The following is a 144,179-nucleotide window of genomic DNA, read 5'->3' as shown; positions in this document are numbered from 1 at the left end:
CGTTTTTGGCTTCCAACAAAACTTGTCTTCAAAATTGCCCCTCTTTTTAGTTGAAAAAATCCTCTCTTTAACAAAAGCATCTCTATTTCAAATGGAGAAGTGTTTCAAAACTCTCTTATGGTGTTCCTTTCCAAAACGAAAGCAATTTTAATCCCCTTCTCAATTCAGAAGCTATTTATGAAACAATTTAAAAACAAGTCATCTTGCAAAAGGCACGACAAAACCCTCTTCCGGAAGTTTTGCTTTTCAATCACCAAAGTGGTATTCAAACCAAAGAACTTTGGCTCAATTTTGTTTTAAATGCCTTTGATTTTCTCTTGAGAGCCAAGTGACTTTCAAAAATCAACCTTATTTTACAAAAAGGAGGGATTTGCAACTGATTTATTAAACAAAAATCATTGCGAAAAGATTTTTGTTTGCAACCTTTCAAAAAATTTAGCAAAAACAAAATGAACTTACAAGCTTTAAAAGAAAATGCTTTTGTTGTTAAAACTTTAACTTTCAAAATGAGAAGATTTGTAATCATTTTCAAAACTAGTTTGTTTGAATCAAATAAAAGAAAAGCAACACCTCATTTAGAAAACTTAAAAGAGTTTCAAAACCTCTTGATTTGAAATCATTCAAAAAAACTTGCTTCGATCAATCCTTTTCAAAAGCTCTCTTGAAAATGAGTTCTCTCAAAAAAAAACCTCTTAACTTTGTAAAACTGCTTCCACTCTATTTATGATACCTGTTCTCCAAAAAGCCTTCCCTTCAAAAGCTTATTTCAAAGGGTGATGCATGAAGAACAGCTGATGAAAGCCAACAACCCTAGCTAACTTGAGTCTGCCCTACCCTTTGTTGACTGGATGCTAGTCCTTGGAAGAGTATCAATCCAGTGAACAAGAATGTTCAGGCACAATGATCTAGATAGTCTAACAATAGTCTCATCTTCAAAAGCCACATGTTCATCTACCGGTGTGATTCTTGGATACCCATCGCCCCAATATGAAAATTTTGGATACCCAACACCCGTGACCGAGCCTTGGATACACCCGGAACATGACTCACTCCCATGTGGAAAAGGTTTGTGGAGCGGTCATACTAAAAGTGAAACAACTCAGAAGTAAGAAGAACTTCACCAATAGTGTTGCCGCTTCATCAGCCGACCGAGCAACGTCTTAATCTCGAGGACGAGATTTCTGTAAGGAGGGTGGACTGTAACATCCCAAATTTTTACACAAAAAAAAAATATGAGCTTTTTATAATTTTTCCTGTAACTGTCTAAACTCGATCCTAACCCTCTAACAAACCATTGCATTCATATAGAATTGTTTGTAGGCGAGTGCTTTTGTTCGTGTGTAGGTTTAGGGTTTAGTTTTGTCTAGGGTTTGGAGTGCACAAATCCGTAGCAAGGCCTTCTCAAATCCCCATTGTGTCTATCTCAAAGGTTAAGCGAATCCCTTCTCAACCTCTTCGTTGGGGTATGTCTCAAACTCATTTGGATCCTTTCCGAGCTCTTTGTTGGGTATTTTAAACGCAAACAAAAAAATCCGCAAGCGCACGGATACCGATGTAGCTTTCACCCGGGAGTATTCCAGAGTATCGATTTTCCACAAGGAACGTGAGTGTACTAATTAAGATTCAAGATCGCCCAAGGATAACTATATAATTATTTTTTGGTGGGAAGAGAGGAAGTTTCCTGAGAGTTCTCTAGTTGATCTAAGAATCAAGAATTACTTCAAAGATTATTTATTTCGGGACATCAGAACACTAACCATAGAAAGAGATGAGAAGGGGGTTAGGAAGCTCTGACTATGGTCCTACAAACACCGATCCGAATGAGGTGGGATACGTCGACCGTTAGGGCTGTCATTACCCTAGGGCTACCACAACAATCCGCAGGATTGGGTGCAATTCCAGGTAATTGCAAGACTAAACACCACGTCTAATCTATTAATTACTACTTTAGCATTATAAAGACTAGAGCACTTGATGCAAGCGGGAATCCAATAAATAACTTGAATGTAAATAAAAGAAATTAAAGAACTTAGGAATTATGAATTGAAGAACTTAGAGAACGTTGAAGAACGAACTAGTTGCTGCAAAAGTACAATGTTGAGGAAGATCCGACAGATCCGGCTCCTCCTCCGCTCTCCTCTTCTCTCTCCCTATTTTCTAGATTACAACTAGAACTAACTAGTACTAGAACTAGATGAACTAGAGGGATCCTCTCTACTTGGATGAATAATTGAAACCCTAGCTTTGATTCTGTAGAAGAGGTATGTTCTCTAGGGGCCAGGGGCCTGCTTATATAGCCCTTCCAAATGAACGTGGGCCATCGGATCAAACCGACCTTAATCGCATGGTTTTCCTTGATCCTTTAGGTCGGTGGAGCATGATCCGCGAGGCGGAGCCTGATTGGCTCCTGTAGCTGGGCGGGCGCCCTGCCCCCGGACCCGCTCGGCCTCCCGTTCGTTCCCGTGGCTTCTGGAGTCTTCTAGATGATAGAAAATTGGCGCACATGTTAATATCTCTATGCAAACCCGATGTGTGGGCCTTTCCTCCATATTTCCTGATAACCCCCTGTAGAAATAGACAAACACCAAAACTCGTGGAATTCTGTCAGATGAAACCCTAATTTTGGATGTTGGTTGCATATAGGTCCTTTTCCATGATTAGTTGACGGTTAAATGTGAGCATTAAGGACCGTCAACAAGCTCCCCCAAGCTTAACCTTTGCTCGTCCCTCAACAAGGATGGACTCAAGAGTTTTTGCAGTGGTTTCATGCCTTAAAGGTACACATGTGTTCAAACAAGATCTCATCTCTGGGTTAGGGTAAACTGTTAAGATTTAAACTTACTCATTTTTCCTTCCACCATTGGGCTTGCAACCGTCACTTGTGTCTTGAGCAGTTAAAAGATAGAACGGTCTAGTCAAGCACCATGTCTCTTGTTCTTCGATTAACTATAGCTCTAGAGTTTTTGTAGATTTTCAAATAAAACTCAGAGATTCCTTGTATGACTCTCTCTAGTCTCTCTTTTGTGGAATTTCTGGATCCTTACCAAGGCAGTAATATTGTATGCCTTCTCTCAAAGTATGTGGTATTTTTGGTATGAGGCATAGTGGCATTGCCTTCTCTCTTACCCTACTCTAATAAGGTTTTGATATCTGGAGCTCATAGGTGGGAGACAACTAATACATACTTACAAGACATTTATTGCATAGTCAAACCATGGATCCAGAAGAACAAGTCAATAAGTCAAATCAAGATGTGCATGTGTGGCGAATGAATGGTGATAATGGTGAAAATAATGGTGAAAGTCTAATTCTACTTTTGCTCTTTTGACGGGGTACATACCTTCCTTGCACTTGAGGCTTTTGAGGGAAATGAGATGCTCTATATTTTATTTTTTCTTTTCTCTCAGGTGGGTATCTTGTACCCCTAATTCTACTGTCGAACACTTGTCCATTTTTACCCCTCGTCTCACTTTTTCTCTTTTTTTCCTCGAGGTTTCAGGCACTTGCCCCTTTTTATTTCCTCATATTCACTTTTTTAGAGCACTCACCCTCCTAGAATAATGAAGCAAGTGGTACTAACCAAAATATCTCGAGCATTTATCTCACGGGGAATAACAGGGATAGGATAATGTTTTTGGCTATTCTCTCCTAGATAGGAGTAGAATAATTTTGGGTGAATCTGGATATGGAAATGAGTGGATGTATGTGGATGCGTACTTCCAGAGTAGAAGCAACATGTATGAGTGAACGTGCAAGTGAATCTTGATTTTAACCGCATGACAAGCTCCTAAGGGTCTACACAGCTCGACCACACTCAATGCTTATAAGCAGTAAAAAGTAAATGTTTGGTTCATAGTCTAATAAGCTTGTATATATGGCTATGGTAGGATTTTAAACTCTCATCATACAGGAACTCATCATGCAACATTTTAAAGATTTTCAAAGATAAAATTCTCCAGAATTCTAGCATCTCTAGGAACAGATAAACAACAGCTCAACCTTCCCATATCGTATCCGTTAACGACTTAGACTTTAGATCAAGTACTCTTCCCACAAGTACATGTTTAGAGCAAATCTTAATTAATAACAGTCATGCCTAAACTTGAGAGAGATTTCAATTTTGAGAACTAGTCATGGCAGAGCAACTATTCATCATTTCCATGTGAGAGCTTATCATGAGGGTTCATAGCAAACTTTATTTATTTATTTATTTATTTAGCAAACTAAGCAAAGATATATATATAAGCACAAAATCTTTATTTGGATTTTTATGATTATGAATCTTTTTATTATTTGAGTAAAGTATAAACATGAGTAGAACACTTAGCTAGCTAAATGGGGGTGCTCTCCGCCAAGCTGGATTTTGACGTATTTTCTTCTGATGTAGCTAGCAGATGGCGGAGGTGTATTTGAATGTCGGCAGCACCCTGACAGTGATTAGAATGTCCTTCGTCTGCTAGTCTTCTTTGATCCTTGAATTCTGTGGAGCTCAAATAGACAACAAAGCTTTGTGGAACTAGTTAAATGTTAGCATAAATATCTAGCCTTTATCATATTGAGCCTCCTCAATAAATGTTACACTCTTTAGTAGGATCACAATCTTATTTTTATATGTTCATTTTTATAGGACAGGAATATATTTATTTTATTTTTACGCCACCACAGTGGATGTACTTATGGGTTTTATGCCATGAGCATAGTCACATGGGGCTTACTATTTTTAACATTTTTATTTTCTTTTTGAGATGATATGAACCTGATTAACTAAGAAAACTATTTTAAATAATTGAAAGGAAAAAAGATAACTACCAAGTTTACCTCTTGGCAAGCCGTTCGGTGTTTTTAAGTCCTCCGAACGGGACTCTCCGTATTCTCAGTCGTCCTAGGATTCGCTGGATGGCGTAGTCGGTGGTTCCGGCGTGCGCCTCCTCTTCGTGTATAACTATCTTCTCTCTCCACACCTGACTCGGTGCTACGGTCTCCTCAGGAAAGTTCTGTTCAAGCTGTATGTCTTCAGACCTTACCACTTCTCCTTCGTAGTCTGCCCATCCGTCCTTGATGATTTGCCTCCTCTGGTTGTGGTTGCGTAGTCTTCTTCTTGTCCTGACCTGCTTAGAGTCTTCAACAATATAGTTAAGGTCAGTAAAATATCAGCGTACCTTCTCAGAGGGGAAGTGCATGTGGACTTCTCCGGTTCCAATGTAGATGATTGCTTTAACGGTGCTGAGGAACGGTCTCCCAAGGATGATGGGTGGATCGTACTCGTCTTCTCCCATGTGTATAACCTAAAAGTCTGTGTGGACAAAATGATCGTCTATTTTGACAGGAACTTCAGTTACTATACCTTCAGCCTTTCGGAATGTTCTGATCTGCCATCTAGAGCTGAATGTATGTTGGTTTTAGGGGCATGGTTCCGAACAGAAGCTGATAGGTGACTGTGGCCATTGTGTTGACGCCTGACCTAGTGTCGCAAAGCGTCTTCTAGAAGTTGTATCTATTAATGGAGCACTGGATGCTTGGCATACCTGGGTCGTCCTTTTCGGTCAGGAACGGTGACTTAAGTCGACGATCTTGACCTCCTTGAACTGCAGTGACCATCTTAGCTGACTCGGTCCACATTTGCTTGTTCCTATTCCTCCTGTTGGTCCTCTTCCTTGGTTCATGTCGGGATTGCTCTGAGATTTGTGTAGTCTTGTTCTCGAAGGAAAACGTCTCCTTCCTCCCCTTGATGTAGAAACTGATCTTGGCAGCACTAACGTAGATGACAACTCCCGAGGTGTTCAGGAATGGCCTCCCTAGGATGATGGGTGCCCTCTCATCAGTACTAGTCTCTATCACCACGAAGTCTGCTGGGGCGTACAAGGTACCAACTCGGACGCAGAGGTTCTTCAATATTCCCTTTGGGAAACTTAGTGTCCGATCTGCAAACTGCAAACACATGGTTATTTCTAGTAAAGGATGTGTAAAGAATTTTTCATAGAGTACCCTGGGCATAATGTTGACACTAGAGCCAAAGTCCCAGAGTGCTTCTGGGAAGTCCACCATGCCGATGGAGATCGGGATGACGGGGCGTCCTGGATCGCCTCTCTTGACTGGCAGAAGGTCAGTAATTACTTCCACAACGGGGTTACTCCAGTAGTTGCCTGCATCAAACATGTCTACAAGATTTGCAGATTCTAATCCTTCCGGTTGTGATGGTATACCGGGGTTAGTAGCAGGAACAACAACAGCTATTTGATTTAACTGAGATTCAATCATTTTATTAAAGCTAATTTGATTCTTGATGGCAGTAGAGAAATTATCCATTAGCTTTTCTTGATTAGACACTAACTCTCTCAGAGGTAGAAAATTATTATTATTATTATTGTAAGAATTATTACCTTGATAATTACCTGAGTAGTTAGGCCTCTGTTGATTCCAACCTTGATTTTGTTGAGGACGGTTGTAGTAGTAGTAGTTGTTGATGATGTTGATGTAGTTTACGTCCTCAAGCATCTCAGGGCAGTGATTGCCTCAGTGTCTAGTATCTCCAGTGTGTTTGTGCTCGTAGATCTAGGTTCTTCACTTGGTGGAGTCTGGGAGTTGTAAAACTCCTTTATATTTTGCTCGAAGTGTACCTGCTCATAGAGACAGGGCAGAGATCAAGTGCATGGGCTCTGTTGGTGGAAAACACCAACAAAACCAAAAGTGTATTTGTTCTCTCTAACCTTAAGCATAGGGAGGAAGACAAAGTTGATGGATAATAAGATCATGAGTGTAGCATTTAAAACATTTGTCAGATCAGATCGCTCAACCTAATGGAAAGATAATCTATCTATACTTATGTTATATATATATATATACACACATATATATATATATATATATATATATATATATATATCTTCCAAAGACTACGTGTGCAACATTTTAGCTCATATGATTAGGAGTGTGGATCACAACGGTGGAAGGACTAAACATATTAAATCGATTGGGTTGGTTAATCAAGAGTTGTAAATCATACATGTTTGTCTCTTTTATTCATGTGAACGCCAGAACCAAGGAGAAGCTTATAGAAGTGATAGTCAAGTACCTTAAGATGTTACCTTACTTGAAGAGTTATGGTACAGTATCACCTTATGGAAGCTTTTCTTTCTTAGCGGTTGTGCATCGTGTTTGTGGCACCCTCCATGGATCATCTCTTGTGAGCTATGTCTTCCTTGTGTAAATTGTTAACCTTCATGTGTCTCTCTCTTTGTCTCCAATGTGAGTTTATCTCAGGACTTCCCAGGTCGATATTGAAAGTTTTCCTGCAGGGGTTAGTCCAACAAAATATCCAATATCTACTATAGCATACTATCGGCTCAAAAATCAACCTAGACACCATGTCTAATTTGATTTAGGAGGGCATTTTAACCTAAGCACCATGCTTAATTTAAATTCCCTTGGAAGTAAGATCATCATTCCTAAACTAAGCACTATGCTTAATTAAGAGATAAATGAAACTACTCCAAACCTAGACATATACTAAAGCAAATAAAGGTAGCATGAGAGCATTTATAGAGATCTACTCAAGTGGAGATGAAGTAGTGTGATTAGTATTTAAAAAATTGAGCATGTCTCAAAGGTAGGGACAACCAACATAACAACATGGCAAAGGATGTTTTTATGTAAAGTATTCCCCCAAGCTTGAATTTTGCAAAATTCAAGTTTGGATGAATTTAATTCAATGTTGTATGATGATTGGTTGGACATACCTTGTGCTTGTCATTCATCCGATCTTCTTGCTCCAATCCTGGAGAGGTTAGTGACAAGAATACCCGAAGGAATTTTTTTACAATTATCCTTATATGCTCAATATACAAGGTAATGTTGCAAATAATTAAAAGCTCATGTTACGATCTCATAAGTGCTTATTTTAGGACACTAAGCTTGTCCTTGAGAAACCATCAATTTATGTCGGCGAAGTGGTTCCCCTCCAACGCTGACCTATATCAAGATCAACTCAACGAGATCTGCAATCTTTATTATGGACATATGCATCGACAACTGCCCTTTTAAAGTTTTTATAAATAGAAAGGAAGAGGGGGTTGGAGATCTCGAATGTGGTGATGTTAGAGAGACCAATAGATTGGGAAGATGTTGCATATGAGCATGGAGTAAACGAAGTGGCTATGAAATAAATTCCAAGCTCATTAATGTTTGGAGTGAAATCCATGTGGTATGGTGAAAATGGTAAGGTGAGTGTGGTAAAAAAAGGAAAAGAAAAAAGGATACACAGATGACTTGGTTCGAACCGTTCCCCGGCAACGTCGCCAGAAAGCTTGTTGGGTATTTTAAACGCAAACAGAAAAATCCGCAAGCACACGGATACCGATGTAGCTTTCACCCGGGAGTATTCCACAGTATCGATTTTCCACAGGGAACGTGAGTGTACTAATGAAGATTCAAGATCGCCAAAGGATAACTATATAATTATTTTTTGGTGGGAAGAGAGGAAGTTTCCTGAGAGTTCTCTAGTTGATCTAAGAATCAAGAATTACTTCAAAGATTATTTATTTCGGACATCAGAACACTAACCACAGAAAGAGATGAGAAGGGGGCTAGGAAGCTCTGACTACGGTCCTACAGACACCGATCCGAACGAGGTGGGATACGTCGACCGTTAGGGCTGTCACTACCCTAGGGCTACCACAACAATCCACAGGATTAGGTGCAATTCCAGGTAATTGCAAGACTAAACACCATGTCTAATCTATTAATTACTACTCTAGCATTATAAAGACTAGAGCACTTAATGCAAGCAGGAATCCAATAAATAACTTGAATGTAAATAAAAGTAATTAAAGAACTCAGGAATTATGAATTGAAGAACTTGGAGAACGATGGAGAACGAACCAGTTGCTGCAAAAGTACAATGTTGAGGAAGATCCGACAGATCCGGCTCCTCCTCCGCTCTCCTCTTCTCTCTCCCAATTTTCTAGATTACAACTAGAACTAACTAGAACTAGAACTAGATGAACTAGAGGGATCCTCTCTACTTGGATGAATAATTGAAACCCTAGCTTTGATTCTGTAGAAGAGGTATGTTCTCCAGGGGCCAGGGGGCCTACTTATATAGCCTTCCAAATGAACGTGGGTCGTCGGATCAAACCGACCTTAATCGCACGATTTTCCTTGATCCTTTAGGTTGGTGGAGCATGATCCGCGAGGCGGCGCCTGATTGGCTCCTGTAGCTGGGCGGGCACCCAAGGGGGAGGGCGGGCGCCCTGCCCCCGGGCCCGCTCGGCCTCCCGTTCGTTCCCGTGGCTTCTGGAGTCTTCTAGATGATAGAAAATTGGCGCACACGTTAATATCTCCATGTAAACCCGACGTGTGGGCCTTTCCTCCATATTTCCTGATAACCCCCTGTTGAAATAGACAAACACCAAAACTCGTGGAATTCTGTCAGATGAAACCCTAATTTTGGATGTTGGTTGCATATAGGTCCTTTTCCATGATTAGTTAACGGTTAAATGTGAGCATTAATGTCACACCCTGGCTGTTAAAATAAGACCAGAGTCGTCATATGTGTGCCCAGGAAGTCCACACATATAACAATAGAATAGAAATATCAGAATCAATGTTATATATAGCGGAAAACATATTTATAATAACACTTACAAAACATCAGAGTACGCGGAAAGAGTAGCCAAACTTCTTAGGCTCCATTCTTCTCAGGGACGGTTGACTGGGGGCTCCGTACGCCAAGCACTTCTGATAAGCTTCTAGAAAACTCCATGACGTCTTTATCCTTCTTCTGAGCAGCACTTTACTACACACTGGGGGTGTGGGGGGAAAATAGCAAGGGTGAGTTCATGTCGAACTCAGCAAGCACAGACGGAAAGTAATGACATGCAAGGCTTAAAACAAGGTAAAGCTGACTTGGTTTGACCGCGTAGCATTTTAGTTTGATCACTTTTAACTATGACTATTATTAGAACAACCTACTACTAAGTATGAGTAGCATAAACCCAACCCTTATTTAGTGTAAGTAGTAATTAGCATCTTTTAAAAGACTATCCTAATTATTATAGTAATCCAGGGATTAACCCCAAGTATTAACACAGGATAGCAATCCTGCCAACACGGAATAGCCATTCCGCCAAAACACGAGGTAGCAACCTCGCCAAGTTCCATCTCCAAGTATCCAGTGAATCCAATTTGCTCATCAAGTGAGGGTCTGGGCCGCTCGTGACCGTGAGCACGGCTGATATATCAGTTTTACACTCTGCAGAGGTGTGCACGTTCACTCCAAGTCGTGATTCCCATTTGCCCGGGGTCATGACTCCCCAAAACACTACCAAGGTGAGCAGGCAGGGTCTCACTACGAGACCTTTCACAGGGTCCAACTAATAGGATGCCACTCGCAAGTTTTCGCCGGGGCGCTCAACAGTCGATACCCATAGCCATGGCGTACCGATCAACCGACAACTTAATATTCATTACCCAAGTTACTTCCTCACGCCTACCCGGAAAGTAACACCCTACTAGTGGAGGTCCTGCTAATTAGTCAAGCCAGAGCCATATAGCTTGGAGCTGCACTGTATGTCCCAGGGGGCCGCTCCCTGACTAAGTCCTTACGGGGAGCAGAGACGGGTACGTCCGGCAAACCGGACCACCAACGGTACCCGCTCCCCCTATCACCACCATCATCACGATGCTCGTAAGCATCCAACATCGCCATCACCGTAGTGACCAAAGATCCAGCACAGTTTAAGCATCAAGTTGAGTGGAGATTATTACTTGTTTAGGCATGTGTATAAGATGAGTAGAGCAGCTAAGCAAACCTAGTATAGCCTAGACTACCCATATACATAACCCCAGGTGAGCAAGGAATGGTAAGTAAAGCTAGTCATGTCCTTAGGGTTTGCATTCATTGGACCCATGCATATAAAGTAAATGACATTAATGAGTAGGTTCAAAATGATCAAACAGTGTCTGCACTTGCCTTTATTCCCAGTGTATATTTGCTCAGAATTCTTTGGCTTCTTTCTTCTAATCTTCAACTTCTGCTTCGACTGTCGGTCCTTAGCTCCTGGTCTTCACTATTGACGAACCACGCTTCTTCTACTCGTAGCAACCAAGTAACACAAACAGACAAACAACAATCACGACTAAGAACAGGCATCAATCAAAAGAAAAGCTTTGAAAAAGAAGAGCGCAATAAACGACACGGCTTATTGTCATAATCGTGACAACACAAGAACGATTGAGAACGGAGCTATCGTTAAACGGACACGACTATTGGGGCTTGCAACAAAACAGAGAGAAGACAGACTATACGTTGGTCGTATTTTATTAGATGAAATAATATGACAGACATTTAATAGAACTATCCTAATTAGATTAACCAAATTATGTTGAATTATAAAAGCCGGAGTTAAATTTTAGTTATATTTTAATTGTAGATGGTTATATATCCTTTAAGCCATTACGCCTTTCTAATTTTAGAAAACATAAAGCAAGTAAGAGCAGCTAATCAAATCCTAACATGCGTCGCATTTATATTAAACAAGTTATAACTAATAAAGAACCATTTAAGTTGATATTAATAATGTTAACATTTATTTATTTATAAAAGATCTAAATTATAAACATAAGTTACTTTTAATCCAGAAAGACATTAAATAAATATTAAACAAATTAATTCTATACTTTATGTCTAACTAAAAGAATTATAATTAATAAATATTTAAGTTAACTTCAATCAAGTTAATATTAGATTATAAAAATAGCGAAGTGTAAACCTATTTGTTAATTAAAAATGACATTCAAAAAATATTAATTAAACTAATTATATTTATAAACATGGGACATGGAAAACAGTATCGCTAATAAGTCATTTACGTTGCCATGGTCAGAAAACAATAGAAAACATTATTATAACTCTATATTACTTTTAATTATAAAATCAGGTGCATATATTAATTAATCTAATATTCAATTAAATATGGAAAAAATATATGACATAAAAAAAATTAGCACTACTGTGTAGAGCGCGACGTTACGAAACTAACGCAATTGAAACGGAATGAAACAGAGTTAGAACGATTAAATGGCGAAGCATTAATGACCAGTGGCAAACTTGTAAATATGTCTTCTTCTACCTTGAGTCATCTGTAGGTGGCCAAACTGGGGCTGCCGCTGCTCACACGGACGGGGGCCAGGGACGGCCGCCTGGCCGGCCAGCGACGGGGAACGACCAGGACCTTGGCGAGCCAGAGGGCGGCTCCAAGCCGAGCAAGGCCTGTGGCGGCGGCCGTCCGAGACAGAGGTGCAAGGGGCAGCACCTGCTGCACGAGGCAGCGGTGGCGTCCTGCTGCTCGCAAGCAGGGGCGCGCGAGGCCGCGCGCTGGTCCGGCTGGGGTCGCGAGTCTGAGGCGGCGACGTCCAGCTGTTGGTACAAGGAATCGCCGGAGGAGATGAAGACATGCCGACCATGGATAAAGTTCGCCGGAAAAGAGAAAGAGAGGTTAGGGAAACAGTAAACTAGCCTGGATTTACAAAACAAACGGCATGCCGGTGTAGAGGACGACGAGACGAACCTCGCAGCGGTGGCGGTTTTCGCAGAGGACGCCGGAGTTGGCCGGAAAACCTCGCCGAACTTTCACCGGAAAAGTTCGCCGCAAACGAGATCCAAAACTTCGGCGATGGATCTACGGAGCTACGAAAGGCGGCTCGGGAAAGCGATCGTACTTCTGGAATCAGCGCGTCGAGGGCTACGCCGGCATATATATAGGTCTACGGTTTGCAAAAGTTTCAAAAATTATTAATTACGGGATATTTAGAAATTCATTTTTTAGTTAAAAAATAATTCCAGAAAAAGCTGAAATCATTTTAAAGCCCTAAAAAATACTTCCAAAATTATAAAAATTAAAGGAAAACTTTTAGAGATATATTGAGAGTTGATCAATCCAAATAAAGTTTTTGGTGTCCATGAAAAAGAATTTTAGAGATATAAAAAATAGATTCTATTCTAGGAAAAATGGGAAAAAGCTCGAAAAAATCCAGAAAATTCTCGGAAAGGATCGGACGGCGTCTAAACGTATTTGTAAAATCTTAGCATGCACAAAAACAACAAACCCAAGTAAAAACTAGAGCACAAAGCACACAATAACAAAACAAAACACCCTTCACTTTTCTTTACAAAAATTTTAGAATTTCACATTTTTCTCATTTTATAATGAAAATAATTAATAAAAAAATCTTGTAATATTTTAGAAAAATTTTAAATCCTTATTTAATTTAGTATTTTCTAATAACAATCCAAAATTAAAAATTTTGGAGTGTTATAATTAAGGACCGTCAACACTCTTCCCAAAATTCCCTTCTCAACCCTCTTTCCTCTTTGATCCCATGTCAAATCTCTACCTATAAATCTGTCTTGAATTCATAGCAACTCATCTCAATCTCTTTTCGAGTCCTCACCTAAATCCTCCTCAATCTTCTCTTTTTAAATTTCTCTCAAACCCCTTGAGTCCAATTCATAATTACAAAAATATCCTTTTCCTTTTCTGTGGGCCAACTTCTCCCTTTTTCCTTATCTTCATTGCTGGCCCAACCAGCAGCACTACCAGGCCTAGCTTGCTAGCCCAGCTTTAACTCGCGCGGCCTAGACAGCACTCCCCCTCCCGGCCCAGCCAGCTCCCCATCCCCTCTCTGACTTGGCCTATTCACACCTCCTTCCTCCACATAGGCCTCAGCCACGCCCACGGCTCAGCAAAGCTGCAGTGACAGCACAGCAACCGTAGGCCCGCTCGTGCTCCCCCTTCCCCGGCCCGAGCCCGGCGGCCTAACTACCCCTCTGCCCGCGCATGGCCCACCAATCCTAGGATCCACCTCCCCTAACCCTAGCAGGCAGAACACTCGCACCCCTGCTCCAAGAGCTACCGCCGCCACCTGATACGCAACGCACGTGCCTGCCCACGCCTCGATGTCCGTACCACGCGCCCCATCCACCGCCGCGTGTCTTGCTGCGGACACGGACGTCAAGGATCGATGCCCTACCCTAGAGCCCTAGCTCGTGCTCCTATAAAGCAAGCAGTAGCAGCCGCTCGCCCTTCTCCTTCCCTGCATCGCCGCCGTATCGCCTCGTCGGGCACCGAGCACCTCCGCAGCCATGACCGGCCATACCAGGAGTGGCCACAACATCAACCTTGCCGTGCTCCAAGCCCCAGCCACGACGCCGACCTTCGTCCTAGCGAACCGCGACGCCGACCTTCGGCACCCCAGAGCGCATCCTCGTTGAGCTTCTGCCTTGACGCCGTCGGAGCCCTCGACGCATCTGTAACTCCTCGCCGAGCGCCTCCAGCCGCACAGCACGACCTCAATGATGCCCCTGCTTTGAGGCTCGAGCCACCTCCGCGCCCGCGATGCCGTGCACCGCACCAGAACCCACATCATGCTCCACCACGCCTTCCTCTCCTTTGAGCATGTGGACGACCCGAGCCGCCTCCGCACCCACGACGCTGCCCGGTGCTCCATCGAGTTGTGCCACCACCGACCTTTCCCTGGAGCCACCGACGCCGCACACCAAGCGCCCTGCACTAGCACGAGCCCCTTCACCGAGCTCAGCTTAATCCTAGTCGGCGTCTTGCTCTGACCTCGCCATGGCCATCCTTGATGCCCCGACCTGCCTCTGTGCCGAGCCTCACCACCGAGTCGACCGTGGCTCCAAGCTCGCCGTGATCACCACCCTGTCCGTGAACTGTGACGTCGCCCACAGTCTCTGCTGCGTCACGGCCAGGAGCACCTCATCATCACAGCGCGGCCAGCACCACCTCGTTTGCCACCGGTGAGCCACCAAGAACCAAGCCTGGTCGCTTTTTCCCCTTCTGTCACCTTCTCGACAGAGACCGGTCTTCGTGCCGCAATTCATCCACTATTGTAGGGAAGTAGCCTCGTTGTGCTTTTGTCGAAGATGTAACACCTTCCCGATGCCTGCTACACATCCCGGCCAGCCACAGTGAGCCACAGCTGGTCAGCAGCAGGCAGCAGCTAGCCGTGAGTGGACACAGCAAGCCCACAATAGCTCTTCGTCCATCACCAAGGTCAAACTTTGAACCGAGTCAACACCCTTCATGACGTCGACAAAACCCTTGTCCTTCTCTTCTTATACCTTTGTATACTTGTGATACATGATCATTGTCATATATACTCACTCATATACATCACTATCCATGTCACACACTTGTTATATGATCTATGACCATCTTTGCCTGTGCCGAGCCTTCGTGCCGGTCTACTCTATCTATCTCTTGTGCTATGGAAATGTGCTACTCTGAGTTGTTGTCTTGTTGGTGTTGTTGTTTACTCATTTGTTGAGTCATGGCTCTTGTAGTTTGTGTGTTTGTTCTTGTTGTTGTGGATAGTGCCTTCGAGCTGGTTGGGGAAATCACGGGTTGTTCGACCATTTCGGTCGTGGGATCATTCCACTATGGCTGCAATGCCAAACCTAGCTCATTTCCATAGTTTTAGTTTACTCTCTAGTGCTATGATCGTTAGCGACCCTATTCAACCCACAATCATGGTCACCATGGACTCGCTGTCGGTGCGCCTCCTACCTACACTTGGCGAGCCACACGTTACCTAGTTTAGTGGGAGGACTAGCGGACGACAATCATGGAACTTATGAAAGTCAACTCATGTAGGTATAGCTCATGTAGGTCACGAGTTTGCCTCGCCATGACCATCAGGCTCTACCTCCTTTCTCGCTGGTTCTTCCTACTCACCTCGTATGCTTACGCCACCTAGACCCGGGCATTCCCCCTTGGTTTCCGCGGTGACAACCGCATCGCCTGGAACCATGGGAATGACCATATGCCGATTCCGAGGCACCTAGGTTGAGAAGTGTCATGAGTTGGTGTAGATCGCGGGGGTCGTGTCTCCTTTCTCCAACCCTCATTGTTTTATGGCGAGTTGGTCGAAAGAGAGTGCGGTTCCGTTCTTTTCTTCTGATCTCAATCCCCATCGAACCAGTAAGATGTGGATTGAGCCCTTTTGCTTGTTTGGTGTTTTGATTCCATATTCCGTGATTCCCGCTGTTGCTATGGTGAGTGAATCAAAGGAAAGTGAATCCCGTATCTCTTCCTTGCCTTTGTGGTTCTTCGTGCTTAAACTCTTGTATGCTTGTACCTAATCGACTGTAGCATTTCTTTGGTTCACGCGGTGACAACCGCACCGCTAAGAACCCTGGTGATGTCTTAGTGCATTTAGTGCACCTAGGATGTGGTACCCTACAAGTAGTTTGAGCACTCATGTTCTTTGTGTGTCACTCTTTTTGATTCCTCATCTCTTACCATGGCGAGTGGATTGGAAAGAGTAGACCACTTCCCTTTTCTTTGCTCCTTGTTCCACCCTCTCTTGGCTGTCGCCAATTACAATGCGTATGGATTGAGAGATCAGAACTTCTCATGCTCGTTGTCTTTTCATCCCCGTCGATCTCCGTGATGCTTGGATCGAAGGGCCACTAGCTGTGGTGTTTGCTTATGATAAGTTAGGGTCTATGCCATTTATTAAAGCTGTCTAGGGTGACATGATCGACCTAGAACGTATCGAGGGTCATGCTCTTTTAGTGTAGTTGTTCTTCAGTGTTCTGTCGCCTCCTTTCGCAGTCTTTCTAGGTCTAGTGGTCTGATTGTTTCGCCTTGTTTGTCGCTTATAAGGTAGTTGCTTTGGGGTTAGAGTTGATCGGATTGGGACCTGTTGGAGGAAGGACATGCTGATGAAATAAAGACCTCAGATGAGAACGACTTCAAGTGCATTGAGGATCTTTAAAATGTCACTTAACAGGTGCCACGTTGAAAGATCCTAATATGGCTAGAGGGGGGTGAATAGCCTATTTAAAAATCTACAAACTTACTAGAGCAAGAGGTTAGTAGATAACAAAGCATAGCTCTTTGCTCTAGCTCTAAACGAGTGTTTGCAAGCCACCTATCCAACAATTCTAGTTGATATGATCACTAGGCACACAAGAGCTATGTCACTACAAGCTACACTAGTCAACTAGGCTACACAAGGCAAGACTATCAAACAAACTAGTTACACTACTTTGCGGTAAGTAAATGGAGAGGAAAAGATATTTATACCGCCGTGTAGGGGATGAACCAATCACAATAATATGAAGTCCACCGGGAGAAATCCAAAGAACAATCACAATGGAGACACACGATTTTCTCCCGAGGTTCACGTGCTTGCCGGCACACTACGTCCCCGTTGTGTCGACCAATACTTGGTGGTTCGGTGGCTAAGAGGTGTAGCACGAACTTCGTCCTCACTAGGACACCACAAGAACCTGCCCACAAGTGAGGTAACTCAATGACATGAGCAATCCACTAAACTTACCATTTGGCTCTCCGCCGGGGAAGGTACAAGACCCCTCACAATCATCGGGAGATGGCCACGAACAATCACCAACTCGTGCCAAAACTCCTCCGCTGCTCCAAACCATCTAGGTGGCGGCAACCACCAAGAGTAATAAGAAAACCGCAGCTAGAACGATCCTCAAGTGTCACTAGATTAAATCACTCAAGCAAATGCACTTGGAATCACTCCCAATCTCACAAAGATGTTTAATCTATGAAGGAGATGAGTGGGAGGTGTTTGCTTAGGCTCACAAGGATGTTATGTATGCTAGAATGCCAAGAGTGTAAGCCCTAAGCTGGCCAACACGTATTTATAAGCCCCTCAAACAAATAGAGTCGTTGGCTCTTTCACTGGGCGAAACATGGGGTCATCGGACGCTTCGTAGGAGGCACCGGACGCTCAACCCCTGCGTCCGGTGCTTTAGAAATGGCCATGTGTCACCTTTTGAATCTCACGCGTCAGAGTCTAACGGTAACCTGCAAAGCACCGGACGTGGTTAAGTTGCCACCGGACGCGACGGTACTCACCGGACTTAAACACAGAGAGGTTTGCAAACTCAAGGTGTCACCGGACGCTGAGCACCAGACCGTCTCGTGCTCACCGGACTCATACCCAGAGAGGTTTGCAAAACGCGCGGACATCGGACGCACCCCACCAGACGCACCTTGAGCGTCCGGTGCTCTCAGTCAGGTTTACTCGCAGAAGTCAGATAGCACAGGACGCAAGAACAGGAGTTACCCTGCGTCCGGTGCTCACCGTCCGATGCTTAACCCTAGCCGAGCCAAGCACCACAGTACACCGGACGCGTAGGCTCAGCATTCGGTGCTTCCACGGCCAGCGTTCGGTGACTCCCGAGACTTCTCCATAATTTCCCACCGGCGCAATAGAAAATATGCACATCATTTTCTCAAAAAGCGCCGACACCACAATGTGTGCCAACACCACAATGTGTAAACCAACATTAGCATTTTCACAATCATTTTCTTCGAAGGAGTTAAGTTAGCTCACTAGGTTCTAAATGCATGCACATGAACAATGACACCTAGTGGCACTTGACAACCGCTTAGCCAAAGAATTCCCCTCTTTATAGTACGGCTATCTATCCTAAATGTGATCACACCCTCTATGGTGTCTTGATCACCAAAACCAAAACCCTAAGCAATACCTTTGCCTTAATCTCCATAGGGTTTTTGTTTTTCTCTTTCTTCTTTTCCAAGTTGAGCACTTGATCATCTTGTGGTCATCACCATCATCACCATGATCATCACTTGCTCCATCACTTGGCATATACCAACCTCATTAAGTCTACACACACTTAGTATAGAGGTTAGTACTTAGGGTTTCATCAATTATCCAAAACCAAACTAGGGCTTTCACACGTCCCACCCAACCTCGTAGAATCCTATTAGACATGGAATAATGTAGATGCTAGTGCTTTACTTGTGAGATAGGTTGCATGGTAGAAATGCTTGTGAGCCATTGCCTTGTTGCAACCTATAACCCTTGCACACCCACTGTTAGGTTAGATGCTTGCATACTACTTGCTACTGCTTCTACTACGCATTATATCTGTGATGTGATGCATTGTGGAGGATTGGATGTGTGTGGATAAGGCACGTGGTGCTGATAACTGGATAAGGAATGGATAATGGATTGAGGGAGATCTTGGCGTGTGGCTTGGGTGAGTGGTGAGGGTCGAGTCGACCGAGTAGGATCTACGACGAGTCTTGGGACAAGTCTTGCCGAGGGATGCTACCTAGGCGTTGTCCATGAGAGATACCTGTGGCGGGTACCTGTGACAGGGAGAGGTCCCAGAGTGGAGTGTCTTCGTGGGACAAAGCGCCGGGATGGGAGGTGCTGTTTAGCATGGGGTAATCAGATGTCCCGTCGAGTGGGGCATCGTTTGGCCCCTCGTGAAGATGTCTTGTTCGGTCACCCTAAGGACTGATATGTTCGGTAGACCGAGTCTTAGGAAGCCTTGCACACCACTCGCTCTTATGGGAAGGAGACACATGTACAACCAGTTAGGGCGGTGCCACTACTATTAGGTTGTTGGTAGATAGTGTAGGGAGGTACGGGCATGAGAACCCACACCCTCCTAAGACAGCATAGTGACCTTTGGGGGCCTGGTACTACGTCTCATAGTCTCAGCATGCCGGTGGTACTCTGGTATGACCCTAGTCCTAAGTGGTAGGGTGGCATCATGTTTAGTTGGAAGGCATCCCGACATCAGCCTAGATGAGCCGTGTCGTCGATGATGGTGATCTTGTGGTTAGTGTAAACCTCTATAGAGTTCTGGTTGATCGATCGATCCATATGCTGATTCGTCAGCTATGGACCTTTCCTAAGTACAGCTTCACTTGACTAGTGAGAGGAGTCCCTTCTATCATCCCCTCGGTTTTATGTTGGATCCAGCATTGGCCGTTGAGGCAAGGCACGAGCGGGAGTCGTCCTTGCCACCTAAAGAGTGAGAGTGTGGTGAGATGTGTGTGATGGGATGGATGGATGGATGGATGGATGGATGTGTGGATGAGATGGATTAAAACTTGATGAATTATTATTCTAAAATATTGATGAACTTGCATTGGAAAACTACAACCATATATAGGCCTCTTGATCTACCCTTTGCATTCCACTTACCACAAAGCTTACGCAAAAGCATAGGGTGGGAGCCAGTGGCCAGTACAAATCATACTGAAATTTGTTTAGCAAGTTTTGGATGTGATCTATGAAGATAACTATGGAGAATAGAAGGATTAGGTAGTCACGTTCCTGCGCTCAAGTTTGGTTTGGAGATAAAGGCTACGCTCACTGACAAACTACGCCGACTCTGATGATTGCCAGTAAAGGAGGAGCCTTCACCGTTGACAAGCTACATCGACTCTGATAAAAACCCGCGTGTGTTTTCACTAGAAAAACGATGTAATAGGCTTGTTGACCAAGAGTTGTAAAGTAAATGTGATGTAATGACTCAATTTCTGAATATATGATAATGCGATGGTTCAATTTCTAAATTATCATATTATAATTCGAATCTGTGGATTTTTCTCTTTGTAGAAAAATCTAGGTCGTTTCAAAAGACATCATAAACATCGGTAGACTAGAAATAACCGAGTTTATTAAAACTAAACGACCTCCTGTCGAGAGCATTTTCCCTTTCCATCCACTGAGCCTATTTTCAATTCTGTCCTCAATTATTTTCTAATCTTTATTGCTTAATTTTCTAATATGCATAGGTATGCCAAGGTAGCAAAAGGGGTCATTTCCAATATCACAACCAAACAGCTGTGAATAAAACACCTCATGCTACACTCTTTTGGCGATTTGGTGCATTAACAAGCTTAAAAGTAAATTACTCAAAATCTATCATGGTCCTGGTCAACACCTTAGAGGACAGATTACAACATCAAGTAAGAACTTTCAATTGTGAAAAAGGCAGCCTCCCATTCATTTACTTGGGACTCCCTTTAAGTTTAACTAAGCCAAGGGTCATTGACTTTTCTCCTCTAGTTAGTAGATGTGAAAGAAGATTGGTTGCCACCTCACTCTTTCTTAACCAAGCTAGAACGCTATAGTTGACCAATTCAGTGTTCTCAGCTTTTCCAACCTTTTGCATGAGCATATGAGCATCTCCAATTGTTTGGAAAAATCGACTTGGAAAAAATTGACATTTGGCAACTTGCTAAACCTTTTGGCAAGTGAATTTTTCTTGTATCTCCAATAGTTTGGTAAATTGGGCTTGGTAAACACAGAAAAATAGGCCTACATATATCGGTCCAACAGAAATTTTTACGATCACTTTCCTCAGAATCGCGGCGACCCCGAGTCGCGCTGCCCTGCCGCCCGTCGCCCGTCGCCGTGCACGCCGAACCCTTGATCAGATCTGACGACGGCGCCCAGCTTCCTCCGACGATCACCTCCGACGAAGGCCGCCAGCTTCTACCGCCTCAGGTGAATAGGATCTTTGCTATGAAAGTAGGCATGAACTCTTCCCCAAAAGGTTGATTTGGATTGATTGGCACCGTTAATAGGATCTTTGCTAACATTCAACCATCCCGAGCATACAAGCTCATCTTCCCTGTAATAAAAATTCTTCTTCCTGTGCCCCTTTGTGACGGGGGTTGGAGACACTTCGTCATGAGTTTCAGTTTCTTGAGTCACTCCAAAATCGAAGTCCTCCAAAGCAGCAATACCATTAACATCTCCACTCATCAGAATGCCTGACAAAAAGTTTTCCTGTCCTTGCATCTCCATATCTATACAGAAAAAATTACAAAAAATAATACTAGGATGATTCATCTATGGCATATTCATGATTGGCTGAAATAAACAATCATAAACCACTGGCTACACTGCTAGGTTCTGAAAACAAAGAACTCAAGAACGGGATGGATGGATCTTAACTGCTTCTACAAGACGCCGCCGCCGCCGTCCAGCACCCACCTCAAAGCCGACGCAAGAACGGAGGGATGGAGGGCACCAGAACACAGGCGATGACGAAGGAGGCGATGACACAGGCGCGGTCGGTCGATGAACGGAGCGACGACACAGGACGGAAGAACGGAGGGATGTAGGGCACCGGAACACAGGCGCGGCCGGTCGATGAAGGCCGAGAGAGGATGGCGCGCGGAGGCAATGACGAAGGATAGCGACGAAGGATCGGGCGACAGAACTTTCACGTTCGACGTGGGAGAAGTGGCGGCGCGGGGAAAACTCACTCGCGGCTCGGGATACCAAGCCACGCCCCGATCCCGATGTTTTCCAACTTGCAAAAATTTAGCAAGTCCTATTCCAATCTGTTGGAGAAGGATTTTTCTTCTTTTTCTAAATAAACAAGGATAGCAAGTCATTTTTCCAAACAATTGGAGATGCTGGCCTTGTTTAGTTTCAAATTTTTTATTTAGTTATTTCTTTTTTTAATTATTGTTTAATCATAGACTAACTAGATTTAAAAGATTTGTTTTATGATTTATAGTTAAACTGTGCAATTATTTTTTGTTTTCATCTATATTTAGTACTTCATACATGTACTGTAAGATTCGATGTAACGAGAAATTTTGAAAAAAAAATAGTTTTTATTGTGGACTAAACAAAGCATAAGGCCGAGATGTCGGCCTCCTTCCAGTTGTCGCGGCAGCACCGCTGCACCGAGTCATCGTCACACCCCCTATGCATCTACGGCCTGCGGATCCGTGGAGGAGGTCCGGCGAGGAGGGTGCCATCCGGCGAAAGGGAGGATTGGCGGAGGTGTTGTGCTATGAAGAACGGTGCCCGATAGCTAGGTTCAGACTATAGAATCACGGAGAGAAGTAGGAATGAAGTTAGAGGAGTGTCGCGCTCGCGAATCGGTTGCCTCTCGGTTGTCTTCTCTATGTGATGAGCCAGGAGGCCATAGGCCTAACATCTAGAACCACGCCATGTTTGGCTGATATACCATAGCAGAAAGTATTGTTGGCTGATTTGTTGTGAGAAAAAAAAATACTGCTGAATTAAGCTCAAGTGAACAAGATATACTATAAGGTGTTCTTTGAGCCACTCCTAGTGTCGTGGCCCTAGTAGCCCTAGCCCAAAATCTGTCCCTATGCAAGATCATGTATTGAGTCTCCAACCCGGTTTTTCCACAATGGTATGCGGCCGCATACACTATCTTGCGGTGCACGATGCTTCAAGATTCGCGCTGGTCAACCCATCCATTTTTCCCTTTCTTTCCAGAGCATTCCGGTCCTCCCCCTTCCTCTCCCTATCCATTCCCGATCTATTCCTTTCTTCTTCCCGTCTCTCTCCCGGCCCTCTCGGTCTCGGCCTCTCCGAGCCTTCTTCCACCTCCGTTCTCCTCTCTCTCTCTCTCTCTCTCCGCCTCTCTCTCCCTCTCCCTCTCCGCCTCTCACTGTCTCTCTCTCCGCCTCTCCGTCTCTCTCTCTCTCTCTATGTCTCCATCCCTGTAACTGTATCTCCCTCTCTCTCCTGTACGAGTCGTCTTCTACCTTCGTCTTCTCCCTCCCACTCCGTCTCTCCGTGACTCTCCATCTCTCTATGGACCCTCTCTCTCTCCCCCCCCCCTTCCTCTGTCTCTCCCCGTCTGGAACCGATTGAAAGTTTGATCTGTTTTTCGTCTATAGATCCAGCTGTAGATTATTTGATGTTTTTATCAATCTTCAAGTGTACAGTCGCCTCAATCATCGATAGATCTTTCATTTGCGATTACTCGATTATTCCTCAATTTTTTTCTTCAGTTCTTTCTATATCTCCTGCATTTTGTTTTTTGTCCTATAGATCTAGGTTTTTTTGCGATACCTACGGATCCAGATTTAGCTTATTTGACATTTTTATCAATCTTTGAACTACTTCATCCACTAGATTAAATGTGTTTTATTTTAAAAAAATCCAGTGTGGCAACACTATCACCTAAGGTTAATTAATTCAGTCTTCCATTCTGTTAATTATTCTTCAGTTTTGTTTTGTATTATAAGCAATGTGATTTTGACGTTTAGGCTGCACAAGAATAAAATGAGGACAACTAACCTGAAAGATATATTTTTCTATTAGTTCAAAACATACTCCTCATATTCTTGCATTTTTGTAGTGTGCATACTCACCATCATTACTTGTCTTTCTTCTCTAGTCGATTTATGGTTTGATATTTACCATACCCCTTTGTATGTTCAAATTAATTTATATCATGGCAATAGGGCTCACGACGAATTATTGAAGGCCCCTATTGCTGTAGGTGTGCTACTTCATGAACCCTCCTATTGTAATTGTGTCCTTTAGAAAAAAAAACTAGACCCAAATTTATCTATTTTTCTGTCTATCTATATATTGATATGGTACCTTATTTAGCATATGTTACCATCTCTCTTTATAATATTTCTGCTTATTATTGGAATAAATGCATGTCTTTTTTAGTCAAACTACTCACTAATGTTGTCAGTCATATGTTTAGAAGAACATATTCCATACATCCAATGTTGGATTTCCCTATGATTATGTGTTCTTGTAGTATTCATTTTTATGATAAATTTATTTATTTTAGCAATATTAATGTATACCTCGTTTAAAAAGAATTGCTTGTGTTACCATCATAGAATTTCCCAAATGCTTGTCTTAAGATTTTAGTATCGTTTTATTTCCCAACAAGTATACTGCTTGTAGGTATGGTTCTTAAGATTAGAGTAGGTTGTCCTTTATGCCCCGCTGATAAGTTTAATCTAGTCAAATGTTCATTGGTACTGCAACCTATGATTAAATTATACATTTGTATCCATGGTTACACATAGTAAATGGATATTTTTTTTGTTTTTGCAGACGCAGCTGTGGCTGTAAAATTGTGAAGTGACCACACCCATTATTAAGTAGATTCATCTTCGATTATTTTTGTAGTCTATATTGAAGAAATCTAAATGTCAGTATAAAATATTCTTTTCAAGTTCTACTCTTTAGTTCTTTTGGTTAGAGTTGCTATGGGCTGCATGTCCTCTCTATCACACTCTCTCTCAGGCACTAGATTGTATCTGAACCTAAAATCATCTTTGGGTTTCCATTGATCTGAGCTTATAAATTAATAGTACATAGTTGGAGTTGCATATTTGTGCTAAGAGTTAAGCACGCTTACCATGATGATTAAAATTATACTCGCGCACATTTCTACTACTGTGTTGGGTGGTGAAGGAGCTTTCACAATTGCAGGACCCTTTGGTTTGCCTCCAAATCTATCAACAGGTAATATTATATCAATAAAATTATGTTGGAACTACTTTTTGAATCCTTTGATTATAAACTATATTTATTTTTGCATCCTTCCTTTTAGTGCTAGTGATGTCTAGCCCAACTATGCAACCGAGGTTGAAAATTCTCTTGGTGAACTGTTATTTATAGGAGAATCAAAGAAAACAAGAAACCCAATTTTCTGTTTAAAGAACATCAATTGATCATTTTATGTCTTATGGTACTTTGTAATTTCAAATTTTAAGTATTGTATATCTACTTCATATTTGTTGACACATCTGGCTTTGAGACTTTTGATGTGAAGGTGAAGACCCTATTCACCAACCTTGTTCAGTGATAGCATCTAGCGATTTCTTTATTTGTGAAAATAAAATAGATTTAGATAGCAGTCAGCAGTTGCTCTCCCTTCGGATCCGTCCCCCACCTTGATTTTGCTTTGTATTTATTTTCTGGTTTCCCTACGGATCCACGCTCAGATATGTGAAAGTACTCTGCTCCTCCCTCTGTATCTACCCCACCACTTGATTTTGTGTTGGATTTCTAAAGCAAAGTTTTTTTTGGTCCCATCCTTTTATGCCTGTGATGAATCTTTGGACATCTTTTTGAGTAAGGAAAGATATAAGCTGATGATCAGTTCTAGTGAGGTACTAAGTCTATCATTCTTTCCTGCTGATCCATTTATTGTCAGCTACTTAGTGCCCTTTAGTTTACCACAATGGTATGCACACGCCTTCCCTATCCTCCGCTTGTGGCTACTCTAAGATTCGTGCTAGCCAACACCTCCTCAGATCCCTAGATGCTCCTAGAACATGATCAAGTGATGAACTATAGTATTCTGAGGCCTAACAAATTTATAAGTTTATGTTCTTGCCAACCTCTGTTATTATAAGCTTGTGTTGGACTGTTGGTGCTCAATTTCTCAATGTTTTATTCTCTCTTGACTGCTTGCAATCTTGCCAAATAGATTTGGTTTCTACTTTCTAGATCCATTACATGTGGTTGTCACTTCTATTTAAAAAGTAATGTTTTAGAAGAAATCATACACCCTTTTCTCTTCTATACATACAACTGTGTGATCTTATTTTAGTTTAGACATTTTTGTTTCTGGGTAACATCACGTGGAGGTCTCTGGTTTCTTTTCTTTTTTATATAACCATGTGTCCTTCTTTTAGTTTAGTCTTTTTTTTGTTTGTTTCCGGATACCATTATATTGCTATTATTTAACTTCTCTACTGTGATTTTAGTAGTATCCTTTTATTTTACTTTAGGTTGAAATTTCTTATAACCCAGATATGTTTTGCTTTAGTTTTTTTGCTTTTTATATATTTCTTAATCCTTTTTTTGGATGTCATTACATGTTACCTAATCTCCCAACATTGAGTAATTGTAGCATGGTCCTAATATTCCCATAGACCATATGTGTTTTAAGTCAAGAGATGTCACTTTTTTGTCCTTGGCATCCCAGAGCACCCGATATCCACACATACACCATAAATCTGTCCCCCACATTGATTTTGCTTTTATTTTTGTTATGCTTTTCCTATGGATCCACCCTCAACTCTTGATTTTGTGAAAGTACTCTGTTCCTCCCTTCGTATCTATGGTAAAGTTTTTTTTGTTCGCATCCTTTTATGCCTGTGATGAATCTATGCACATCTTTTTTAGTGAGGAAAGATATAAGCTGATGATCAGTTCTAGTGAGGTACTAGGCATTCTATCATTCCTTCTGTTGATCCATTTATTGGTACTTAGTGCCCTTTAGTTTACCACAACGGTATACGCGTGCCTTCCCTATCCTCCGATTGTGGCTACTCCAAGATTCGTGCTGGTCAACACCTCCCTAGATCCTAGATGCTCCTAGAACATGATCAAGTGATGAAATATAGTATTCTGAGGCCTAACAAATTTATAAGTTTTTGTTCTTGCGAACCTCTTTTATTATAAGCTTGTGTTGGCACTTAACTTCTCAATGTTTTATTATCTCCTGACTGTTTGCATGAACTGCATGGTGTCTTTTTTTATCGCAATCCTTATAAAAATATCATCTGAATGCGGGCTTAGTGAAACTATTTGACACTAGTCATAATTTTTTGTTTTATTCAGATGTAGTTTTAATTGAAGCAATTTAATCCTAATCACCTAATGTGATAATGTGAAGTCTTCATAGTCCTTTGCTCTTATACCCACCTTATGTTTTCATTTTATTACTTTAGAGTTGTATTAGTAATAGCCCTTTGGTTTAACGATCTTCACTTCACTTAATTTTGAAAGTCAAATTGCTTCTCGAAATAGAATATCAGTTGATCTAATCACTTTTAATTGGTTTTTCATCCCAAAACATCCTCGAGTTTGATTTTCCTGCTTTTTGCTTACATGAGTTTCTTGATGGCTTTTCTTAAATCATTCATGAGGGATTTTCTTTTTGTTGCTATATACTGCACTAGTGTATGTGAGTTTCATGTTGATAGCCTTCCAGATCGCATACAAGTGAAATAACGAACTGGTGCTAGCTACTTGGTATTGGTGTTTTAAATTTTAAATATAATTACGTTCAGTAGAAGATAAGTACTTGAAAAATATATATAGTTAGCTTGTCTGATATTGATCAATGATGATTAGATTGTTGCATACAATTTGACTTGGATTACCTCATATACTTTCCATGCTTATTCATGTATGTACATGTCGTCTTTTTATGTACACAAATGCAACTTGTAGGCCTCTCCAAGATGGCGTTTCGAGTGAAGGTGAAGATCTCTCATTGGACTCGACTCGGATGATAACGAAGATGAAGACATCTCTATTGAAGTGGATTTCAGTCAGGAATTCTGAGGTCACTATTTGTCATAATTTTTAATGTTTTCTTGTTTTCAACAATATTCTGTATGTGAAATTTCCATAAGTTTGTATTAGGCATATAGTAGCTATACTTCTCTGAAATTTCCATAAGTTTCTATAGGCATAGAGCAGTTACTTGAAATTTCCATAAGTTTGTATTAGGCATATAGTAGCTATACTTCTCTGAAGAAGATTATCATTACAAGTAACTTTATTTACAAACAACAAAAAAGCTCAAAGGTATAAGTCACTTGCATGTGCGATTCAGATTCTAATTATTTTAAATAAACACAAGCTAATAGATTCTAATTATCTTGTTGCCGCTTGAATTGAAGTTTTATAAACCTGTTAGTGTTAGAATACATAATGATCATTTTATTTAAAAAATATAGTGATCGATTCAGGACAATGCCAAAATGGTTTCATTCTGGTGGTGGTTTTTGCAATTATTTTTTCTTTTGGTAACATAATATTGGTGTTCTGTAAGCATTGAACTTTAATTTGACGAGCGTATAGGTGCTTAGTTATGCTCTTTTCTCTTTTGGCAAGCAATTATGACACCATCATACCAAGCGCAAGGTGATAGGTACATAGTTTAACTTCCTTTAGCATGGATTTTAGTATTTCTGAAAATTTGTTTCAGATTGATAAATTAATTGCAATCATATCCTACAAATATTATGGCCTTGCAGTCTGACAGCTTTTACCGGGTATTCTTTTTGGCCTTTGAAGTCTTCAGTATTAGGTTGTCTCCAAAATCATTTGTGCTTAACAGATCATGTAGTGTTTACTATTTTTCTTGATTTAAGCACTGATTTCCGTACAAGTAAATGCTCCTACAATTTCTTTGTAGAACCTCTGAACTTTTTACATTGTCTATACAGTTGCTCAAGCCATAGAGTTCCAGAACAAGGCTTATGAATGTAAGCACAGTACTATGTTCTTAGTTTTGCCAAAGATAAAAAATTATCACTAATCTCTAGCCACAATTGTAGTAATCACATTGATTCAATTTCTGTTAGGATATTCAAATGTGCAGTCACTTATGATGTCAATAAAAACCTGTAGAAGAAACATCTTTAGTCTATCTGAACTAGTAGAGCAAACATAATCTAATCTCAGCTGATCTCTGTACTCAGTTGTGATGATAGTATTTATTGAGTTAACAGTTTTTTTGGTACCTTAGAATATTATTAACAACTTCTATTTTGCTACTTTCAGGGAGCTGCTTCCACTGGCCTTCAAGTTGCTTGATTACCTTGAGAATTGGAAACAGTCTACATGTTCAATGAATTATTTAGCTTGAAATAAAAGCTTTACATATGTATCATCAATGACATTCTTCGTGTGCATATCATCCTTTTCTGAAGGAAAGATATTAAAAAATGATTTTATCTTTTGCCTATTCATCTGTTTAAAATCTTGTACTGAGTGTTTTGTTTTATCTGCATTTATGCTACTATAGCAATTCTCACTTCGACACCCCCACCTTTAAAAAAGACTAAAATTTTAAACGTCCTAAAGGAACACTTGTTGTCTTGTTGCAGACATGACTATGACACACAAATATGTAATTTTACGGGTATATAAAAGTATAGGACAAATATGTTTTTACGGATATAGGAAAGTATAAGAAAAGTTATTGTGTACGAAAATAAGATGCACATAGTGTGGGAAACGATTTATTTGAAACTGTACTAATGACACTGATTAATAAACAAGGATACGCGAGAGACATGGGAATGGGAAAGAAGCAAACAGTAGCTGGGAATGGAAAAAATAGCTGAGGAGCATTGAGCGCAGAGAATCAAGTACGAAAGTGAAGAGTGTGAAATGGGAGCAGGGAATGGGAGGGAGGAAAACCAGCGTTGACTGCGCGCGAATCTTGGAGCAGAATGGGCGTGTGGGATAGCGAATGCGGCCGCATGCCGTTCGATTGAGTCTCGCCACATGTTGCTGTTTAGTCCTCTCTATAATAACTTGACCTGGCATGGCGTGAAAGAGTCCTCGCACAACATAAATGGTGCAAAGAAGTATTACGTCACAATCTTCTCCAACGTAACAGGTCAGAAGTCCTTTTCAGCGAAGTTTCACAACAACAAACACATAAACAATAGTATAAAGCTAAACTTCAGCGAAAGCCGTGACTGGGTTAAGGAAAAAACAGCTTGTCAAAGTCGAAACAATCTGAAAACAGTTGCAGTAAACAAAATCGTCAAAGTCCACGTCAACGGGTTTATGGAAGCATGCAGCCAGGTCCCTCGGTGGCCACGGGAAATTAAAGGCCGAAATGGGGTGCAGTGCAGACTGGCCAAACAGATGGCGAAATGGGTACACACTACACAGATTGGACTGGACCTTGATTGGGGGTTTGCCATTCCATCGTTCATCAGATGTACCCTACTCCCGCTGTCAGTCTGGGGAATTCGTTCACCACGTCCAACTCCCGATGGCGCCGCAGGCAACCTCAGCAACAGTTATCATCTTCACTCTCGTTCTGAACACGCTGACGGTACCACCCGAAACAAGGCTCATGGTCATGGAGAGCTCCACAGGGAGGTGTGTCCACGACCTGGGATCCGGCTGGCTTGCCGGCCGGCACCTCCTCGCTTCTCTTCCGCCTGTTGGCAGTTGCGGTGGCTCCGGCGTCGTCAACGTCACCGGTTCACCGCCGCTACCACTGTTACTATTCTCGCTTCCCGGCGAAGGCAATCAGTCGGTGTGCCGTCCTTGGAACTACAGTGATGTGAATCGTAGGATTCATCGGCCATCGTCGCTGCCGCTGGAACCGGGGATCTACAACGGTGGAGCACCTGGAGTTCAAGAGTTAGTTTCCTCTGACCCATATTTTGGCCTAAACCTATCCTCCCTTGATTGTGCCATTTCTAGTTATTATGCAAGTAGCGTGATGTTCCCCAACATTCAAGAACCACATACCTACAGCCATCCATTACGAGCACCTGTTGTTTTTTACTACGGCCGATTGGTCGTAATTGGGAATCAGAGTTCAGAGAGGGGAGCATTTCCTCGGCTTAGAAGCACGGGGAGGCACAAAACGCTACCACCGCCTGGAGGACACAGAAAACTGTTGGGCTCTCAGGGCAGCTCTACCACGAGAAGCCTCATTCGTCGCCGCCGCCGCCGACGACGACGACAACAGGTCTTGCACCAAGAGCCACGCGTGGGCGTAGTTAGTAGAGCAGCCGCGGTTGCACTTGCAGCAGCTTTGGCTTTGTTTGGCCTGCTTTGCACTTGCACCATCGCAGGAGTTGTGCTCTGGTGCATGCGTAGCAAGTCGGAAACAGACGAGAATCTCATCCTGCAGATTGAAGAACTCATCTGCCCCTCGGCGCCTAGACGGTACCGCCGCCGTGAGCTCGCCGCCGCGACTCATGGGTTCGCCGAGGCGGAAAAGATTGGCAGAGGAGGCTTCGGCGCAGTATACCGCGGCTTCCTCGCTGACCAGGAGCGTCACGTGGCCATCAAGGTGCTATCGTCGTCCCTGCAGGCGCAGGCGAAGGGGATGAGGGAGTTTCAGGCCGAGGTGAAGGTCATGACAAGGTGTCACCGGCAACACCTCCAGCTCCTCTACGCCAACAGAGAAGGCCAAGGCGGATCTGGCGGGAAGGCCGAAGAGATCCAAGAAGCCCAACTCCAAGACAGTCGGCCTAAACTGGACGATCTAGGGACCCTGCGTGGCCCAAATCGCGAGCAAGCCCATCGAGGCTCTTCTATGTAAGGGTAAACGTTGAAAACAGAGGGGCGAACTCGGACACGATTGTAACCGTGCCTAAGGGCGACGGCGACCGGCGATCTCGTTGATCGGCCGGCGGCGACCGAGTTTCTACTTAAATCACACTATCTAGTTCATCGTATTCATATAGTTCGGTTACATCTGGTATCGGAGCCGCTCGATCCAAATCGCTGATTCCGCAAACCCATCGGTCGACTCTGCAAGCGTTTCGGGTCGGATCGAGGTTGCTAGTGGTCAGTGAGCTGCTGCTGCTAGCGATTTCTCTGTAATTCCCAAACACCGCGAGTTGATTTGTGGGGAATCTCGATTCTGGCATCGCACGCGTACCTCACGCGGCGGCAGATGGCCATGGCGACACCGGAGGAGCAGTTGGGGAAGATTTTGGCCCTGTTGGGCGAGAACTCCAAGGGAATCGATGATCTCAAGAGTTCGATGAAGGAGATGAAGACATTGAAGACGGAGCTGATGGTTTGGAAGCCACAAGTCGACAACCGTGTGCACGAGCTAGAGTACGCAGTGATGGATCTCGGTGAGCGCATCGACAGAGCCTTGAGCTCACTTCCTCATGCGCAACCGATTGATCCGTCCCCCGAAGAGCAGTCTGGAGAGGTCACCATCGCTGAACCTTCACTCACGGCGGCTATTCGGGAAGACCACTTCATCTCACCAGGCAGCAAGGGGCCGAGCTCTGCCCATCTGGAGCTTCACCCGCATAGGGCGGCACCCGGGTCGTTAGACCACGGCAAGGGACATCATCACCGGGGTGCTGATTTCGGGGCAGTGTACACCATTGCCCCGGAAACGGCCCCGGTCACAGGTGCGAATTTCCCCCACAAACATGCTTCTGCTACAGTTCATGCGGCGGGTTATGGGCATCGTGACCGTTCTTACTATCCCTACCCACCCTACCCACCTATCACGCCTTTTCCTGAGTTGGAGTTTCATAAGTTTGATGGAACAAACCCGAAACTCTGGATCAAGAGATGTGAAACCTATTTTGATGTTTACCACACAGAGCCAGCCTTATGGGTGCGTTTAGCTTCTATGCGTCTTACCGGTTCTGCAGCCTTATGGTTTCAGACTCTTAATGATCCTGTTAATTCTATGGATTGGGATACCTTTGTCACTGCTATTTGCAACCGTTTCGATAAGGATGAGCACACTCACCTACTTCGCCATTTCTTTCACATTAAACACACCACCACAGTCACTGAATATGTGGAGCAATTCAGTGATATTGTTCATCACATTTTGGCCCATGATAAGGCTTTTCCCCATTCAGTCATTACTAATCGTTTCATTGATGGCTTGAAAAAAGATGTTAGAACTGCTGTTATGATGCATAGACCTCAGGACTTGGATACTGCTAGTTCTTTGGCCCTTTTGCAGGAAGAAGCTACTCAAGACTCACTCCCTAAACGATTTGAGTCAAGCAATGCTTCCAAAAAGACCTCCAACGATGCAGTCAAGCCTGTACAAGCTACTGGTTGGACTCATTCCAAACAAGTCTCAGAAGATAAGAGATCTGTTGAACCAGCCAAGACCAAGTCCTCTACTGATGAAAGCTTTCAAGCTCTGAAGAATTACAGAAGGTCCAAGGGCCTCTGCTTCAAGTGTGGAGAAAAGTGGGGACCCAACCATAAGTGTCCTCCAAATGTCTCTCTTCATGCCATGGAAGAATTTTGGAGTTGCCTCAGTGACAATGAGGAGCCACATGAGGAACCTGAAGATTCTGATTCTGGAGATGATCTTATGGCTATATCATTACAAGCTGTTAATGGTATAGAAGGTTTCAAAACTATCAGATTAAGAGGTCATTTGCTTGGCAAGGAGGTTTTCATGCTGATTGACTCTGGTAGTACACACAGTTTCATCTGTGATCAGCTTGCTCAGGGTATTTCACCTTGGTTTCCATTAAAACAACCTGTTAAAGTCCAAGTGGCAAATGGTGAACTTATTACCTGCACTCACGAGCTCAAGAATCAGCTTTGGGGCATTCAGGGCTACACCTTCAGTTCTACACTAAAAATCATACCACTCAAAGGTTATGACATCATCCTGGGTATGGACTGGTTGAGCCAGTACAGTCCTATGGAGATTCACTGGGTTGAGAGATGGATAAAGTTTCAATATAACAAGCATGAAGTGGTCCTTCATGGCATATCTAGTGCTACTCAACTAGGACCCCCTGTCAGCAACAATCAATTGGTGGCCTTGGAAAAAACAAACTCTCTCTTGTATTTAGTACAATTACAAGCTTCTGACACAGTTGTGCAACCACAACAGGCAGTACCACCTGATCTTCAAGGAATTTTGGACCAATTCCAGTCAGTTTTCTCACCACCATCATCCTTTCCACCACCAAGACTAGGGGATCACACCATACCATTGTTAGAAGGCGCTCAACCTTTTTGCCTCAAGCCTTACAGATACAATCCTGCACAGAAAACAGAAATTGAAACACAAATAGCAGATCTGCTTGCTAAAGGATGGATTCAGATGAGTACAAGTCCCTACTCTTCTCCAGCCCTACTGGTTAGGAAGAAAACTGGTGATTGGCGCTTATGTGTGGATTACAGACGTCTCAATGCCCTCACCCAAAAGAACAAATACCCCCTACCAATCATAGAGGAACTCCTAGAAGAGCTACAAGGAGCCTCTTGGTTCACTTCATTAGATTTATGTTCTGGGTTTCATCAAATTCGTATGGCTCCAGGGGAGGAGTTCAAAACTGCATTCCAAACTCACAATGGGCACTATGAATACAGAGTTATGCCTTATGGGGTCACAGGAGGGCCAACCACATTCCAATCAGTGATGAATTTCATCCTAGCAGCACTCCTCAGAAAATGTGTGGTAGTCTTCATAGATGATATCCTCATCTATAGTAAAACTTGGGACGACCATCTGATGCACATTTCCCAAGTTCTCAAGATTTTACAGACCCACCACTTTCATGTGAAATTATCCAAGTGTTCTTTTGCTCAGCAGCAACTAACTTACCTGGGCCATATAGTCAGTTCCAAAGGGGTGGCAACAGACCCCAGCAAGATCACAATTATCAAAGACTGGCCACAACCTAAGAATATCAAAGAGCTGAGAAGTTTTCTAGGCATGGTGGGTTACTATAGGAGATTTGTCAAACAGTTTGGACTCATCTGTAAACCACTCACAAACCTTTTGAAGAAAGGCATATTGTTTATCTGGATTTCTGAAACTGAAGCTTCTTTCCAAGCCCTCAAAAAGGCTCTCATTTCAGCACCAGTATTGGCATTGCCAAATTTCTCCATACCCTTTACAGTGGAAACAGATGCATTAGCTAAAGGGATTGGAGCAGTTCTTCAACAGCAAGGTCACCCCATAGCCTTTGTCAGCAAAGCACTTGGAGTGAAAGCTCAGGGTCTCTCCACTTATGAAAAAGAATGTTTAGCCATTCTCATGGCAATTGATCACTGGCGCCATTACCTTCAGACTTCTACTTTCACCATCCTCACTGACCAAAAAAGTCTGGTGCATTTGGATGATCAGAAATTGTCTACTCCAATCCAACACAAGGCATTGACTAAACTCATGGGGTTATCCTATCACATTGTCTACAAGAAAGGTGCTGACAACAAAGTGGCAGATGCACTATCTAGAGTTTCCTCAGCTCCATCTTATGATATTTCAGCTATCTCAGTCGTCAGACCTTTATGGCTTCAAGAAATACAAGAATCTTACAACACTGATCCACAAACAGTCAAACTATTAGCTGAACTTTCTATAACTTCAGCAGTGGGCCTCTATACACTCCAGGATGGCCTAATCCGATACAAACAGAGAATTTGGGTGGGCTCTAACCTAGCTCTGCAACACAAGATTTTAACCTCCTTACATGCCAGTGCTATTGGGGGTCACTCTGGCTTTGAGGTTACTTATAAAAGAGTGAAACAACTTTTTGCTTGGTTCAAGCTGAAACAGTCAGTTCAGAATTTTGTGGCACAATGCTCTGTGTGTCAGCAAGCCAAGAATGAGAGGGTTGCTTATCCAGGCCTATTAGCCCCTTTACCAATACCTAATAGTGCCTGGCATACAGTCACACTGGACTTCATTGAAGGCTTACCAAAGTCAGCTGGCTTTAACTGCATTCTCGTGGTGGTTGATAAATTCTCCAAATATGCTCATTTTGTGACCCTATCCCATCCGTTCACTGCTTTCCAAGTTGCCATCACCTACCTGAACAATGTGTTCAAGCTACATGGCCTTCCACATGTCATGATCTCTGATAGAGACAAAGTTTTCACCAGTAATATCTGGCAGAAACTATTCAAGCTGGTGGGTACAGATCTGAAAATGAGCAGTGCTTATCACCCCCAAACTGATGGCCAAACCGAAAGAGTAAATCAATGTTTGGAAACCTATTTACGTTGCTTTGTGCATACTTGCCCAACCAAATGGTCTTAGTGGCTACCTTTAGCTGAATACTGGTACAACACTTCCTACCATTCTTCACTTGGCAAGAGTCCTTTTGTAGTCTTATATGGGCATGAACCTAGACATTTTGGCATTGACATTTCACAAGCATGTATTTCCAATGATCTCAATGAATGGTTAGAAGAAAGGTCTCTGATGCAGTCTCTGGTTCGCCAACACCTGACTCGTGCACAGAACAAGATGAAACATCAAGCTGACAAACACAGGTCAGTCAGATCTTTTACTCCTGGGGATTCTATCTATCTGAAAGCACAACCATATGTTCAGACATCACTGGCACCAAGGTCTTCCAACAAACTGGCTTTTCGTTTCTTTGGACCTTTCACAGTGCTGGACAAAATTGGTCAGTCAGCTTACAAGTTATAGTTACCTCCTGATTGCCTCATTCATCCAGTATTCCATGTCTCTCGGTTGAAAAAGGTTGTTCCTCCTTCTACCCCTGTCAGTACAGAACTACCTGATATCACTAACAAGATGCAGGTACCTCAAGCAATTCTGGGACGTCGCCTTCATCAACTTAATGACACCATGATACCCCAAGTGCTGGTGCGCTGGTCCTATCTTCCGCCGGAGCTCTCCACTTGGGAAGATGAAGAACCCCTTCGTCAGCTATTCCCTCGGACTCCAGCTTGGGGACAAGCTGGTTCTAAAGGAGGGAGGGATGTCACCGGCAACACCTCCAGCTCCTCTACGCCAACAGAGAAGGCCAAGGCGGATCAGGCGGGAAGGCCGAAGAGATCCAAGAAGCCCAACTCCAAGACAGTCGGCCCAAACTGGACGACCTAAGGACCCTGCGTGGCCCAAATCGCGAGCAAGCCCATCGAGGCTCTTCTATGTACGGGTAAACGTTGAAAACAGAGGGGCGAACTCGGACACGATTGTAACCGTGCCTAAGGGCGAAGGCGGCGGCGGCGACCGGCGATCTCGTTGATCGGCCGGCGGCGACCGAGTTTCTACCTAAATCACACTATCAGTTCATCGTATTCATATAGTTCGGTTACACAAGGCTGAGCCACCGGAACATTGTCCAGCTGCTCGGATGGTCCGGTGAGGCCGGAGGCCTCATGCTTGTCTACGAGCTGGTGCCCAATGGCAGCCTCGACAAGCACCTCCACGATCCTCAGAGGCTACTAGCTTGGACAGACAGGTACAGGTACTCAAACTCGTCGAGTGAATTACGGATCACGCAACCATTTATCTCAGATTTTCATCTTGAATTTGTGCTAACACAGGTACAAGATTGCGCTCGGTGTGGGCTCGGCCATACTGTACCTCCACACGGAGTGCGAGCAGTGCGTCTTGCACGGGGACATCAAGCCTGCCAACATCTTGCTCGACGCATCCTGCAACGCCAAGCTCGGGGACTTCGGCGTGGCGAGGCTCGTCGACCACGGGACCGAAACCGACTCGCTCACCGTCACCGCACAGGTCGTGGCAGGGACGCCCGGCTACATGGACCCGGAGTTCGTCAACAACGGGAGGCCGAGCGCGGAGGCCGACGTCTTCAGCTTCGGCGTCGTCCTCCTAGAGCTCGCCTGCGGCCGGCGGCCGACTGCCGCAAGACCAAACGCAACGGCGACTAGTCCGGTGCTGCTTATTGACTGGGTCCGCGACATGTACCACAACAACACCGTTCTTGGAGCGGCGGACCGGCGGCTGGATGGTGAGTTTGACGACCGGCAGATGAGGCGAGTGCTCGTCGCGGGCCTTTGGTGCACGCATCACGACCAGAGCCAGCGACCGCCGATCGCACAGGCCATGGATCTCCTGCGACGTCAGGATGCCGAGCTTCCCATCCTTCCGGAGATGCGTAGTCCTGCTACTGCCTCGGTCCGTTCCCTTGAAGAAATAGCTTATGGCGACTTGGATTTGTCGGCAGAGGACTCTGGTTTTGAGGATTCATCTGCAGACACTGCATACCACACTTCCGAGGTTTCCATTTGCTAGAATGCTAGCAGAAAAATGAAACAGGGTGTATGAATCGGCTGCTGTATTATCTTTATTTTGTTTATGCAAATCATTGATGCAAAGAATACAAAGATAGTCAGTATATATGGCAAGTTATTTATTGTATATCTTTTCTCCCAATACTTAATCATGAAAATTTCAGTTTGCCAAATTTTTTCTGTCCGCCACCCCAATGTCTGTCCTTTTCGGTTTTGTTAAAAAAGAAGAAGATTTATCTGTCCGCCTAGCGTCCTTCACGTTCATATAAAAAATATCCGACAATAAATCCGGATCGGTTAGTTGCATACTACAGATAGCTCTGCCCCCGGTCCCCATGTCGGCAAAAGAAAAAATAGATTGGTTTGTTGCATGGCCACATGCAATGCAAATCTTGTACAATACAGAGCTGAATTGACCTCAAAGAAAATCCGAATTGGTATTGGTACGAGAAAAGAAAATCTAGATTAAAATCTAGATTAGTCTAAAAAATACCCCTTCAGCTATAAATAGAAGTGCCGCCTCACACCAAATCAACAAATGAACGATGCTTGGCTACTATAATGGATCAATCAAAACTATACTACATCCGCCCAAGATGGTGTCCTCCGCTGAGAGAGTTCAAACCCAAGAAAATGCACCTAAAAAATCACCTTCATTAAAATCTAAGGGCTAAAAAACATCCCTCTCAAGATTCAACCCAATCCTGTGGACAGGATTGTTTCTGGGCTTCAACGCTCATCATCATCATCAGGGTTCAACGCGCGCGACCGCCGAGCTTCAACTCACTTCCTCCAACGCAAAAAACACCCACGCTCGAACCCTGCGCCGCCGACAAAGAAGTCCGCTATCACTGGTCGAGGACGAGAATCCTGCATTCCTGCTTCGCTGGCAACGCGTCGATCCTAGGCCCGGGCGCCAGAATCGCCGAGGACGACGCTAACGGGTTTCACCTAGAGCTTGGACACGGCATCCTTCCGATTCCGCACAACCAGTGACGCGAAAGGCCACGGTGGGCAGCTGAGCAAGGACGCGGCAACCTGCGCGGCGAGCAGGACACGACACATATATGTTTGATACAGACGGCAATCACGCCGAGAGCAAGCTGAGGATTTAAATTTTCATTCATCTTGCAGTACTGAAATTCCAACCCCTGTACGGGCGCCATCGCCTTCATCGTGCGAAACAGGATCCAGCGGGAAGCACATCGTGCTTTCCTGGTGATGCAAGTTTTAATAACCTTGTTTGCATAATAAAAACTTATGAAATAATGGTGGAATCATTCATCGACATGCGCAAGATACTATAACGGCATCTATAGGTCATTAAAAAATCCGGCTTGATATATACTACCTCCATCTCAAATTGTAAGTCGTTTGACTTTTTTTACCCTAAGTTTGACCACTCGTCTTATTCCAAAAATTTTGTGCAAATATAGTCAAATTTTAAGTCATTTTTGAAGAACTTTTATTAATAAACCAATACACAACAAAAAAAAAGTGATATTTTGTACAAAACTTTGAATAAGACGAGTGGTCAAACTTGATATTAAAAAAGTCAAACGACTTACAATTTGGGATGGATTGAGTACATCTTTACATAAACCATATATAAACAAGGTTTATGGTCAGAGCATTACAAGACAATGCACTTGTTGCTGAGATTTGTTGGTGGACAGCATGCACGGAAAAGAGTTTTCATACCAAGGTTCCCATTGTCTCTCTTGGATGATATTTCTCTTCCTTTCAAGTTTAATAGAAAACAATTCTATTATATTGGGACAAACCATCCCTAATATTGGGATCTACCTACCCAAACCCGTGTTCTCACATGGACAGTTTTATGTTGGTTTATCATAGGGGTATCAAGATCAACAACAAGAATTTTGGCTAAACCAAAGAAGAATTTGATCCTATAGGGAAGAACACCAAGAATATTGTTTACAAAGATGTCCTGAATAGGTGAATAATGATAGGTATACCGAAACCATTTTATTTGCCCTCATGTGAACATATAGAGCAGGTGCTACATATTTTTTTTGGACCATGTTGCCGAACCATTTTGTTTTTGGGCTTCATATTTTATTTAGGGCATGTTTAGTTTCTCATGGAATACAAAATGCAAAATAGCAATTACTTTGGAATAATGAAATGAAAAATGCTAAAATTTTTAGGGTTATTATATTTTGTTACATCTAAAATGCAGAATTTATCACCCTCATTATAGTCTCTTGAGGCTTTTTGGGGATTTTTTTGCCTCTTGAGGCCAAGATCCAAAATGGAGAATAGCTACTTTTATGCCAACAAATTTGTATGATGTTTAGTTCCATTATACAAAATGATAGAAAAAAACTAAAATTATTTGATGAACTAAATTACCCCATTATTTCATTTGCATTAATATAAGTACACTATTCCAATCCTGTCTTAATTTTTTTTAGAATTCATATTTTATATAAGTAAGGTATCAGTATCACTAAGGATGGAATTTTTGCTGGATATTGAGAAGAGTTGTGCAAATGAATGAGTTGACGAAATTTCTAAGATCTCTGAGGCATGCTTAAGGTCTTAATCAGATAGTAAATTAGATGGTTAATGCAAGACATAACTTTATTATACCTTTTATGCATAAGTGTTTTTCGAATTGTATACATGGTCATATACTATATTGTATGAAAGTTAAACTATGAAATAAAATATCATCAGTTAGTTGTTTTCATATGCATCTCTGAAACGAACCGTGGCGTTAGCACGGGCTCTATACTAGTATACATTACATATGTGCAATATGCACACTACAGTGATAAGAAAAGGCCAGTGCAATATTCACTAGGGTCGGTCTGAGCGTCCATGTACAAACTCCTTAGGTCGTCACTAAGACGTGTTATATTAAACTTTTCTCTATCTTAATACAAAGACGTGCAAACTTTTTGCGTGATCGAGAAAAAAAAGAAAAGGCTAGTGCCACCGATTGTCTGAATGCGGACGAGGATCCTCTGATGCAAACTCCCCATGACTTGGTCACTGACATGTGGACCCATGAACACCGGGGCCTACCTGTCGGTGACCATGCCATGGTGTGCAATAACGTCAGGGGAACTGCTTCCCCAACACATGTTTATACAGAAGTTACAGTTCTTTAGGACACAAAACCCTTACAAAGGTTCTTTGGAATTATTTTGCAATGCAATTCGAACGCGATGCAGCAGTCAAAGGGGAAGACCAGCAAGCCACCTTGAAAGCATAGCAAGGCATTGCCTTGGCATGTACTCTGGAGCAGTATGCCCAGCACCCTGCAAAAACCAAATTGGTCAGAGTTATGTCTTCTTTCTCTGAGCTATATATGGTCAGTGTGGCTCTTCTTAACTACACATCGTATCATACAGCAACCATGGCATTTGATATAGCAAACCAAGAAAATGAGCAATTAGTTGGAAGTTCAGATGAAACTAGGAACATCCAATGTTCTTACCTTCACTGTTGCAAATGTGAGGTTATTTGAGTACAACGTTGTATATCTGCACATAACATGTATATATCTAGTGTCAGACTGACTGTTGCATTTTTTCTGAGGGTGATAGTTGCATATCTTTGTTCCTCTTGGGCACCAGTAAAAAGTACTCTTAATATGAAGGGGAAAAAGATTGACTTACCCTGCAACTTGCCCATCAACATACCATGGTCTCCAGTCATCCACAACAGAGAAATTAAGGGACCTAATCCAGGATTGCGTGCCAATATAAGGTACAGCCATGTCGTGATCACCACTGTAAACTAGACTTCTGTATCCTTTGGTGGTCACATCCAAATGGTACTTCACTGAACTTTGAATATCTTTCACATACGTTATGCCCTTGTTGCACCTTAACCATAGTGGAACTGTTCCCTGCATTGTAGAGCATAATTATACCAGATAGTAATACAGCCACTTTATCTTTACAAATCATAATGAATTAGATTGGGAGGGAACAAAGGGGGCACAAGTACTGTTCAAAACAACTTAAAATAGTGCCAGTAGCGTGTTACTAATGAATCTGGCATGATCTTGGCCATAGTAATGTTCGGAAGCATGCAGAAACAGGCTGTTCTGCATCAGCTTCAGGCTTTCGTACCTTGTGAATCCCAAGAGCCTCTCTCACTGTGGCATTGTTTGCCCACAATCTGGACAGTGTATATAGCATTGTCTGCAAAGAATGGTATAATGTGAAATGTCACGCAAACAATGGTGTACTGCTAAGGACATTAAACCCTCATTTTGGCACTTAACTCTGCACTGTGTAGAAATCTCAGACAAGTGAAGCCCTTCTATAGTGGAGTCTAGTAGCTGCTGCATCTTCTGAACACCTGAACTCGTCTTCAACTTGAGAACATTGTATTGGTAAGGGCTTGCATAAGCACAGTTGGGCTCCAGAACGTGAAACTCAGATATTCCCTTGACACACTACAAAAATAGAAGAAACTGCGTGTCAGTCGTTCATCAATTGTGCCACTCAAATTCCATAGGAAAACATAAGAAAATAATCTGTTAGCGGGCATGCCTCATCTATGGCATTGAGACTGTTTGTGCACTGAATGCTTTGGTGCCTGCTGTCTCCTGCACGGCAACTCTTCTCGTATGCCTGAAAATTGCAAATAAGACAACATCAATAATATGGATACCCGTTTATAGTCACTCTTGAAATATTCAGTGCATACCCAGCAACACAGAAAAGCATGCAGGTTACAACCAGAAATCTTTAATGTCTATAATTAAATCTACCCTTCTTACCTCGTACATTTGGTCAGATATGAGAGCCATCCTATGAGCGAATGGGATTTTTGATGGCTCATCAAAGTTTGAGAAATCTGTGAATGGATTGCCAACGAGGTAGCCCTGAATATTACATGCAAAATTAATAGGGGAATTCTGTCCTGCAAAAATAGGATTGCAGGTTGGGAACTCAAAGTTTCCCTCTATATTTTTTTGCTGCTGACAGTATAATTTTCAAACCTTTAGATTCATAGCAGGTTCACTTCCAACAATTTTCAAACCTGGAAAAGACAAAGGCATCATCACGCAAAATCAAATTATTCATGGGACAAAAAAAAAACACATACCAGAAAAAAAAAGTAACAGAAACTGAAAGGAAAAAAGGAACAGAAACTGAAAGCTGAGGAGGAATGTTACCCTTACCAATTTCAGAGGTGACGGTAGGCACAATCATACCAGCATATGAATCACCGCCAATGTAAAGTGGATTCGATAAGAACTCTGGGTGCTCCTCAAACCACTGCAAAGTTATTTAGAAAGAAAGACACAAAACGCAACTTACAATTCGACATCTTTGCTTACTGAAGTTATTATTGTGACAAGCCTACCACAGTTTATGTTTAGCAGGAATATATAGATGCGCACGGGATTGAAATTAGAGAAGCAGGGGATAGAACCTTCTTCAGAAAGATGAGAATATGATTGACAGCTTTGGTGTCACTTGAATTGTATCCTTGCTCTTTGACAGAGTATGAAAATCCAGCTCCAACTGGGGAATCAAGAAAAATGATATTGCTCACCTAGATTACCATGCTATTAGTTAGACTGATTCGAATTCAATCCAATGAGAAGCTCCATATTCTGCCAAATAACAGACTGCATTTAAATAGTTTAACCTTGGTCCAGGTCTCCGGTCTGTACACCAGCCTAGGCAGGCCACCCATGTAGCTGTCAATGTCGAAACTGAGAGGGCCTGCAAATTATTTTAGGGATGCACAAATCATCGTTAAGATTGTGCAGTAGTATATCTTATTTCAGTATACACAAATAAAGCAGACTTTTACAAATGAATTCTAATAATATATCAAGCCATATTTTTTTTTAACTATACTTGATGAGCTTTTCTACAACTACATGATCCAATGAAGCATAAGCATCTCCTATGTGAAGAGGAGGTACCAAAGTTGCCAATGCACATTTTGGCCTGTCCAATGTCAGTGTCAGTAGCATAACTGTGTTGTGCCTTTCTGAATTAACCATCAGTAGGAGGAGGCTACCATACGCACCATTCTGGTAGACGAGGCCGGTGAAGGAAGTGCATCCAGGGCCGCCGCTGAGCCAGAGCATGACTGGGTCGTCGGCGGGGGAGCCCTCGGAGAGGATGAAGTAGTAGAAGAGACGGACGCCATTGTGCTCGTCCACCTCCACGTACCTGTACGCCCGCCGGCCGGTGAGCCATAGCTAATCACGGTGATAGAAATCCAAGAGATTATTATTGACGGCTCAGAGCCACATGCAGAGGCAGAGCTGACCCTGTTCGGAGCTGGAAGGGGAGGGGTCCCTGGAAGCCGGGGAGATGGGTGACGACGAGCTCGTCCGCGGCGGCAATCAGGCATGGGGACGAAGGAGACCTCAAGCGGCAGCATAGGAACAAGATGGCCAGCATCCACCACCGGAGTTCTTCGCCGGTGAACCTCCTTCCTCTCATAGTGTTCAACTGTTCATGTGTTGTCCTGCGCAAGTCGGCAACCGGGCTTTGCTTCTCTTTCCAGCCTTCATCACCTATTACTATTATTATTAGTATACAATCCGGACTCAATTTGAGACCACTTTTAAGGTCACACTCACACGTGTTGGAGCACGTTTCACAAAAAAAAAAAAAAAAATATTAGCCCACCAGAGTAGCTAGCAGATTTAGCGGCATTTACCGATAAAAAAAAAAAGCTAGCAGATTTAGCGAAAATGGATGTACAAGGATATTGTAAAGTACGGCCATTGAGATTCATCACTTCTTCATTTCTTTTTCACATTAAGTAATGTGGGACCGTGTACATTTCTTTTTCTTTCTTTTTGCTGTTCATGTGTCGATTTCATGTTGCTTGTCAACTAGAACTGTCTTTTCTTCTTAATGATATACGGTGGGGGGCTGTCCCCTCCGGTCTCGTTTTTTTATTTATTTTAGAACTGACTTATCCACAATTTTCTAATTTCATGCTCATATTTTCTCATAAATTATATGCAGGATAGAATTTTATATTGATCAGATCAGATCTGTTGCATAAGCTCGATTCCATCAACATGATTTAGTTGCGATCATGTTTTTTCAACTCAGTTATGGATCAAATTTACTTAGTTAAGATCTGTTGAATATAATTAATTTGCTAACATAAGTATTGATACTATTTTTTATTACTTCAATGAATAGTTTGACTTAAATAGCTCCAAAATTGGGAGGATTAATGGGAGCATCAATCTTTTCGTCCCAAGTAGAGTAATAGTTCTTCAATTCGAAAAGACTTGCTTTTTACTTCTTTTTTTCGCTCAAAGCAGCACCCAGCAGCGACCTTACTCTGGAGCCTTTGTTCTTTTGCCAGTCACCTTGTGGATATTGTTTATTATCATATTTTGCCAGAGCTTGCTGAAGGATCCAGTAGCATTCTGGATGTGGTTTTCAGTCCAATAAACCTGTTATATATAGAACAGAATGCATCGTACACAAGTTGATCTAAATAATGGTTTTGTGAATTGTCGAACAAATTGTACACGAGTTAGCCTAAAGACTAGTCCTCAGTTGTACTTTAGTCTCATTATTAGTTGCTAAAAGTTACGATCATGAACTTTTATTATGCCAAGGACCCTGAGTTTTATTTCAGCTTGGATTCAGGCCAAGGAAAACGCAGGACGTACGAGAGTCGACGAGACGTCTGCGTTGGTTTCACCGATCTCGACAACTGTTGGTTTGGTCTTTCAGAAAAATATATATGTACTGTGCTCAGTAAAGGTTACAGGTGTACATCTATGTTGGTGCATAAAGGTGAATGTGTTTGCGTTAGTGATTCACAAAAATCAAGAGAAGTTGCTTCAAAATCGAGAGGAGCAGGCACAGCGATGAACGGCCACGAAAATTACCAAATGCAGTCATGCAGATGCAATGCAGGGGCTGTGCTGTTTTATTTCGTTCAGGCCCAACAGGGCACTCTGAGAAACCCATTACGATGTAGAGGCCCATTGGACGATAACCCATAATAGGTGTCTCAATCTCACAAGGTTAAAAAAAAAAAGCGCCGTTGCCGGGGATCGAACCCGGGTCACCCGCGTGACAGGCGGGAATACTCACCACTATACTACAACGACTTTGCTGATTACGAATCAGTTGGTAACTTACTAGTAAGAATTACGTTGAAGTCTTGCGTAGCAACACTATCCGATGTTCCAACTTCGGTATTCTGAATAACCAAAACCAGTGAGAATGATATAGTAGCGTCTTTAGTTCCAACTTCGGTTATCTGCTAATCAAATCCGATGAGAGCATAGATTGTTAACAGAGATATTTCTTCTCTTTTTCGGAGTGAATTAGCTAGTTCACATGTTTTATCAGTAAGAGAATGATAATTTAATTTAGGAGTATGAATTTCATATTTTTACTGAACTGAGTGAACTTTGCTTTGAATGGGATTTAAGTGAAAGCACTCAACAAATAGAGTCTGCCATCTTATTCACTCTGCTCTGAATAGACTGAGATACTATGCTCTTGTCGTCAGCTAAAGAGAACTGAACACGTGTGGACTTTAAGTTTCCATCACTTGGATCTATGTGAATGAACAGTCGCACTCTTAGGTCTTGTTTAGTTCACCCGAAATCCAAAAAAATTTCAAGATTTCTTGTCACATCGAATCTTGCGGCACATAATCACACAGTTTGACTGTAAATCACGAGATAAATCTTTTGAGCCTAGTTAGTCCATGATTAGATAATATTTGTCAAATAAAAACAAAAATACTACAGTACCGAAATCCAAAATCTTTTCAGAACTAAACAAGGCCTTATCCTTATATCTATTAATTACTCCAACTCCCTCATCCTTATCGCTAGTTGGATATTGACGTCATGCGTGACAGAACAATCCGATGATATCGTAGCGTCAAGTTCCAAACTTCCGTGACCTGCTAATCAAATCCGATGAACACAATGAATCGTCTTTAGTTCGAACTTTGGTGATCTGCTAGTCAAATCGGATGACAACGAACTCGTAGACCGTCTTTATTTTTTGAAAAGAAAAGACAGGTGCTCTGACACTGAATTAAGAAAGAAAATAGATTTATATACAACAGCAACCATGGTACCAAACGTATTGGTCATAGGACCAAACACAAATAGCCACCGCCCATACATTTATTGTTTTATTATCGCACAATATGCATGACCCTACGTCTTACAGTATCTTTCTTGGCCAATGAGACGACTTGTGTTGACGTTTTGTGCTTATTTTTAAAAATCTTCATGTTCCTTTTCCTTCCACAAGTTTCAAACACAATGTAAATAAACACTATTAAATGTTCTACATTCTTGCTTTGGCACCTTGGTCGCCGCATCCTCCCACCAATCAGCAAGGCACCAAGGATCTTGTTGGGTAGATCCACATCAAAATTTAGAGTACTTAGGATGTGAGGAATCTATTTAGTTTAGGATTTCTACTCCATATTAGTCTAGGTGCGAACTATTCTAACTCGTATGAGTATGAGTTACATATTATAATTTCGGATAAAGAAACTCTCTATTATTTCGTAGTTGGACGGAGATAGAATAAAAAATAGATAGACGAAAAAAATAGCTAGAGTTTTTGTCTATTTATTATTAAGTATAGAGATATAAAAAATCCAAATCTTTTTAGAGTACCAAGGATCTTGTTCATAGTAGTAATTGTTCGCTAGTCTATGTGAGTATCTGCGTTTCAACCGTGTCTCACAAAAAAAATATCAAGACGTACTGTATCAAGCAGCAATAGAGTACTGCATTTTCTATGCGTCTTTTCTCTGTTCACCATCAGTCTGTACCAATTTTTTATTATACCTAAAAAAAACTTTGATCAACAAAGAAGAAAAGCAACAGATGACTAGAGCAGAGCCAAAGCCACCATGGGCCATGGTAATTGGCAAACTGTGAATGATGTAGTACCAACAATGACTTTTAAGCTAGTTCTAAGATTATATATATATTTTTTTATTAGAAGATAGATAACATCTAGCTCTTGGTCAAGAGCTAGAATCTTACATACATTATAAGATCATATGAGAGTCTTTTTTTTGTCTAATAATCATACTAAGAGTAATTGCTAAAAGTTAACACTATTGGAAATGTTGACTTAGAGCTAGTTAGGAGCTCTTGCTGTCGGGTTTGCCCTAAAATTATGTGTAAGTAGATCACAATGTGTGAAAACTAGAAATAGCAAGCAGTAGCACAGATCACGTGCTGAGTGACCTGGGAATCTTTACAAGTACAGCCACTGCCTCGTCGTCGCCGTCGTCCGTGTAGGATAGGATGCTCTGTGTCCTCAAAAGGCCATGATAAAAAGACTAAAAGATTCTTGCAAAGATTAGGGAGCAAGTGGACGTGATCGATCCTCCCAAGATTGGTTCTCGAGGTCGAGGCATCCGGCGAGAAGATATTTTGCCTCCCGTCCCCATAGAATATGGACGAATGCCTACCTGCTGCAGCAAGCCGGGAGGCATCAACAGACACACGAGTTCCGTGATTTATTGTGGAGAGTGGCGAAAAAAAAAGTATGGCGAACAGAGCCCGAATCTGTTTGGAGTGGTTCAAATTTATCCATATCTGAGTCCAAATATTCAACATCTGATACCTATCCGTATCTGAGTCCAAAAAAAAGTATCCGAATACTCAAATTGCATATTTATAATATCGACATCTAATTGTATCATATCCGATATGGCTGACACTATCCATATTTGAATCTGATTTCAACCAGAAATATGAAAACAAATATAATATCGGTGATATCTATCCGTATCCGGTCTGTTTTTATCCATAGGTGGGCAGCAAGTAGTCCATGGACCATGGCAATGGTATCAAGGCAAAGCCATAGGGAGAAAGAAGCTTGTTCCAATGAAACATCGCGATGTTGAACGCTTCTGAAGCATGATAATAATACGTAACTACCCGTTTGTTGTTTCTGCAAAAGAAGAAAACGCCGATGCGCATGGTTCCATCAACATGGTGGCGTGTGTTGCCATCTATTCGGTCCTCAGCCTCCGTGGGGAAGCCGGCATGGACGCATGGTATCGCCATCTCCATCTGATGAAGCTGCATTCCCCTGTTCCATGGAGCCAGCACGGCCATTCAGTCGATAGCAGATATTCCATTTCTCAGCTACTAGCATGTTATTGTTTGGGCCCAGTTCTTTTTTTTTTCCCACAAGATTTTGAACAAGTTAACTGTTTTATCACAATGTTAACGCAAAAAATCTACTACTAGATAGTCGACCAAGATGCATGGTTTCCTCCACGGCTCCATCTCTCTCAGGGATGGCACAACGTACGCTTACCTGGCAAAGAGCTATTCTAGCTTGACAGCAAGACATGGAGCCCTCTACGTACATGCCATAAAGCTATTTTCTGTTACACAAAAAGACAGGGGTCCTTGAGTATGCCAGGACATGTTACATGTGCTGCATCTCTGAACCACAATTGAAGAATCAAGGCTCAAAGGACAGACAGGGGATGGTCCAAGATCCAGAAACCAAGGGGGGCTACCTCAGGAACCGGACACGATCACGAGCTGTACGCGTTTCCCACAGGCCACAGACCACACACAGCATTACAGCAATGCATTGCAAGCTGGTCCGGACACTGGACATGCACGGTACGTGATGGAAGAAAAACCACAATGCACATCTGTATATCATGTTCAGGTTTGTGATTTTCTTACTGCATAAAAGTAGCAGTAGCAGTAAATGCAGAAACTATATTGGCTGCCTGCCTTGGTTATGCATATACGAAGATTGAGAAGGTTAGCTGAGTAGGTGAATCTGATAAACTTCACAACACAGCCGGTATAAGAAAAAACCGATTCTACAAAGCACTCAACAAACTGTCCAAAGTAAAAGTTATGAAGAGTGGCTGTATGACAGGGTCACTATCAGTTACCTCAACTTTCATTAGAGTAATGCATAAGCGAAATACAATTATACAAAGACAGCATCACTTTACAGGACCAAAAAAAAAAAAGGTCATGAACAAAGCAGAAAATGGAAAAGCTGCAGGAATATTGATAAATTGATCACTGATTGTCATATACATACTAGTTTTTCAAAGAGAAAATCAAGCTGCCATAGCAACTGAGAATACAGGGGTACTACATAATATAACCAGCCGTTCATTAAGCTTACAACATCATGAACATCAAGCATCCACAATCTTGGCAATGCAAGCAAAATCGAATGGACATAATCTTAAAACAGAGGTTCATGACTTAAAGCAAGGATCATAATATAGTTACCATGATAGGGAGAACAGAACAGCCGGCGAACAACCAGACAATTGAAGCATCAACTCTTCAACTGGATAGACAGTCACTTGTCAACACGAAAATTCCAACCCGACTCAGTCGGGTTAAATGATCAATAGTATCTCTAAATAACTGAGAAGCAATCAGACAATCGCATGGGCACAAAGCTGAACACCACAAGCTGCCTTCAGTTCATATATCCTCATCCCATTCATCCATGGGTGTTCAAAGCCTCCCAGACCAAATTCTTCGGGGCGGCACCGCTTGTGGCGCTCCTGGCCTGCAATGCAGCAGCCCTGAGTGTCTTCCATGTAAGCACATTTGCGCCCCAGAATGAGGCTGCAGAATAAGTGAGCCCATGCTTCTTGCAAAGGTCACGCACGGCCGGCGCGACCTTGCGAAGGTGGCACCGAGGTAGGCGGGGAAACAGATGGTGCTCAATCTGGAATTGCAGACCACCATGGAACCAATCCATCCAGGGAGGGCACAGGATGTCGAGCGTGCCTGCCGTCTGCTTCTCAAACCAGTCATTGCCCTTGGGTGGGCCGACATAGACATCGGACGAGAAGTGGTTGAGGCAGAACTGGACGTGCTGAATCCCGCAGATGGTAAAGCTGAGAAGCACAAACGCGACCCTCTCCCACCAATTGGGCAGGGAAGCCACGAGCAGCGGGTACCAAGCCCAGAATGCGGCGACGCCCGCGATCTCAAGCGAGCGCTGCGGTACCCTCTTCTCGGTGAGAACGAAGAGCGCGGACTGCGCAAGAAGATTTATCCTGGCGACGCACATTACCGGGTAGAAGGTCCAGTGCTGGTAGCTGATGAGGAATTTGGAGGCGGCGTCGAACGCGAGGGTCCGCTGGTAGAAGTAGGACCATATGTTGCCGAAGAGCTTGGGGGAGACGGCGAAGAGCGGCATGTGCTGGAGGTCCGGGTCATGGTCGAGGCTGTTGCAGGCGATGTGGTGCGTGTTGTGGTTGCACTTCCACCAGGCGATGCTGAGGCCGGTGAGGCAGTTGCCGGAGAGCACCTGGACGACGCGGTCGAGGAGCGGGTGGCCCGTGATGCGGTGGTGGCCCGAGTCGTGGCCCATCCAGCCGGACTGGATCCAGACGAAGCCGATGAGCCCCCCCGCGAGGAGGTGCGCGGAGGCGGTGGCGCAGGCGAGGACGAGGTAGAGCGCGGCGTAGAAGAGGACGGCCATGAGGGCGAGCTGGACCTTGGGGGTGGGGCCGACGCGCTCGAAGAGGCCCGCGGAGGAGAGCTGCGCGAGGAGGCGGCGGTAGTCGGCGGACGCGGGGGAGACGGTGTAGTCGGAGAGGCGGCCGACGAAGAAGCGGCGGAGGAGCGGGCGCGCCGAGGGCGGGTGGTAGGCGGCGAAGGCGTCGGTGGCGTCCTGCCCCGCGAGGGTGATGAGCGGGAGGTCGCCGCCGGGGTGGTGGGGGAGCCAGGGCGTGACGTCGTAGACGTCGCCGGAGATGGAGATCCAGAGGTCGTCGGCGGACGCGTGCGCGCGGAGCTCCTTGGAGGAGATCATGCGCACGTCGCCGGCGCCCGCGGCGTCTCCTCCTCCGGGGGCCGGCATTGCGTCGACAGAGGGCGGCATTGCGCGGCCCGGACGGGGTGGTGCTGATTTGGGGCGGGGAGAATTGGGGGAGATCGGATCTTAAGGTCGTGGTGGTGGTGGTGGTGGTGGCGCCGTGGCGGTGGTGTTTTGTTGTGAGCAGGAAAGGAAGAAAAAAAAAACCGAATATCCGTGTCATCTCGCTGTTTTGATGGGCTGGTTGTTGGGTGGTCCAAAGCGAGGCCGCGGGTAGCGGGTTTTTACGGCCTGACGGATCACACGCGCTCGCGCAAGTAGGGCCTCGAGAGAGAGCAATAGGAAGACAGCCGTTCTTTTCTTGTCTTCTTCTCACTGCATTACATGTCGCACTCTAGGCCTTGTTTAGATCACCCTGAAAACAAAAAAAAGTTTTCAAGATTCCCCGTCACATCGAATCTTGTAGCACATGCATGAAACATTAAATATAGACGAAAACAAAAACTAATTACACAGTTTAGTTGTAAATCACGAGACGAATCTTTTGATCCTAGTTAGTCTATGATTAGATAATATTTATCACAAACAAACGAAAATGCTACAGTACCGAAAACTTTTCACTTTTCGCAACTAAACAAGGCCCTAATAGGAATCTTTTTTACCATACAGTACAAACGGGCAAACGCTCATAAAGTCATAACATTATTTATGAGCAAATTTAAAGAATTTAGTTAGATCAATAAATCTTAAAATCTATAAAGCCACCACATGCTCGTTAAGTATACAATCACCCTTATAAATATATATATATATATGTATACACAACACCCTAACTTATAAGCACTCTCGAAGCACTGAGTTGGACTCACAAATCTCAGAATGACGAAGTTACCATAGGCATCTCGTTATCGAGGACACATCGCTTGCCACTGCAAAAATAGCATCATTAAATCCTAAAATAAAAAATAAGTATTTATGTTAAGTCGAGAACTTGAATTTTGTTTGCGCAATCCAATAAAGAATGAAACAAACATTGCAAAAAAGCAAAAATGAAACAGGGGTGAGAAAGACTCGAGATCCTTAGTGCCTAAGGTTCTTAGGGCGACTCAAGGTTAAAGAATAGTTTAGGCAATTAGGGTTCTTTCTCTAGATTTCCACATCTCTAGTTGATTGATCACCCACACATCCAAGTTCGTTCTCAACTACATATATTCTCCGTTTTGGACGAACCACGATCTACTAAACTTATACCCTAATCATTCATTTTTTGTCTCATCCTCGTTTAGAGTGGGTGATGGATCTTGGAAGCGATTAGTGTACACGACAATGGAACATTTGATGATGGAGGTGAATTAATCAGTGGCGGAGAGGAGAGGGGTCAAGATTGGAGGAGATGGTCACGATCAACAAAGGGTGATAGAACCTTAGACAATTGGTTTACACAAGGTCACAACAAAATTTGTATGCATGTGTTGTTTAATAAAATAATAAAGAAAGAAACATTGCATGGTTTTTCAATCATGTGTGTAATTATTTGTTACTAAACTCAATTTTAATAGGTTTGTGATGTGAAGAGAGAATATGTAGAAAAGGGAAGTAGAGAGATAAAAACTAATAGGGACATACATTGATATATATTTAAAAAGGGAAGAAAAGAAATTAAAAAGAAAACAAATTGAAACACACACACACACACCACCCAAACGCACACAGGCACACCGGCCCATTCAACATCCATGCCATTGCGAAGAAGGATTGCAATGAGAAAAAAAAATTGTGATGCCTTGGATAGTAGGAGCAGAAAAGAAAAACTTAATCTTTCATGAGTTTGTATATGTACGACATGCTTTTGTAGTACTTTTATTAAGGTCAGCATGACCACAATTGACTATGTTCATTTGAACTTATAAACCTCTGGTTTATCTGTCATGGTACTTTTAAGTATGTCTTTTTAACTTTTTTTTAGATAAAGAAATAGTTTATATCCGGCTTCATCTACCACAAGGTAGAATCAGCATGTCTTTTTAACTAAGCGAACAAAATGTTTAAACTAGTAACGAGGCCCATGTAACCATCTTTTGTATGGAAACTTGACTTGTAATCAGGCTGACTATGCATGTGACACTACATATACGGTATGTCACTTTGTATGCACTTTTTATGTTAAGGACTTAAGGTAATGTACTTACGTACGTGTGTACAGCTGGATGATAATTTTGGGTCTCCTTATGTCTGATGGCTATGTTTGGATGCGTTATTTCTGCTAGCTAGCTTGTAGGAGAATCGACGGCAGGGAAAAGAAATTCCATGTAATGACCGTGGAGAACTTGGAAAACGAAAAATTATGATCTTTTATAATGGTGACGAGAAGGAAAAAAAAAAGGCTCTCCCTATGTATATATTATATTTGGGCCGACGACCCGGCAGTGCCGAGACGGCATATGCGGCCTTTCAACATAGGATGTCGTCCTCGGCCCGTTCGATTCTGGCGAGGCTGGTTGCGGGGCAGGGAGTGGAGGCAGCAGCAGAGCGATGCAGAGCCCGGCCGGATATGAATAGGAGAATAAGGCGGCCGGCGGCGAGATCGACGGCGAGCCGACATTACTCGGCGATGGCGGCGCATGGCATGCAGGTGCCAACACGAATTGCAGCGATGGCGATGCGCTTGTGTTGCAACGTTGGATTCTATTCAACAGGAAGGAACGGAGGAGCAAGACAGACACGAACACGACCGGCCGCGTAAAACGAGAACGGGTGTCCATGATGTCTCAGAGCCTCTCAGATTGGAGTCCAACCTGTTGACTGCGTGTTAGCGACGACGGTCTCTCCTGACATCAGGGTCGGTATGTAGTGCTGCATGCGTAGAGTTTTGGAAGCAATCAAACATCTGGTCTGGCCGATCTCAGGCCGATGATCGATGCCGTGACGTGAACAGGAACAGGAACAGGAAGTTGACGACTTCGATCTGGACGACAACAGTAGCAGTGTATAAGTTGTGGCAGTGAGAAAACGATTTCCCAGCTCAGAGGCTCGAATTAATTCAGACTTAATCTATTAGGGCCTGTTTAGATTGGGAAACAAAATTTTTTGGGTGTCACATCGGATGTGTCGGAAGGATGTCGGGAGGAGTTTTTAGAGACTAATAAAAAAACAAATTACATAGCTCGTCAGGAAACTGCAAGACAAATTTATTAAGCATAATTAATCTATCATTAACATATGTGGGTTACTGTAGCACTTAAGGCTAATCATGGAGTAACTAGGCTTAAAAGATTCGTCTCGCGATTCTCAACTAAACTGTGTAATTAGTTTATTTTTTTATTTACATTTAATGTTTCATGCATGTGTCTAAAGATTCGATGGGATGGATGAAAATTTTTTGAGTGGGGAACTAAACAGGGCCTTACATGATTTGAATAACTGGTACATTTATATTAGTATGTGATTCCAATTGATATACTACTACACTTGGCGTGTTGGATAGTTATCAATAGATGCATGCATATCCCATATAGCGTGTCATCATAAATCTATACATGCTTGATGACGACAATACATGTTATTAATAGATACATATATATCCCATATATATAGCGCGTTGTATTATTATAAATCTACATGCTTGATGATGACAATGCATATTGCTACAGCAAAGATTGGTAAACTAACAGGTAGAGATAGTAGATTCGTTTTGTATGGATGTTGGCATCCTGATTGGTGACGGCTTCAACAATCATGTCGAGGTAGAGATAATCGTGCTAATAACGCACTGTAAATAAATATGTTGTCAGCGACTTAGATGTCTCTCTCTCTCTCTCTCTGAATAATAAACACTACATAGCTCGTACGGCTCTATGGACCTAAGAATTTAGTAAAAGTCCTCCTTTCAGAGTCTATTTGTTTTACAACACCAGCTTCTTTTTTTTTCTGAATTTATATAGCAAGTTATATCTGTCAGATACTACTTATGAGCATGTAGCGTAAAATCCAAACGTGTCCACGGTTGCCTTGCATGAGTGCAGTCGTACCAAGTTTTTCCGTATGGATGGACGTGTCCACGATTGCCATGAGTACAACAACAACAGTCCCTACCTACCTAAACTTTTCCGTCTACCCATGCATGCATATATATACTGTCGATCCGAGAGACACGCCCCGTCGTACTCATCCTCCTCCGTGCCACCCGTCGTCCTCGCCGCCGCCGCTGCTTGAAGAAGCATCATCATCGATCATGGCCGGCGAACCCAGCAGAGCATGCGACATCTACAGAACACGGGACGTACAGGGCTTCCACTTCCGGGTGAGCCACTCGGCTACCAAGAATCTCGCCGCCGGCGAGTGTGTCGAGAAGGTGCTCGCGTTAGTCAACGGATTCAGGGTCACCGCAAGATGCTGGCCTCACTGCTGGGAAGGCATCATCAAGCTCTCCGTCGTCATCACCAGCATGCTGAGCCAGCAGAGGCTTCAAGCTCCCAAGGTTGCCGCGGCGAGCATAGACCTTCGCAACAGGGACGGCCGGCCGGTTCGCACGGGCAGACAGCAGCCTGAAACCGTCGTCGCCGGAGACGATTGTTTCGGAGGCGTCGCCTTTTACGCCAGCAGAGACGAGGTCGAGAAAGATTGTCTTGTGGACGACCACTTCACCGCGATCTGCACGGTGACCATCCTAAGAGACTGGCCGCCATTGGACCTCCCCGTCCCTTACAATCTAGGCAGCGTCATATTCAGCATGCCGGATCTCAGCGATGTGTCGTTCCAGGTAGGAGGGCACACTCTGAAAGCGCACCGCCTTGTCCTCGCCGCTTGCTCGCCGGTGTTCAGGGCGATGCTGTTCGGCGAGATGGTCGAGAGCAGGGCGAGCAGCATCGCCATCGAGGACGACACGAGGCCCAACACCTTTGGATGCATGCTCTACTACATGTACCACAATGTGCTGCCGCCGCCGCCGGCAGCTGCGGCAGCCGGGACGATGATGGGTGATGATGATAATGCTGCTGAAATGATGGAGTTTCAGCATCTGTTTGTAGCTGCCGATAAGTATGGACTGGACAAGCTGAAGGAGACGTGCGAGGAGATGATGTTCGCCGGCATCAAGACGTCCACGGTGCTGTCGATCATGGAGTTTGCGGAGGAGTGTGCACGCCCTAAACTGAAGGCCAAGTGCCTTGATTTCCTTGCGGTTCCTGGGAACTTCCAAGAGGTGGCTGCAACGCAGGAGTACCTTGATCTGATGACCAAGCTCCCGTCTTTGCTAGCCCAAGTACGGGACAGGTGCAGGAGACCACGACTAGTGGTGTGATATGTGAAGGGCTAATGGATTACTCCTACTAACATCTATTTGTCGGCGCTATCATTCAACGAAAGATCATGACACTGACGATGAGGGGTGGGAGAGGATATATATATATAATGGTGTATCAGAGAGCGATCCGACAAGATCGATCGTGGAGTCCATATTTATAGCGCTATATAAAAGTTTTGCTAGCAGGTACAGTTAGGATTCTAGTCTTGTGTTATTACTATTTTGCTCTTAGATAGAAGAATTAATTATGTCAGCGTCATCACTAGCTTTTTTAGAGACCTGCAAATTGAAGTTTGTCTTCAGAGTCAGCTCCACTAACCATCTCTGATCCCAACGGTGCATATGTTAGTGAACATGTTTGATGAGCTAATTGATAGCTAATTGTTAGCGAGCGGTGCATATCATGTCAGTGATGTCTGCTATGCATATTTTTTGTTTGTCTGGATGGAACGGATAAAAACGAATAAAAAAAAATTTCTGGTCACTTTGCCGAGTGTTGCGCACGGCACATACACTCTTTGCCGAGTGTTTTGGCCATAACACTTGGCAAAGGACTGCACTGGACACCTAGAAAAAATGGTTTGCCGAGTGTCCAGGCCAGGACACTAGGCAAACCTGATGGTTTTGCCGAGTGTCGTGTCCAAGACACTAGGCAAACATGGTACTTTGCCTAGTGTCCCAAGAAAGACACTCGGCAAACCAAAAAATTATTTTTTAAAAAAATGTCTTTGCCGAGTGTGGCACTCGGCAAACACTTGCCAGGACACTCGGCAAACTGTGATCTTCCGTCAGGTTGGCCATGACAGCTACTTTTGTTTGCCGAGTGTCAAACGGACACTCGAAAAAAGACATGCCGTTATTTTTTTGCCGTCTCCGCTTTGCCGAGTGTGGCACTCGGCAAACGGTTTGCCGAGTGTTTTTTGTCGTTTGCCGAGTGCCCTGGACACTAAGCAAAGCGTGCGATTCCAGTAGTGTAGCTAAAAATTAGCAAATTTGATTGAAAAAATAGCTGCAAATTAACCCTAATGCATTTAAATAGGAGGACTACTTCTTTTTCAGCAAGCCTTCAACTAGTTTGAGGAATGTGCTAGTACATCTTATTATTCCTCACCCTTTTTTATTTGGTTTATGGGATGGAATGAGTTGATGCATCGCCATCTCATTTCTCCTAAACTAGTAATTCATATATATGCATAAGAAATGAGTTAATTCCACCAAAATTCATAAGATGAACTCACGACGCATCACCTTATGAAGCATGCATGAGTTGGCTCAGCAAACCAAACGCACTATTAGTGAAACAAGTTCTAGTACGTACGTGTTTGCTAGCTGAAGTACGGAACTGGTTTGATTATTACTCCTACTAATTAACAACATCTCTTTGTCGGCTATCATTCAACGAAAAGAAAAAAAAAATCCTGTGACGCCGCGCGTGGAGAGCGCGTCCATGCTAGTCATTCTTATGATGCAAATCACGTAGCGCGAGGAGAGCAAACCCTGACTTTTCTTGGCTGGTTGATCGACCGCGAAGAACGTGCCATGGTCCAGGATGCTGCCATGCATGCAGTGATAATTGGAACGATGTCGTAGAGAAGCGAGGTGCGACACCACATAGAATTTCTTTGCCTTTGGTTTCCAGCTTTAGCTCACGAGGAGACCTGATTGCATGATTAATTGAATAGGATTATTCCTTCTTTAAAAAAAAGCTAGTTTCCTTCTAAAAAAGCCGTGGAGTTTGTTTCCTTTTAAAACATGGAGAGCAGCCTGCTGTCTCTCCGTCTCCTACGTTGATCTGCTTCCATCCATAAACCCCCCCAAAAAAGAGAGGCCTTGTCCTATCTGAATTTGCAGTTGGATATAATTTCCATGTGTGCTGATGCAGCATCAGTTAAATTGCTGCCTCCTCCCCCATACTTCAACCCTCTCTAGCTAGACTCGAGCGAAGTCGCACTTCCCCCCGCCGCTGCATCTTGTGAAGTCGCACTTGTTGTCCCGCCGCATCGACGAAGCTATCTAGCTCATGGCCGAACAGACGAAAGCATGCACTGTCTTCCACGCCCGGGAGTCCAAGTCCTTCAATCTCAGAGTAAACAACTCGGCCACTAAGCATCTCTCCGGCGACGAGTGCATCCACATTGACGTCTCCATCCCTGCCGCCGCCGGCTTCACATGCACCGCCAAGTACTGGCCGAATTGGCAATCGTCTGACTCCATCAAGATATCTGTGGTGATCACTCGCACGGATGACCAGCAGCACCATTATCAGCAGAGGCAGCACAAGCTCCTGGCGGCGCATATCGACCTGCCGGCTAGGACCGGCCTGACGCCTCCTCCTGTAACGGTGAGACGAGAAATAACCGTCGTCACCACAGATGACGATGATTGCAATTGCAATCAACAAGGCACGGCCGTCAGACGAGAACAACCCGCCGCCGCCGCCGTCGTCACCTCTACAGATTGCAAGAAGGAAGGCATGGTCGTCAATGTCAAACAAGAAGCCGTCACCGTCGTCACCACGGCAGATTGCAAGGAGGAAGGCATCTCTTTGATCGCGAAGAGGTCTGACGTCGAGGCGAGCTGCGTCGTCGACGACCACTTCACCGCGATTTGCATGGTGGCGGTCTCCAAAGTCTGGCCGCCGTTGCCGCTGCCGACACTGTCGAGACTCGAGCATGACATCCTCATGACCTCCGATCTCACCGACGTCTCCTTCCAAGTCGACGGGGAGACTTTCAGGGCGCACCGCCTCGTGCTCGCGGCGAGGTCTCCAGTGTTCAGGGCGGAGCTCTTCGGTCGTCAAATGGCTGAAGAAAGCAGCCAGCAGGAGCAGGCGAGCTCGATCGCCGTCCAGGACATGAAGGCATCCACCTTCAAATCCATGCTCCATTACATGTACCACGGCCTGCTGCCTGCCGTTGCTGCTCCCCCCGTTGCCGCCGCTGCAGAGACGGAGGCTGATTGCCGGGTGTCAGAGTTCCAGAATCTATACGTCGCCGCCGGCAAATACGGGCTGGACACCCTGAAACAGACGTGCGAGGAGATACTTTGTGCTAGCGTCACCACAGATACGGTGCTGTCGAGCTTGCAGTTTGCCGAAGAGCACGCATGCCTGAAGCTCAAGTCCAGGTGCCTCGATTTCCTTGCGATTGGTGAGAAATTCAAGGCGGTGGCGATAACCAACGAGTACATCGACCTGATGAAGAAGGTCCCGTCTTTACTCGACCATGTGCAGAACCGGTTCAAGAGGCCACGACTATCGTGAACGCCCAAATTAGTTTTATGGAGTGGTTATATATAGCGAGTTTTGGCGTTAGTCTGATTAGCAGCATAACAAGTTCAAGTAGTATTTATTTTGCACGTGCGGTCCTTAATTTATAGTTTCTATACTAGTGAGTTACTGATGAGTTCTATAGATATACAGTATCAATTTATGACTTAATAACGTTGTTGGTGTTTAATAGTGTGCGAGCATTTGGACCAAAGTAATCTTAAATATTTTCTGCTTGCTGTTTTTCTACGGTACTACCCCATGATAAGGCGGCAGCTAGGCTGTAACTCATTAGTGTGCGAGCATTTGGACAGTTATCTATTTTCTGGTTTTAGTAGCCAGCCATTTTAATACTACTTTTTTTTTTCTTTCAACTCAAGAGCACTACCTAAACCATGACTCCCATATGTCATCATCTTCCTCTGTTGCCATCAACAAACTCGGACACCGGCCATAGCAGGGAGCAAATCGTGCCTCCGCCTCTGTAGCCGCCCGCCCACGCAGGAAGGAGGATGGCCGGCTGCACCTTCTCCCTGCAGTTTTGGTCCGCTGGCCGGGATGGCCGGTCGCACCTCCTTCCCTCCATTCTGGTCCGTTGGCGGGGATGACTGTCTGCACTATCTCCTGTGCCAGGAAGACTGGACCAGCGGGGCTGACCGAGGGATACCGAGAGATGACCGAGCTGGCAGAGGAGGGGCGCCAGGAAGAGAGCTGGTGTCGGGGCAGCTTCCCTACGACGGCATGGAGGTTCTGTGTGGGGGATCCGAGTGCTCAAGAATAAAAAGTCAACGTGGGAAGGAGAGAGAGGAAGGAAAAAAATTATATAGGATGGTTTGTTGGGCCAACAGATCTAGGTATAGTCGATTCTAAAAAAACAAAAATAGGTAGTTAAATAGGTGCCTATTGGAGTAAGTTTTTTATCCTCCACTATCAAATATAAGATAATTAGTGGATTTAGGTAGTCCGTTGAAGATGCTCTTATGCCCCTCCGAAATATACTTGGCCAGACGAGCCCCACGCATGGCACGACACTAGCACGCCTAGGCACGGCGATGCGGTCGTGTCGTGCCGGCATCTCAGCCCAGGAACGACACTATTCGAGGTTAGCTGTGCTGTGACGTGCCTCTAGGCACAACAGCCCATAGTGCTCGTGCCGGCCTGCTCGCAACGTTGCCATGCGCTATCGTCGCACCACGCCATGCGCTTGCGCCACTGCCATGCACCCTCACCCGCCGCGCACGCGACGCCGCAGACCTCGCGCTTCAGGCCATCTTGCTGCTACCGCATGGAGGTTGCCACATCGTCGCAGCGCCGAGCACGTCGTGCCACCACATCGCTGTGTTGCCGCGTCATCGTCATGGTAGCTGCATGAACGCTGTCGAGCCGTCGAAGTTGTGTCTCGCGTTGACGCCATGGCTTGAGGAGAAGACGAGTGGGGGCACGGAGTGGCCTTGAGGAGAAGACAAGTGAGGGAGGAAGTGGCTTCAACCGCCGTCAATGATCGGTCAGCGGAGAAGGACGCGCGAGGAGTAGCAAGAAAAGAAATAGCGGTTGGGAGAGGGAGAAATGACAGAGAATGAGGAGAGATTTGATTTTATACTTAGGTTAGAGATGTTACAAGTCAATCGAACAGTCAGAAATGATGAAAATCAATCCAACCATCTAAAATAATGGGGCCACCATCGTGCTAGCCCTTTAAATTGTGTTGTGCCCGTGTCGGCACTACGGGCTAGACCCGCTGGCTAGAAATGACTTGGGATCGTGCCCGTGGCGACACTGGCACTATGAGTTCCGTGCCCGTGCCCGTACCGTGCTAGTGTCGTGCTTTTTCGGGCCAGGCCCGTGCCGACCCAAAGTGCTCGGGCCAAATGGCCAAATATACTCTGAAGCGTTTGCCCGCCCGCTCTCTCTCTCTTCGACCTCTCTATTTCCCCTCTCTCTCATATATCTCTAGTTGCTTCCTCCCTAGCGACCTTCCCTCCTACTAGTACACGTTCTGTTTTAGGCGGCGACGCCATTTTGAGATTGGAGGTGGGCAAAAATATTGTGCCGTCTTCATTGTTCCTGGCATGGCCAGTCCCACTCGGGCACACGAAGGCCTGCCTCGATCAAATATTCATGGAGGCGGTCGCTTTAATAGGGCCGCCTCCGTTAATGCATATTAACACAGGCGATTGCCTTAGGCCGACCGCCTCTATTAAAGCATTAACGGAGGCGGTCCATTTTATAGTATCTGCCTCAGTTAATGTGTGATTAATGGAGGTAATTGTTGTTGCATTGCTCGCCTCCTGTTCCTATGGCTATAAATGCACAACCAGCGACCCCTTTCTTCCTCCTCGCGACTCATCTTTCAAATTTTAGGGTTTTGAGCTCCAAAACCTCAAAATTTGAGCAAAATCTAGAGGAGAAGTTTTGCTCTTAGTTTGTTCAAGGAGGACACCACAAAAGGGTTCTGGCGGCGACCTCCTTTCCGTGCTCGTGCCCCACCTCCTCCCCATCGTTAGGGTTCTGGCGACGGCGATGGGTTTAGCAGCAGCGGCAGTGGGTACAACTTCGGCGAGATAGACGGTATTAGGTCGTCAGAGAGAGAAGACAGTGGTGAGAAGGAAGAAGGGGAAGGGGGCGGCGCGAGAAAGGAGGCACGATGAAGGAGACGAAGGTCGTGCGTTAGCCATGTCCTTAATATTTTATTCACGCTGTTTTTCCCATATAATATTTTGAAGCTTTTCTATAGCTATGACATAGTAGGTTGTTGCTTACTCCCACCATTTTATAAAAAATACAATTTTAAGATAGGGGAGAAACCAAGGCCTTGGCAAAATGATAGAAGTACCCTTTAAAAAAGTGATTTGTGCTGTAGTCAGTCTTTAGTGGAGCCCACCTATAGAAAAAAACATCATTACGAGGGAAGTTCCCCGAACGACCAGATCGCCAAACGCGCCGGCCCAGCCACTTTTTGCCTTCCCCACCGCGGACGTCGACCTGAAGCCTTGTTCAGTTACAAAAAATTTTACCAAAACTTTTAGATTTCCAATCACATCGAATCTTACGGCACATGCACTGCATAACGAGCTTTGAGAGAGAGACGTGCTACGGAGCACGAACGTGCATTCAAAGTTCGCACGGATATGGTTCCAAGCCGATATCCGTAGACCAAAAGAATACAAAAGAATACGAATTGGGAATGGCAGAATAAAATCGAACACACAACAGAATCAATGACGATTCAAGCTACAAAAGTTCATTTAGCCAAAAGTCGACCAACACTCAGAGCAAATGTCAGGCATTGGAATTTGGATACATAGCATGGTCTGCTTTCAGAACTACTTTGACAAAAAGTCTTTAGAACAGTAGTAGACCCACACACATTGGTGATGATAAACTTAGAAAAGAGATGTTCCCTTGCCCTTCTTGTCTCCACCAATCTCAAAATGCTTGCACCTCTGTGACAGGGATTAAGAGTGAGCTACTAATAGAAATGGAGAAATTGTTTGTTCAACAGCAAGTTTAGCACAGGAGATTGAGACAGTACCTTGATTGCGTGCTGTGAGTAGTGCTTGCAGCTCTGGCACTGCAGCTTCAGCACAATCTTCTTGGTGGTCTTAGCCTGAAAATCACAACATTTGTCATATCCCAAACTGTGCACTGAACAGGAATTTAGAATTCACAGTTATATTCAGACATTTATGCTAGCATCCAAAGAGAAAGGTATAAAGGATTGACAGATCATTATTACAATCACATAGATATGTGGCATTACCTTCTTGTGGAAGACAGGCTTGGTCTGACCACCATATCCTGACTGCTTGCGGTCATAACGGCGCTTTCCCTGGGCAGACAGGCTATCCTTACCCTTCTTGTACTGAGTCACCTTGTGGAGAGTGTGCTTCTTGCACTCCTTGTTCTTGCAGTAGGTCTTCTTGGTCTTAGGAACGTTCACCTGTATAACATGTCAAACAAATTGCACAGGTAAACAAAATTTCATATCCTTGGCAACTAAAGATCAGATCATAAACAAGTTCTCAACATTGATGTACAAACAAGTTCAATATTAGTTGGAAGGGAAATTGAAAACTCAAATCGGAGCATATAGGTCCTCAGGAGATATGCTTGTAGTTGTCATCATTAGAATAATCAGGTCTCAAAGATTCATGCCATCATAGGACCCCACAAAAGCATCACGCATTTGAACAGAAGATAACAAAACATGCTAATATCCAGGTACAATTGTGGCATGAATACAGAGGCCCTACAGAAAGTATGAGCAGACACTGCAGTATCACATCAGTTGGACAAACAAAGTTGTGCGCTGCACTCCTCAGATGTCAAAATCCAAACATAACGCACAGTTTTGTCGCACACATTCAGTGGCCACTGAATGTCAAAATACCCTATCACTAGATTTCTCCAATCTATATATATATAAAAACAAAAACTCTAACAAGAGGATCATCCCACTCTCAGCACAAATACACATTTAGGCCCCGTTCGTTTTTACAGGAACGATTCCTAGTCGCATAATCCATTCACAAATTTATACAAAACAGGAATTATTCCACGCCGTTCCTGGCCTATTCCGACGTAAACGAACAGGACTTTAAATAAATCCACTAGCCTGAGTCTAAAAACGAAGAAATACCAGCACCCGATGGCTACTACTAGGATTCGCAGATTTCCTTGTGATGCTCCACAGATCTAACAACATATAAGGGCAACGCTACAAAGGTACTAGACGTCCATCATGAGGCACGCATAAATCCACAAGGGCAGCAAGGTATAGAGGTCTCGGCGAGGCCCGCGCGCGAGGAAGGAACAGAGAGGCAGGGAAGAAGACGGCTTACCATTTTGGCGGCGGCGGAAAGGAGGCCGGAAGGGCTTGTGCGGCGTGCTCCCTATCCGGTCGAGAGCTGCAGCGAGTGGTGGCGGCGGCGGCGGGGTGGTCGAGAGGCTCCCTATCCGCTCTTATGGGGAGGCGACCGCCCTAGGGTTTTCTCCGATTCGGGCCGTGCACTTCATGGGCCGTGCCCGTGCGAAACCAGGCCCGACTAGAAAGGCCGCCGCGCCACCTTTGAAGATTGGCCAGTTCATCATCTTTTTGATACGTTGCCGGATTTCTATCGGGATTGCTACCGTGACCATACAACATACATGGTCTCTCCATGATTGCAAGGGGAGATAATAAGCAAACCGGAACATTATTGTTCCAAAAAGCCTTGTAGACAAATCGATTTTTTTTTAATTTTGCTTTCCAGTGTGCTGTTTCAAACTGACGGACACATCGATGCTACTTTTTTTGAATCTGATAGTTCAGCAAAAGATAACTTTTGTGTAATGAAAGCCAAATTTTGAGCTCTTGCTTTGTCTACATCAAAATATGTATTTTGGTTTATTATCTACTTATTATGACCAAAATTGTAACACCTCCAGGGAAGTTTGGTCATATTTGGTGCTAAGACTTTGTAAATAAATATAGTAAAACTGTTTTGTTAGCTCAATATTCGCCTCTGCAATTTGAGCCTAAATTTTAATCTTTATTCATTGCTCACGGGTTTTGTTTGTCTATAATCATTTTTTAGTTTGAATAAAATAGCATACGTACCATTCTTAGGCATTATTGAAATAAATGAATATTTAGTTTGTAACTACTGTATGATGAGATCATATATCATAATGTGTACTTCATGCTTTTCCAACATGGATATAAGTTATAAGATGTGCTACTGGGAGAGCTCCCATATACACTTCCAAAAATAAAAAGATAGTCACAAAAAGGAGAGATGCCTTGTATTTTTGTGCCAAGAGCCCATACTACAATATGGTTGTAATGTTGCTGTTAATGTTCTATAAAATATACAAGATTAAATTAGGAAATGGTCGCTCCCCAAAAGCGCCACAATGGTTGCTACCCGGTGGCAGCCACACGTACTATTCGCTTCGCTGAAGTAGTGCTGAGAGGAAAATATCATAGATATCTTATTTCCTTTTGCTGTTTTCTCTTGATCGAACATGAAACCTGATGCTTCCATGAATGATGCATTTACACCTTTGATTGATGCAACCTCCGGAACACAAAATGACAGTACCTTACCTATATGACTATATACTGCAATGACCATCTATTGTCTATACGCAGATAGACTACTTTTTTTTTATTGCAGTGACTAAGCTAGGAACGATGAGATGTTACATTTACTAATGCAAGGATGCAGTGCCTGCCAAATTCCAAGAATATTTTTAGATTCCTGTAAAACATTTAATATATATCCATCTGTATTAAAAAAGAGTAACATGTATTATTATATTATAAAATTTGTGAAATTTAACAGACTTTTTTTAATAAAATCTACTTGCATCCGGTGTGTTTGGTAAAAAAAATCACAAATTTGTATGTCACCATAAGTCATGACCACAAGGAACACAGACTACAAGCCACTGTTTTACCTCAGTTCTGTTATTGGAAGATGTCTCTTTGACTGATTGTAAGTAACATCAAGAATAGAATGTTTTGAACAGGAGGAACGAAGATATCTGAAGTAGTCAGCAGCTCAGCATTGCATTACCATTACCAGTGTTTATGTCGAATTTTATAACGCAAAGGAAACACTAATTACCAAAGCTCTTTCTTGTTAGTACTCCACCTGCAAGTTAGAAGTGTTCATGTTTCTGATTGCAAACATATCAAATAAGCAAATTTAGGAGTGAACGTATTGAGCAGAAACAGAGCATATGGGAAGAGAAGTTGCAGAGGGAAGGTCGAGGCGTTCCAGCGCGATGCCATTGAGAATCTGAGCCAAAAGAAGTCCATACTGAAGGGCAGGGCTTCCTCCATCTCGACAGTATGCAGCGGATTGAGCTCATTGTTGACTGCAAGGGGCTCGGCTGCGATGGCGTCGACAAGAGTTGGAGCCTGGCCGTCCCTTCTGCAAGGGTAGATCAGTGTAGCCAAGCTGCCAATGCCGTTTGTAGTTGTCGCTAGCAGCTTCAGGCGGAAGGCGTGTGGCCGGCTGGCCGCGGGCCCAAGGAGAGGTTCCAGATGGGTCTGAGCTCAATGCGGCAGCATCCGCCATTTTGGACAACGCGGGAGGTGGGGGACGAGGCTCTGGCCGCGGCAATGGGAAGGTGAGTCGGAGGCTGTGGATGAACCAGGCTGGCCGCAGCGGCAGCCGCCGTGCTTGCGCCCGCCGCCCGCTCTGGGGTGGCCAGAGCCGCCACGCCCACATCACCGGCCGCGCCGGGGTCACAGAGGCAGCTGGGGTTCCAGGGCCGTTGGGCCCCCCATCCGCGCTGGGATGGTCGGGACTGACGCTCGCTCGACGACGAGCCCGAGAAGGTTCCTGAGGGTTTTAGTTTGAGAAAGAAAAACGGGTAGAGATCAAACCGATCCGCAATCCAACGGCCTCCATCGTAAGTTCGCCAGATCGGACGGCCCACAGGCTAACGGGCGACGTGGCCCTATCCGTTAGCCCGCTTTTGGTGCAGAAATCGTATTTAGAGATTCTTGCACCAAACCATGGGCGCCCGATAGGGCCACATCGCCCGCTAAGCCGAAAACCGTCGGATCTGGCCAAGATGTGATATGGATCGTCTGATCGGAGTCCTTGCGGGTCTCGCATGCGTTTTGCCGTCAACCCGCATGGTCAAGAATCGTCGCGAACCCACTCTCGGGCGACTCCCGCACCACCCTCCTCCTCCTAGCGCGGGCGCCGCCACTGGCGGAGCCAGGGAGGGGCCAGCAGGGGCCGTGGCCCACTGGCCCCTCCCAACTTCAGCTGCCATTCGTTTCATTAGCGCTAATATGTCTTAAGCTATTATTCTATATGTCTTAAGCTATTATTCTATATATAGATATTTGGCTACGACCATTCTTTTGGAGCATTTGTAATGCATGGACAAAGTAGAATAGAACAATCAGGTATTGCCATGGACTTGGAGAATAAAATAATAGCATTATTTTAAATTCTTATGGTATAATCAGGTGTAAATTAATATAGAAATTATGAAAAAAATACAGAAATATAATAGTCATGTGTTCCAAACAGGGTTTAATCATGGTTACTACCTATTTCTTCTCTTCTACACCTAAAAGACTATAGCATCATCATCTATCTGGTGATATACCAAGTCTCGAACCCTGCTCATGCATCTGATACCAGCATACGAATCATCTTTCACTCAAAACTCATTCATGTGTGTCCTACCCAGTTTCCGATACGAAAACCAGATCCATGTGCTTGCTCTATTTGGCTGGTTGAAAAATAGCTGCTGCTGATGTTGATTTGTTATGAGAGAAAAACACTATTTTATAGTTGAAAAGTAGTCCTAATAACTTCAAGTGAACAGGACAACTGACTCTTTGGAGCTCATGCGTCCAGTCACTAAGGTTATTAGATTTTTTTTATTATTTTCTGCAAACTGATCAATGTAGACATGGACAAAAATTTGTAACCCTGATACAACGTACGGGCATATATATATAATGTTATTAGAAGTTCTACTATGTTATATGTCTGGCCCCCTCTATACCTAATTCCTGGCTCCGCCATTGATTGTGCTGAGAGTGGGATGATCCTCTTGTTAGAGTTTTTGTTTATATATATATAGATTGGAGAAATCTAGTGATAGGGTATTTTTCCCTATCACCCTTAGAAAAAGGTTTTGCCTAGGTAGGTATGATCTAACGAGACCTATGCATAGTAACAAAGAGAAGAGGGAGATGGCATTACAATGCAGCATCATTGCATCCTAGCACCTCACTCGCTACATCCTTGATTTTGTATGCATGTGCTTACCAACTAGCTAAGGTTATCTACTATGTTATATGTCTGGCCTCCTCTATACCTAATTCCTGGCTCCGCCACCGAGGGTCGCCTTCATGGCTCTTGCGTATGCTCTGGCCTGTTGGGAACACACAAATCACTTTTAGCGATCAACGCGCACAGCAGATTGTTTCGACAGAAAATTAGGACGATACTCCACTCTGCAGCTGTAGTGCTGTAGAACAAGTAACAACTCTGGCCTAGATGCAAAGACTCATCAACTTCTGATCTTTCAGTGCTACTGACAGAAATGCAGCTAAAACTTCTTAACAGCAGTTCAGCACAGCCAAATATAAATCCCTGGAACCTCCCTCCTTTTTCTCAGCCAGATGCAACGTAGCCGTCGATTCTTTTTAGCATGTCCGGTAAGGAGTGACCATCAATCTATATCCCGTAGACCAAGGCCCACAAACAAGATTGACGTGCACTCCAATTCCGACGTGTGGGCTGTGGCACTTGGTAAAATGGACAGGAAAATGGAGACCTGACCATGCATGCTCGATTGCCAAGTTTCGTCTATCTACATAAGACGTGGTTTGGGCCTACAACTACTAGTAGTTCACTACGGCTAATGGCTCCGATCAACACCAAGGCCCACTTGCTTCAATATGTGCATAAGTAGGTGAGTACTCTTTGCTCAGAGCAGTTTTTACTTGTCTACTGTACTCGATTCAAGTTCTGTTTTGGGTTCTACAATGCTGTCGCCTGTCGGTCCCTGTCATCCGAGCACCCAACCGACACTGAGTTTGTGGATGTAATCGCAGGTTCGTGGCTGTGGAAGTATGGAAAGAAGCCCAAAATGTTTCACCTAAAAAGATTCAAGAACAGTTGCCTAGTGATGGGTTATGGTAGTTTATATATCTGACGTGAGTTTTAACTTTCAGACCTTTGTTTAATTGCACTGTTTCAGATGAAACAAGCATGTGCAACCACAGCTCCCCGCGTCATAACCAAGGCAATTTCTCATCTTTCTATGCCAGCACCAGATAAACTACACCGGAGACGCTGAAGACCCCATATCCAAGAAACAAAGCTACCAAGAATAAAATTTCGATCAGAACAATTCAGTATTGTAAAATGCACTGCTCACCTGGTTAACGATGGCCCATTGCATTTCAAGAGGAAGCTGAGCAAAGTCATCAAACTTTGTCCCGATTAGGATTGGAATAGCCGTCTGCCAGAAGGGGGGTAAAAAAAATAAAGCACCGTTCAGTAACCATACTAGCTCCAAGCACAATGTGAACACTAGTATTGTTCATCTTCAATACTACTAAATGCGTGCGAGCAAATCTCAAAGTTATCAAAATGTTCCAAACAGTTATCTGCAGGAGAGTGAGTGGCAACCCATCTGCTACTGACTGTTTGCAGCAATTTGTAATAGTTTTTCCATATGTTCAGTGAGCACTAAATGTTCAGCTAACATCAGAGGCTACAGAAAGGCAAGATGTGCACAAAAATTTCAGCACAGAGGAATGCACCAACCTTATTCCATTTCCTTGCCCTCTCGTACCAATCTACAATGCTGCATCAACCAAACCAAAACAGTAATGACTAATGAGCACCAAATAAGAATTTGCTGTGAAATTCTGGAATCGAGTTGTTTGAAACCGATCTAAACACTAACTTATTAAGCATGCAGCGGCTCGTGAGATCAAACATGTACAGGATCGCCACGGCGTCCTTGCACGCGATCGGGATGTGGTCGACAGACTGGTGGTCTCCTGCATCAATTTCACAGGCAAGTGAAAATGAAATCATCAAGAGAGGTTGGAAATCTGGCATCTGAGCCAAAGCAACCAGGGAACAGAATTGCTGATTCATTGGTGTGCCTGAGAGTTACCTGCCACATCCCAGATGCTGTAGGCAATCCTAGCTCCCCTGACGGCCATCGTCTTGTCCATGAGATTCAGGCCAGTCATCTGCAAACCGTTCTGCTCCTCCCCGTCGTCTCCCACATACTTAACCTGCAGATGAACGGACATCCACGAGAAGATTAAACTTGCAGTGACGATGCTTTGATGGTTTCTTCCTCAGATTTGCACGGTGGTTAAGGAATTGCACGATGACAGGAAGGAAGAACGAAATATAGATATTGGAATTAGGGTTTCATTCCATGGGCTAACCCTAACCAGGGTAGCCATATAATTAGGGATACATGGGTCTCATGGACCTAACCTCATGGGCCTCATACTCATATACTATAACATCTCCTCGCAGTCTGAACTACCGTCGCAGCGGAGTTTACAGACTAGACACGAAAGAAAAGAGGTACAACACACGAGCCCCCCACAGATACAACTAGCCACCGGTGATGTTGAGGCTGGTGCGGAACTCGGCGAAGGTCGAGGATGGGAGACCCTTGGTGAAGATGTCGGCGAACTGGGAGGTGGTCGGGACGTGGAGGACCCGAACATCGCCGACAGCGACCCGGTCCCGGACGAAGTGTAGGTCGATCTCCACGTGCTTGGTCCTCTGGTGCTGGACCGGATTGGTGGAGAGGTACACCGCACTGACGTTGTCGCAGTAGACCAGCGTGCTCCTGGAGAGGGGGCTGTGAAGCTCGGCGAGGAGCTGCCGGAGCCAGGAAGCCTCAGCCACGCCGTTAGCAACAGCGCGATACTCCGCCTCGGCACTGGAGCGGGAGACAACCAGCTGACGCTTGGACGACCAGGACACGAGGTTGCCGCCTAAGAAGACGGCGTAGCCGGAGGTAGAGCGCCGAGTGTCCGGGCACCCGGCCCAGTCAGCGTCAGTGTAGACGACCAGCTCGGTGGAGGGAGACCGGTGAAGAAGCAACCCGTAGTCGACGGTGCCGCGGAGGTAGCGGAGAAGGCGCTTGAGAGCAGTCAGGTGGGGCTCTCGAGGATCATGCATGTGGAGACAGACCTGTTGCACGTCGTATGTGATGTCCGGCCTGGTGAAAGTGAGGTACTGAAGTGCACCAGCAAGACTCCGGTACGCAGTGGGATCTGCAACTGGACTACCCTCGGCCTCTGACAGCTTGCCCTGAGTGTTAACCGGAGTGGGGCAGGGCTTGCAGCCAGTCATCCCTGCTCGCTCCAGGATATCAAGAGTGTATTGCCGCTAGTGTAGAAGAAGCCCAGTGGGACGAGGCTCAACAGTGACGCCAAGAAAGTGATGGAGGACACCCAGATCCTTCTGAGGGAACTCCAGCTGAAGAGCACTGATGATGCGGCGTAGTAGTGAAGGACTGGAAGCTGTGAGCACAATGTCATCAACATAGAGCAGCAGGTACGCAGTCTCGGCTCCATGGTGGTAGATAAATAGGGACGTATCTGACTTGGCCTCCACAAACCCCAGTGTCACCAAGAAAGCAGCAATCCGAGAGTGCCATGCCCGAGGGGCCTGCTTGAGACCGTAGAGAGACTTGTTGAGCCGACAGACCATGTCCGGACGAGAGAAGTCAACAAATCCCGCTGGCTGACTGCAGTAGACTGTCTCAGTAAGTTCTTCACATCGAGCTGATGCACCGGCCAAGAGCGAGCAAGGGCCAAAGAGAGCACTGTGCGGACAGTCGCCGGCTTCACCACAGGACTGAAGGTCTCATCGTAGTCGACCCCAGGGCGCTGAGTGAAACCCCGGAGAACCCAACGAGCCTTGTATCGCTCAAGGGTGCCATCAGCCCGCCGCTTGTGAGTCCAGATCCACTTGCCGGTGACAACATTGGCGCCGGGCGGACGCGGCACCAGATCCCAAGTCTGGTTGGCGAGTAGCGCCGCGTACTCCTCTTCCATCGCGTGGTGCCAGTGAGGGTCCAATAGGGCGGCGCAGACGGAAGAGGGTACAGGAGAGACCTGCGAGTCGCCGAGCATCGCCGCAAGAGCCCGGGACCGCAGGTTACCAGCCGCGTGCCGCGTCACCATCGGGTGGACATGACGCGGGTCGCGGTGAAGAATCGGCGGGTGGTACACCGGCGACAACTGGTTGTCGCTGTCCTTTAGATTTTGGAAGACTAACTAGGGTGGAGTGGTTTTGGTATTATCCACTGCAGCTAGTGATCGCATGGTGAACTGGTGATCGTATCGCCGATGTCGCTGCGTCTTTTCTCGCGGTCTCACTGTCTCATCGAAAGTCCAGAAGTCACGACTCATGATCGCTATATGTGGCAGCGCGTGTATGGGCATTGGTGGCTCGACTCCTTGGCTCACAACTTTTTTGGTGAGAGGCCGCTGCACCATATATATACATATACTAATAAATAAAGACTATAGCTAAAAGATATGTGGTATTATATACTTAGATTTGGGCCCTCATCCCGTGAGGGCTCTCGGCCGTCGCACCTCCTGCCCTCCCCTTAGGGCCGGCACTGCCGGGCAACTTTGGAGCATCTACGAGTGTGTTTGGTTTCGTGATCAATTTCTGGCCTGGCTAGAATCCTGGCCTGTGCAGCTTTAGTTTGCTCCCACCAAGCCAATCTCTGGTTGTTTGGTTGTCTGTGTTGTCTAAGCCTAGTTAGCCCTAGTGTGTGTTTGGTTATCTCGATTGTTTTGATACAGTCACCTTTTTTCCAAATTAGTAAGGTTACCCTTTGAGGCATTTTGTTAAACGCCATCCTCGATGAGCATGGCACAAGGCAGCAGCAAGGCGAGCATTGCCAACACGGTGACCACGATAAGCAGCAACGCGAAGACCAAAGCGAGCAAACAGATGAGTAAAACAACTGTATATTTATTGCATTCAACTTGTGCAATTTACGGTTGAACTCCTCATTTTCTAAATTGAATGCAGAATAGCGACTGAAGATAGATTAGAAGAAGTGCAGAATTCAACAAAGCGCAGTCGATCATGTGCTCAGCTAATAAGGAATCAGAATCACGCGTGTCCTCGCTACTCGACGAGGCAGAGTCCCCGCGCTTGAAGGCCGACCTGAGGAGCCTGTGCACGGTCCACCGTGCGGCAGCTGAGTCGTAGGCTGTCGGGCCTCCGTGCCCAAAGCAGGTGGCAGTGGAGGGGAACTGGAGCCTGCGACCGATGGGGATCTGGAGCCCGGCCTTCACGGACCTCGACACCGACTTCTTTCTCAGCCCACCGGGCCGCACCCTTCACCTTCCCTCCTGCTTGAGCGCCGGTGGAATCTTATGGCCGCGGCTGCGCTTGAGCGGGAGCGCGTCGCCGAGGACCGCGGAGCTCCACTGCGTGAGCCTAGGCACCGCTTCAGTTCACCGTGTTGCCGACACCGTTGGAACCCGGTCCACCGTAGCACTGGAGGTGACGCGAACTCCACTTAGGAATAGACAAGGCGAATCAGGCGTGGAGCCATGGAGGGGGAGGCCGACAATGGCAACGCTGTTGCGGGTGCTCGAGCTGGTGGCGTTGCGCCGATGGTTTGCGACCTGCGACGACGATGGGAGGAGGACGAACACAGGCAGAGCACGCGGTGAGGTATGGGGAGGTGACGAGAATGACCGGATGGGGCTGGCTCGGGCCTGGCCAGGATTGAATCACCGTTTCAATCTAGGCCTGGCTCCAAGGATACTTTTGGCTAGTTCAAACCAGGCTAGTATCCCTTTACAGGCAACCAAACAAACTAAAATGAACTTCAGTGAGCGAAAGCCACACACGTTGTTTGGACAGATCATCGTCATCTATCTACCAATTTCCTTTCCATGGCGGCGGCGACGAAGCACCTGCTGCCGTTGGCAAATTTGAACAAGCTGTCAAACCGATGCAACGGAACCACGGTCTGGCATCTGCCCGCCCGTGGTTTGCGCAGTAATCTGAGCGTGGAGCGCCGAGGCCGGCGGCCCTTCCCGTTGTACACGTTCTCGTCTCTCCGCCGGCCCTGCTCTAGCTAGTGCTCTCGCTTCATCAGCGGAGACAGAGACACGCCACCATCACAAGGATCCAAACCTGGGCCCAACATCATAACAATTGTAGGTAGGGATGCAGGCCCGATCCTATCAATTTATAGACCTGGAGCGAAGCTTAGAAGATGGGCGCTTCATTATAATTATAGTAATATGCATAAAAATTCTATACATCTCTATTTTTTTCTTTTTTTTTCACTTCTAAATGCGTGTCTTTTGGCAACACGAGGACACTGGGAATTTAGAAATACTAGATTCAGTTTAATGTTAAAGTAAAAATGATCGTTACTCCCTCCGTCCCAAATTATAAGTCATTCCAAGAATCTTGGAGAGTCAAAGTTTTTCAAGTTTGACCAAATTTATATAGCAAAATAATAACATTTTTGGTATCAATCAAGTATCATTAGATTCTTTGTTAGTTATATTTTCATAGTGTACCTATTTTATGACATAAATCTTTATATTTTTCTTTATATTTTTGGTCAAACTTGGAAACGCTTTGACTCTTCAAGATTGTTGGAATGACTTATAATTTGGAACGGAGGGGTAGTAAATTACCAAGTATTTGCACCGTTAGGGATGCCGCAATTCCAAATCTCCTACAACTAAAAAGAGTAAAAGATGGACAAACTTTTAGTGCGACATTCTCCCCTCTCAGCTTTCGTCCTGCCTCCTGCGAACCCGTCCACCGCGCCTCTTCCATCCGGCTCCCCTTCCATCCCCGCCTCGCTCCCCTTCCATCCCCGCCCACCGCGCTCCATCCGGCTCCCCTTCCATCCCTGCCTCACTCCCCTTCCATCCCCGCACACTGCGCCCCGCTCGCCAGGTCGGGCTCCCCTTCCATCCCCGCCCACCGCGCCCCGCTCGCCAGGTCGGGCTCCCCTTCCATCCCCGCCCACCGCGCCCCGCTCGCCAGGTCGGGCTCCCCGCCCAGATCCCGCCCCGCTCCCCTTCCATCCTTGCGCCCCACTCGCCAGGTCGGGCTCCCCTTCCATCCCCGCCCCGCTCCCCTTCCATCCTTGCACCCCGCTCGCCAGGTCGCCCGTGCTCGCACCCCCGGTCGAGGCCAGGACGCGCGGATCAACGCCAGGTCGCGCGGATTTGGCGACTTCTCCAGAGCCGCACCCCCGACCGAGGCCAGGACGCGCGGATCCACGTCAGGCTAGGAAGCTGCCACTGATTGGGTGATTGCCTCTGTTCCTTGCAGTCGCCGATTGCAAATTTGCACTAGAAGTTTACCGGCTGATCCCCATTCTCAAATTTTAAGGTATTTGTACCGGCTATGTCGTCTCTGTTCTTTGTCAAGCAGGTGACCGATGAGTTAATTGATTGCACCAATTTTTGTAGAGTTGATCGAGACATTAAAATCCTTGTTTCTCCTGTTATTTTACCAAGTACCCAACCAATAGTTAGGTCTTTTTAATCACTTTCATGTTTCCATCAATTATGCTGTGGATTTAAGTATGAAATCAAAATATCATCTAAATTTATGCATTTATGAGTTAGTTTTGTTACCCATCGATATTATACCCCCTTTTGAGTGGTATATTTACCTGGTACCGGTAAATATGTTTTGATAGTGGCTTTTGGCGTCAAAATTGAGGAGCTCCACCACTGCACAGGAAAGGCATCTGTCTCCCACGGTTCGGCTTCTTCCTCAGCTGCACCATCCTCAGAGTGAGTCCTGTCTTCTTCTGCGTTTCCTTTCCCAATTCAGTTCCCAGCCATATGCAGTCCGACAAATACTATTTTCTGCCTTTCTCCTTCAACCTACTGTCGATGGGATTGCTTGCAATATGACCTCGAATTGGCTCCACATAGTAAAAATTGCAGAGTGACCTGAGACACTTGATACAGACACTTAACGAAATCATTCTTTTTTACTCCAAAAAAGGCATTCCTTAAATCTGTATTGCAAAATAGCTTGTGTGCTTAATTCTACTCGCCACCATATGTTACTGGATTGTTTTTTTCTTTCTTTTTTTCGCTTCCTGGTGAAAAGATCATTTTTTTTTTCTTGTTGATGAACGGGACAGATTGTTTTTGAAGTGAAACGGGACAGATTGTGGCTTGTGGGCAAAATTGCCCTTCCCACGTGGTCGATTTGTCCTGAAAGCTCTCTAATTCGGCCAGAAAACTAGCCCTCCTGAGTCCTGACTGCAAGAAACAGCTGCCCTCATTTACTTAGAAACAATCATTGCGCACAACCGTGCATCAGTTGCTTTGTACAACTAAAATTGCTGAGAAGTGTTGGCATCTTTTGGTGCTTGGCTGGAAAACCTTTTGTTGCCCCTCAAGATTAATGCTTTATTATTATCTTTATTGTGTAAAATTGAATGAAAAATACTTTCTTGCATTCCATGAACATCGTAGTAGATTGCTAGATTGCTGTTACAAACCTAACCAAGTTTGTTGGTTCCAACATTCATAGTCATCCTAGAGCTGATGGTGGAATAGTGTTGGACGAAGTGTCTTCTATTCAGACCGCCCAAGGCACATTCTCGACCAAGAACACTAGCAAGGTAAGTGCAGTGGTTGCTATTTTTTACCTTTATTAAGTGTCCGACATTCTGTTCGACAAACTGAATATGTTTGATACCTGGCTTGTGTTTGTTTCCATAGCAAATTTATACTTATTTCTTCTCTCTGTTCTTTGCATTGATGATCTTTCCTATAATATGTTTTCGTCAGGGCTGAGTGTAGCGTGGTTAGAAGCAGTGAGCTTCATAGTCCGGTTATGGATTTGCCAACATTTGAAGCGCTGTCTTTGAGTGACACTTCACTTTCCACCCCAGAAACAGCTGAAATGACTAATGTTGATTATGCACCTCGCTCTGTGTGAGTTCTTTTCTTATGCTCCACTTTTTAAATTCAGTTGCGCTTGGCCATATGCAATGTGATGGGACCACACCATTCACCATCTAAATCTACTAAGAAGAATTGCCGAATTTCTTGCAGTAGCACTTTAAGTCGGTGCCACATGGTATAAATTGTAAAGTGAGCAGAGATGGCACACACAGCTGAATATAATCATTACTTTTTTTGCAAAAAATTATCTCTCTAAGCTCTGAACAAAACTGATTTTGTGCTCTAAACATGTATTGCGCTACCAGTGGTTTGTACAACCAAAAGTTGCATATCGTAGCAAAATTTTGGAATTCCATTTGTTTCTTGCTCCCCAAAATATTTCCTTTTTATATTGCTGGTATATGGTGGATATTGCTTGCCTGTTTAACAATACATATCCAATTTTGCTATATGATCTTCGGGGCAAGGCCAACATATTAATCTATTTGACTGGCTGCTGGACTGTGCTCAACACTCATTAGAGAATTCTTTGAACTCACAGAACTTATTAAACTGCAACTGTTGTTACGGTCTATGATCAATACAATGTGTTCTACTATTTGTGCTGTGCAAAATCTGCCAACCCGCTTCTTTTTGCTTTCTGCTGTGCAAAATCTGCCAACTCTAACCACTAAACCGTAATATCTTTTTGTGTTGTTGATCTCCTGGTCATCTTGCAGTCTGAATTTCTAAATTTTCAGTTTTAAATATCTTATTATCCAGTTTTCAATTTTAAACTATGTAATATGTGCTATCTATTTTTCGCGGTGCTCATACATTCTCTATTCTCTAATATATCCAACTTTTAGTTTTAAACAATATAATATATGCAATTTGAACTGGGTATCGCTGCCTGCTATAATTTTATATGTGGAGCATTGGTAGCATTTTTGCAAAGATCTTGACTGGTAGGCCTTTATTCCCTGAAAAAAATATTGTTCACCAGACTGATCTCTTTGTCAAACCATTGCCAGGTACTATTAGCTTGTTCATCTAAGCAAAGAGATTGTTCATAATGGAACCTATACAAAACAATGAAGGTCGTACGCCATTTGCAGACTTGACAAACTCCATTGATGGAGGTAATTGTTCATACATTTTTCCAAACACACTTTAACTTGTATTATTGGTGGTGATTAAGTAAATTTGTATGAACTTATTTTCAAACAGTTGTTCATACGACATCAAATTTACAAGTGCAAGCTGATGAACGTGTGCAACGTAAAAGGGAAAGAGAAAAGGCAAGACATGCAACAATGACTCAAGAACAAAGGGATGAAAAAAAATAAAAAACGTAGAGAAAAATATCATAAAAAAAGGCAGAAACTTCACTAGCTGCTGGGTCCAGAGGTCCACCGTATTCTAATTTTCCGTTTTTGAATTTTGTATTACCATTTTTTTCGTTTATGTGAGACATATAGTATTGTATATCACCTACTTGTATTAGTTATTTGTTTGCTTATTTAGAATATAATTATGTTGTACCAGATGGATTTAAATCAACCACGGAAAACACCAATGTCTATGAAGATAGTGACTGGCTACATCGAGACAATTCATATAAACCCATGCCGAGTGATAAAGAAAACACATGTACCATTTTGTTTTTTTACTGATTAATTATTATTTTTTTCTTGTGTTTGTATGATGGTAAGGCCAAGGTTAATTGATTGTTATTATATATATGTAGATAATTACTCCGATAGATGTGTAGATCAAAGTGGCATGCTTGACTTGACTGTTGCATCACCTGATCTAAACCCAGGTACATTATTTTTTTATTAATGTTATCTATTTGAGAAGAAAAAATAGAGTGACCAACCCAATTGTCATTCATGTCAATGTAACACGGAATTAATGTACCTCTATAATTTATTGGAAATCATACTTTTTTATTATATATAGGTGTTGTCAATACATACAGTCCCATCAAGGACATTGTCACGTGTCCAAAAGAGCGTAAGCGCGAGCTAGATAGAGCACGAAGGGCTGCAATGTCTCCTGAACAAAAGGCGCTAATAAATAAGAGACGACGTGACTCGTATGCGGCAAAAAATGCACAGATAACCGCTGCAAGAAAACTGCAAATGACTCCACAAGAAAAGAAGGAGAAACGAAAAGAGAGCAAGAAAAACTACAATAGGATGGTGAGGGAAAACCGGTCCAACAATTTGCATCCGGACTCAATTGCTATGGAGAGCCCTCACTTCAACCCTCAAATTATTTTCCCTGCTTCACCTCAATCGCCTGAAGCGCCTTTAGATGATATGGAAATACCTGAATTCGGTGGCACGCCTGTCCACATTGCACCAACTGTAGTTCAAAATCCAGAAGTCGCGACCCCTGAATTGGTTGCGGCACAGACCATACATAGACATCGAGTGACCAATGGCGAGAGAAATGCCCTTCTATCCCGTCGCAATCGGGTGTTTGAAGCAAACATCGGAGGAAGGGCTAGAGGGTGTGTGGATGGAAAATGCAACGATTCGAACGGACTGACTCAACCGAGTGTTGTTTGCAACGGTAATGAACCTTCCTCGACCATATATTAGGAAGATTTTTTACCTTTGCTAACATATTACAAAAACTCATACTTTCTCTTACTACAGATGGTGTCACCCAACAAACTCCAATCCAAGCACCTAATAATTGTATAGACACACAAACACAACCGTCTGTAGCTGACGGTACCTCTTCAATGCCTCCATATAGTGCACAAGATCATACATCAGACTCTTTGGTCGAGGATGGTATTTTCTTTATTACATTTTATCTCTTTCTGGTGTTTATATATCATAATATTTCTTTCAACATATATGTGGCCATGTTAAACAGACTATGACGAAGATGTCATATTTGAGGAGGACGAGGAAGAGGATGAGGCATACTTTTTCGCCGGTCAAGGTACATTGCGTAACAGTAAAAAGTTTAATTCATAACTTTTCTTTCAACACGTAACACGTGAACTTTTTTTAGAAGACGAGGATGAGGGAACCGATGTCGACACATATGAGCAAGAGAATCATGAGCCTGATGTCCTAGATCCATATGACCGGGTCTATGCTAATGTACCATCAGAGTCGCACATGTTACCCTCGGTGCCGAACTGCAAGCACTGTAACGCAAAGAAATTTGATGGCGAACCCCCCGGATTCTGTTGTAGGGGTGGAAAGATTCATCTTTCAAGTCCTGAGACACCACCAGAGCTCATGAGGTTGTGGTCAAGCTCGGACGCTGATGTTAGGCACTTTCGTGCAAACATCAGATACTTCAACGGCCACTTCTCTTTCACGTCTTTGTACTGCCACCTGGATCGTATCACCACTAACATGCGAATCTGTGGTGTCTACACATTTCGTGCCCATGGTCAGATTTACCATAACATACGATCATTTGGTAAAGAGGAGGGTGTCGAAAAAAGACACCTCGAACTTTATTTTTATGATGACGACCCATCCCTCGAGCATCGCATGAGCAAGTGTCGTGAGCAATGCGCCCAAAAAGATAGAGAAGTTATACAACAATTGGTCGGGATCCTTGAAGGGAATCCTTATTCTCAGCAACTAAGGAGTATGGGTCATGTTGAAAACCTCGAGGATTACCGAGTTGAGCTGAACCTTGACCAACGCCTTGATCAAAGAACATATAATGTGCCGTTGACATCAGAGGTGGCCGCCGTATGGGTTGAGGGTAGTGAGCGTCATGGCCAATTCGAGCATAGTGTTCTCCTACAAGGGAAGGATCAGTCTATACATGGCATCCGCTCATATAATGCATGCTACGACTCACTATCATACCCGTTGTTCTTTCCAAAGGGTGAGCTCGGGTGGCACAATTGCATTCCAAAAGTGGGTGTAACTATGGCTCAAATTGATCGAGCTCGAGCAACCCGTAAAAGGCGTGCTGAGAATGGTGACGACGATGGAGGTAAATTGATCTTTTTTCAATTATGCAAAGTAAACTCTTTCTGCAAACTCATGATACTAATTCAAACAATGTCTCTCTGTAGAACCTGTTTCAAATACATGTGTCTCAGTACGCGACTACTATTGCTACAAGTTTCAGATGCGGCCAGGGATATTTAATCCTATACTCTATGGCCGACGCCTTTTCCAGCAGTTTGCCGTCGACACCTACATCAAGATTGAGAGCTCACGTTTAGACTACATGAGGAACAATCAGGATACATTGAGGGCTGACCTATACCAAGGCCTCGTGGATAGCATGCATTCGGGTGAAGGGTCTGCTGAGAATGTTGGACGGCGTACTGTGTTGTCTTCGTCATTCATCGGAGGACCCCGTGACATGAGGCGTCGATACATGGATGCAATGGCTCTGGTTCGAAAGTATGGTAAACCTGATATCTTTCTCACAATGACATGCAACCCTAATTGGGATGAGATCAATAATGAACTTTACCCAGGCCAGACACCACAGGACCACCCAGATCTCGTCACACGGGTCTTCAGAGCAAAGTTGGATGCAATGAGAAAAATGTTGATGGAAAAAGACATACTTGGTAAGGTGAAGGCCTACGTATATGTAGTAGAGTTCCAAAAGAGGGGATTGCCGCATGCACACTTCTTGCTAATAATGGAACGAAAGTACAAGCTCACATGTCCCGAGCAATATGACATGATCATTAGTGCAGAGCCACCAAATAAGAAAAAATACCCTGAGCTATACAAGATGGTCACGAAGCATATGATGCATGGTCCTTGTGGGACGCTTAATCCATCCTGTCCGTGCACGGCAGGCCGTGGGTCATGCAAGAACCGTTACCCACGACCATTCTGTGAGGAAACATCACAGGGAAAGGATTCATACCCCATCTATCGGTGACGCAATGATTGTCGCATGCTAAAAGTTCGAGGCCACTACTTGGACAATCAATGGGTTGTGCCTTACAATCCTTGCTTGCTTCGTACCTTCAACTGCCATATAAACGTTGAGGCTTGTGGGAGCATTAAATCAGTAAAGTATTTGTTCAAGTACATATACAAGGGACATGATAGGGCATCAGTTGTGATGAGGGAGACCGACAAAGAGGATGGGAAAGGAAACATTGATGAGATCAAACAATATAGAGACGCCCGTTGGGTGACGCCTCCAGAAGCACTATAGAGGATATATGGCTTCGACTTGAGCAAGAACCATCCGCCAGTACAACAGCTGCAACTTCATCTACCCGACATGCACATGGTGGCATTTCATAAACGGGACAAGGTCGAAAAGATCGTTAATAGGCCAGGTGTAGAAGAGTCAATGTTGACAGCATACTTTGATGCAAACAGGCATGATGAGGAAGCTCGCAAAATCTTATATCGAGACTTCCCAGAGTATTTTACCTGGCAGTCTGATGGTAAATTCTGGCAAAAAAGGAAAAACTCTGTTTTCCAAATTGGTAGAGTCATCTCGGCCCATCCTGCCGAGGGTGAACGCTACTTTCTTCGTGTTCTCTTGAACAATGTTGCTGGGGCTACCTCATATGAACACCTCAGGACAGTTTATGGGGTGCTACTACCTTCGTTTCGTGAGGCTGCAGAAAGGAGGGGTCTAATCGAAGAGGATAATACCCTAGATGAATGTCTAACGGAAGCTACTTTGTTCGAGATGCCTAGCTCTCTAAGAAGGCTATTTGCAACAATATTGGTTTTCTGTGAACCGCATGATGTGATGGGGTTGTGGACAAAACACTACGATGCAATGTCAGAGGACTATAGCCGCAATAATCCATCCTCAGATCTCGTGCAACAAATGGTTTTGATAGACATTAGAAACATGTTGCAGTCTATGGGAAAGGACATAAGGTCATTTCCTCTTCCAGATATTGATCACTCATATGATGATGCCAGCCATATACCTTGTGAGATATTTGAGGAAGCTAGCGTTCAGCAGAATCCTCAAGATGTGCTATTGTGTGACTCACTCAACGCCGAGCAAAAGTCTGCCTACAATGAGATAATGGCAGCTGTCTACAGCAAACAAGGCGGGCTATTCTTTGTGGATGGACCTGGTGGGACAGGAAAGACATTTTTGTATAGGGCACTGCTCGCAAAACTACGTAGCCAGGATAAGCTTGCCGTTGCCACAGCTACATCTGGGGTCGCAGCGTCCATAATGCCAGGTGGGAGGATGGCCCACTCGCGTTTCAAGATACCCCTAACTCTTCAAGAGGGCGGTTGTTGTAGCTTCACGAAACAGAGTGGTACTGCCAAGTTGTTGCAGCAAGCAGGTCTCATAATTTGGGACGAGGCATCTATGACAAAGAGGCAAAATTTGGAAGCACTAGACAATAGCCTACGTGATATCATGGGTCGGTCACACCTACCCTTTGGTGGGAAGACTGTTGTCCTTGGTGGTGATTTCAGACAAGTCCTCCCTGTTGTGCGGAAAGGATCTAGAGCTCAAATAGTCGGTGCTTCTCTACGAAGGTCGTATCTTTGGGAATCCATGCGCCACCTAAAGCTCGTTCGCAACATGAGGGCTCAGAGTGATCCGTGGTTTGCAGATTATTTGTTGTGCATTGGTGGTGGAACGGAAGAGGTTAACGGAGATGACAATGTTCGTATTCCAGATGAGATCTGTATCCCGTACTCTGGTGATGCCGAGAAAGATCTTCATAGTCTGATTGACAGCATCTTCCCAAATCTGAATGCAAACATGGCGGACAAAGACTACATCACCACCAGAGCGATTTTATCTACACGCAATGATTGGGTGGACATGATCAATATGAAAATGATTGATATGTTCCAAGGTGGTGAGACGGTGTATCACAGTTTTGACACCGCGGTAGATGATCCACATAACTACTATCCATCGGAGTTTCTTAATAGCCTGACCCCCAACGGGCTGCCACCACATGTCTTGAAGCTCAAGCTCGGGTGTCCTGTCATATTGCTTAGGAATATTGACCTCGCCAATGGGTTATGCAATGGTACAAGGTTGGTGGTACGGGGGTTCCGAAGAAATACAATCGACGCTGAAATCGTTGTCGGGCAACATGCTGGGAAGCGGGTATTCCTTCCTCGAATACCGTTATGCCCGTCTGATGATGAGATGTTGCCATTCTAGTTTAAGAGAAAGCAGTTTCCTATCAGGCTGAGCTTTGCCATGACGGTCAACAAGTCACAGGGCCAAACCATCCCAAATGTGGGTGTGTACCTGCCTGCACCGGTCTTCTCTCATGGCCAGTTGTACGTTGCGATGTCTAGAGCCACATCAAGAACAAATATTAAGATCCTGGCCCTACCAGCTGATGCAGAGGCACAAGAGGAGGAGGCAAAAAATATAGAGAAGAAAAATGCTAAAAAAAATACCATGGGAAAAAGCCTAAGAATGCGTTATTAAATAAAAAAGATAAGGATAAGAAGACCCTAACAACAGATGGAACTTTCACAAAAAATATTGTATATAAGGAGGTCCTAACGCCATAGATGAGGTAACATTACTTTACTAACTCATAATTGTATTTTTGTAATTCATATTGTTTTGCACAAATAATATCTCACTATCTCTATATTTGTTGTTCTTAGGTATTTTCAATTGGCTTATCAGACTCTACAGGGAGATGTTCTATACATATTTATATGATGGCATAATTACATTTTGAGTGTTTTGTTGTAAATAAATAAATTATATCTTACTATTATTGGTTTACTACACAACATACTCATGGTTTGGTACGGAATAGCTATCTTCCTGCCGATATTAAACATTATCTTGGTCGTATCACCGAAAGGTCTATAAAGTAGAATTTGTGAACTTATAGCATCATGCTCTCCGTGACTATGTTTGAGTTCAGAAACTTTGCTTCTTTAAGATAAATATCACTTTATAGCTGGTATTTAAGTTTTATTATAATATTATTATCTTATTGTGCGATACGTGTATTTTTAATAAAAAATGTTAGCTATCCCGTAGCAACGCACGGGCACGCTACCTAGTTAGAATCTGAGTTTTATAATCTAAAGAATAACGACGGGGGGCAAAGGCAATTAGATAAACTAAACATTGATTAAACAATTAATAAAGGGGCTTGGGGAATAGGGGCTACCGGGCACGGCACATTACCTAAACACGTCTATGGACGTAAGGATGTCTCGTATAGCCGTAGTGTCATACTCGCTTGGCAGGGAATGCCGGAATGGAGTTATGAAGCGAGCGAGAGGAGTAGCCAATACGCACGGCCGACCGATGACTACGCTGCTGGAAGGTGGACACGAAGACACAAGGATGAAGACACGAAGGAGAACGCCATGATAGATCACTGACTCTTTTTACGCGCCTGATATTTCCTATGAGCTAACCACTCTATAGCTTACATACCTAGGATTGGGCCCCAAAGCTTCAAGGGCCCTGTGCGTAAGCACAACTCGAACCCCCAGGGCCGGGCCTGTAGGGATGAAAACGGATCGGATACGGACAAATATCATTGATATTATATTTATTTTCATATTTTTGTCGGATTCGGATCCGAATACGGATAATCTCAACCATGTCGGATAAAATACGATTGGACGTCGACATCATAAATATACGATTTAAGTATTCGGATACGGATACGGTATCGGATGTTGGATATTCGGACTCGGATACGGACAAATCTAAACCCCTCTAAACAAATTTGGTCTTAAATAAGTTTAGAAAATATCCGTATCGTTTTCATGCCTACTCGTAGGCTCAACCCCACATAAGCCGCCGTTGCGTTGCGTTGCGTTGCGTTGCGTGACCCACTTCCCTTTCTCCCTCGGCTTCCACATGGGATGGGATGGCCACATCGCGGCGCGTCGTGCGTGTTCGTGCTCGTCCATATCCTCCTCTCCCACCTTCCCCTTTCTCATCAGCAATTTCCCAAATCGCCCCTCCGCCAAAACGGGAGCTCAGCGGCGGCGCCCCCCCACCCCCAACCTCTAACCCTCCCCTGAACCCTACCCCCCTCGTCGCCGGTCGCCACCCCACGCCATGGCCCTTTCCCGCCGCCTTCTCCCGCTCTTCCTCCGCCGCGGCGCCCGCGTCCCCGCCCGCGCGCTCTCCACGGCCGCCGCGCCTGCGGCGGTGTCCTCGGAGGGGGAGGACGAGGAGGCTATCACCGTCAAGGGCGTGCGCATCTCGGGACGCCCTCTCTATATGGACATGCAGGCGACCACCCCCGTCGACCCGCGCGTCCTCGACGCCATGCTCCCCTTCTACCTCTCCCGCTACGGGAACCCTCACTCCCGTACCCACCTCTACGGCTGGGAGTCCGACGCCGCCGTCGAGGACGCCCGCGCCCGCGTCGCCTCCCTCGTCGGCGCCGACCCGCGCGAGATCTTCTTCACCTCGGGCGCCACCGAGTGCAACAACATCGCCGTCAAGGGCGTCATGCGCTTCTACCGCGAGCGCCGCCGCCACGTCGTCACCACGCAGACCGAGCACAAGTGCGTGCTCGACTCCTGCAGGTACCTGCAGCAGGAAGGGTTCGAGGTCACCTACCTCCCCGTGCGCAAGGACGGGCTCGTTGACCTCGCGCAGCTCCAGGACGCCATCCGCCCGGACACCGGCCTGGTGTCCGTCATGGCCGTCAACAACGAGATCGGCGTCGTCCAGCCGCTCGAGGAGATTGGCCGCATCTGCAAGGAGAAAGGCGTGCCGTTCCACACTGATGCTGCTCAGGCGCTGGGCAAGATCCCCATTGATGTCAACAGGATGGGGATTGGGCTCATGTCCCTGTCCGGCCACAAGATTTATGGGCCCAAGGGCGTGGGGGCCCTCTACCTTCGCCGCCGCCCACGCATCAGGGTGGAACCGCAGATGAGTGGCGGTGGGCAGGAGCGTGGCATCCGCAGTGGGACTGTGCCCACGCCGCTTGTTGTTGGATTCGGGGCTGCCTGTGAGATTGCTGCTCAAGAGATGGATTATGACCACAGGCGCGTCAGTGCTCTGCAGCAGAGGCTTCTTGATGGCATACGTGCGCAGGTCGATGATGTTGTCATCAATGGAAGCATGGAGCACCGTTACCCAGGCAACCTCAACTTGTCATTTGCGTATGTTGAAGGGGAGAGCTTACTGATGGGTCTGAAGGAGGTGGCTGTGTCAAGCGGTAGTGCCTGCACTAGTGCCAGCTTGGAGCCTTCATATGTGCTGCGGGCACTTGGAGTGGAGGAGGATATGGCGCACACCTCTATTCGTTTTGGCATCGGTCGCTTTACCACTGAGGAAGAGGTGGACAGAGCAATTGAGCTTACTGTGCATCAGGTGAAGAAGCTCCGTGACATGAGCCCACTCTATGAGATGGCCAAGGCTGGCATTGACCTCAAGAGCATCGAGTGGTCACAACACTGAGGCAGATTTCGGTCACTTGAAAGTGTACACGGATCGCATACGTAGGTATATGGCTCTTAGCTGTCTGCTCTTTGTTATATCCTGTTTTCTTTCAGAAGGGATGATGTCATGGTGCCTTGTTTACTAGCACATGATAAAATAATCGTGTTATATCCCGTTCAGCATATCTGATGACATTTAGAGTGAAAGATAATGTGCACAATGTTTTTTTGGCGATTTGTTCTGAGCATACATCTTTGAATCAGATACTTTCTCTATGATGTTGAAATTAACTTCTGATCAATCTGGAGAACTGTAACTTAGTAAGATCTTGTTCTGTTCCATTAAATGCAAAGTTTGGAACAAGAATAAATCAGATTCTCTAGACCGTGCATCTAAGACCCTGACTGCTGGTTATGCTGAAAAGTTTTTTATTAATAGAGTTCAACAAGTGCCTGTGCACATCCAGAAATATGGCAAGATTCCATTTTTGTAATGCCTTTGAGATTGTTTATTTGGGGCTACGCTCAAGGGATTTTTGGTCTTAATTCAAATTAGTACAAACTTGCTCTCTCTGTTCAAAAGCTTTGTCTTAAGTCAAGCTTCTCTAATTTTGACCAGTCTTTTCTACAAAAAATGGGTTAACATCTACATGCATTTTATGGAGAACTTAATGAAACTAGTTTCATATGTAAATGTTGGTGCAATTTTCTACTCCACCCATTTCAAACTGTAAGTAGTTTTAGCATTGTCGCAAGCCAAGCTTATCTAACAAGTTTATAGAAAAAAAATTATTAACATTTACATTTCGTGGGTACCAAAACATTTTATGGAGAACTTAATGAAACTAGTTTCATATGTAAATGTTGGTGCAATTTTCTAGTCCATCCATTTCAAACTGTAAGTAGTTTTAGCATTGTCACAAGTCAAGCTTGTCTAACTAGTTTATAGAAAAAAAATATTAACATTTACATTTTGTGGGTATCTAGACATTTTATGGAGGACTTAATGAAACTAGTTTCATATGTAAATGTTGGTGCAATTTTCTACTCCATCCGTTTCATACTTTAAGTAGTTTTAGCTTTGTTGCAAGTCAAGTTTCTCTAACTAGTTTATAGAAAAAAAGTATTAACATATAAATTTCATTGTGTATAAAAATAAAACATTATCAATATATTTCATTTTTTTCTCGAATACGATCAATATATTTCATGTTGTATCTAATCTAATGAATCTAGTTTGATGTTGTAACTATAAGCTTGGTCACTAGATAGAGAAGTTTGATTTTAGGACAAAGCTAAACGATGTCTTACACTTTGAAACCGAGGGAGTATAAACTTGGTCAAAGTTCGAGAAGTTTAACTTAGAACAAAACTAATGTGACCTATAATTTGGGAATGAGGGAGTAGGATTCAAATACAAAATCTCTATCGAACTCAGGTCCTACTTTTTTTTTTTCAAATAGAATTTTGAGGCCAAGTGTGCCTATCATGATGAGCTAAAATGTCAAGATCTAGTCACATGACCTGATGTGGCCTTTGTTTGCTGCTCACAGAAATTGCAGTGTTGAAATAGTTCCAGGTCATACCAGTCCACTTGTTCTACTGGATTAAACATTGTCATATGTTATATTTTGCCATTGCTTTCATAGGAATGGGGTCAGCAGTAAGAATAATATTAGCCTGCTGTCCCTGATTGATCTGTTGTCTGTCATCAGTGCCCTTATCTGAATACAAGTAGCAATGACTTATTCCTTCATCCACATATACTAAATACTTCAACCCTACATATTCATCCTGTCTATGCTTACCAGTGTCCTAATCTAAGTACTAGTAACAATGAATTGCATGCCTTCATCCGCATATGCTATATTAGTTTAATCCTATATCCTATACCTACCAGTGACAGTTTTGAGCCTGACAATGTGTGGTATTTAACTAACGATTTGTTCTGAACATAGTTCGTGCTTTAGCAGTGTTCTTAAGGCAGTGAGGCGAGGTGTGGTATCAGGGTGGTGAAATGAGGTGTGAACACCCACCCCCCTCACAACACCTAGGCAATGCCTGGCAGGCTGGCACCTGCAAGTTGAGGTGATGCCGTACCAGTCTAGCAATAGCAACTAACAGCAAAGAAGGATGGAAGAAAATAGGAGAAAATGGGAATGAGAATGGGAAGGAGACTGACCCAGCCCACCAAGCAGCCCTCCCTCCCCTCCCATGGTGAATTAAGCAGTCTATAACCTCAGGTGCTCTCCCACCAATCAGCCTCTCCTCCTCGTTGCTGCTTCCTTGCCCCTTGAGTGGAATTACCACTGCTGCTCCCCATCCACATTAGCTGTAGTTACCATTCCCTTTCCAGATCATTCACCGCCACTGCTGAACAGGCAGATGTTTGCATCGGCCAACAGTGGCAGAGCTTCCCGGGATGTATAGGCTTCTGCTGCTTGGCCTCCTGTTCCCATCCTGTTCTTCTCCTGCACCTGTTCCCCTTCTCCCTCCCCTCTTTGTTGATGTAGATGCCCAGGACCGCTTGAACACCTTGGCACCTTAAGAACACTGGCCAGATGAATCGTGATGGGCTAAAATGGCAATATGAATGTGACCAGATATAGCCACTGTTTTCTTCTCACTGAAATAGCATTGTTGAAAATATGGCATGGCTGATAGCAGAGGCAGTTGTACTGTACATCTTACTTCCCATCCTTCAATCTGATGTCCTTCCTGGTATATTTGCAAATTTTAATGTTGTCCTTGCATCTTTGCTCACCATTTGTATCATTTTTGTTGTCCCTCATACTTTGCATGTGCTTGATCTTTAACCCTGTACGATAACTGTGTTTAGAAGCCATTCTTGGTTAGTTCATGCTTAGTTTTGGTCTGGCTTCTATCAGTCTAATTTTTTGGTAATTAGAGCGTCTGATCACTAAATTACTGATTTTGGAAACCAACACAGGATGTGTCAAAACACTACTTTGTGCTTATTTATTCTATTTATTTCAATGAAATTATGATATTGTTGGAGTAGTTTATGAAAAATCTCCACATCATTTTCACACATCCGATCGAACTATTCACAGAGATATTGTGGTAGTTGGTACCAATTACCTTATGGAGTTCTTAGGATACATCATTAATTGTTACCCACCATATCCAATATTTATGATAAAGTATGGCTCACATCACTGACTTCTCTGGGTAGTGGGTACCTCTCTGTTTGCATGCCACTATACACATTTCTTTCTTGGGATCTGGTTCTTATTCTGCTTGTGAATGTTTTCATGACTGTTCTCAAGAGATTCTAATGAAGTATTTTAGCTATATTTCCATGCCATATAAATTATAATAATCTACAACATAAGGCAAAGAAACATACCTATAAATCTCACAAAACACCGCCATAGTAGTGACTTGGTTCACTATTAGTGAATCTTACTTTTGTCAGTTGCTCTAGTCATTGATGCAGATCAGCTTGTACTTGTAGCACCATTGTGGTTATTTTTCAACGTTTTGTAGCTCTGGGAGTAATCACAACTCTAACTTGGTTCTTCTTTTTGAAACTTCTTCAGGCTTATGTCTGGTGCTGGTGAAGACATTCATGTGGACATGTGGTGCTCCTACCTTTGATAGGGTTATCACACTTTTTTACCTCTCACATGGGTGCCGAGTGTATTCAAGAGGGTTAAATATGCTTGTTTTCTAAGGTAGGGTATCTTGACCTCAAAATAAGGATACTTCAAATACTTGGTAATGTATCGTCTGAAATACAGTTTGAAGTAGTAGCAAAGCGGTGATCAATGATGTTAATATATTTTAGTGCTGATATAAATGTTGTTATAAGCTCTTGTTGGTAAAGTTCCCGCATGGGTTTTTGTTCTGTGTTTCATCTGAAAATTTTCTTCGCTCTTTCAATTCTTGTTTTTTTTTTAAAAAAAAATTTGCAAATTTAATTTGTGTTCCTTGTTTTCTTTTTATTAGTCCTTTGATTTTTTGTATGGGAGTTTTGCAGAGTTATTATAGACTATTTGGTGTTTTTTTATAGGTATATACATCTCTTATCTAACAAGCCTATGTTCATTGTCCAAGTACTGTACTTCGTTTCATTGTTTCCTTTGTTGGACTGGTTTTGGCTCTTTGCTTATGTTCCCAGTTCCCGCCTAGCTAGTTGAGCAGCAAATGGTGGATCTTTGTTTTTGTACTAGGGAATATTTCACGTCCAACGGGCATTCATGGACACTATAGTACAGCTGTGTTTAAGCCTTCTAGTTACGACTATCCGAGACCTGTAACTCTAAAGTAATTAAAGAAAAGATTGGGCATATGACTTCTCTAAACTAATTAAAGAAAATGTTGAGTGTGAAGCCAGTATAAGGTACATGCAGTTTTTTCTCTAGAGAAACCCATATGTTTTAGCTACATTCTGCCTTGTCATCTAGTTTGGTTTGATCTGCCTGGATCTGGTTACTGCTTCATTGGAAATCAAGTTAAGGATGAAATGGAAGAGCAGGACGTGGCGGCATATTGTGAGCAGGCTCGGTCGACCGCACAAGAGAGCACCTGGGGCTTTCACAAAAAACTTTGAGCTTCGATCCAAAGGAAGCCTTTCCATAGGAACTGAGAGCTTCAATCCTGGAAAGAAACTGGGAGCTTCAATCCTTCATTCCAAATGTTATATGACGTCAACAGAACATAGGTTCGTTACCTTGTTACGGGTAAGAGTAACTGGCCAAGTTGCGCCTTTGCGAAATCTACAATTAACCATGTTAGTGTCTCTTATGGACACATACAAAATAGATAGGAACTCCAATTTCATCCTTATTTCTGTCTAACACGCTCGATGTCAGTCACAGTTGACGTTGAACTATTTGTCTTGATCCCTTGAACTACTACTACGCTGCATCGTGGACCACAGGATTTGCTCTACGATTCGTGCCCAGCAGGCTCTCTCCTGCTGGGTACGAATCTTAGAGCAAATCCTGTGGTCCACACTGCAAACTATACATAGACATTTTACTTGCCTATTTCGGGCTCGGGTTGGAGAAATCAGGTGTACTTGGGAGTGGGCATCTTGTCAGGCAGCGTTGGCAGCGTCACCTCACACTGCAGCATGCTCACAGCCTGCCTATGGAAGGCCGCAGGCTGGGGTCTGGATGGGCGCTGAGCACCGCGGGCGGGCGGACGGCGGCGATCTCGAGCACGACGCCGAAGCTGTACACACACGTCGGACTCCGGACCCGCGCGGCCGGTGACGAGGCACTCCGGGTCCATGTATCCCATGCATGGTGCCCGCGAGGTTGGTGGTTTGGGAGGCCCGACCGTGGTCGACGAGCCTCGCGAGCCCCAAGTCGCCCAAGGAGGCGTCCAGCATGATGTTGCTCGGCTTCACGTCCCTGCTGTGCACCACGCACTGCTCCCACTCCTGGTGAAGGTACAAGAGCGCTGATCCCAGCTCCAGCACGATCTTGAAGCTGAGAGACCATGTTAGGAGAACCACTGGGTTGTAGAGATGGGTGTCGAGGCTGCCATTGCTCATCAGTTCATACACCAGCAGTAGCTAGCTCCTTTCCCTGGTGGCACCACCCGATGAGCTGAACAAGGTTCCGATGCCGCAGCCGCCGTAGGAGTTGGGCAGCAGCGCCGACGGGTAGTCGCCGAGGAAGAAGGCCATGCATGCCGTCGCCCTTGTTGTTCATGTCTAGTGGCGGAGCCAGGATTTCACGGCTGGGTATTCCACGTATAAAAAATTTTCAATACATATGTACAATAGTAATTGTGGACAAAATTAATACAAAATTGATTATAATGCACACCTTAAGTAGTATATATAATTTTCTTAAAATATATGCTAGGTAAAATATTTGTTTATCCTGGTAACAAGGTACTAGGCAAAGTGAGCCTAGTATCGCCTCTGGTAATAATCAAAGTATATATAAATTCTTTATCTATGTTACAAGAACATAATACAACATTTCTTTAAAAAAATCAGAACTCAACACAAGTGCTATTCTACACCTACTATTCTACACCAAAGTGTTATACTGAACAAATTTCAGTATTGTTTCAGTACCCGTGTTTCGGTATTATTCAGCGAAGTGTTATACTGAACGTTGTTCAATATTGCTCAGTATTTTTTCTGCTCAATTTTGACTTGCGCTACACCTAGGGTGTAGAATAGCGCTGACGTGTGTGTGTGTATATATATATATATATACACACACACAAGTGCTATTCTACACCCTAGGTGTAGAATACTATTCTACACTAAAGTGTTATACTGAACAAATTTCAGTATTGTTCAGTATCCGTGTTTCGGTATTATTCAGTATTTCGCGGTTCTGGATGTACGACTGGATGATACTGAACGTTGTTCAGTATTGCTCAGTATTTTTTTTGCTCAATTTTGACTTGCAGTGTAGAATAATATTCTACACCTAGAGTGTAGAATAGCGCTGGCGTGTATATATATATATATATATATATATATATATATATATATATATATATATATATATATATATATATATATATATATAAGAAAGACTATATATGAGAAAGGCGTTGAGGGGGAGCCATATATGAGAAAGCCTACAAAGACCACTGAACCGCCGCCGCAGCCGCTTGAGGAATGCTGTCGGTGGGGTTTCTTTCTATGAGTTCATGGGCTGCCGCTACTAGTTGTTCTACTATAGGTTTAGAGCAACTTCAAGAGTTTAACTATTCTTGTTGTTTATGCTATTTCAAAATTTGTATAGCAAAAAGTAAACTCTAACTAATATGCTATCTAATTTCTAAAATAGGAAGTTTCCTTGATTTTCGGTGGTTATATATAGAATTTGTAAAATAACAAGATTGTTGTAGATCTCTTCTTTTTTTAGAAATTTCTATTCGATAAAATAGCCAAACAATAGAATTTGACAATTAATTTTAGCCAAACTATTGGAGTTGCTCTTATGGGCTACATATTTGCAACATTTAACAAACTAACATATATGCTGATTATACATATGTGTATATATACATATATTTGTGTTTGTCATAAAAATCATGGGTATTTCATGGAAATTTTTGTGTTTATCATAAACTAATATCAGGTTTAGATCCACCGGTTAACTCGTTGATCTGAATCAGTGCAGGAGCGGAAACCAATTATCTAGCAGGGATTGTGAGATAAAAAAATTGAGATTTGTTGCGTGATTATGCCTGTCCTCCCTCACTCAAAAAATAGTCTATATATATTCAATCTGATGGTGAGATCTCTCATCTCTCTCACGTGCGGGTGCATTTGATTAATAAGGGTCCGGGATCGCGCATAAGCGCCACACTGTCAGTGCGTAAGTTGGGCTAGGGCTAGTCTCTACTATAATTGAAAATTTCTCCAAGCCAAATCCTTTCTTCAAAATCAACGACTCTTAGCCTACTTACTACAGATGCAACGCAACGGCTGAGATTAAAAGTTTGATGAGGCTTCCCACTCTCCCTCACCCACGCCCTTTTCTAATCCACAAAAATTTCGCCTCATCAATCACCGGCAAATCAAAGGAAGGTAATCACCGGCAATGACATCCCCAGCGTCCAAGATTGCATGCAAATGCAATAGATGGAAGATGTCCATCAGACGCAATAGATGGAAGGAGATTGCATGTAGGAACAACAAGGAAATAACCAACGTTGATTACCACTCAGGCGCAATAGATGAAAGGATATTACATCCGTGTGGAGAACAATTCCATGCAAGACCCAATAGGGCGTCATTTGTTGCCGATGTGCCCGCCTACCCTAGCCGCCGGCTCTACGACGCCTACACCCGTGCCTGGAGGAACTCCTGCTGTTCGACCGCGGCTTCGTGCGTGACGTCGCTGGGCTCCGTGCGTGAGGCGTTCTTGCGCGACCACCGAGTGCTCGGTACAAACTGCCGACAACGAGCGCCTCGACGGCTGGGACCTCCGTCGCCACCTTGAAGTCGTGGTCGCCACGTTCCAGTTCACCAAGAAGAATCTCCTTGTGCTCGGGAGGCACGTCGAGTCGGAGACCTCGGCACGGTGCTGGCGCTGCCGTCTCCACCGTGATCGCCTTCAAGGAGAACTGGAGAAGGTCGTGGGAACTGGAGAAGGTCGTGGAGAGCAACTACTACAACATCCACGTCCTCGTGCCCTTGTGCTCGCTCGACGTGACGCCGGCGCCGCCGCCGTCTACGTGGTCCACGACGACGCGGAGGCAGGCAGGAGGCCGGACCGCCAGATCGGCGGCTGCCAGCCCTGCGCAGGTAGATATACATCCATGTATATGTATATATATGTTCATCGATCTATAGCTCCATCTATGTTTTATTCGCTTGCCCCTGCTGCATGTGTGTAACCTGTCCGACGGGCGTTCATTGCTCCATTCATGTCCAGACGTATACGAGTGCACATACAATTGTCATTGGCTTCCTTGCTATATACATGTATACAATTGCTCAACGTGCATGGTCCTGTAGCACATAGAGAGGCACACCCAATTGTCATTGGCTTCCTTGATATATACATGTATACACCCAACCTATATGTAGCTGAATATGACATATTTCTGCAGTAACTAATAAAAGTGTATTAGTAGCTATACAATCATCTATTGTATATTTATTCTGTGAAATTATAAAATATGTCATTCATCTAAAAAAAATTGCTCATTAGCCTCGTGAGGATGCACGCCTGAGCTCGTGCAGCTGCCGTACCTCGATTATGCCATGACTTCCTTCTGTAATCGCTGCCCCTTGCCCTAATAATCTGCTATAGATGAAAGCTGCTAACCTTTGAATGCCATCTAGAGGAAGAAGAAATTGTCTGCTCTCGACAAAAATAACTTTGCCCGTACGTATCTTTCATTTGTTTCCACCTCTACAGTTTGTATAGGCTTGTATAATTATTTAAAGTACGGATGCATGGACGATTTATTTATATAAAATAGTGATGCAAGTAATAACAGTACATTATTACATGGTCACTGTTTTATTTGATTGAAAAAAAATACCTTGAAAAATTACAGTGTCTTGCTGCAGGAAACAAATTTCTTGCAATTGAAACTTTCTAACTCTCCATATCGAATGATTTTCGCTTCATAAAACAAATGTTTTAGGTAAATTTGCACAAGTTAGCATTACCCACTGAGCGCAAACAAATGGTTAATCATTTTCTGCATTATCTCTACTAATAGGCAAACTGTTTGAATGAATCAGCTCCTTGGGCTAGATAGCTATTGTCCCTGTCTTCCCAGGTTATTCAGTGATACTCTGTAAACCGTAGATGAATGGATATTAGTATAGCTGAGAATAAGTAACATGAAAATTTGTCGCGAGTTCACTGGTTTTTTTTTTAAATACTGAAGAAACTATGGTATTAATCAAATCTGCATGCACTAGGACCCTGTAGCTAATTGGCTTGTGTTGTTTCAGTGGTAATTTCTGAATAGATCAATATCAACGATACTTCAGAAAAACAAAGTTCCTGCCTCATCACCAACTCGATGTCTACGCCAAGAGATACGCCCAATGCACTAAGTGACATCACTAACATCACAGGTATGATTTCAAACTGAGTATACGTATAATACTTTAGGGGTGTCTTATATTTATTTTCTACTATATATAGATGACGCCCGATGGACGAGGGAAGAACAAAACTTGCGGCAACAGTTCGTCGAGCAGAGAGGTCCGACGAACAAAGGGAGGAGGCGAGAAGAAAACAACGTGAGTACCAGCGTCGTTATCGAGAAAGGAAGAAGGCAGAATTCCAAAACAGTAGTGCTATTTGTTCTTTCACTACACCTGGTACAATTTATATTTTTAGTCAGAATTTATATAGTCAAATCATCATGACCGGAACTAATCACTATGAGGCAGGTACTAATCATGTTACAATGGACCAAAACTTTCCACTTCTTTTGAACAAGGAAAATATCCAACCAACTGCAGAAAAAGTGGCCAACGGTAAATATCAGCTACATAATGTGAAAATGCCACCTTATTTTTATCTTTACTGTAACAAATATAATGCAGGTACTCATCGTTTTGGGGTGGACCAAAATTCACCAATTATAGTGAACGAGGATAATATTGAACCAACTACAGATGTTAATCATAGCCATAGTGGCCTGCTCATAGGAACCACGATAGAAAGTAGTCTGCCTTTGGACAGCGGTAACTATCAAATATATAAACTTCATCTGTCTTATCTATTTTTTAATATTTGGTGTAATCTCTGCACAATAATGACTGACCTCACAAATGGTACCCTACACAGATATTGGTAACACAACGATGGACAGAAGGAACGCGCAGCAACGAAAGAGAAGAGCTGAGATGACAAACGAGCAGTTAGAAGAGAAGAGAAGGAGGAATGCTGAGTACCAACGTCAAGATCGAGCACGAAAGAAGGTTGAATTGCAAAATAATAGCACCACGTCTATTGCCAACCAAGACAGTGACATAATAATTGTCGAGCCGTCCTTGCCCACAGGTAAAATGTTATGATCCCTTATCCCTTAATGATGCATTTCAACCATCGCTTCATATATTCACCCATCACGTTGTATATCACGAACCTCTACTAATATTCATGATATGTGAAGGTGTGAATTTGGGAACTGGATTGTCAACAATAATGGAAAATGATGAGACTAGGGATCGCGCAGATTGGCTACACACAAATGATAGTTATGTTCCAGTTCGGAGAGGCCCACGTACGTATCTTTCGTGAACATTACACACTCCGAATGAGCCAGGTTAGCACATCCACCACATCCTTTTTTGTCTATTTTAATTGCCAAAAAACTAACTTCATAAATATAAAATACTTACTACTGAATATAAAAAATGCAGAAACACATTTATCTGAACTACACGGAACCCGTGTACATGTCCAAGACAATGAAGATGAAATTGATCGTGAACTCTTTGAACCGACACATGATTGTTGGGACGGTGATGAAGATGCCATGGACACTGGCCATAGATTGCAAATTGATGAAAATGATAATGATGATGATGGAGTCATTCAACGACCCCCGCAAGGTAAAGCTTCATTTCATGCAACATGTTTATTTATTGTGCAGATGTTAAATTTATTTTTGTAGAGTTTAATTAAAATGATCATTGCCATGTCTAAGCAGGTTGTCAATATGAGTCATATCGTGTGGTGCTAGAGAATCCAGCTAGAACTAATGTGTCGGATGCGGATCCATATGACTTTATCTACCAGAATCTGCTGGAGAGACATAAATTGAGGCCTGTTCCTAACTGTAGTTACTGTGGAGCGATGAGGTTTTAGTATGAGACACCGGGGTTTTGTTGTAGAAAAGGAAAGGTACAAATAGTTATACCAGAGGTTCCTGAAGAGCTAAAAAGTTTATTCACAAGTCAGGTGGACGCAGATGCAAAATATTTTAGGAAACATATTCGTTATATCAACTTGCATTTCTCCTTTACCAGTCTAGGGGTCACCATTGATCGTGAATTTAACAGTCCCAAAAGAACTGGTACTTATACATTTTGAATTCATGGTGGCTTGTACCACCGTCTTGACCACTTGGTGCCAGGTGGTGACAACGCTCGGCACCTACAACTCTACTTTTATGATACAGAGGATGCAGACTTGTCAAAGAGAGTCAAAAGGTCCCCTGATCTTGATATCAACATCATCAGAAAAATTCTTACAGTTTTACAGGAAAACCCATACGTTCACACTTTTAGGAGAAATGGTGAATTCCCAGATTTGGATGACTATCGGGTTGAACTCAATACAAATGTCACACCTGACCAAAGAAGGTACAATGCACCAACAACATCCCAGGTGGCTGCTATCTGGATGGACGGGAATGATCCACAAAGATGTTTTGATAGGAGTGTGATTGTATTTGGAAAGACTGATCAGCGTCGGCAGTATATCAAAGCATGGCATGGTTGTTATGACCCATTAGGTTATCCTATGTATAGTCCACGAGGAGAAACAGGATGGAACAAGTTTATGCCGTACAGTGATGCTCCATTCACTCCACCATCTGCAGCCATGTCTTCTACTAATAATGCCAACCCACCATCTGCAACCCTACCATCTAGTGGTGGTTATCAAGGTATATTGTAAATATATATAATATTCTATGCTATAATATTGGTACTACTAAACTAATGCTATAATAGCCTAATGTAACATTCTATCTATCGTGCAGTTGATAATAATGACGACAATCAGGTGGAAGAAGGTGATAATGACGTACAAGGAGGTGATGTGCTAGGTGGAGTTGCAGATGGAGCACAAAAATTTGTAACTGCAAGAGAATATTACTGCTTCAAGATGCAAGTTAGACGGGGAATTTTCAACATCATATTGTTTGGAGGACGTCTTTTTCAGCAGTGGGCCGTGGATATGTACGTAAAGATTGAGTCTATGAGGCTAGATTGGTACTCGAAACCCGAGAACCAAAAACTAATACGGGCAGAGCTATACCGGGTAGCCAATTCTACCTAATTGTTTATGCTTCTTGATTTGTTTAATATGAAAATTTTAGTCTTGTTTCTACCAATCATAATATATGACGCATGCTTATATAGGGACTGGTTGATGTTATCTCAGTTGGAGAGACGCGGGGTTCTAAGGTTGGCAAAAGAATTGTGCTACCAAGATCATTCCCAGGATGTGATCGAGACATGCAACAAAGATTCCTTAATGCTATGGCTATTGTGCAGCGTTTTGGCAAGCCTAATTGCTTCATCACCATGACATGCAATCCATACTGGGAAGAGATCACGAGTAATCTTGAGCCAGGACAGGAACCACAAGATAGGCCAGAACTGGTTGCAAGAGTGTACAGGGCAAAGTTGCGAGATCTTAAGGACCTTCTCATCAAGAGGAAGTATTTTGGTGAGGTTGCTGCGTACGTCCATGTTACCGAGTTCCAAAAAAGGGGTCTACCACATGAGCATTTTCTACTGATCATGAAGTCAGGGAGTAAATTGACAACCCCAGATGCATATGATCGAGTTATTTCAGCAGAGATACCAGACAAGGACAAATTCCCAGAGTTGCATGATCTGGTTATAAGCCATATGCTACATGGACCATGTGGCAATCTAAACAAGTATTGCCCATGCATGGTGAATGGACAGTGCTGCTTTCAGTTCCCTCGAAAGTTCAACGAGGCAACTAAACAAGGAAATGACTCCTATCCAACCTATAGGAGAAGGTATGATGGACGTCGAGTCAAGATTAGGAAAGCTGAATTAGATAACAGATGGGTGGTACCGTACAATCCTGGTCTGCTCTTTAGATACAATTGTCACATAAATGTTGAGGCATGCTCAAGCATTAAAGCAGTGAAGTATCTATTTAAGTATGTATATAAAGGCCACGACCAAGCATCATTCTCAGTAAATGCAGACCAAAATGAAACAGATGATGGCGTCATCAATGAGATAAAACAATATAGGAATGCTAGGTACATAACTCCACCTGAAGCTGTGTACAGGATATTTAGATTTCCAATGTTTGGAGTTTATCCCTCAGTGTTGCAGCTCCAGCTACATTTGCCTGATATGCAGTCCGTGACGTACAATGATGATGACAACCTGGAAGATGTTGTGAGGTGCCCATGTTCAAATAGAACAACACTAACAGAGTACTTTAGTAAAAACCATGAAGAACGGGCAGCAAGGAAAATATTGTATAGAGAGTTTCCAGAACACTATCGGTGGATCTCAGGGAAAAAATTATGGCAAGGAAGGAAACAAGCGTCAGCACAAATAGGACGGATTGTCTATGCTAACCCTGCCGAAGGGGAGAGGTACTTCCTAAGAGTTCTACTAAATCATGTGAGAGGTGCAACATCATTTGAGGATTTGAGAACAATGGCGGGTGTAACTTACGCTACTTTTAGGGAAGCATGTGAGAAAAGAGGTCTTATTGAGACTGACACTCTTATTGATGACTGCCTTAGTGAGGCCACCACTTTCCAGATGCCATGTGCCTTGCGGAGGTTGTTTGCTACAATTATTGTGTTCTGCGAGTCCACTAACATACGTGGTCTATGGGACAAGCATAAGGACGCTCTAGGCGAGGACTTTAGCCGTGACATCAACAACAGTTCAGCGGTGGAGCAAATGGTGCTAAGGGACATACAAGATATGCTTCACTCCATGGGTAAAGATGATAAAGAAATAGAAAAATATGGTCTGCCACCTATTACTGATGTTGGTTCAGGCTCCATTGACATGATGAGAGAGGTTAGAGAGGAACAAAATGTCTTCGTACCCCAAGAACACTTGGACATTTTTTATTCTCTTAACAAGGAGCAGAAAGAAGGGTTTGATGAAATCATTGAGCATGTCTTCTCCAACAAGAGTCAAGTTTTTTTTGTGGATGGTCCAGGAGGCACGGGCAAGACATTTCTATATAAGGCACTTCTTGCTAGAGTGCGGTCCAAAGGATTAATAGCTATCGCAACAGCAACATCAGGTATTGCAGCATCAATATTGCCTGGAGGACGCACTGCACACTCGAGGTTTAAAATTCCAATTAAAATTGATGACACCAAGAATTGCACCTTTTCAAAGCAAGGTCCCACTGCAGAATTACTTCGTAGGGCATCCTTGATTATCTGGGATGAAGTTGCCATGACCAAGCGTCAGTGCGTCGAGTGTCTCGATAGGTCCCTACAGGATGTCATGGAGTGTGATTTGCCATTTGGAGGAAAAGTCATGGTATTTGGGGGAGACTTCAGACAGGTCCTTCCTGTAGTGCCACGTGGGTCAAGAGCACAAGTAACTAATACATGTCTGCAAAGATCCTATTTGTGGCCAAATATAAGGAAGACAAGATTGTCTCAAAACATGAGGGCACACTCAGACCCTTGGTGTTCCGAGTACCTGCTACGAATTGGCAATGGAACCGAGGAAACAATTGGAGATGATTATGTTCGACTGCCTGATGAGCTTGTGATTGGATATACTGACAATGAGGTGGCAGTCAACAAACTAATTGATAATATTTTCCCATCACTCGAAGAACATGCAACATCAGCCGCCTATATGAGCTCACGAGCTATTCTATCGACTAAAAATGAACATGTTGATAAGCTAAATACAATCATGATTGAGAGGTTTCCAGGTGAGGAAAAGGTTTACCACAGCTTTGACACCGTTGTTGATGACACAAGTAATCACTTTTCCTATTGATTTTTTGAACTCAATAACTCCAAATGGTCTCCCCCCCGCATGAGCTGAAGCTAAAAACCAACTGTCCTGTGATTCTTCTTCGTAATCTTGATCCCAACAATGGCTTGTGCAATGGCACAAGGCTCATGGTCAGAGCATTGCAAGACAATGCAATTGATGTTGAGATCACTGGTGGGCAGCATATAGGGAAGAGAGTTTTTATACCAAGGCTACCATTGTCTCCCTCGGATGATATTTCTCTTCCTTTCAAGTTCAAGAGAAAACAATTCCCTATGAGGTTGAGTTTCGCCATGACAATAAATAAATCACAGGGACAGACCATCCCTAACGTTGGAATCTATCTTCCAGAACCCGTGTTCTCACACGGACAACTTTATATTGGTTTATCAAGAGGGGTGTCAAGATCATCAACAAGAATTCTCGCAAAACCAAAAGAGGACTTGGATCCCACAGGGAAGAGCACAAAGAATATAGTTTACAGAGACGTCCTAAACTGGTGACTGAAGGTCTGTATACTGAAGCCATTATTTCAAGATTTTGTTCTATATTGATCTTTGTTTTTTATGCATTAAAAATATACACACATGTTGTCTAACATGGTATTCATGTTACTTGACTCTGATATGATGTTTGTGCTCAAAACTTTCAGACTTTTATGAGTGGTTGGGTACCGTTAGTGAGGCAATGTAAGGGAAGTCTTCTTCCTATAGCAGGCGTGTCGTGCAAATTAATGTTATGACAACATCTCTGAAGATATCCAATATTTCGTTAATGAGTTAGGGAGGATGTAAATATGTCTGGAATTATAAAAATAGTGTAAACGACAAACTCTGCAGAAACAAATGGGTTCTTTTAAAAGCATTTCCTATAAAGAATCGTAGCGTTAGCACGGGCATTATACTAGTACTAGTAAGCAAATACCGCCAGTGATTGTTACACCACTTGACACGTCCAAAGACGACGATGGGAACTGTCCCGAGCACACGTACAGTGCCCATCGCGCGCGTCGTCTGTTTCGTTTGCAGTTTCCACACGCCATCGCCCAATCACCGTCGCCACCGGTGCAAAAATCATCGAGACGGTCGTGTCGATGCTTTTTCCCACGCGGCGTGTTCAGTGCGCTGATTGCAATTGGGAGGTAATGTTGGCGTGTGGAACGGGGGCAGCATTGCCTGGCGCACGGAACGTTCCCAAGTTGACATCGCTGTCAAACAGTCTAAAAAATATCCGACGTTTGGCGCCTGGTTGAGTTGGTAATACATTGAAGAGGCTACTTTTAGACTTTAGTGCTAAGAAGATGCTTTCCGGACTTCCATATGTGTTACTCGTCTTTCCGTTCCAACAACACTTGTTTCTGGTTTAAGTTCTACTAGCTGATGATTTAGGATAAAAATGAACGGAAACATTATTCTCTTTTGTTTCTGTTACCATATTTCTTTTTATTGTTAGTGATAGAAAGATATCACTAGTCTCGGTAGTAGAAGAAGCGAAACTGAGATACAAGTATACGGAAATGTATAATTCCAATTGGGAATAAAATGGAAACGAACCGTACACCCTTTTCGTATCCAAATTTGATGAGAGGTTAGGTTTCCATCTCCGTCCCTAAGGAATACGATTGCAGGTGCATTTCTTTCGAGAATAAACAAAGAGGATAGCTGCGAGCATGCACCGAACCTCATTAATGTGGGCGGTATTGGACGGGCAGGGGCATCAACATCTATGGGGGTATAAACCCGTATACCCTTATGACTATATTTAGACCGAGAGGATTGGCCCAGTAGAAGATGACTCGTGGCTTGATTGATCTGCTCGGAGTTCCGCGCAAGGAAGGCAAATGTGGAGATCAAGCAAGATCTTAGTCGGTTAGAATATGAATTGATATCCAACTATCTATGGCAATTGTAACCGACTAGAATTAGTTTCCAGATTTGTAACATTGTCACCCGGACTATATAAGGTGGGGCAAGAGACCCCCCTCAACGCAACACATGTTTGCGTCACCATCCTAGTTCATAGCTTGTGCACCTGTCTGCCGATAATCTACTACCTTGGGTATACCTCTAGGTAGACTGATAACCATATTTCGTCGAAGCATCAAAGTCGTCCATCTTATGGGCTCACCGGCTCAGCGACATGCTTTGTGAAAACGACATCCAGGTCTAGGGCTACAACCTTTTTAGATACGAAGGGAGTAATTGACAACTTAAACTAGAATTACATGCGCTCCACTTAGGCGTAATAATAGATTGTCTAGCCGCCTCATTTGGCTACATGAGGTTATTATCCACGGGTGATTCCATCCAGACGTGAGAAGGGTTGATCTACGCGGACCACCCAATACACGGCCAACAGACCACTGTTATACACGGCCACACTTTTGATTCAACACCGAACACACCAGATTATAGTTTTTTTATAATAATACATTCATATCATATTAGTTGATCTAACAACGGGAGGAGAAGTGGACAGCTCAAAGGAGGCGACGACGAACAGCTCAGAGGAGCGCCCGCACGTGTGGTCGCGATTCCACACATAGGGCATTGTTTGGATGTAGTAAGATTCGTATCAATCCACATGTGTTGGGCTGAGTTGGAGTGGGTTGGAGTAGAACTTGAACTAAATTCTACCACAATCAACTCCAATACATGTGGATTGAGGTGAATCCGATAACATCTAAACAAGACCTAGGGTGGAGATTTTTCTCTCACACGTGAATTGACATGGATTACTGCGTGAACCATTCCAATACTCGCACAGCCAAATGGGATTTTCGGCCGAGCGTGGGAGCTCACCCTGACGTGAGTTGTAAATCCACGGGAGGCGGGGTTTGAGGCCCGATGCACCCCCGATCGACACACTAGCTTTCCAAACAGGCCTCAGCCTTTAATATTTTTGGAATGACCCTAATCCTGATTAATCCATTGCTCACTAGCTAAATCCAGTCCAAGTTCATTGAGGATAAGGGCACTCACAATGCAGACTCTATCATAGAGTCTAAAGTTATTTATTATCTCGAACAATGTGGACTTGGAGTCTAAATAAGACTTGGAGTCTTATTTTTTCTACCTCTTTCTTCAATAAATATGCTGCCACATCAGCAAAATACCATAAATAATATGTAATTAAGTGTCTTGGACACTGTGATAGAGTCTTGCATTGTGAGTGCCCTACAACCTATCACGCTATGAGAGAGCGCACCCCCCCATTAATCATGTTGATGATAGTGTCTGATTTAAAAATTAAATAAAGGTACATGTGTCTTTTATATTATCTTTTAATTAATCTTAAAATTTTTATAATACACTATATTATAGAATAAAAGGAGTATGACTTTTTTTGTCTGAAAGAGCATCTAGGCCCCTAGTGATTTCGGTGATTAATGACATTATTGATTACTATGACTAACGTGTGTTTTGCAGAGGCAAAGTCATAGGTAAGGTCAAGGTAAATAGGTACTCGATGGACAGGGACGTACATGCCTACTTAATAGTGGAAATCGTTTCGGTTTTTGAAGGATGGATGGACATCGTCAAGACTAGACTAGGTCTAAATGTCATATGGTGAAGAAGGGCACTTAGAGTAGTTTAGGACTTTATTTTCCTTTGACCGTACTATTAAGAGGGGCTTTGATCTAGTAGCTTGACTTAGGCAAGGCTTTAGGTTTAGGTGTGGTGCACACTTGGTAAACCTAGCTCTAGGTAGCTCAGAGATAGTCCTTAGTTCGAGAGGAGCAAACTTCGTTTTGGAGCGATCGCGTTTCGACGAAGTTTGGGTGCCCAAAGGGGCACCGGACGCTGCACCGGACGCTCTGTGAGTGCGTCCGGTGAGGTCCTTAGCCGTTGGAACAGTGCCGTGCTTAGGGTTAGGCACCGGACGCTAGCACCGGACGCACCGGGTAGCGTCCGGTCCCATACCCAGGGAGGTTGCAAGTCTTCCCTGAGCACCGGACGCTAGCACCGGACGCACCGGGTAGCGTCCGGTCCCATGCGCAGGGAGCTTGTAAGTTTTCCCCGAGCACCGGACGGTGCACCGGACGCTGGGAGTTAGCGTCCGGTGCCGTGTTAGAAGAAGGTACAGTTAGCCGTTATGGAGCACCGGACGCTCGGTGCAGTGCGTCCGGTGCAACATAATGTGCGTCCGGTGACCCCGTTTTCAGTGAAAAATGGTTGGCCGACCTTTGGACTTCGTGGATAGTATTTATACTCCTCCACCTCGTCCATGAGAGCACTCTTGCCCATTTAAACATCAGAGAAACTTGTTGTGGAGCAAGAGAATAGCAAGAGCCTAGAGAGGATTGAGAGTTTGAGTGATTTCTTGAGAGAATCCTCCTCTAGTGAGTTCCAAGAGTCAAGTGTGCATCCACCACTCTCTAGAGCCTTGTTTGGGTCAAGTGAGAGTTCTTTGCTTGTTACTCTTGGTGATCGCCATCACCTAGACGGTTCGGTGGTGATTGGAGGCACGAAGACCGCCCTGAGTTCTTGTGGGTGGCTCGTGTCAAGCTTGTGAGCGGTTTTGGGCGATTCACCGCGACGGAGTGTCGAAGAATCAGCCCGTAGAGAGCACTTGGTCCTTGCGCGGACCAAGGGGGAGCAAGACCCTTGCGCGGGTGCTCCAACGAGGACTAGTGGAGAGTGGCGACTCTCCGATACCTCGGCAAAACATCGCCGAGCACTTTCTTCCACTACTTCCTTTACATTCTAGCATTTACTTTGTGCTTTTTACATTCTTAGAATTGCCATGCTAGAATAGGATTGGAACTAGGTTGCAAAACTTTTATCCGGTAGCTCTCTAGGTCACACTAGGCACAAGTGGTTGAATTGGAGCTTAAAGGTTGCTTAAATTTTTAGAGAAGCCCAATTCACTCCCCCTCTTGGGCATCTTGATCCTTTCAATTGGTATCAGAGCCTAGTGCTCATTATTTAGGCTTCACCGCCTAGAGAAAAGATGTCTAACGGGGATGGACCGCCACCCATGTTCGATGGGGATGAATTCCCGTATTGGAAAATACGGATGGAGTCTTACCTTGAGGCATGCGATGTAAAGTGCCTAAAAGCCGCGACCGAAGGGTTTACCCCTCCGGCAAAAGACACCGCTCTTACTCCACAAGAGCAAGAAAACGAAAAGTGGAATGCTAAGGCCAAAAACCACATCTTTAGAGGCCTTTGCAAAGAGGTGTTCAACCGCGTTCGGAGCCACAAAACCGCCCATGAACTTTGGAAGGAACTTTGTGCGCTCCATGAGGGATCAAAGAGTGAACGCGAGGAACGCTATCACTTAGTGATGAACAAGCTTAATACATTTGAGATGCTTCCTAAAGAAAATGCTAATGAAATGTATTCTCGCTTGAATGTCATTGTAGAGGAGCTCAATGGACTTGGGCTCACTCAAATGAGTGCGGCGGATGTAGCAAGAAAGATACTATGTGTGCTTCCCATTGAGAAATATGGGCACATAGTAACGGTGCTTCATCAAGGCGATCTTTTTACCGCTACAACAACCGCCATATTGGGGAAGATCAATGCTCATGAGATGTACATGCACATGAACCCCCAAGATGGCTCCTCATCGGCCAAGAAGGAGAAGAAGGACTTGGCTCTCAAAGCTTCTCACAAGGGCAAAGCCAAGAAGATTGAAGTTGAGTCATCAACTTCAAGTGATGATGATGCATCTATTTCCCTCATGGTGAGAAGAACCACAAAGATGTTGAAGAAGCTCAACAAGAATGGATTCAACTTTGACTCCAAGAAGAAGAAGTTCTTCACAAGTAGCAAGAGGAAGCCCATCTCCGAGATGGATTGCTACAATTGTGGTGAGCTTGGTCATCTTGCTCATCAATGTCCAAAGCCCAAGAAGGACAAATACAAGAAGAAGAACAAAGAGCAAGATGATTCAAGTGATGATGGAAAAAATGAGAAGAAGCAATACAAGAAGAAAGGTGGCAAGAAGAAGGAGCACTACAAGAAGAAGAATGGCAAGGCTTACATTGTTGGTGATTGGCTCACCGACATTGAAAGCTCAAGTGGTGACTCCTCCGACAATGAAAGTGATGATGAGAAGGTTGCCGCCATTGCCATCGATGTCTCTTCACCATCATCTTCACCACCATCTACATCCTCTACACACCTATGCCTTATGGCTAAGGGTGACCGGAAGGTACAAAGTGTGGATGAGAGTAGTGAAAGTGATAGTGAATATGAATCACCTTCTTATGATGAACTTGTAAAATTGCTTAACAAGTACACAAAAGTCATAAGAAAAACTAGAAGTGAAAATGAAAAGCTTGAACTTGAAAATGACACACTTCTAGCAAAGCTTAAGTCTAGTGATGAGCTTAGAGACCAAAATGAGATCATGACCACTAAGCTCAAGGAGCTCAAACTCTCTCTAAAAGAGCTCAAAGAAAAACATGATAAACTTGAGAGTGTTCATGATGAGCTTATCACTAGATATAGAGCAATGAAGGAAGAGCTAACAACTCTAAAAGCAAACTATGATAATCTTGAAATTGCTTATGAACTTGCAATTGATGAAACACATGTTGCTACTAACAATGTTGCTAAGTTTGATGTAGCCACATCTTGTGATGACTTACTTGTGGAGAGCACAAGCAAATGTGTTGATTGCAAGGGCAAGAAAGTGGTAGTGGCTGAGAGTTATGAGGATGTTGATATTTGGTAACGCAATTAGAAAATGATCCGCAAGCGCACGGATATCGGTGAGCATTTCACCCGGGAGGTTTTCCAGAGTATCGTATTTATATTTTTACCACTGGGAGAAAGGGTGCATCTGACTAACCAAATCTATTGCTACTACCCCTTTAGGCTACAAAGAATGTTTCTCGATGTGAGTGATATATAGAGAAGACTGCAACCGTAGTCTCGTTCTAACCTTGGTAAGGATGATCTACTGTTCTATTGGGGAGGCTCACGGAATCTAGACAACACAAAGGATGTTCGACCCGCACCTATAAACCCTATCCTTCCTGCTAACGAGATGTGATCTACAAAGGTAGCTCGGAATTGTCACGTTCCTCACTACTACCACGGTCCAGCTAGTCAGGGAATATCTATGAGTACCCTAGCCTAAACACCACGTTTACGCTAACAAGTGATTACTCTAATACTCAACCGGAAGAGGATTAAAGTAAACTCATAAACCAAAGAACAATAAAACAAGAACTTACTAGTAATTAGAAGTCGAATTACTGAAGAATCTTAGAAGCAAGCCTCGGGTTAGGAGACTTGATCCCGTAGGTACAACTCGGAGTAGACACCGACAGGCCGGCCTTCCTCCGATCCACACCTCCACTCTATCTCTCTCAATCTAGTAGAAACTAGAAGATCTATTTCTACCTTACATTGGTTGCTAAGCCTAAAAAGAAATATTATTTAGAGAAGAGGTTTTCCTTCGAGGGCACCCCTCAATCTCTATGATAACTTCTTCATGTCTTCTCCAGGGGCCAGGGAGGCCTTGCTTATATAGTCCTCCCCTTCTATGCGTTTTTGGGTCGGTAAGCGAGGTGGTACTACGTTATTCTGGATCCAATAGGTCGGTGGAACGTCGTGTGCGAAGAGAGTCCGGAACGGAGTCCAGAGGTGGGCGGGCGCCCAGGTCCTCAGGGCGGGCGCCCTGGGCCTGGCCCCTTTCGGCCTCCGCTTCCTTCCTGTGGCTTCTGGAGTCTTCTAGATGGTACAAAATTGCACGGTGCGTTGATATCTCTATGTAATCCTGACATGTGGGCCTTTCTTCCTTATTTCCTGATAACCCCCTGCAGAAATAGACAAACACCAAAACTCGTGGAATTCTGTCAGATAAAACCCTAAGTCTAGATGTTGATTTCATTTGGATCCTTTTCTTTGTTTATTTGATAATTAAATTTGATACTTAAGGACCGTCAACAAACTCCCCCAAGCTTACCTCTTGCTCGTCCCTGAGCAAGGATGAACTCAAGAGTTTCTGCAGTGGTTTCATTTCTTAAAGGTACACACGCATTCAAGCAAGATCTCATCTCTGAGTTAGAATAAACTGTTAAGACTTAAAACTTACTCATTTTACCTTTCACCATGGGGCTTGTAACCGTCACTTGTGTCTTGAGCAGTTAAAAGATAGAACGGTCAAGTCAAGCACCATGTATCTTGTTCTTGATCAGCTATAGCTCTGGAGTTTTTGCAGGTTTTCAAATAAAACTCAGAGATTCCTTATATGACTCTCTCAAATCTCTCTTTTGTGGTATTTCTGGATCCTTACCAAGGCAGTAATGGTATATGCCTTCTCTCAAAGTATGTAGTATTTGTGGTATGAGGCATAGTGATATTGCTTCCTCTCTCACCCTACTCTAATAAGGTTTTGATATCTTGAGCTCATAGGTGGGAGACAGCTAATACATACTTACAAGACATTTATTGCATAGTCAAACCATGGATCCAGAGAAACAAGTCAATAAGTCAAATCAAGATGTGCATGTGTGGCGAATGAATGGTGTATGGTGATGATGGTGATAATGATGGTGAAAGTCTAATTCTACTTTTGCTCTTTTGAGGGGATACATACCTTTCTTGCTCTTTGAACCTTTTTGGGGAGAATGAGATGCTCTATATTTTCTTTTTTTTTTCCTCTCAGGTGGGTATCTTGTACCCCTAATTCTACTGTCGGACACTTGTCCATTTTTACCTCTCGTCTCACTTTTTCTTTTCTTCGAGGTTCCGGGCACTTGCCCCTTTTTATTTCCTCGTATTATTATTATTATTATTATTTTTTTTTCTCTTTTTTTTTCTTCTTTTTTTTTACTAGAGCACTCATCCCTTGAAATAATATAGCAAGTGGTAGTAACCAAAATAACTGGAGCATTTATTTCACAGGGAATAATAGGGATAGGAAAATATTTTTGGCCATTCTTTTTCGGATTAGGAGTAGAACGTTTTTGGGTGGTTCTGGAGATGGAAATGAGTGGATATATGTGGATGGTACTTCCGGAGTAGAAGTAGCATGTATGAGTGAACGTGCAAGTGAATCTTGACTTAACCACATGACAAGCTCCTAAGGGTCAACACAGCTTGACCACACTCAATGCTCATAAGTAGTAAAAAGTAAATGTGTGGCTCAAAGTCTAGCAAGCATGTATATATGGCTGTGGTAGGAATTTAAACTCTCATCATACAGGAACTCATCATGTAATATTTTAAAGATTTTCAAAGATAAAATTCTCCAGAATTCTAGCATCTCTAGGAACAGATAAAACAGCAGCTCAACCTTCCCATATCATATCCGTTAACAACTTAGACTTTAGATCAAGTACTCTTCCCACAAGTTCAGGTTTAGAGCAAATTTTAATTCATAACAGTCATGCCTAAACTTGAGAGAGATTTCAATTTTAAGAACTAGTCATGGCAGAGCAACTATTCATTATTTCCATGTGAGAGTTTATCATGAGGGTTGATAGCAAACTTTATTTATTTATTTATTTAGCAAACTAAGCAAAGATATATATATATATAAAAGCACAAAATCTTTATTTGGGTTTTCATGAGTATGCATCTCTTATTATTTAAGTAAAGTATAAATGCGACTAGAAACACTTAGCTGGATAAATGGGGGTGCTCTCCCCCAAGCTGGATTTTGACGTAATTTCTTCTGATGTAGCTAGCAGGTGGCAGAGGTGTATTTGAAAGTCAGCAGCATTCTGACAGCGATTAGAATGTCCTCCGTCTGCTAGTCTTCTTTGATCATTGAATTCTGTGGAGCTCAAATAGACAACAAAGCTTTGTGGAACTGGTTAAGTGTTAGCATAAATATCTAGCCTTTATCGTGTTGAGCCTCCACAATAAATATTACTTATTTAACAGGATCATGCACTTATTTTTTATATTTTTATTGTAAGATGAAAACATATTTATTTTATTTTTATGCCACCACAGTGAATGTACTTATGGATTTTATGCCATGAGCATACTCACATGGGGCTTACTATTTTTTTATTTTCTTTTCAAGATAGCATGAACCTGATTAACTAAGCAAACTATTGAATGGAAAAGGATAACTACCAAGTTTACCTCTTGGCAAGGCGTTCGGTGTTTTTAAGTCCTCCGAACGGGACTCCTTGTGTTTTCAGTCGTCCTGGGATTCGCTAGGTGGCGTAGTCGGTGATTCCGGCGGCGCCTCTTCTTTGTGTATAACTATCTTCTCTTTCCACATCTGACTCGGTGCTACGGCCTCCTCAGGACAGTTCTGTTCAATCTATATGTCTTCAGACCTTATCACTTCTCCTTCGTAGTCTACCCATCCGTCCTTGATGATTTGCCTCCTCCAGTTGCGGTTGCGTTGTCTTCTTCTTGTCCTGACCTGCTTAGAGTCTTCAACTATATAGTTAAGGTCAGTAAAATAGCTGCGTACCTTCTCAGAGGGGAAGTATATGTGGACTTCTCTGGTTCCAATGTAGATGATTGCTTTGATAGTATTGAGGAACGGTCTTCCAAGGATGGTGGGTGGATCGTACTCGTCTTCTCCCATGTCAATGACCTGAGCTGAATGTATATTGGTTGTAGAGGCATGGTCCCATGCAGGAGCTAATAAGTGACTGCGGCCATTATGTTGTCGTTAGATCCGATGTCGTAGAGTGTCTTCTGAAAAGAGTATCTGTTGATTGTGCACTCAATGCTTGGAACATCAGGGTCATCCTTCTTGATCAGGAAGGGCGACTTGAGTCGACAATCTTGACCTCCTTGAGTTGCAGTGACCATCTTAGTTGACTCGGTCCACATTTGCTTGTTCCTGTTCCTCCTGTTGGTCCTCTTCCTTGGTTCATGTCGGGATTGCTCTGAAATTTGTGTAGTCTTGTTCTTGAAGGAAAGTCTCCTTCTTCCCCTTGATGTAGGAACTGATCTTGGCAGCATTAGCATAGATGACAGCTCTGGTGTTTAGGAATGGCCTCCCTAAGATGATGGGTGCCCTCTCCTCAGTACCAGTCTCTATCACCACGAAGTTTGCTGGAGCGTACAAGGTACCAACTCAGACGCAGAGGTTCTTCAATATTTCCTTTGGGAAACTAAGTGTCCGATCTGCAACCCTGGGCATAATGTTGACGCTGGAGCCAAAGTCGCAGAGTGCTTCTGGGAAGTCCACCATGCCGATGGAGATCGGGATGACGGAGCGTCCTGGATCACCTCTCTGAGTAATTAGGCCTCTGTTGATTCCAACCTTGATTTTGTTGAGGACGGTTGTAGTAATAGTTGTTATTGTTGTTGATGTAGTTTACGTCCTCAAGCATCTCAGGGCAGTGATTGTCTGAGCGTCCAGTATCTCCAGTGTGTTTGTGCTCGTAGATCCTAGTTCTTCACTTGGTGGAATCTGGGAGTTGTAAAACTCCTTCATATTATGCTCGAAGTGTTCCTGCTCATAGAGACAAGGCAGAGATCAAGTGCATGGGCCCTATTGGTGGAAAACACCAATAGAACCAAAAGTGTATTTGTTCTTCTCTAACCTTAAGCATAGTGAGCAAGACAAAGTTGATGGATCATGAGTGTAGCATTTAAAACATTTGTCAGATCAGATGGCTCAACCTAATGGAAAGATAATTTATCTATATTTATCCTTTGTTTATATCTTCCAAAGATTGAATGTCCAATACTTTAGCTTATATGATTAGGAGTGTGGAATCACGAAGGTAGTACTAAGAATAAAGATTAAAGGACTAAACATGTTGAATTAATTGAGATGGTTAATTTGGAGTTACCGATAATACATGTTTGTCTCTTTATGTGAATGCGAGAACCAAGGAGAAACTTATAAAAGCGATAGTCAAGTACCTTAAGATGTTACCTTACTTGAAGAGTGATGGTACAGTATCACCTTGTGGAAGCTTTCCTTTCTTAGCGGTTGTACATCGTGTTTGTGGCACCCTCCATGAATCATCTCTTATGAGCTACGTCTTTCTTGTGCAAATTGTTAAACTTCATGTGTCGCTTTCTTCATCTCCAATGCGAGTTTGTATCTCAGGAATTCCCAAATTGATATTGAAAGTTTTCCTGTAGGGGTTAGTCCAACAAAATATACCAATGCCTACTCAAGCGGTTTTTAGTTCAGTAACCAAACTAGACTCCATGTCTAATCAGATTAAGGAAGGTTGTTTAACCTAAGCACCATGCTTAATTTAAAAACCAATAGAAGTATGTGCAGTACTTCCAAACCAACACTTACTTAAGATAAACATAGGTAGCATGATGGCATTTATAGAGATCTACTCAAGTGGAGATGAAGTAGTGTGATTAGTACTTAACAAATTGAGCATCTCTCAAAGGTAGGGACAACCAACATAGCAACATGGCAAAGGATGTTTTTATGTAAAGTACTCCCCCAAGCTTGAATTTTGTGAAATTTAAGTTTGGATGAATTTAATTCAATGTTGTATGATGGTTGGTTGGACATACCTTGTGCTTGTCATTCATCCGATCTTCTTGCTCCAATCCTGGAAAGGTTAGTGACAAGAATACCCGAAGGAATATTTCTACAATTATCTCAATATGCTCAATACACAAGGCAATGTTGCAAATAATTAGAAGTTCATGTTACGATCTGATAGGTGCTTGTTTAAGGACGCTAAGCTTATCCTTGGGAAACCATCAAGTTATGTTGGTGAAGTGGTTTCCCCTCCAACACCTACCTATATCAAGATCAACTCAACGAGTTCTGCAATATTTATTATAGACATATGCATCGACAACCGTCCTTTTAAAGTTTTTATAAATAGAAAAGAAGAGGGCGTTGAAGATCTCAAATGGGGTGATGTTGGAGAGATCAATTGATTGGAGAGATGTTTCATATGAGCAAGGACTTGATGAGGTATTTATGAAATAACTTCCATGCTCACTGTTGTTTCTCTCATTCTCAAACTTCAAGGATGATTTTTCATGAATGTTTAAAATTCCTCTAGGATTGTCTCTCAAGTTGGTTTTATCTATCCATTCAATGGTGATAGCACATGGATTTTTAATGCCCTCTAGCCATTGATGTTGCTCTTCTCGATCCTCCTTCTTATGCATGGGATGTCTAGAGAAATTCATAGGATTATCGGGAGGTTCAAGAGAAAGAGCATAGTAGAATTTATTAAGCTCAAGGATGGGTTGGATAGCCGAATCATGGGATTGAAATGTTTGGAAATTGGCTATTGAAACTTCCCTTCCTCGTCTGGGAGATGATTCCTTCTCTATCTCTAAGATTTTTCTATGGAGACTAGTGCAAGAAGGATGTCTACGAATGAAGACATACCTTCCTTTACTAATAGATAAAGAAAGAAAGACTCTACCAAAGGTTATATGATTAAGACCAATGTGAAAATATTTAGGAAAAACATGGTCTTGTAGGGCTAGGTCTAAACTAGAATTTATAGAAAGATTAACAGATTCCCTAGGTGTAGCTAAAAGTGCATTATCTTCTTGATTAAAAGATAGGACCTCGGCTATAGAAAAGGGTTGGTTTTGACCTATTGCAATCAACTCCGGACACAGATCATAATTAGGGGCAGGACGTGTTGACTCCCATGGTCTATGGCTGGTCTCCGAAGGTGCAAAGAATTTAATAATAGGTATGGAATTTGAGTTATCCATAAAGATAAAAATAAAAAGATAAAATAATAAAAGTATAAAAGTATAATACAAGATAATAGCAAGACTCAAAGTTATCTCAGCAAACCGTCTTTCTCCCCGGCAACGGCGCCAGAAATGCTTGTTGATATTTGGTAACGCAATTAGAAAATGATCCGCAAGCGCACGGATATCGGTGAGCATTTCACCCGGGAGGTTTTCCAGAGTATCGTATTTATATTTTTACCACTGGGAGAAAGGGTGCATCTGACTAACCAAATCTATTGCTACTACCCCTTTAGGCTACAAAGAATGTTTCTCGATGTGAGTGATATATAGAGAAGACTGCAACCGTAGTCTCGTTCTAACCTTGGTAAGGATGATCTACTGTTCTATTGGGGAGGCTCACGGAATCTAGACAACACAAAGGATGTTCGACCCGCACCTATAAACCCTATCCTTCCTGCTAACGAGATGTGATCTACAAAGGTAGCTCGGAATTGTCACGTTCCTCACTACTACCACGGTCCAGCTAGTCAGGGAATATCTATGAGTACCCTAGCCTAAACACCACGTTTACGCTAACAAGTGATTACTCTAATACTCAACCGGAAGAGGATTAAAGTAAACTCATAAACCAAAGAACAATAAAACAAGAACTTACTAGTAATTAGAAGTCGAATTACTGAAGAATCTTAGAAGCAAGCCTCGGGTTAGGAGACTTGATCCCGTAGGTACAACTCGGAGTAGACACCGACAGGCCGGCCTTCCTCCGATCCACACCTCCACTCTATCTCTCTCAATCTAGTAGAAACTAGAAGATCTATTTCTACCTTACATTGGTTGCTAAGCCTAAAAAGAAATATTATTTATAGAAGAGGTTTTCCTTCGAGGGCACCCCTCAATCTCTATGATAACTTCTTCATGTCTTCTCCAGGGGCCAGGGAGGCCTTGCTTATATAGTCCTCCCCTTCTATGCGTTTTTGGGTTGGTAGGTGTCGACGAAAGCTAGTCGGCAGTCTACCTTGGGGTATACCCACGGTAGTAGTTTATCGGTAGACGGTGCGCAAACTACGAACTCGATGGTGACGCAAGACACGGACAAGCTTTTTATCCAGGTTCGGCCGCCGAGTTGGCGTAATACCTACGTCCTGCGTCTGGTTGTATTGGATTGTGTTGAGAGAATAATCGTATGTATGACTTGTCCTCTAGGGGACCCCTGCCCCTCCTTATATATCATGAAGGGACAGAGTTACAAGTAAACTATCCTATTTGGTACAATATCTTATAGTCTTGCGGTGCACGCCGACCAGTCGTGCACCGCACGTCTTCATCCTGTGGGCCGAGCCACCTCTGATGGTGCGACCCATATAGGACCATGAGGGTATAGGGGTTTATACCCCCACAGCTAGTCCCCGAGCACCATGTATTGTGATGTAACCGCCGTCTTGAGCTTCTTCGATCAGTGAGGCTTAACGTCTTCAATAAGCAGGAAATTCGTCCAAACAGTTGCAACGGTATTTTGACCGACTCAAAAGACGGTTGATCAACATTGACATCGAAGAAGCAGATTGTTCGAAGAATGCATGGTGCTCTTAATCAAAACAGATTTCTTTCCTGGTGAAGTGTGCCCACTTTACTTTTCTGAAAAGTATAGTCTTTCAAAAAGCAAGCATATTCACCGCAAGGTGAAGTGTGCCCACTTAGTCCCCGAGCCTGGTAGTAGGTGACGTAGGCACGTGGTGCCAGGGTCAAAAGAAAAGTCCTCAAAGAAATTCTGAAACTGAGATGCATCGCCAGATGCATCGTACCGATGTAGTCCCCGAGCTTGCTGGAAGGCGAAGTATGAGCCTTGTAGCAAGGTCTAAAAAATTGAATTTACCAGTCCCCGAGCATATCATGCTCGTATGCAATTGAATAGACTAATCGACCAGTCCCCGAGCATATAACGCTCGGTGGTCGATACAGTCCCCGAATTCTCAAATTGGTGGGCTGGTCGACCAGTCCCCGAGCGTATAGTGCTCGGTGGTCGGTGCAGTCCCCAAGCTCTTAAATTGGTGAGCTGGTCGACCAGTCCCCGAGCGTATAGTGCTCGGTGGTCGGCACAGTCCCCGAGCACGGCGTAGGGACCGGTGGACAAGTCCCCGAGCGTGGTTGGGAACGTAAACGTGCTCGGTGGTCGGCACAGTCTTCGAGCATAGCATAGAGAGTAGTCGACGAGTCCCCGAGCGTGGTTGGGAACGTAAACGTGCTCGGTGGTCGGAGCAGTCCCCGGGCACAGCGTAGGGAATAGTCGACAAGTCCCCGAGCGTAGCTTGTCGACTGGGCCAAACTCCTGAAAAATAAATATAGAGAAAATAGGTATTACATGATGTATAAATAAACTCTAGATAAAAAATCAGCACTGAGATAAGTTTTAGATTTTTTATTATAAAATTAGCACGAGTAGTTAATTCATCCTAGAGCTTGTACCAGCTCTGGTCTAGCCAACAATCAGCATGAGGTGCGGAACCTAGGCACGCGTAGGATTGTCAGCCACGTCAGAGAGCTACTGCCGACCACCCGGAACGCAGAGGGCGGATCTCGTGCACGTGTAGGGAGGAGTCGGAGACAGTACCGGCTCTGGAAAGCTCGTGTAGGAGAAAAAACTAGTCGGCTAAAAAAGTTGTTTTGAAGAATAATAATATTAAAAATATTATGCCAAAAATAAATAAGATATTAGAAGTGTACTTATCTTTGGATGAAAGTCTGGTCGGTGACGACAAAATTGTCTGGCCCTCGAGCTTTTGGACTTGTTATCGTGACGGTGGTCGCGGTTGTCGTAGCGCCGTTCTTCGCGGCGATTATTATTGTGACTCGTGGTCAGAGCAAGTAGGCCAAACAACTTGGTTGATAGGCTGAGCAGGTCGGTGTCGTCGATCTGCCTCCCTTTGTAGCAGAGAAGCGGCGACGCGTTGTCGGCGTGGTCGGAGACGCTGCTGGTGTGGTCGAAACCGTAGCCAGCGTGGTTGGAGCCGCAGCCGACGTCGGTGAAGAAGTGATCGGCACAGATCGGATCTACGCCTCCTCTGCGGTCATGGAGGTGAAGCTGTTGAAGCCGACGATGAACGTGAAGCTGCCCGCCATGACTGCGAAGTCGGGGATGATGGCCATCTTGTTCGTCGGGAGAGCTGTACGCACACCCCCTACCTGGCGCGCCACTGTCGACGAAAGCTAGTCAGCAGTCTACCTTGGGGTATACCCACGGTAGTAGTTTATCAGTAGACGGTGCGCAAACTACAAACTCGATGGTGACGCAAGACACGGACAAGCTTTTTATCCAGGTTCGGCCGCCGAGTTGGCGTAATACCTACGTCCTGCGTCTGGTTGTATTGGATTGTGTTGAGAGAATAATCGTATGTATGACTTGTCCTCTAGGGGACCCCTGCCCCTCCTTATATATCGTGAAGGGACAGAGTTACAAGTAAACTATCCTATTTGGTACAATATCTTGTAGTCTTGCGGTGCACGCCGACCAGTCGTGCGCCGCACGTCTTCATCCTGTGGGCCGAGCCACCTCTGATGGTGCGACCCATATAGGACCATGAGGGTATAGGGGTTTATACCCCCACAGTAGGCGAGGTGGTACTACGTTATTCTGGATCCAATAGGTCGGTGGAACGTCGTGTGCGAAGAGAGTCCGGAACAGAGTCCAGAGGTGGGCGGGCGCCCAGGTCCTCAGGGCGGGCGCCCTGGGCCTGGCCCCTTTCGGCCTCCGCTTCCTTCCCGTGGCTTCTGAAGTCTTCTAGATGGTACAAAATTGCGCGGTGCGTTGATATCTCTATGTAATCCTGACATGTGGGCCTTTCTTCCTTATTTCCTGATAACCCCCTGCAGAAATAGACAAACACCAAAACTCGTGGAATTCTGTCAGATAAAACCCTAAGTCTAGATGTTGATTTCATTTGGATCCTTTTCTTTGTTTATTTGATAATTAAATTTGATACTTAAGGACCGTCAACAGAGGACACTATCAAGCTCAAGGATGAAATTGTCATGCTCAAGAAAGAGTTGCAAGAACAAGCCAAGCACAAGACCATTGTGATGGAGTCACTTGATCAAGACAAGAAGCTTGCATATGAGAACAAGTTGCTCAAGGAAGAAAATCAATACCTCAAGCTTGGTTTGATGTATGACAAGCAAGAAGAAGATGAGACATTCATCTTGGATGTGTTAGCTAGCAACAATGACCCAATCATCAAGAAGCTAACTCAAGAGAACAACAAGCTCAAGAAAGAGAAGGAACACCTAACCATAGGGTTAGCAAAGTTCACAAAGGGGAAGGACCTTCAAAGTGAGCTTTTCATGAACACCGTCATGAAGATGGACAAGAGTGGGATTGGCTATAAGGCTCATCAAACAAAGCTCATCAAGTCACTAGCCACTCATGATCAACCAAGCAAGCTAAAGCCAAAGAGATGCTTTGAGTGTGGTCAAGAAGGACACTTCGCTCATGAGTGTAAGGCACCACTACCACCACCCTTGCCCAAGCATGCAAGACCATTTGCCTTCAATGCTCACTACATTGTAAGGAAAGACAAGTGTGGCAAGGTCAAGGTTAGCTTCATGGGGCCGCCCAACAAGCAAAGGCCAAAGAAGATTTGGGTGCCAAAGCAACTAGTAGAGAAGGTCAAGGGCCCTAAGCAAATGTGGGTCCCTAAATCTCAAGCTTGATCTCTTGTGTGTAGGTGAACTACAAGACCGGTGGATCACATTAGGTAATTGATAGTGGTTGCACTTAACATATGACCGGAGATCCCTGGATGTTCACCTCTCTTGATGAAGATGTTGACAACCAAGAGAAGATCACTTTTGGTGACAATTCTAAAGGTGTTGATGCAAAAGCTGATCTGCAAACACAAAGGGCTAATACCCGGTTCAAACGTTAAGGCGTGCCAGCCGATTTGACCTTACTATCGGCAAAGGTGGTAACTCGAATACTTTGGTCCTGACAACAGCGATGCGCCCGGATGTCACGGCCAAGAGGTACTCACGCGGAACTCGAGAATACGCCGAGCTTAAGTCGACGAATTCCTAAGAACTCGTAATAAAAAGGAAAAAGTATGACGAAGTCGTCGAAAAGTAGATGCTAAAATATGAGTAAAAACTTGTGTTTGATTGATTGATTGATAGATTGATTTTACAAGGCCCGAGGGTCTACATTTATACCCTGCTCAAAGAGCTCCAACCAGACACGACTAGAATTCTAATTCCAAATTTAAACAGAGTTCGTGTACAAAACGATCTAAATAACTAAGGAAAACGTAAAACTATCCTCACGTGACAAACTAGGACATCCCCATAAGCCGATCGGCAACTTCTAGATTCTCCTTCTGTGTCATCGGCAGACTCCTCTGTCATAGCCATCGGCACAAACACATCATCACCTATGGACTTGGTCACGTTCAACCACCCTTCCATCGGCAACCATCTTCATCGGCAACTCACCCTGTAGATCAAGCACTGCCGTCTTATCTTGCCGACCTACACTTTACCAATCATGGACACGTGCCCAAAAACGGTGTCAACACATGCCCCCCAATTTCGGAGAATGAAATCATTAATGCTCTGAAATTCTCTGCAGTAATGATGCCTTCCCACAATTAATGCTCCCAATTTGGTAACCGACAGCCTTAATCTGAACAACTCTGATCCTATTCCTCTGCAGATTCCTCGAAATCCTCAACTTCCCCAAACGGACATTTCCACTTTAGTCGCACATCGGCAATATTACCGTTACAGAGACTTGCCGATGAACGTCCATATCTTATCCTCCCAAATGGCTATCTCATTGTTACCTGCCCATCGGCAATATGACCGTTACAAGGCGCTGCCGATGGACCGACCAGGAGATTTCGCACAGTGAAATATCTATGGATGATGACCGCTTCCTATCAAATCACCTGCACAATCCCTTGATTATCGTGCGAACAGTTACCATATCTTCCTGAGCACCCTCGGGTTTCTCAGATGCGGCAAAGAGATAAGTCAGATTTGCCCTTGCCCGTTTCGTCCTGTAAATAGTTCCTTCTCGGGTACTCCTTCTCCATCACATCATTCCACCATCCCAACTTTCACTTTTCCAGCGGCGGTGCCATTGAAAATCTTCAAGACCTCCGACAAGCACTCCTCCTCATCAACTCCGGTGCCTTCAAACGCTCTCCTTGCTGCAAGATGGCCATTAACTTCGTCGTTCCTGAGGTCAAATCTCCATCTCATCTCCTGTACCTTTTCTCGCATTTCTGTTCATCTGCGATTCATCTTACTGAATATCTCCCTTTTCCTTTTTCCTTGTATTTTTATTCCCCAAAACACTAGGAGTTGTCCAACAAAATTGTCATCCCCACCGATCAACCACACCTTCAGTGCCTCGGCCCTCTAGGGAATCCAGACCCAACTGACCTTATCAATGCAGAAACCAACAGGATTCCCTTTAGAGCCGAAAACTTTTCTTTAGATCTGTGGAAAGACACCTTTCGCTCTTGGCCCAGCCCTACTGTAGGGTGGAAAGACTGGTTCTTGAGAGTCAGTAATTCGAATGAAGTCCAGTGGGGTGAAAGGAAGCTAGCCCAATGCATCAGGCTATCCATTGCCGATATGCACAAGAACGAGTCACTGTTGATAGCTGCGTCTTATTTTTGGTCAGATACCCTCAATGCTTTCGTCTTTGGCCACGGCCCTGTTTCTCCCACTCTTGCCGATGTAGCTATGCTCACTGGTCTGGACGTCTCTTCTGCCGATAGCACCCACTTCTTTGATACTGCTCCTAGTGCCAAAGTGGAGACTCGCGCTATCGGCGGTTGGTCGGGGTACATTCAGAAGTACCGTGGGAAGGGTCCTGTCACCATAAAGGAACAAACCACCTTTCTGAACATGTGGCTAGACAAGTTCGTATTCTGTGGTCGATCGGAAGGACCGACTTCTGTCTATCTATCGGCAGCAGAGAGACTAGCTAACGGTGGCCAATTTCCTCTCGGCCGATACTTGCTCGGCGCTACTTACCATCTTCTCCATCAAGTAGCCCAGAAACTCCTGCTTGGCCAGTCCATCGGCAACTTGGGAGGCCCTTGGTGGTTTATTAATATGTGGCTCAATTTGCATTTGCATAAGCGCCTTGACTTCAACTTATTCACACAGCACTTCCCAAGAGATATAGCCGAAAATCATGTGTTGGGTGCAGATGAATCGGCAACACGTGCCCCCTTGAACTTCGGCGAAGCTGCCATAGTGCTACCTGGTTCAGGGAGTAATCCGGATCAGATCGGCCGATTCTTCCAGACTCTGTATGAGGGCTTGGCCAGAGATGAACGACCATGGTTGGCTTATGATGACCCAGACAGTATGCTCCCTCTAATCTTCAACCCATTTGATGAAGCTCTTGACAGGGATAGTGAAGTGATGATGGCAATTGTGACTCCCAGAGCCATACCAGTGAATTTCTTCGGTAGCACAAAAACCTCTCCCCAAACCTATGAATTTTACAATCCATCGGCATTAGCTCGCCAGCTAGCTTTCGGCCAGTTGCCGATTGCACTTCCTTATGCCGATGTGATAAAGCCCAGAGAACCCATCACCAACCTTCTCGAGTGGACTCGAGTAGCCCAGCTACCACCAAATGCCGATACAGATGTAGATCTGTCAGAATGGGTTCCAGCTGCCTTTATCACTCAGGCATACAAGCTATGGTGGGCAGAATGGAAAGAGAATCTATTCTGCAGATCGGCCCTCTCATACCGCGGCATGATCGACCCCGAATACGAAGTCCCTGATGACACTGTAAGTATTTTAAACCGATGTCTCATTTTTCAATACTATTTCCATCGGTAACTTACCCCTGTATTCCTTTTGCAGGTTGACAACATCCCCCCATCGGTTAGCAGGAGTGGCAAGCCGATCGACTTGTTCCCATCAGGCCCGATCTCCTCAATCGGCCACAATGCTCCCACTCTGGCTTCCATCGTGCATCGGGGTGTGCGCCTCAAGAAAGTTACCACCAGGAAAACTCAGACATCGCCAACGGTAGCTGCTTCCACTCTGGCGCAAGCTTTCAAGGCAATTTGTCAAACCCTTTTCATTTATGCTGACTATCTTTGTATCGGCTATCTGTGCTCATAAACTCCTTTTTGTTGTTGCAGCAAACTGGTGCATCGGCAAAAGCCAAACGCCAAGGTACCGATGCCCCCCAGTCTAGCCAGCCAAAGAGGAAGGGCACCCAAGGTGCTAAGGCTGGAACAAAGCGCCAGAAAGTGGCAACTCCCCCTCCTCCTCCGGTGTCTCCAATCCCGGTGGAATCTTCCCCTTCTTCTCCAGAAGTCCAGACACAGCAAGCACCATCTCCCCAACCAATGCAGGAAGCACCACAGATGGAAGAACCCCAGCAGGAAGAACCTCAAACAGAAGGTACATCAGCTGACGTGGGTGAACAAACAACTGGCCCGGCAGGTCCAGTTATATCATCGGCGGTTTCCCCGATTCAGACAACTGTTGTTCCTCCTCCGGGTAACATATTTCAACAATACTTCCGCCGATAAACTTATTCTCATTTAGTCTCATAACCCTTCCTGTCTTCTTTCAGTCGATATCGTTCCATCGGCAACATTTGCCGATCAACCTGTAGCTCCATCGGTATCTTTGAGTCAAAGGCAAGAAATTGCCTTGAAACAAGTAAGTCATCCAATTTTTCCACCAGTATCGTCTGCCGAAGCTTTGACCATAAAAATGACTTATTTCATTCTCATTTTCAGGAACAAGATTCTCCCGATAGCTTATTCTCCTTCGCCATTGATATCTTCGAAGAAGAAGGTGAGGAAGCAAGCTCCTCTCGGGCAATTGGGACTGTATCGGCAGAAACCAGGGCTAAGCTGGAGGAGCTATCGGCCATACTTCATCAAGACACAGCTCAACTGGTCAACGATTCTGACCCAGCCAAGGCCCTGTTCAAGACCCTTAGAGGCCAAATTCCTGCTGATGCTGAAGAAACCCTCTTCCATGCTGCACACCTAGAAAGCCGCCAGCTACAGTACCAGAGAGCCACTCGACGCCTTGCCGATAGAGCTGCTCAAATCCAGCTTTCTGAGGAGATGATGAAAGAAAAACTCTTAGCCGATGAGAAACATAAGAACATCGGCACCTTAAAGTCCTCAGGTGATGCACTGAAGCAGAAAGTATCTGATCTATCGGCAAAAAGAGAAGCTCTACTGGCCGAACTCAAGCAAGTAGAGGATGCTCTGTCCCAAGCCCAGCAAGAAGAGAGTCAACTGCCGGAGACCATCAAGCACCTTGAACAAGAACGAAATGTCCACGGTCGCAAAGCGCTGCAGTTGAAGAGGAAGCTGAAGCCGATAGAAGGTTCTGCCGATGATGATATCAAAGAGATAGAGACAGCCAATCAGATCCGGCTGCGCGCCATATCGGCAATCCAAGCGCTGCTGAACATCTGAAGCTTTCATCGGCAACACACCTTTGTTTTCCCGCTTTTAGCTTTTAGTCTAGCCGATAAGACTGTTATCGACATCTTTGGAAACATTAAGTCTGCCCCCAAACATTTAAATCCAGCCGATAGGAGTGTTATCGGCACTTAAACTTTTATGCATCGACCCATATGCTAGGGTAGTACTTCTTTAAATATTTGCCATTTAATGCTCTGGGAAATTCAACTCCTTCGAGAGTTTCTAGAATATAGGCGTTACCAGGAGCCGAGTGTCTTATCCGATAAGGACCTTCCCAATTAGGAGACCACTTCCCAAACTTCGAACTTTTAGTCCCGACTGGCAAAATCAACTTCCATACCAAATCCCCATCGGCAAACTCCTTAGCCTTTACTTTCTTATCATACCATCTAGCAACTCTCTTCTTATTTTCTTCTATACTCTTTAAAGCCTTTAACCGATGCCCTGCTAAATCATCTAACTCATCGGTCATCAAAGTGGCATAATCATCGGCAGCCAATTGATCTTGAAGAGATAATCGCCTAGATCCAGCCTTAATCTCCCAAGGCAACACTGCATCATGTCCATACACCAATTGATAGGGTGACACCTTGGTTGATCCATGACAAGCCATCCGATAAGACCACAGTGCTTCATTTAACAATGTATGCCATCGCTTAGGATTCTCTTCAATCTTTCGTTTAATAAGCTTGATAATTCCTTTGTTAGACGCCTCGGCCTGCCCATTGGCTTGAGCATAATAAGGAGAAGAATTCAACACTTTAATCCCCATACCGATTGCGAATTCATCAAACTCCCCCGATGTGAACATAGTGCCTTGATCGGTAGTGATTGTCTGAGGAATCCCAAATCGGTAAATAATGTGCTCCTTTACAAAATCAATCATATTGGCCGAGGTAACTTTCTTCAAAGGAATAGCTTCAACCCATTTAGTGAAATAATCGGTGGCAACCAGAATGAACTTATGCCCCTTGCTAGATGGTGGGTAAATCTGGCCGATTAGGTCGATAGCCCATCCCCGAAACGGCCAAGGCTTAATAATAGGATTCATGGCCGATGCAGGTGCCCTTTGAATATTACCAAACTTTTGACAACGTTGACACCCCTAGAAATACTTAAAGCAATCCTCGAGTATGGTCGGCCAAAAATATCCATTCCTTCTAATCATCCATTTCATCTTGAAAGCCGACTGATGTGCTCCACACACTCCTTCATGGACTTCTCCCATTAAACTTCTAGCTTCATCATCACCTAGGCATCGGAGAAGAATTCCATCGATAGTTCGATAATACAATTCATCTTCGAGGAGCACATACTTGGTTGCTTGAAATCGAACCCGTCTTTCAACTTTCTTAGATGGATTTTTCAAACAATCACTAATTTCTTTCCTCCAATCATCGGCACCAATTGCCGATATTGTATTAATCATAGGCTGATATCCTGAGGCATGCTGAGCTAACCGATTGGCTTCTTCATTATGCAACCGAGGAACATGCTCTAATCGGAAATCTTTGAATTCATTTAATAGTTGCATGCTTCTTTCGAAATAAGTTATGAGAACTTCACTTCGGCATTCGTAGCTCCCGGCCAATTGATTTATAACCAACATAGAATCCCCAAAAATTTCAACAGCATCGGCACGAACTTCTCTTAACAACTCCAATCCCTTGATCAGAGCCTGATATTCAGCCTGATTATTTGTCGATGTAGCAACAATCGGTAAGGAAAACTCATACTTCTTCCCCTTAGGGGAAACTAATACAATGCCGATTCCTGCCCCCCGGTCACATGTAGATCCATCAAAGAAAAGCGTCCAAGGCACAACTTCCAAGGCTTCCACTATACCGCAATGCTGAGTCACAAAATCGGCCATAATCTGTCCTTTAACCGCCTTGGCCGATTCGTAGCGCAGATCGAACTCCGACAGTGCCAAAATCCATTTACCGATCCTGCCACTCATAATCGGCATAGATAGCATGTATCGGACCACATCATCTTTGCAAACAACAGTGCATTCGGCCGATAATAAATAGTGCCTCAATTTAATACACGAAAAATATAAGCATAAGCATAACTTCTCAATGACCGAATACCTGGTCTCAGCATCAATTAATCTCCTGCTTAAGTAATAAATTACACGCTCTTTCCCTTCAAATTCTTGAATCAAAGCCGAACCGATAACCGTCCCATCGGTAGACAAATATAATCTAAATGGCTTTCCCGGCTGAGGTGGAACTAGAACTGGAGGATTCGCTAGATATTTCTTGATTTCATCCAAAGCCAACTGCTGCTCTGTTCCCCAAATAAACTCTTGATCGGCTCTCAACTTAAGGAGAGGACTGAAAGCACGAATCTTACCAGACAGATTGGATATAAATCTCCTGATAAAATTTACCTTGCCGATCAAAGATTGGAGCTCAGTCTTGTTGGTAGGGGCCACTATTTTATTGATGGCATCAATAGATCTCCGACTAATTTCAATCCCCCTTTGATGTACCATGAAACCAAGAAACTGCCCTGCCGATACACCAAATGCACACTTATTGGGATTCATCTTCAATCCATGCTTCCTTGTGCACTCTAACACCTTCTGTAAGTCGGCAAGATGTTTTGAGAAATCCCCAGACTTAACCACCACATCATCAATATAGATCTCCACCAGCTTGCCGATGAACTCATGAAATATAAAATTCATGGCTCTTTGATAAGTAGCACCAGCATTCTTCAATCCAAAGGTCATGACTATCCATTCAAATAACCCAACATGACCAGGACACCTGAATGCGGTTTTTGGAATATCTTCCTCTGCCATGAATATTTGATTGTACCCTGCATTGCCGTCCATGAAGCTGATAACCCGATGACCAGCCGCGGCGTCAACCAACAGATCGGCAACAGGCATTGGGTATCCATCCATCGGCGTAGCTTTATTGAGATTCCTGAAATCAATGCACACCCGAAGCTTCCCGTTTTTCTTGTAAACCGGAACGACATTGGAAATCCATTCGGCATACCGACACTGCCGAATAAACTTAGCTTCAATAAGCTTAGTGATTTCAGCCTTAATATCAGGTAAAATACTAGGATTACATCGGCGAGCTGGCTGCTGATGTGGCCGAAATCCAGACTTGATGGGTAACCGATGTTCAACAATTGATCGGTCTAAACTAGGCATCTCGGTATAATCCCAAGCAAAGCAATCTTTATATTCCTTTAACAAATTGATTAATTGCTGCTTACACTCAGGATCTAACTTAGCACTAATAAAAGTAGGCCTGGGTTTATCACCATTACCTATATCTACCCCTACCAAATCATCGGCCGATGTGAATCCCTGGCCTAACTTTCCATCATCGGCGAACCTATCCATTAAAAGCCATCGTCAGAACCGACTGCTTGGATCGGTGGAATTTCGTAATCGGCAACTTTGAGAAAATCTTTCTCCCAAACTTCTCCTGAAATGCACTTGGTCCTCTCATAGGTATCTGCCTCTGCCGATGCAATGACATAAGAAGAATCCCCCGGGACAATCTCAATCTTGTCACCTACCCACTGAACCAGGCATTGGTGCATGGTAGACGGGATGCAACAATTGGCATGAATCCAATCTCTTCCCAACAATAAGTTATAAGCACCCTTTCCACTGATTACGAAGAAAGTTGTCGGCAAGGTTTTGCTGCCGATGGTCAACTCCACACATATTGCCCCTTTGACTGGAGACACGTTTCCTTCAAAATCCTTGAGCATCATATCGGTCTTGGTCAAGTCCTGATCTCCTTTTCCAAGCTTCCGATATACTGCATATGGCATAATATTAATAGCAGCTCCACCATCAACTAGGATCTTGGTCATTGGCTGCCCATCAACCCTTCCTTTGACAAACAGAGCTTTGAGATGCTGTCTCTCGTCATCGGCAGGTTTCTCAAAGATAGCCGTCATCGGATCCAGAGCCAGCTGAGCTATCTGATCGGAAAATTCCAACTCATCATCACTGGATGGCGCAAGAAACTCCATCGGCAACATAAAGACCATATTAAATCCTGCCGATGGACCTCCTTTCTTAGGATCTAACTGCTGCTGATCCCCAGACTGACCAGAATTTTCGCCCTTGCTTAGCTCCTCTTGCCTTTCACGCTGCAATCTCCTTTTCTGTGTCTTGGTCAACCCTGCAGGACACCATGGAGGGAGTGGCTTTTGCCTTGCTGCCGGGCGTCGGTTCTCCCTTGACTCCATACGATATGTGTTAGCATCCCTGCAAAATATAAACTCATCGGGAATTCGCGCATTAGCCATCTCTTCGAGCTCTTCCTGGTTCCTGGGAAAATATTGGACACGATCACCAAGCCTATCGTGCACGTTAGTCCTGCCACCCAGCCGATCATGAACCGATGCTCTTCCTCTGATCGGCCCATCAAATCGCCGATTGTCCTCAGGATAACGCCGATCAGTCCTGTCGTACCGATCATAACCATTGCACTCAGGGCAGTTTCCGACAGTAGGAAGCTTAATATTTTCCTCCCAACAATGAATGAAGAACGGGCAGTTCCAATGATCTCTATGCCGATTCCACTCCTGTCGGCGTCTTTCTTCCTCCCATCGATAATCTTCTTGCTGGCGCCGATACCGACTTTCCCGTTGCTGCCAGTTTTCTCGAGGTTTTCTATGAGTTATAATGATACCAGACCGAGGGGGTCTATCCGAACTGGTTCGTGTCTGGACTAAGCCCTTGCTTTTTGCATCGGCAGTAGTAACTTGATGTTGAGGATCTACCGATGCACTTTTCTCGGCTATTTCCGATGTTAAGACCTTGGCCTTCCCCTTGGCATCCAACATGTTTGTTGGGAAAGGATGTTGGTCTATCTTCATCGGCTTCTGGGTCTTGGAACTGTCAAACTTAATCCTCCCAGACTCTATTGCCGATTGCAGCTGCTGTCTGAAAACTTTGCATTCATTAGTGTCATGAGAAGTTGCATTATGCCACTTGCAATATTTCATCCTCTTTAACTCCTCAGCCGATGGGATTACGTGATTAGGAGATAGCTTGATCTGACCTTCCTGAAGCAGAAAGTCAAATATCCTATCGGCCTTAGAGGTGTCAAAAGCAAACTTTTCTGGTTCCTTCTGCCCAAAAGGGCAAGACATCGGCTTCTTGTTTTTTACCCACTCTGCCAAGCCGATGACTGGTTCCTCATCAGAATCGGAGCTCGTTGCTTCATCAACAAATGATACTCTCTTGTTCCATGCTCTTTTGGGCTCGAAAGGTTTGGCGTCTTGATCAGAAATCCTCTGCACCAAATGACTTAAGCTTTCAAATTCCTGAGAAGCATACTTATCCCTGACATGTGGCAATAAACCTTGGAAAGCCAAATCGGCTAGCTGCCGATCATCTAGAATCAGGCTGTAGCATTTATTCTTAACTTCCCGTATCCTCTGCACGAAACCTTCAACCGATTCATCATTGCGCTGTCTTAACTTGACCAAATCGGTGATCTTCTTCTCATGAACCCCGGAGAAAAAGTATTTGTGGAATTGCTTCTCCAGATCGGCCCAAGTAATCACTGAGTTGGGAGGTAATGATATGAACCAAGTAAAGGCCGATCCAGATAATGATGATGAAAATAGACGAACCCTCAATTCGTCCCTGTTACCAACTTCTCCGCATTGAATGATGAACCTGTTGACATGCTCCATAGTCGACGTATCATCCTGCCCGGAAAATTTGGTAAAGTCTGGTACCTTGTACCGATGTGGAAGTGGGATCAAATCATACGCGGGAGGATACGGTGTCCGATAAGAGTAAGTATTGACTTTGGGTTTTATCCCAAATTGATCTCTCATTACTTCAGCGATCTTATCGGCCCAATATGCATCGGCATCCTGCCGATGAGGCAGCTGCGGGTCTAGCACCTGGTGGCGAGCCTCCACGTGTCTGTTTGGGGCATGATCTGCACGGAAGATTGGGTCGATCATCTGGCCCCCAATTTGCGGACCACCAAACTGTTGTCCACCGACTTGCTGCCCCCCGAGTTGCTGTCCAATATTCATTGGCTGGCTGGAAATCCCTTGACTTGGGAATCCGGGATAGACCTGTCCTTGCTGGAACCCTGTAGCCTGGTAACTCTGTGGAAAAACTTGCTGTCCAAGCCACCCATTATTAGCGTTCATTGGCATAGGCGCTGCCGATGATTGGTAATTAGGTACCATCATTGAATTGACATATCCTGACTGGGCCATAGACCTCTGTTGCATCAGCATTGCATCTGCCGATGCATTAGGCATTTGGAACATCGAATCTTGAGGATTCCCAGGGTGAGGTCTTGCAGTAGTAGTTGTCGTGTACCGTGGACTCTGATTCAACGGCGCGTTGGGAGGCGCCGATGTCATAGGAGTCTTGCCCCTCATGTCGTTTATCTGCGATGTACCTGGCGTCAATTCTGGAGGCATACCATAACCCCACCAGTTAGGAGGAAGAGTCAACCCTGACATTGCCGATGCCAACATATCTGTAGTCAGCCTATTCTGCCCACCTGAAGTCTGCGGGTTAGTTGTCATCGGCACAGATGGTGCATCGGTAGCTCCCGATGTATTTGGAGGGACAACAGATTGTGCACTTGCAGCCGTCAAAGCAGCCGATGGAGCCGTGACCTCTGGTGCCGTTGGCTGATGATGAGAGGGGCCCACATAATCTGGTGGGATCTGTCCTTCCTTGAAAGTTCTTGCCACGGCATTAAAAACCGTATTAGACAGTACACCAGCTTGGTTGATCAAAGCCCGGTTGATAGCACTGTCAACCATATCTTGAAGCTTGCCCGGATTGGCTTCGAAAGTAACCTGCCATGGTGTCGGCAGTGCCTCTTTCTGGATCACCTCGCCGCTCCTGTTTATGCTGAAAGACCTCAGGCATTGCAGCTTGAACTCTTCCATGGCTTGGGCAATAGCTTGCTTCTGCTCATCCTTGAGATTGGCCTCCGTCACGGTGATGACGTTTTCTTGATCAATTGACATGTTGATCTTGATCTTGAATCTGGTCCCACTGGGCGTGCCAAAAGATGTGTTGATGCAAAAGCTGATCTGCAAACACAAAGGGCTAATACCCGGTTCAAACGTTAAGGCGTGCCAGCCGATTTGACCTTACTATCGGCAAAGGTGGTAACTCGAATACTTTGGTCCTCACAACAGCGATGCGCCCGGATGTCACGGCCAAGAGGTACTCACGCGGAACTCGAGAATACGCCGAGCTTAAGTCGACGAATTCCTAAGAACTCGTAATAAAAAGGAAAAAGTATGACGAAGTCGTCGAAAAGTAGATGCTAAAATATGAGTAAAAACTTGTGTTTGATTGATTGATTGATAGATTGATTTTACAAGGCCCGAGGGTCTACATTTATACCCTGCTCAAAGAGCTGCAACCAGACACGACTAGAATTCTAATTCCAAATTTAAACAGAGTTCGTGTACAAAACGATCTAAATAACTAAGGAAAACGTAAAACTATCCTCACGTGACAAACTAGGACATCCCCATAAGCCGATCGGCAACTTCCAGATTCTCCTTCTGTGTCATCGGCAGACTCCTCTGTCATAGCCATCGGCACAAACACATCATCACCTATGGACTTGGTCACGTTCAACCACCCTTCCATCGGCAACCATCTTCATCGGCAACTCACCCTGTAGATCAAGCACTGCCGTCTTATCTTGCCGACCTACACTTTACCAATCATGGACACGTGCCCAAAAACGGTGTCAACAAAAGGCAAGGTCAAGGGACTAGGAAAGGTTGCTATATCAAATGACAACTCCATCACCAATGTGCTCTATGTGCAATCATTGAGTTTCAACTTGCTCTCGGTTGGACAACTTTGTGATCTTGGATTTGAATGCCTATTCAAGAAGAAGGAAGTAATAGTGACCAAGGAAGATGACAATGAAGTGATATTCAAAGGCTTCCGACACAACAACTTATATGTAGTTGATTTCTCATCCGATGAAGTTGATGTCAAGACTTGCTTATTCACCAAGACTTCACTTGGGTGGTTGTGGCATAGAAGGTTAGCACATGTTGGAATGGGCACACTCAAGAAGTTGATGAAGAAAGAATTGATTAGAGGCTTGACGGATGTGACATTTGAAAAGGACAAGCTTTGTAGTGCATGTCAAGCGGGCAAACAAGTTGTAAACACTCATCCAACCAAGGCCTATCTTTCTACTTCAAGAGTGCTTGAGCTACTTCACATGGATCTTTTTGGACCAACCACATATGCTAGTCTTGGAGGCAACAAATATTGCTTGGTCATAGTTGATGATTTCTCTCGATACACTTGGACATTCTTCTTGCAAGACAAGGCCGAAGTTGCATCGATATTCAAGAAGTTTGCAAAGAATGCCCAAAATCAATTTGATGTGAAGATCAAGAAAATTAGAAGTGACAATGGCAAAGAGTTCGACAACACCAACATTGAAGAATATTGTGATGAAGTGGGAATCAAGCATGAGTTCTCCTCAACATACACACCACAACAAAATGGGGTTGTAGAAAGAAAGAACCGGACATTGATCACCCTGGCAAGAACAATGCTAGATGAGTACAACACTTCGGAGAAGATGTGGGCCGAGGCAATCAACACCGCATGTTATGCTTCAAACCGGCTCTTTCCTCACAAGTTCCTAGAGAAGACACCATATGAGTTGCTCAATGGGAAGAAGCCCAATGTCTCATTCTTTAGAGTGTTTGGATGCAAATGCTACATCTACAAGAAGCGCCAACACTTGGGAAAGTTCCAAAGAAGATGTGACATTGGCTACTTGGTTGGCTATTCATCAAAGTCCAAGGCATATAGGGTCTTTAACCATGCCACAAACATGGTTGAAGAGACATTTGATGTTGAATTTGATGAAACTAATGGCTCCCAAGGAGCAAGTGATAATCTTGATGATGTAGGTGGTGAACCATTGAGGGATGCCATGAAGAACATGCCCGTGGGAGACATCAAGCCTAAAGAAGATGATGAAGATGTGCAAGTCATTGAGCCACCATCCACCTCACAAGGTCCACAAGATGAAGACAAGGATGTGAGAGATGCTCATGAAGACACTCAAGTCACTCATGAGCAAGTGGTGGCACAAGCACAAGATGTTGATGCTCCCCAACCAACCCCTCAAGTGGCACCAAGAAGAACATCACATCTCCTCCAAGATCACTCTCAAGATCTCATCATTGGGAGTCCATCACGTGGTGTAACTACTCGTTCTAGACATGCTTTATTTATTGAACATCACGCTTTTGTGTCTCTTGAAGATGAACCAAAGACTATAGAGGAAGCTCTTCGTGATGCGGATTGGATCATGGCCATGCAAGAGGAGTTGAACAACTTCTCTCGCAACCAAGTATGGACACTTGAAGAGCGACCCAAAGATGCAAGAGTGATTGGAACAAAGTGGGTCTTCCGGAACAAGAAGGATGATCAAGGCAAAGTGGTGCGCAACAAGGCAAGACTTGTGGCAAAAGGCTTTTCACAAGTGGAAGGTCTTGACTTCGGTGAAACCTTTGCACCGGTGGCAAGACTTGAAGCAATCCGTATCCTACTTGCATATGCATCTAGTCATGATATCAAGTTATTTCAAATTGATGTGAAAAGTGCTTTTATGAATGGATATATTAATGAGCTTGTCTATGTTGAGCAACCCCTCGGTTTTGAAGACCCTAGGTACCCCAAGCATGTCTACCGGTTGTCCAAGGCTCTCTATGGTCTCAAGCAAGCTCCTAGAGCTTGGTATGAGAGGCTTAGGGACTTCCTCATTGAGAAGGGCTTCAAGATTGGGAAAGTTGACACAACACTCTTCACCAAGAAAATGAATGGGGAAATCTTCATTTGCCAAGTTTATGTTGATGATATTATTTTTGGCTCTACTAATGAAGATTTTTGCAAGGAATTTGGTGATTTGATGTCCAAGGAGTTTGAGATGTCCATGATTGGCGAGCTATCCTTCTTCCTAGGATTTCAAGTCAAGCAAATGAAGGAAGGAGTCTTCATCTCTCAAGAGAAGTACACTCAAGATCTTCTCAAGAGATTCAAGATGACGGATTGCAAGCCAATCAAGACTCCCATGGCATCAAATGGGCATCTCGACTTGGATGAGGGAGGTAACCCAATTGACAAGACTCTCTATCGCTCCATGATAGGAAGTCTCCTCTACCTCATCGCATCTAGGCCCGATATAATGTTTAGTGTGTGTATGTGTGCTAGATATGAAGCAATGCCTATGGAATCTCACTTGATTGCGGTCAAGAGAATTCTTAGGTATCTAAAATACACACCTTGCCTAGGTTTGTGGTATCCCAAAGGTGCAAGATTCCAACTTGTAGGCTATTCCGATTCGGATTATGCCGGGTGTCGGATTGATAGAAAAAGCACATCCGGAGGGTGCCACTTCCTAGGTAGATCTCTTGTCTCTTGGATGTCAAAGAAACAAAATAGTGTTGCCTTGTCAACGGCCGAGGCGGAATACATTGCCACCGGTGCTTGTTGTGCACAAATACTCTATATGAAACAAACTTTGCTAGACTATGAAGTAGTACTAGACAAAGTACCTTTGTTGTGTGACAACGAAAGTGCCGTAAAACTTGCAAACAACCCGGTTCAACACACCCGCACAAAACACATTGACATCCGCCACCACTTCCTTAGGGATCATGTTGCTAAAGGTGACATATCACTAGAGAATGTGGGAACGGAAAATCAATTGGCGGATATCTCACAAAACCCCTAGATGAAGCTAGGTTTTGTATGTTAAGAAATGAACTTAATGTGCTTGATCTCTCTAACTTCACTAAAAGATGAAAGTTGTGTGTTGAATCTTGTAAATAACTTTTGCTTTGCATATCATGCATACTAAAACTAAAATACAAAACTTGCATGTAGGGCTTGTCTAACATGGTTAAGATAACCCCCCTGTGTGTGTGAAAAATCTTAACCTTGGATCAAACTTGACAAACATTAGTTTACTTTCAAGTATTGCATTATAACTCATATCATATGCATGCTTGTTGTTTGACCGTTTCTTTTCGATTATTCATTGAGTATCCGCTGTGTTCGTCCACAGATAGGGGGAGCATTCAAAGCTCATTATGTTTCTAACCCCTAGCTTTATGGCCACATGATGCTCCTTGGTGATTTCTCGAACTATTTTCATAAAAAGTTAATAAGCCTATGGCTAAATATTTGTGAAAACTTGAGGGTTTGAGAGAAGTCACTCATACCAGTTCCATTTGGTGTTTATTTGTGTGCTTTTGAAGATGGAATTTGGTTGGGTCAAAATCGGGCGTAGTGCCTCGTTGAAAAAGGGCTCAAAGGAGCACCGGACGATGCACCGGACGCTGTCTCGGTGCGTCCGGTGCACTGTGAGTGCCAGACAGCACTCACCGGATGCATGAACAGTGTCCCTGCAGCGTCCGGTGAGGAGCGTCCAGTGCTCACCTGGCGTGACCTGAAGCACCGGACGCTAAAGCCAGCGTCCGGTGGCCATCGTCCGGTGCAATGATAAAATGCAACCTTCTCTGCGCATGAGTCCGGTGGTCACCGGACGCGTCCGGTGCCACATAAAGAGCGTCCGGTGACCCCGCAGCGGGCGCATAAAGCCCACGCCCAGAGGGGTTCGCGAGCGGTTTTCTTCTTTCTCTCTCGAATCTCGCCCGAGCGTCCCCTGTGCCCTAGTCACCGTGAACAGCGCCGCCGCCAGGATCTCCTTCCTCCGGCGTCCTCAGAGCTCTTCCCCGTGTCAGATCTGCCCGAGCCTCTCCCTCTCCCTCGTCTCTTCGCCTGGATTCAATCTCGCGAAGCCTTTCAAGGGATTGGGTGAGTCTTTTGTTTCATGCCCTTAAGGTGTTCGATTCTTTGCGTGAATGGATCTAATTGTTGTTTTTGACGACGATTCGATTCATTCTCCCCTTGTAGCACCTTGAGGAGTTGGCTCGTGTTCTCCGGCGGCCTTCGATCGCGACATCCTTTCTGGAACGCGTCTCGTTCTTGGATCGTAAGCCGTTCGTGCCCGTTCTTTATCTCATCTTGCGATCTATAGGTTTCTCTCATCTCTAGCTATTATGAGGTCTTATATATACCTTATCCTGCCTATTCTCTGCAGCACGTTTGTCAGTTAGGCTTTGTCGGCAGTTCGTTCAGTCGCCTGTTCTCGCAATGGCTCGTACCAAGAACGTCAGTGGTCCGGTAGCTGGCTCAGGAGGTTCCCCATGGGGTGATGGTGGAGGTGATCCTCCCCATCGCCTGTCAGCGGCAGAGAAGGGCAAGGGAAAGAAGTTGGCTACCAAGAAGCGCAAGGCCAGCGACAGAGAGGCAGAGGTGGCTGAGGCAGTGGCAGCAGCAGCAGAGGCAGCTGAGAGAGGTGGTCGTGCAGGTGCCTTGAGGATAGGGGCAGATCTTACGCCACGTCAGAGGCGTGCAGTACTTGAGGCCGAGGCTCGACATGGATCCCCTCCAGGCACCGTTATGATTAGAGGTCAGCGGGTCAGACTAGTGGTCAGAGATTCAGCCCAGGAGGATCCAGATACAGAGGTAGAAGCCTAGGCCGAGGATCCAGCAGAGGGACAGGAGTAGGAGCAGACACTCAGGAGGTCGACTCGCGCTCGTACCCAGGCCACTCCTCGGACTGGTACGCAGGGTCAGTCCACCTCCACTGCTCGTGCCACTCCAGCCAGAGGCACTCCAGCTTCACGACAGAGGCCAGTCAGGATTCACAGGGATCTCACTCTTGTGTCAGCCAGAGAGATCCAGCAGCTGCGGTTCGTTCCGTTTCCCACCTGGTTTCCAGCTGCAAGGGATCCCAGAGCCAGTGCCAGGTTCTACACAGTCGTCCAGGAGGACATCCATGAGGCACTGGTTCGCTCTCAGTCACAGTTCAGGGAGCACAGAGTGATTGACCTTGAGATACTAGGGAACGTGGTAGGAGCAGACATCCGTCAGTACTTCACCTACCTCCACAGACTTCCAGAGTTGCTAGCTCTCCCTGGTACTTACTGTGAGCAGTGGGTCAGAGAGTTCTACGCGTCAGTGTGGGTTTCTCCATATCACAGTTATATCCACTACGCACTGGCAGGGACAGACTACAGGGTGACAACACAGAGGGCTAGAGAGGTGCTGGGGTTGAGAGCCTACTCCACCAGGATTCACCAGCTCTGCTACGGGAACGTTGAGCCTCCCCGACGTCCTCACTGTGGTGAGATACCACCAGTTGACTTCGTGGCTCCCTGTTTCCGTCCACCGTTTGGAGAGGGCTCCAGCAGGACAGTGGGAGATCTGACACGACCAGCTAGGATCCTCGACTTTGTGTTGAGGAAGACTCTTCTCCCCAGGACAGGCTACAGAGATAGATTCACTCGTATCCAGCAGTGGCTAGTTGCTCACCTCATCTCCCAGACGGAGTTCGACTTGTGGGATTTGATCGTCTCAGAGATTGAGGACACTATTTCAGAGAGCTTCAGGGGACGGTGTCAGTTGCCATATGCACATTGGATCACTCTTCTTATTCTCCGTGCCAGGCCACTGCCCCAGCCAGCTCACTTGCAGAGGGAGTTGACAGAGTCAGACACCGTCTTCCCCCACTATGACCCCAGGCAGATGCTGCGAGCACACCACGACCTCCGAGCTACTCCTCCTCCTCGTGCACCACGTGGACCGGTGCCCCCACCTTCCCCTAGGGGCACTCGCAGTATAGCAGCAGTACCTGAGACAGAGGAGCAGCAGGACATAGCCATTGGGGCTTTCACAGATGCAGAGGCAGAGGGAGAGTTTGACTTCGCCTCAGACAGCTCGGATGATGACTATCAGCCACCAGTGTCAGATCTCCCTCCCAGAGCACATGACCACGAGGCAGGGGGCTCCTCTAGTGCTTCAGACCCAGCTCTACTTGCTATCTTAGAGAGTATGAGGGCAGATCAGCACCATGCAACTGAGGAGCAGGCGAGGAGAGACAGGGACCAGGCTGCCATCAATGCAGCCGTGCAGGCTAGGTAGGATGAGTTCCAGCGTCAGTTTCTCACCTTTCAGGAGCAGCAGCTTGCGTTCCAGGCCCAGCAGACAGCGATGATGGCCGCTATCATGGCCGCCTCAGGGATTCAGATTCCACATATTCAGCTTCCAGGCACCTCGACTGTCAGGCCACCCACTCCAGCGCCTCAGACTCAGAGTCAGTCACAGCAGCCTCTCCAGCTACCAGCTCAGAGTCAGCCGTTCTCGACGCCTCTGCACCAGGTCTCCCAGGGTGCTATCTCCTCTGGCTTTGAGCAGGTACCACAGTTTACACCTCTCCGCTCCGGTTTTACACCTCAGTCAGCGTCAGCGTCACAGCTAGTGTGGGATTCGTCGACAGACCCGCACCTCAGCTTCACCTACAGTGCTCTGACTGGTGACCCCACGCCTCCACCTCTACAGGCTCCAGCCGCCTTTACGGTGCCAGTCACCACTACAGAGCGTCTGTCGTCGTCTGTAGCATCGTCCGAGCAGCTTGCACCGTCTTTCACAGTGCCAGAGACGACAGCTACAGCGACCGAGTCCGTGCCAGCCTCGTTAGCAGGGCTCGAGCAACCAGCACAGTCAGTGACAGCTCCCGCACCTACAGAGCAGACCCGGACCGCTTCGCCAGCTCGTGCAGCTTCAGAGGGTCACTCGACCTCCTCCACCTCGACGGCCGACAGTTCAGACGATGCAACTAGCTTTGAGGCCGTGCCGAGGGACTCCACTGCTTCGCCTCCTCCACCCACTTCTTAGGTTTTTGGCGCTTGATGCCAAAGGGGGAGAGAGAGTGCGAGTATGAGAGTTAGGAGTTAGGGGAGCTAGAGAGCTAGAGAGGGCTTTGAGGGTTTTTTATTCTTTTTGAGATATTTTTTTTGTGTGCTACTCTTTCATGCATCACGTTTACTTTTATGCACTGCATTTGTGTGAGATATACTTTGGTTGTGAGACATGGCTTATGCTTAATGTGGTATCTTAATGTCTTGTACCTTGGCTCATATTACCTTTGCTTCCGCGTTTTACTCTGATGTACTTGTGAGCCTTGTGTTTTATCCTGTTGTATTTCACTCACATATTTGGATGCAGGATGTCGGACTTGGTTGATATAAGCATGTCTAATCTTTTTGTTCCTATTGTAACATGCTTATTGAAACCAAGTCATTTGAAAAACCTCAACTCTTTTTCATAACTCGAGGTTGTCATCAATCACCAAAAAGGGGGAGATTGAAAGAGCATCTAGGCCCCTAGTGATTTTGGTGATTAATGACATTATTGATTACTATGACTAACATGTGTTTTGCAGAGGCAAAGTCATAGGTAAGGTCATGGTAAATAGGTACTCGATGGACAGGGACGTACATGCCTACTTAATAGTGGAAATCGTTTCGGTTTTTGAAGGATGGATGGACATCGTCAAGACTAGACTAGGTCTAAGTGCCATATGGTGAAGAAGGGCACTTAGAGTAGTTTAGGACTTTGTTTTCCTTTGACCGTACTATTAAGAGGGGCTTTGATCTAGTAGCTTGACTTAGGCAAGACTTTAGGTTTAGGTGTGGTGCACACTTGGTAAACCTAGCTCTAGGTAGCTCAGAGATAGTCCTTAGTTCGAGAGGAGCAAACTTCGTTTTGGAGCGATCGCGTTTCGACGAAGTTTGGGTGCCCAAAGGGGCACCAGACGCTGCACCGGACGCTCTGTGAGTGCGTCCAGTGAGGTCCTTAGCCGTTGGAACAGTGTCGTGCTTAGGGTTAGGCACCGGACGCTAGCACCGGACGCACCGGGTAGCGTCCGGTCCCATACCCAGGGAGGTTGCAAGTCTTCCCTGAGCACCGGATGCTAGCACCGGACGCACCGGGTAGCGTTCGGTCCCATGCGCAGGGAGCTTGTCAGTTTTCCCCGAGCACCGGACGGTGCACCGGACGCTGGGAGTTAGCGTCTGGTGCCGTGTCAGAAGAAGGTACAGTTAGCCGTTATGGAGCACCGGACGCTCGGTGCAGTGCGTCCGGTGCAACATAATGTGCGTCCGGTGATCCCGTTTTCAGTGGAAAACGGTTGGCCGACCTTTGGACTTCGTGGATAGTATTTATACTCCTCCACCTCGTCCATGAGAGCACTCTTGCCCATTTAAACATCAGAGAAACTTGTTGTGGAGTAAGAGAATAGCAAGAGCCTAGAGAGGATTGAGAGTTTGAGTGATTTCTTGAGAGAATCCTCCTCTAGTGAGTTCCAAGAGTCAAGTGTGCATCCACCACTCTCTAGAGCCTTGTTTGGGTCAAGTGAGAGTTCTTTGCTTGTTACTCTTGGTGATCGCCATCACCTAGACGGTTCGGTGGTGATTGGAGGCACGAAGACCGCCATGAGTTCTTGTGGGTGGCTCGTGTCAAGCTTGTGAGCGGTTTTGGGCGATTCACCGCGACGGAGTGTTGAAGAATCAGCCCGTAGAGAGCACTTGGTCCTTGCGCGGACCAAGGGGGAGCAAGACCCTTGCGCGGGTGCTCCAACGAGGACTAGTGGAGAGTGGCGACTCTCCGATACCTCGACAAAACATCACCGAGCACTTTCTTCCACTACTCCTTTACATTCTAGCATTTACTTTGTGCTTTTACATTCTTAGAATTGCCATGCTAGAATAGGATTGGAACTAGGTTGCAAAACTTTTATCCGGTAGCTCTCTAGGTCACACTAGGCACATGGGGTTGAATTGGAGCTTATAGGTTGCTTAAATTTTTAGAGAAGTCCAATTCACCCCCCCTCTTGGGCATCTTGATCCTTTCATTGTCTTTTCAACAAACAAAACCAGCTTACGGGGCCACAGCCCAGCTGGGAGCACCTGCCGTTGATCATTTCCTAGCAGGATGAATCACTTAAAATGTTATAATTTATAATTTTTGAATAGTGTATTTATTTTCAATTCTATCTGTATCAGTGTGTTACACATGGTGAAGTGAACAAAACTATACCCCACTTGCATATATTTTGAAGAACTTTAACTTAATAGCAATTTTTGTGTAAATATGTGCTAGGAGATTTATCAAAAGACTTGCTACCATATACTTCCTCTATCGTATATTAGAGTATTTGAAATTTATCCTCAAATATACTGCATTTAAGGAACAAGAATATAATGTTTAGTTAAATAAAGATATGTAATTATTTTGTACAAGGAAAGTCACCGGTATAGAAAAGATCTTTAGAGACGGTCAAAGTGATCTTTCGGAAACGGTTTTAAAATCGCTACTATACTAGCGATTGTAAAAATAAGTGATTTTTAGAGACGGTTTTAAAACGCCTTTAAAAGTCTATTCTCGGAGGCAGAGTTAGTTTACTTAAGTTAACCATTCCAAAAATAATTTTTATTTTTTTTTAAAAAATCATTTAGTCTAATAAAAATAAGAAAAAAATATTTTTATTGTATTCCACAGAGCCACAACTCACAAGATTTATTTTTCACTTGTCTTGAGTAAGTGCTGACACCCGAATTCAAACCCCCACCCTCTCCCTTGTGCGATCTCTCTCCATCCACCGCACCACACATTTACTTATGTCTAATTCGACGATGTTTTCTATTTGTAGTAATATGTAAGAATCTTCTAA

General features: G+C 44.4%; 8 protein-coding genes, 1 long non-coding RNA gene and 1 other non-coding gene across 12 annotated transcripts; 4 read left to right on the top strand and 6 right to left on the bottom strand.

The window, feature by feature from the left end:
• Positions 23,228–29,353, top strand: LOC110432357. 2 transcript variants are annotated; one of them, XR_002449778.1, is made up of 3 exons: positions 23,228–25,104; positions 27,829–27,943; positions 29,170–29,353. It is a non-coding gene; the product is annotated as an uncharacterized LOC110432357 (long non-coding RNA). The 2 variants fall into 2 exon arrangements; XR_002449777.1 differs by lacking the exon at positions 23,228–25,104 and having other exon boundaries at positions 25,363–27,943.
• On the bottom strand, positions 40,923–44,998 carry LOC8055540 (serine carboxypeptidase-like 17). Its single transcript, XM_021453306.1, has 13 exons — positions 44,401–44,998; positions 44,155–44,300; positions 43,765–43,841; positions 43,546–43,668; positions 43,292–43,388; positions 43,109–43,149; positions 42,887–42,991; positions 42,657–42,737; positions 42,386–42,559; positions 42,231–42,302; positions 41,772–42,004; positions 41,591–41,636; positions 40,923–41,411 (listed from the first exon to the last, which is right to left on the bottom strand). Exons 1-13 carry the CDS (start codon positions 44,574–44,576, stop codon positions 41,328–41,330), a joined length of 1,455 nt encoding a protein of 484 aa, XP_021308981.1. The 5' UTR covers positions 44,577–44,998; the 3' UTR covers positions 40,923–41,327.
• TRNAD-GUC lies at positions 46,151–46,222 on the bottom strand. The gene has a single exon. It is a non-coding gene; the product is annotated as a tRNA-Asp (tRNA).
• On the bottom strand, positions 50,118–52,162 carry LOC8054590 (delta(8)-fatty-acid desaturase 2). The gene has a single exon (XM_002460032.2). The coding sequence runs from the start codon at positions 51,996–51,998 to the stop codon at positions 50,604–50,606; it is 1,395 nt and encodes a 464-aa protein (XP_002460077.1). The 5' UTR covers positions 51,999–52,162; the 3' UTR covers positions 50,118–50,603.
• Positions 55,978–57,231, top strand: LOC8054589 (BTB/POZ and MATH domain-containing protein 1). The gene has a single exon (XM_002462204.2). It carries the CDS (start codon positions 55,978–55,980, stop codon positions 57,229–57,231), a length of 1,254 nt encoding a protein of 417 aa, XP_002462249.2.
• LOC8055538 (60S ribosomal protein L36a) lies at positions 63,688–65,507 on the bottom strand. Its single transcript, XM_002460031.2, has 4 exons — positions 65,344–65,507; positions 64,263–64,442; positions 64,035–64,109; positions 63,688–63,945 (listed from the first exon to the last, which is right to left on the bottom strand). Exons 1-4 carry the CDS (start codon positions 65,344–65,346, stop codon positions 63,886–63,888), a joined length of 318 nt encoding a protein of 105 aa, XP_002460076.1. The 5' UTR covers positions 65,347–65,507; the 3' UTR covers positions 63,688–63,885.
• On the bottom strand, positions 69,341–71,383 carry LOC8054588 (septum-promoting GTP-binding protein 1). Its single transcript, XM_002460030.2, has 5 exons — positions 71,159–71,383; positions 70,943–71,039; positions 70,801–70,840; positions 70,409–70,492; positions 69,341–69,397 (listed from the first exon to the last, which is right to left on the bottom strand). The coding sequence occupies exons 1-5, from the start codon at positions 71,298–71,300 to the stop codon at positions 69,341–69,343; spliced, it is 420 nt and encodes a 139-aa protein (XP_002460075.1). The 5' UTR covers positions 71,301–71,383.
• LOC110432728 (uncharacterized mitochondrial protein AtMg00810-like) lies at positions 71,617–72,366 on the bottom strand. The gene has a single exon (XM_021453516.1). The coding sequence runs from the start codon at positions 72,364–72,366 to the stop codon at positions 71,617–71,619; it is 750 nt and encodes a 249-aa protein (XP_021309191.1).
• LOC8055537 (ATP-dependent DNA helicase PIF1) lies at positions 83,187–85,070 on the top strand. Its single transcript, XM_002462201.1, has one exon. The coding sequence runs from the start codon at positions 83,187–83,189 to the stop codon at positions 85,068–85,070; it is 1,884 nt and encodes a 627-aa protein (XP_002462246.1).
• On the top strand, positions 86,769–92,171 carry LOC110432933 (cysteine desulfurase, mitochondrial). 2 transcript variants are annotated; one of them, XM_021454192.1, is made up of 2 exons: positions 86,769–88,360; positions 91,864–92,171. In XM_021454192.1, exon 1 carries the CDS (start codon positions 86,961–86,963, stop codon positions 88,317–88,319), a length of 1,359 nt encoding a protein of 452 aa, XP_021309867.1. In that variant the 5' UTR covers positions 86,769–86,960; the 3' UTR covers positions 88,320–88,360; positions 91,864–92,171. The 2 variants fall into 2 exon arrangements, with proteins under 2 accessions (XP_021309867.1, XP_021309866.1); XM_021454191.1 differs by having other exon boundaries at positions 86,769–88,364.

This window comes from Sorghum bicolor, chromosome 2, assembly GCF_000003195.3.
Source record: "Sorghum bicolor cultivar BTx623 chromosome 2, Sorghum_bicolor_NCBIv3, whole genome shotgun sequence".
Lineage (NCBI taxonomy): Eukaryota > Viridiplantae > Streptophyta > Magnoliopsida > Poales > Poaceae > Sorghum > Sorghum bicolor.
This window is presented reverse-complemented; position numbering and strand designations above follow the sequence as displayed.

What these genes read in the sequence shown, in the direction of transcription:
- LOC8055540 (XM_021453306.1), bottom strand. Translation starts at nt 44,576, where the DNA reads ATGAGAGGAAGGAGGTTCACCGGCGAAGAACTCCGGTGGTGGATGCTG. An exon ending in TACCGTCACCTCTGAAATTG is followed by an intron (nt 43,150 to 43,291) that starts GTAAGGGTAACA and finishes TGTCTTTTCCAG; the next exon opens with GTTTGAAAATTGTTGGAAGT. An exon ending in GTTGATGGGCAAGTTGCAGG is followed by an intron (nt 41,637 to 41,771) that starts GTAAGTCAATCT and finishes TGTTATGTGCAG; the next exon opens with ATATACAACGTTGTACTCAA.
- LOC8054590 (XM_002460032.2), bottom strand. Translation starts at nt 51,998, where the DNA reads ATGCCGCCCTCTGTCGACGCAATGCCGGCCCCCGGAGGAGGAGACGCC.
- LOC8054589 (XM_002462204.2), top strand. Translation starts at nt 55,978, where the DNA reads ATGGACGTGTCCACGATTGCCATGAGTACAACAACAACAGTCCCTACC.
- LOC8055538 (XM_002460031.2), bottom strand. An exon ending in AGCCTGTCTTCCACAAGAAG is followed by an intron (nt 64,110 to 64,262) that starts GTAATGCCACAT and finishes TGTGATTTTCAG; the next exon opens with GCTAAGACCACCAAGAAGAT. An exon ending in ACTCACAGCACGCAATCAAG is followed by an intron (nt 63,946 to 64,034) that starts GTACTGTCTCAA and finishes TCCCTGTCACAG; the next exon opens with AGGTGCAAGCATTTTGAGAT.
- LOC8054588 (XM_002460030.2), bottom strand. Translation starts at nt 71,300, where the DNA reads ATGTCCGTTCATCTGCAGGTTAAGTATGTGGGAGACGACGGGGAGGAG. An exon ending in AGCCGCTGCATGCTTAATAA is followed by an intron (nt 70,841 to 70,942) that starts GTTAGTGTTTAG and finishes TGGTTGATGCAG; the next exon opens with CATTGTAGATTGGTACGAGA. An exon ending in GGGCAAGGAAATGGAATAAG is followed by an intron (nt 70,493 to 70,800) that starts GTTGGTGCATTC and finishes CCCTTCTGGCAG; the next exon opens with ACGGCTATTCCAATCCTAAT.
- LOC110432728 (XM_021453516.1), bottom strand. Translation starts at nt 72,366, where the DNA reads ATGACTGGCTGCAAGCCCTGCCCCACTCCGGTTAACACTCAGGGCAAG.
- LOC8055537 (XM_002462201.1), top strand. Translation starts at nt 83,187, where the DNA reads ATGCACATGGTGGCATTTCATAAACGGGACAAGGTCGAAAAGATCGTT.
- LOC110432933 (XM_021454192.1), top strand. Translation starts at nt 86,961, where the DNA reads ATGGCCCTTTCCCGCCGCCTTCTCCCGCTCTTCCTCCGCCGCGGCGCC.